Source organism: Neovison vison, chromosome 5 (assembly GCF_020171115.1).
Source record: "Neovison vison isolate M4711 chromosome 5, ASM_NN_V1, whole genome shotgun sequence".
NCBI classification, from domain to species: Eukaryota; Metazoa; Chordata; class Mammalia; order Carnivora; family Mustelidae; genus Neogale; species Neogale vison.
In genome coordinates, this window is record NC_058095.1 from 91,063,811 (window position 1) to 91,189,464 (window position 125,654).

At 44.3% G+C, this 125,654-nt stretch overlaps 2 protein-coding genes and 1 long non-coding RNA gene across 11 annotated transcripts; all 3 read right to left on the reverse strand.

The window, feature by feature from the left end:
• Positions 1-6,068: 6,068 nt before the first annotated feature.
• LOC122907420 (ral guanine nucleotide dissociation stimulator-like) lies at positions 6,069-23,713 on the reverse strand. The gene is made up of 11 exons (XM_044250290.1): positions 23,653-23,713; positions 17,854-18,242; positions 17,371-17,486; positions 16,393-16,500; positions 14,586-14,779; positions 13,939-13,998; positions 12,800-12,993; positions 12,265-12,545; positions 7,774-7,851; positions 7,327-7,411; positions 6,069-6,226 (listed from the first exon to the last, which is right to left on the reverse strand). The coding sequence occupies exons 4-11, from the start codon at positions 16,483-16,485 to the stop codon at positions 6,069-6,071; spliced, it is 1,143 nt and encodes a 380-aa protein (XP_044106225.1). The 5' UTR covers positions 16,486-16,500; positions 17,371-17,486; positions 17,854-18,242; positions 23,653-23,713.
• A 29-nt stretch (positions 23,714-23,742) lies between these two features.
• On the reverse strand, positions 23,743-84,933 carry LOC122906965 (ubiquitin carboxyl-terminal hydrolase 12-like). Of its 9 annotated transcripts, XR_006384646.1 has the most exons (11): positions 84,904-84,933; positions 82,986-83,200; positions 74,213-74,362; positions 68,729-68,805; positions 68,528-68,611; positions 68,016-68,092; positions 60,905-61,011; positions 48,319-48,394; positions 39,386-39,492; positions 26,994-27,069; positions 25,311-25,444 (listed from the first exon to the last, which is right to left on the reverse strand). XR_006384646.1 is itself a non-coding variant. In XM_044249487.1 (10 exons), the coding sequence occupies exons 2-9, from the start codon at positions 82,986-82,988 to the stop codon at positions 25,403-25,405; spliced, it is 615 nt and encodes a 204-aa protein (XP_044105422.1). In that variant the 5' UTR covers positions 82,989-83,200; positions 84,904-84,933; the 3' UTR covers positions 23,743-23,893; positions 25,307-25,402. The 9 variants fall into 9 exon arrangements, 7 of the variants coding, with proteins under 7 accessions (XP_044105422.1, XP_044105420.1, XP_044105424.1 ...); XM_044249487.1 differs by lacking the exons at positions 60,905-61,011; positions 68,016-68,092 and adding an exon at positions 23,743-23,893 and having other exon boundaries at positions 25,307-25,444; XM_044249485.1 differs by lacking the exons at positions 60,905-61,011; positions 68,016-68,092 and adding an exon at positions 23,743-23,893 and having other exon boundaries at positions 25,307-25,444; positions 26,984-27,069.
• LOC122906969 lies at positions 41,044-46,754 on the reverse strand. Its single transcript, XR_006384650.1, has 4 exons — positions 46,625-46,754; positions 43,769-43,870; positions 42,896-42,955; positions 41,044-41,332 (listed from the first exon to the last, which is right to left on the reverse strand). It is a non-coding gene; the product is annotated as an uncharacterized LOC122906969 (long non-coding RNA).
• Positions 84,934-125,654: the final 40,721 nt, after the last annotated feature.

The window sequence follows — 125,654 nt, forward strand, 5'->3', positions numbered from 1 at the left end:
AAGGTCAGGCTGCAAGTGTGGAATGAGCTTATCTGTAACATTAATAATGACAAAATGGACAGGGAGCAGTTAGTGAGTCCTCGTGCTAAAGCATTTAGTAATCATTATTTTATTTGTATTTGTATTTGTATATTATTTGTATATTTATTTGTATTTGTAGCAACCCATGAGGTAGGAATTATTTTAATTTTCCCAACATGAAAAGTGAATTTTTGGGAGGTCAGGGAAGCGACAAGGAGCAGTATGTTTTGCCATTTCTGCAATTAGACTTCTTCACTCTGCAGGGGAACTGAGGTTGTTACTTCTGGGCAATTTTTTGTATCTTTCCAATCAGAGAGGAGAGAATGGGTTGCTCTGTTCCAGGTTCGGTTGGACGGATCCCACTGAAGAAGGCTGGGGGACCTGGCTTGGTCACCTGTCCTTTCCGGAAGCGATGACTACAGTCAGTGGAGGGGGAGCAGGCGATTGATTGATTGGTTCAGTGAGAGAGGAAACCCTTAAATCAAACACACACACTGTTGTTTTGTTCCTGATTTTAAGGGAGATGCGTCTGGTCTATCACCATTAAAAAGCACTGGGCACAAAAGAAAAAAAAATCAGTGAATTTTCAGTGAAAATAACTGAACTACATCACAATTAGAAACTTCTGTGCCTTGTTATTAAAAAAGAAAAAAGACAACCTGTAGACTAGAAGACAGATATTTGCAAATTATACATCTGACCAGAAACTTATATCCGGAATATATAAAGAACTCTCACAACACAACACTAAAAAGACACATAACCTAATTTAAAAATGGGCGAAGGATACATATACACATTTTTCTGGAAAGGATATACAAATGGCCAATAAACACGTGAAAAGGAGCCCAACGTCCCTAGTCATTAGAGTAATGTGGATCAAAACTACAACGAGAGCACGACCCACTAGAATAGCTATAACCAAAGAGACGGACAATAACAAACGTTGGCCAAGATGGGAGAAATTGGAACCGTCCTACGTTGCTTGTGGGAATGCAAAATGGTGCCACTCTTTTGAAAAACAGTTTGACAGTTCCTCTAAAAGTTAAAAGTGGAGTTACCATAGACCTGACAATTTCATCCCTATGTATTCATCCAGAAGAACTGAAAACACGTGTCTACCCAAAAATCTGTACATGAGGATTCATAGCAGGGTTCTTCGTCATAGCCAAAGGGGAAACCATCTACATGCGCGACAGCTGAAGAATGGACAAACGAAGCGTGGGACACCCGTACGATGGAATATCATTCAGCTATAAGAAGGAACGATACATGCTGCATGGAGATGAACCTTGAAAATATTATATTAAGTGCAAGGAGCCCGTCATATGAGACTCCCCATTGTATGATTCTATTTACACAGAGTGTCCAGGATCGGCAAGTCCACACAGAAAAAAATAGCAATAATAACTTAGTTGTTATATAGGGAAGGAGAACTGAGGATTGATTGTTAACAGGTACGGGGATTCTTTTTTGGGGGATGAAATGTTCTGGAATTAGAGCGTGCTGATGGTCGCACAACTCTGTGAACACACTAGAGTTTGAAAGAACAACTTCTATGATTTGTGAATTTTCCCAACTTAAAGAATTTTAAAAACCAATTGGATTTCTATGCATTAGCCATCAACTAAACAAGTAAATATAATATTTGGTGGCTCAGTTGGTTGAGCAATGACCTTCAGCTCAGGTCATGATCCTGGAGTCCTGGGATAGAGTCCCTCATTGGACTCCCTGCTCAGCAGGGGTCAGCTTCTCCCTCTGCTCCTCTCCATGCTCCTCCCCCTGCTCATGCTCTCTCTCTCATCCTCTCTCTATCTCTCAAGTAAATAAATAAAATCTTTAAAAATCTGTATATTATTTACAATATCAGCAAAAACATCAAATACGTAGGAATAAATCTAACAAAAGCAAATTTTTTTCTCTTTAGAGAAAACATTAAAAGACATTGACACATTTATTTTATTTATTCATTTCAGCGATTATGTTAGGTTTATTTATTGTATCTAGAAAGAGTATGTGCAAGTGGGGGGGCAGAGGGGGAGAGCAGCAGACTCCCCTCTGAGCAGGGTACCAGTCTTGGGTCTCCATCTCATGACTCTGGAATCACAACCTGACCCGAAACCAGGAGTCGGACACTTAACCAGCTGAGTCACCCAGGCACCCTTCATATTAGCAATGTTTCTTAAAAGATTTTATTTATTTATTTGACCAATAAACATAGTAAGAGAGGGAACACAAGCAGGGGAAGTGGGAGAGAGAGAAGCAGGCTTCCCGCCGAGCAGGGAGTCCATGTGGGGCCCGATCCCAGGACCCTTGGATCATGACCTGAGCCGAAGGCAGACGCTGAACCACTGAGCCACCCAGGTGCCCCCATATTAGTGATTTTTAATGAAAGTTGAGGATTACTTTATTCATGCATCTTCTCCATTTTTTCTTCCTTATATTTGCTCTTTTCATTTCCTCTTGACGAGATTTGACTTCATGTTCAAGGATCTTTGGGAGGATCTCTGTCTGGTAGTAGTCTAGTGTTAACAACCTTGCGAGGGTGCACGCTGCACAGACAATGTGCCATTAGCCTTCTCCTGTAGCACCTGCTCAGTGTAGACGACGGAGCTCTTTCAAGCCCGGTCTATGTTACCAATTTGCTGACATTTTTGTGCTGTCCTGCAAGAACTGGAATGACATCATCCTTTCAGATGGGCATGGATTGAACACTGCGTTTCTGTTTCCGATGTTTGGGCAGAGGAGAGACATAATCTTGCTGCAAATGTGGGAAGGGGCATTAAAATGCCCTTTATGGTTCTTACACTAGTCAGAAATCACAAAGGATTTGAACTTCATTTTGGCCACTGGTGCTTTAGCAGTGGTTGCAAAATGGAAGAATTGAGACATATTTTAAAAGACCAAAATCCATGCAGAGAACGTGAAGTTCATGGATAACAGATATGGACATTGTGAATGCGATATCGTGCAGAAGTCCATTCCTCTGAAGAATCCCCGCGCAGCTGCAAGCCGAATTCCGGCGGGCTTCTTCGAGGGACTTAGAAGTTGAATCTAAAATCCTATGTAAGGGTAAAGAACCAAGGACAGATCAAGAATTCTTGAAAAAAAGCGGAGGGACTTTCATATTAAATCGAAGGTCTCATTATGCAGGTATTACTACAAGTGAATAAGGAAACTGGGTCTCCACCCGACATGAGGCGCAAAGTTCAGTCCTAATGGAAGAAAGGCTGTAATGTAAAAGACAAAACCTAAATATCGGAGCTCATCCTCGTGGCATAGGCACAAGGAAGAACTTCTTAAACAAGTTCCCCAAAGTACTAATTATAAATGAAAAATACAACTCCTTTAAAATTAAGGACTCCATTCACCAAAAGACAACATAACGGGAATTAAGACAATATACACGAAACGCATGGTGGTATCCTGCCGAGATTGGCTCCTGAAGCAGCAAAAAGACATTGCTGGGGAAACTGGTGGAATCCAAAGAAAGTCTAGAGTTTAATTAATACTAGCAAATACCAATGTTGGTTTCTTTGTTGTGCCCTTGGTGATATCAGATGTAAGCATTAGGGAAAACCAAGTGAAGAGTGGATGGTAATTCCCCATACTATCTTTGCAACTTTGTAATTTGATATTATTCCAAAATAGAGAATTTATTCACAAGCTGAGAATTGCTTTTAAAATATATATAATCAAAAAAAGGTTAATTTTAGAGAACAATAAAAGATCAATAAGAAATAATCATATCACCCAACAATAAAATGGGTGAAAGTCATGAACAAACATCATTCAGAAGAGAAGGAAGTGGCAAATAAGAATGGTACGGCCACTCAGCAAACAATGTAGAGATTCAGCAAGTTTTTGTTAGGTTCATGCTCTAAGGTCACTCTTGCTCTTGCACCGAAATGCCAAGGGGCATCTGGGGGAATGTTCACAGCAGCACTGTTTGGAATAGATGAAAACTAGTAACAACTGAATTGCGTCCATCACAGGAAAATGGGTAAGTAAATCAAGATGAGATCACCTAATGAAATATTATGCAGTGGTGAAAACAGTGTTTATCCACCACATGCAAAAGGAAAGATGAATCTTAGAAAAATATTGAATCAAAAAAGTCTCAGAAAAGCCAACATAGAGTACTATATTCTATGAAGATCAAAACATTCAAAATTAGACTTCCTGTTATAAAACTAAATAAAAAACAAGGAGCTGATACCAAGAAAATTTAGGAGCCTGGTTTCCCCAGGGTTATGGATAGAGCAAGGGGTTAGAGTCAGGGAGGGACCCTCTTGTTCTTGGGCCTTGGTGACACTGGTGACCATCTTGGTGACCTTGATGACATTCTTGTTCTTAGGCCCAGTGGTGGGTTCATGGTGTTTGTTTTATTATGATGCCTCAATCTTATATGTGTTATTCTGTATCTCTTAAATGTTACAGAATCTTTAAGAATTAGGAGATAAGTTTTTTTTTTTTTAAATGAGGGGCAGAACAGGTGTGTTTCCAAAATCTAGAGGAACTTTTTTTTTTTTTAACTCTAATCTTTTGAGAGGAAAATTGAATCCTTTAAGGTTTTCAAGAGACAATGGAAGCATCCACATGCTTTCTCAGCTGGAATTTATGCCAAAAATGGGGCAAGGCCTGCTGATCTTAGTTTGTCTAGATCTGAACCACTGGTCCAGATTGGTTTGTGGGTGGATTACACATGCAATGTTGCCCAGCCCCCCAGCAGACCTCCACCTCCAATGTTTGGTCCGTGCCGCCCCACTGGGGCTCTGGGCCTTCCCCACAAATGGGCCATCCCTTCACCTACCTGCCTCTGAGGGCTTTCCCTTGGCCCTGGACTAAAGCTCAATCCAGCTTCGGGAAAGGGCCCCCTTCTGTGGTCAAGCCCTCCACAGCCCCAGGACAGGGTAGTCACACTCCCTCAGTTCTCCCTGAGACTCTGCCTGAAATCCCTTTGTCCCTGGAACGTGCGCAAGCCCTCTCCTCCCTGGACTTTTCCACACTGTCAGCGACTGTCTCCTGCCATTTGTTTTATGCCACTGAGTCCTACTGACTTACATGGTCTCCTCAAAGAAGGGTTCTGTGAACACTGGACCCTGATAACCCATGGCGGCATGCGCCCGTGGGCTCCTCGTTGCCCTGCCTGTCCCAGGGGGAAAATACCAGTCTTGTTCACGGTGGGGACCCCAGCAGTGGCTGATCAGTGTGTGCTGGATTAATTGCATTTATCATTAGCATTCCATCCAGAATACAGAGGAGAAAGCAATCACGGTGTGTGGAGGGCGGGGGTGGAGGGCTTTCGGGAGGAAATGGTGTGGGATGTAGGAACCTGTCCGTGACTTGCATCAGCTCCCAGTTACCAAGCATTGGCCATGCTGCAGGCTGTCCTCCGTGGGTGGGCTGTATCCCCCTGCGGTGACAGTGGTGCTGGGGAGCAATGAGCTTTCTCTCCAGCCCCACTTCACTAACTCCCTCTCTGGGATGCTGGAAGGTGGGAGCTGTCCTCTGCCACACATGCTCCATCTTTTCCTGGTTCTAGCGCAAAGTCTCCACATCCCATGGGGTCTTCCAGTCAGGAAGAAGCTCTGTGTCGATCTGGAAGGCCCCTTGGCCACTGTGGGTTCCAGCAATGCTCTGTCATACCCGACCCAGAGAGAGACTTTCCCTTCTCAGCCCACTCAGGCCTGGTGTGTCCACAACAGCAAGCTCCAGGGAGTAGAACCCATCTGGTTCAGAAATTTGTGTGCTCAGGAAGGAAAGGACATACGTGCTCAGAAAGCACATGAACTTGGGAGCTCAGCATCTGTGAAAACCAGAGAAAGATCAGTTGTGGCAGGTACTTCAGGTGTGGTCTGCGTGAAATCCAGCAAGTCGTACATCTCTGGTCTGGGCACTTTTGTTTATCAATGTTATGTTTACTGTTTACATTTTTTTAAGGTTAGAAAAACATTATCCTCGATTGTTAATCCCCTCTCCAACTCGAAATATGTTTAAGAGGTTGGATCACGGGTAGGGGTACGGTCTGGCTGAAAGTCCTAAGTTCACTGACACCGACAGCTGATGGGCTCCCCGGGTTGAGCCGGCGGCTGGCACTTTCCTCGCTCACTGCCCTGAGACGCACTCCCACTTGGGGAGGGGCATGCTCTCTGGTCAATGGCAAAAGCAAAGAGGTTTGGCATATTTCTGTCGGGCCATGGAGCTGAGAAACAAAATGCAAACAGGGACCCAGAAGCCCTTTCCCACATGTCCTCCTCCATGATCTGCTCTTAAAGTTTTGGAAAACATCCACTGTCAGGCAAAATGAGTGGAGGTCCCTGCACATGGACCGCCTGTCTGTTCATGTACCCAGGTACCACCAAGATGCACGTTGTCTCAGAACTCCCTCTAGTCTTTGGGACATTTTCCTGCACACCACTGAGCTGAATCACCATGCTTAGGATGCTTTGAAATCAGAGGACAGAGTGTCAAGCTGCGTGGTTCCTCGGAGAGCACCTCTCTCCAAGTTCTCAATCATTTGAGCAACCATCCTGAACCTCGCTATTCATCTCTTGGTGGGGAGGATCCTGGGTGCCAGCCTGGGGTCAGAGGGGAGGGCTCTCAGCTGGGGAGGCTCGTGGAAATCTTAGAATGGAGAGGGCTGTCCTGGGCACAAAGATGGACCGGGAAGAGGCGTGAAGCTGAGCGGGACACACAGGGCAGCGAGGCCTGAGTCTGTGGTACCAGCCCTGCATTCAGCCCATCAGAGAAAGATGCGCGGGGCCGGTGGGAGCAGGTGCAGGAAGGGCAGGAAGGCCGAGGCTGCAGGTGGGGACCCAAACCACGAGCCGCTCCCAGGGGGCTCGTCCCCCACGGAGGCTGAGCCCTGATCTCTACCGTCCCTGGGTCAGGGAACTTAGAGGCCTGAGAAACAGCAAAGTCCTGGTGCCTGGCCTCAAATTACCCCGAGAACTTTCACCCAGGTGAGAAGGTGTAGTATGATAAAAACAAACAAACAAACAAGCAAACAAGCAAACAAACATAAAAAGAGAACAAAGCTCAGGGGAACCTAATGTGGGCCTTCCCTGGGGGTATGTTGGGGGGGGTTCTGAGGGGCCCAAGATCTGGGGCAGGGGCGCTGGGGGAGGTGTAAGAGGAGCACAGGGGGTAGAGTGAGCGGCCCCACAGGGCTGGTGTGGGGGGGATCAGATATGAAAGGGAAGAGAGAAGGATGGAAATGAAGGAACCAGGGGCTGCCTTGTTCCCCTGCGGGGGAAGTACGGGGTCAGACCTTTGAAATTCAGCCACGGACCCCTTGCATACCTGGCCAAAAAGCAGCAGAAAAGAGCTGTGGGAAGGAGATCCAGGAAAGGACGAAGGCGTGGTTCAAAGCAGTGTCGTTTTCAGGCTGGGGAAGCAAAAACCAAACAGCAGAGTACAGGGACCAAAGTGAAGGAAACGAGGGATGGACACGAAACAGAGACAGGACAGGCTGGGGGCCGCAGGCAAGAAACTGTGGCTGAGGATTCTCTCATGATCTTGGGGTTTTGTTTGCCCATTTGTCTTCTTCTTGGGGTTTTACTTACACTGAGCTTTGTCAGTCCCTCCTGGCTCCCCACTGCCCACCATGTGTCCAAAAACCACCCTGGACAAGGTTTTGACCAAGGCAGGCCCTGACGCTGTGACCGCATGGAGTTTACACACACATGGGCTAAGGAGAGGGTCAGCCGGCTTCTGGCGGAATAGCCACGAAACTTGAGGGGGACAGACTTGTGCCTGCTCCTCGCCCCCGAGGGCCCCAGGCCCCGTGTCATCTGACCCACAGGAGGGGAGGTCCAGCAGATCGCACTTTTGGAGAATGGACATTTTTGTCAATGATACATGATGTTTCTAGGAAGCCCTTTTCCACAGGTAATTTTTTTTTTAAGATTTTATTTATTTATTTGACAGGGGGAGATCACAAGTAGGTAGAGAGGCAGGCAGAGAGAGAGAGAGAGAGAGAGAGAGAGAGAGAGAGGAGGAACAGGCTCCCTGCTGAGTAGAGAGCCCAATGCGGGACTCGACCCCAGGACACTGAGATCATGACCCGAGCTGAAGGCAGCGGCTTAACCCACTGAGCCACCCAGGTGCCCCCCACATGTACTTCTTGACAGCAGGAAATCCCATCTATGAGAAGAGGTGAAAAGAATCATGCCTGGAGCACAGTTCTCACTGTCAAGCGGCTGGGACGGATCGGACCTTCCTTCTAGCGGCTGGAGCCGTCGGGGAATGGGCTGAGGCAACTCAGGGTCTGGCCCGCCAGGCTGCAGGTTCAGTCTTCTTGCTGCCCGGCCACGTCAGATGTTGGATGGTGACAAGGGAATTGGCTCATTCTTGGTCCTCACAGGCGACCCAAACAGGTAAACATCTCTAGGTGCACAATTCTGCAACCAGCTGTGCCGTCGATCACCCCATCCAACCCTGTAATTGGGAGCAGGGACTCAGTACAAGTGATGGGAGTGCCAAGAAACCCAGTAGGAACAGTGGAGGTGACCAGAAGTAGGAGCAGCTGGAGGTAAGACCCTTCCCAGGAGAGGGCTGGGGTGGGGAGGTGGTGGGACCAGAGCCCGGGCTGCACCCCCGGAAAGCTGGTTGTCAAGCTCTTGCTAGAGTCACCTCTGGTCTAGTCTGTGCCAGGAGCCCCACGGCCCACCCAAGGCCCGCCAGGGGCTGAACCCAGGCAGGGATGTTAGACTCACACAGAGAGTCTGTGCTATGTTTGCGCTGACTCCTGGCCTTGCCGGGCATGCTTCTCAGGTCCCCAGGTCCTGTGACGCGGACCGACTAAGGGATGTGTTTACAGCCAGTCACCTCTCCACGAATGTTCTCTCAACAGGGAGATGTTTTCAGCTGGGAAAAAAGTCCCTGTTGTCGGGCAGTCTATTTCGCTGACAACAAAATTCCACATCCAACCCCAGGCCTGGAGACTTCCCTGAACTCAAGGGGCAGTGGTGCCACCTCTTACTGGGGCTTGGTCTGGGTCTGTTGTCTGACGACGCTGTGCCTTGGCACTGAGGACTCTCCCAGTCCCAACCAGCCTGTCTGGGCAGGAGGAGGCTTCTCCCTGGGTACAAAGGGTCATGGAACCTCAGAGTTGAGAAGTCCCTTCTGAAGCATCTGGACGCAACCTTCTTGTGAGGTCGGGCCCACAAGTCTGGCAAGCCCTGGGTTCAAATCCTGCCTGTGACTCAATGGGGAGCATGGAAAGGGGCGGGTTCTTAAAGCCTTGGTTTCCTTCGGAGTCAAACAGAGACAGCCTTTCGCCCTTCCTCATGGGCTTGTTAGGGGGATTGACTGTCATGATTCATGCTCTCAAAAGATACTCAGTAATCCTCAGCTTGACCTGCTCAGAGTAGCCCCCTGGGAGCACGTTGCCATGATGGGCTCTGGGCCTCTGCCCTACTGTGTCCCTTCAGCCTGCCAATCCAGACTCCCCTGACCCAGTTGTCCTTCCAGAAAGCCTTCCTGCCTGCCAGTATGGGATCCTACTACACTGGTGCTCACCCATCAGACCCAGGCCAGCCCTGGGGCAGAGAGTCCCCCAGAGCTAGTGTCCTGGACATGCACAGTCCTCCGTGTGGAGACTGGCAGGCTGGAGCCCGCTGTGCAGCCACCTGTTATTAGAACAAATATTGGGGTGCCTTGTGATGCGGCTCTTTCTCCCCAGAGCAGGGAAATGAGCTGCCCCCAGTACCACCATGCCTGTCCCACATTTCCCCCAACGTGGAGTCATTGGTACATAGCGTCTTAGGCCTCCTTGGCTGCCAGGGCCCCAGAGCCTTTTCGTGGCTGGAGTTGAAAATGTTTGATGGAGGTCAATTTGGTTTTTGATGGACCTGTTGGTGGGATGAAGCCTGGCCACTCCCTGCAAGCCAACACGAAGCCTGAGCCCCTGACCAGTAAGGCAGCGCCCAGCCCACGGCAGCCCCTCCCCTAGTGCTCAGAACTCCCCTTTCTCACTGAGTCCCACTCGCTGGTGTTTCTCTCTCTTCCTGCAGGGAGAGCCCCAAATGTCCTCTCTCTGAGGATCTATCTTCTGTGCCTGGTTAGCTCCATCTTCTGGCAGACAAGACAGGAGTTACTGGCGATGACCTCTATTAGAGACTCAGAACAAGGGGACTCCCTCTTACCGGACTTTGTGGGAGAGGAGGGGTGTCAGCAGGAAGCCCGGCCCCCTCTCTCACACAAGCGTAACTTGAGGGATACCAAGGTTGGGGTTGGCAGGATTGGGGTCACAGCCAGAGGATCCTGAGGGTGTGGATGAGCTCTGTCCAGTGCCAAAGGCCCTGGTTGCGGCTCTGTCCATCCTGCAGCTTCCATGAGCAGCCGATGTGCTTTGTAAAGGCCGCTCTTGCTCACACAGTTCACGTGGCTCTTGCTGTTGCCACTAAAACTCCATCTGCATGAACACCTGTCTGTAACCCACTGACCGGCACCATCCTTAGAGGTTAGTCCCTGGGAGGATGGGGTTCAGCCAAGAAGGACAGGGAGCAAGCCGAGAGGAGTGGCCTGGCCTGCGCCCCTCTGCTGGCCTGGAGCAGGGTCTGGTCGTTCCAGTTAGAGTCTGGGTGATTGAGCCCGGGGGGCTGGAGTGGGTGGAGCGTGTAACCAGACAGGGCATGGGTGAGGTATGTTCCAGGACACGGGGCAGGGGAGCGACTGGGAGAGCACATATGAGGGGGGCTATGGGCAGCCTCCCAATGCTCTACGGTCACTCCCAGGACCCTGACGTCAGCACTGCTGGCTTGTCCTCCTCATGATTTCAGGTCTCATCTATAGAATCCTAAATCCCTCCTTTCCAAAGCAATGCTTCTCCCTAATGAAGACAGCATAGAGGAGCCAGCAGCCAGTCCCCTAAAAATGTGGGTATAGCGTGTTCCAGTGTTGGTGTTTATAGGAATCATTCCTAAAGAAACAGGCATTTATGTCACAGACATGCTTATCGCTTACATTATGAGAGTCAAATAACTGGAAATGAATTAGTTGTCCAACAGAGGGGTTTCCTGAATGCTGTCACTGAGAATGCCCAAGGGGACAGAGCGACAGTGTCTGCCCACTGAGGGGACTAAAGGTAGAACAAGAGCACAGCCCCGGAACCTTCCCTGCCCCACTCTGTCACATACATGTGCACACACGCAGGCACACACACACACACACACACACACACGCACTACACTTAGAGGGAAAGGCAGAGAAGGACGCCGTGTATTATAGGGGATTATTCATTGGTAGAAGGAACATGCCTTCCTTTTTTCATCTTTAAATCATTATTTAATAAATAAACACATTCTGGATAAAGCCTAAAGAACTCTTTTGAGACCTAACTTGTTAGCAAGAAATGAGAATATTTAAGATATAATTTTAATATTTGATAATATGCCCATTAGAATAGTTGAAACGTAGACTATCCAGAAAAATGAAAGCATGTAAAGGTGTCTCATGGACCCAGACATTTCTCTTGTGGTTTCTGCTTTTCCAGGCATGCTTCTAAAAGGGAAACCTAGCACAGATAAGGAAAACAGTTCATCTGGGGGCTTCCCGTGATCTTTGTTCTTTCAGGAACAGTCCTATGTAATAAAATGTTATTTGTATAACGAAGTTGGAAAGGAGGGGAATCACTCTTCTGTTCTGCAGACACACACAGAAGGCCATATTGTAGGATTCCAGGCAGAGGAAAATCCAAGTCGAAGTGAAGTGGCCGTGATAGAGAGAAGAGCAGTGGTTGCAGGGACTGGGGGAGGGACTGAGCAGTGAGCGATGAGGAGCGCGGGGGTCTCTGTGATGGAAATGTTGTAGAACGACCTGGTTGTGCAACACTCTGAATGGACCGAATGAGACCTTCATATCCCACTGCAAAGGATGCGAGTCAAATTTTATGTAAACTCAAGTTCTACTTTATTCAATTAAATCTCTTATGTAATTATATACATATACACAAAACAGAAGGAATATAAACAGAGCAATGAGGGGAATGGGAAAAACATGTTTTCTGGTTGTAACAAGCACGAGGTGCTGCTCAAGAGCCGAGCCTGCTTGCTCCACGGAGGCAGGGGGCGGCAGCTCGGGGTCCGCGGCTGCTTGCTCCACGGAGGCAGGGGGCGGCAGCTCAGGGGCAGAGCCTGCTTGCTCCACGGAGGCAGGGGGCGGCAGCTCGGGGGTCGAGCCTGCTTGCTCCACGGAGGCAGGGGGCGGCAGCTCGGGGGTCGAGCCTGCTTGCTCCACGGAGGCAGGGGGCGGCAGCTCCGGGGCAGGACCCTGCTGGTCATCCAGGAATGGCCTAAGGCCAGGTGGCTCTTCCGTGGCAGAGAAGTGAACAAGGGCCCTGATGACCATCTGCCCTGGCCCCATCGGGTCAGAGGGGGTCACTGGTCTTCCAGATCCATTGTGATCCGCCGAAGCAGGGATGGCAGGGGCCAGATCAGGCCCCAGAGGTGCAGCGGGTGCCAGAGTGGCTGCTGGAACGACTTCCTGAGGCACAACCTGATCCGGCTCTGGGGCCGGTGCTGTAGCTCCAAGAAGAGAAAGCATCATCAGCTTGATTGACTTCCCTTTTGCCTTTCCCTTTCCCCACCACCACTCAGCATGGTCTGCCTTCAAGACCCAGCCCCTGGAAGGTGTCCCCAATGGAGGCCCATGGGGACAGGGATCTGAGACGTCTCACTTCTCTCGGCCCAACGACAATCTACGGAGGCTTCCTCAGGGTGGCCCACCCTGCCTCCTCCTCAGGCCCACATCAGTCACCCCCAGTCCTCCTCACCCCCAGCCTCTGGCTCTGTGGTCTCAGCGCGCTGCCTTTCTGGCAACAGAAGCTGGGCACGGCGCTGCAGGTCCGAGCCCGGCACATTGACCTGCAGGTAGGCCAGCAGCGCATGCAAGCTGGGAAAGTCCGGAGGCTGCACAAAATCCCCTGGATACCTTTCCACCCACGTATCCAGGATGGCATAGACGGCCCTGGGGACAGACATGGAGGCAGAGAAGTCAGAGCACAGGGTACGCATCCAAACCAATATTCCCGGGAACCCCTGTGGGAACCTGGGCCCCTGGGCTTCCAGCTCCTGTCCCAGACCTGTCGGACTCCTTGTCCACCTGCGACCTGGCAGTCCTTCCGAGACAGGCCTGCTCCCACACGGCAGGCTGGCCAAAAGCCGCTAGGAGTGGGAGTCCTTGATCAATGGGGTGAGCATTTCTGGACTTCTTAGGGGAGCTGGACGCACTCCTCAGTCTGTCTCCTTGCCCACGTGCCAGTTGAATTCAACTGCATGTGCCCAGGGAGGGGTGGTGTCTGGCCTCTTAATTATCCTCACTGCACTCGCCTCTGCTCCATGAAGATCCAACCAAGGAGGGAACAAAGGGACTCTGTCTCTAGCCAGGCCTTCCCGGGACCCTCCACATACCTCCACCGTTACCTCCTCTGCCCATTCACTAGGTATGGATGGACTCTCCTGTGATCTTTAGGTCTGTTTCCACTGACACTCACCTCCCACAGGGTGTGGGATGTCTGCTCCCTGAGCTCTACTGGGTCACCACTCTCCCTGAGCCCCCTCTGAGCACCCAGCATGCAGGTGCCAACAGAATGCTGTGCGATGGTTCCTAAATCCTGCATTCTGGGTCCCAGAATTGGGGTAGAGAGAGGGCTGGGAGGGCGCAGGGATGGAGCATGACCCTCTCAGGGGTTGAAGCTGTCCTCCATCCCCTTCTGCTCTCCCACAGTGCTCACACACCTACCCCAGCTCCCCAGGGCACCTTCCCAGTTTCCAGCAGAAGCTCTCAGACCTTTACCGTAAAGCAGGAATCACAGAGGTGTGCGTGAAGGTCCAGCAGCCCCTCGAACTCACAGTACCCTCACTACCCTGCTGGAGAGGGAAGGCCCTCCTGGAGCAGCCAAAGTTTACTCACATGTTGTGCTGCTCCTGGGGTCCGCCGACCTCGTCATCCGTGGAGTAAACACATCCGAATCTAGAGGAGGCCAGGGGGCATCGCATGAGATGTCTGTGGATGTTGGCTCTCACCGCCTGACCCTCGACTAGCCTGCAGCCCCGGGGTGCTGTCTGTTCTGTGCAGGGACCCCATTCAGCTCCTAGATAATTGCCTCCACCTACTGGGGCTTCCTGAATTCTTGCTGAATGAAAGGGCCCCAACCAGCCCATCACCGATATCTGAGTGAGCCTGGCCCCTGCTCACCCTCAGGGATGCCTGCTCTGGATTCACCCAGACACAGACCCCAGAAGGAATCTCAGATCTCCCTTTCAATGGCAAAGGAGCCCAGCTCAAGATCACAGTGAGAGTCAGGAATGAGGCAGAGGCTTCATCAGGAGGGGCACGGGAATGTTCAAAGAGCATGCCCACAGGCCCAACAGCAGACTTTTCCACTGGCGCAGTCTCCCAAGTATTCTTTCCCTACAAGACCCCCCTGAGTCCCTATAAAACCTCTGCCCCAGTTAGGAGCAAGGGAAGCTTGGGGAAGCTTGGGGTCCTGCCAAAGTCTCACAACCAGGCATTGGCCAAATCCCACGGAGCAGTTAGGGGCAGGGGAGGGTGCTCACCTTGCAAAGAGGAGTGCCAGCACCTCCTGGGTGGTAGCAAATGTGCGGTATATTTCCAGAAACATATGAACATAGTTTAGATCTTGTTTTATGACGGCAGTCACCAGGTAATCAATTCCGGCCTCCAAGGAACTGGCCCGAGTGTTCCATAGTATCGAGGTCTTATTCCTTTTCCTCGTTGAACCATTTTTCCCCTGAGGTGAATCAGAGGAGACATGAGTCAGTGCTGTGGCCACCAGGAGGGTTGGGGCTTGGAGGGCAGAATGAGCCCCCAGATCTCAGGGACTTATGCAAGAGGTGGGACAAGAGAGCCCAGAGTCCGAAAAAGAATCCGGTGACTCAGTGTCTCATTGGGTTCAGCCTAAGGCTCTTGGTTTTGCTTCAGGTCATGGTCTCCGTGTCCTGAGGCTGCGCTCCTCGTAGGGCTGTGTCCATAGGGCAGTGTCTGCTTGAGGATTCTGTCTCTCCCTCTGCTTCTCCCCACTCTCCCCCTGCCTCCCTCTCAATCCATCAATCAACCAATCAATTAAGAACCCTTTAAGGAAGGGTGTCTGTGTGGCTCAGTGGGTTAAAGCCTCTGCCTTTTGCTCAGGTCATGATCTCAGGGTCCTGGGATCGAGCCCCGCATTGGGATCTCTACTCAGTGGGGAGCCTACTTCCCCTCTCTGTCTCAGCCTGCCTCTCTGCCTACTTGTGATCTCTGTCTGTCAAATAAAGAAATGAAATTTAAAGAAAGAAAGAAAGAAAGAAAGAAAGAAAGAAAGAAAGAAACCTTAAAGGAAAAGAGAAAATGTTCTTGATATCCATACAAAGAATTGAAAAAAATGATGTCTGAACTTGCTAGTATCTCAGGTCCTTTTGTGAGCGGAGTATTGGTAGCACGTCCCTGCAGGAGTGGCATGGATCCTGTAATTTCTCATGACATAGCCCATTATTTTTATTTTTCTGAAAGATTATTTATTTATTTATTTGACAGAGAGAGAGGGGGGGGTCACAAGTAGGCAGAAAGATAGCCAGACAGACAGGGGGAAGCAGGCCTCCACGCTAAGCAGAGACACCGACGTGGGCCTCGATCCCAGGATCATGAGACCATGACCTGAGCTGCAGGCAGAGGCTGAACCCCCTGAGCCACCCCGGCACCCAACACATCTCATTCTTGAGATGAGAACACAGACGTTTTAGGTGAGAGGGCTTAGGATAGGAGGGCACGTAGGCTGTAGGATGCAGCCTGTTCATTGGCCACAGAAGGGGATTATATCCAGTCCTGTCCCTGTAAAGGGCTCAATGCCGGTGATAAATGACTGGCCTTCCGGACTGCCGTGCAGTGCAGTGAGGCCCCTGTTCCTCACCCTAGGGGCCCCAAAGATATGTTCCATCAAAACAAAAGCACAGAGCAAGAGACAGAGTACCATGGGCCCCATGTCCTTTTGGATCAGAGTCTCTCAACTCACTCTTGCAAATGATCATTTGCAAGATTTGTATAACCTGAGGAAGGAACTGTTGGGCCAATGGGGACCCCTGGGAGCACGAGTTAGGAAAATGCCTAGCACAGGGCAAAAGGAGTCTAGATAAATGGGATGAGATCTGGTCTAAAGTCTCTTTAATGATATTCCTATAAGTATGTGGACAATGACCCTGCTTCTGTCGAAGGCATGGGCAGGACCATGAGGGGCAGTTTGGGGAATAGATGGGATGCTGATTCATGGGAGTACAGGACTCTAGGAGGCCAGGCTGGCTTCTAGGAAGTGGGGCCCTTGGTGCTGCATCGGCGCCTCAGGGGTCGGGTCTCCCCAGCACCTGCACTCACCCTGAGCCAGCGCCAGACTCCGTTGGCCCTGTGCGGCTTCTTGTCCTTCGAGGAAGGAGAGCAGGGGATGTCAACATTCAGCTCCTGCACCATGTCCTCTGGAGCGTTCTGTAAAGACAGTGCCCGGCAGCCAGGCAGGAGGCCTTAGAGCCCTGTCTGGAGGCCTTTGCTGGTCTTCAGACCCAGGGCACTCCATTGCAGACACACCATAGCCCAGGATGCAGACCCCTCCCCCAAGGAGAGAAACGTGGCCCAGCTTCAGGGCCTTGGATGTGCTCTGGCACAGATAAGAGACACCTCAGGAATGCCCTATGAACCCGGCCCACCATGACATTGGTGTGAACAAGAAGGGATCACCAGGGTATCCACTGTGCTCACCGTCCTCCAGCCCATTAACGGGAAACCCCACATATCCCTCCTCCCCTCAAACTCCAGAGGAAGTGTTGGGGCTTCCCTAGGACAGTTCAGAGGGGTGAGCATCGCATAGTCTCCTCAGTAGTAAGTACCTTATGGCATATCCCTCGAAACGCCCTGAGGCATCGTGGGGGTGGTTTTAGCCAATGTCTCCAGGAAGGGAACAAGTCATTTTCCTGGGGGTTCTGGTCCCCAGAGCCCCGGGATGTACGTAGACAACACAAAAACATCTTTCTGTGTCAGATGTTTCTGTCCAAATAGCCCTGATACCGGACTAGAGTGTGGGTCCTGGTTGCAGGGGTTACAAGTTGTGGGCCTTTGTGATCCAGGCAGTGACATCACTGCCTGTGATCCCCTCCCAGGGCCCACTCCTGGTTGGACCCCTACATGAACAGTGCTCCCGTCTGCCATCTCCTCATCCCCCTTCTGCATGAAGGCCACATCTTTTCTGTACACAGTGACCCCAACACACCCCTCTCCACAGGCCCCCAGGGAAGGTCTGTGAGCAGCCAGGGCCCCAGCTTGCAAACACACCTAGTTTCAGACACAAGTCTCTATGCTTACCTGGTTTGGACCTTAGATAAGCCATTGTGCCTCACAGGGATGGTCTTCTCTGCAAAATATGGATGATTCCAGCATGTCTTTCTATCAGATGTCCACAGGCATAGGTTGGATAATAGCTATGATGTTAGAGGAGTGCTGTCACAGGTAGGAAATACCTCCCAATTTCCTCCCTCCTATCAACTTCTTGGAATCTACTAGTAATCACAGCCCACCCCACATTCCCTCCTGGGGTGTGAGTGTTTGTGTGCACAGGCACACTCGCTCCTATGTGCACACATGTGTTCATCGGTGCTCACATTCTGGAGTCCCAGAAGACGACAGCCCCACCTACAAAGGGCTGGGTAATAGCTTCTCAAGAACTTAGGCTTTGTATTTTTAATGAAATCCCTTAGTCAGGGACTGGAGTCTTGGCCCTTGGCCCTTGGGTGGGAACAAGTTATGCGGGTGATGGGGCTATGGATACATCCGAGGGGAGGCACCTACCCGAAGGAGCCTACTGCAAAGTTTCCATCGACAGACAGATGCATGATTGAAACACTTAGGTGTCTACCCCTGTCTGGGACATTCCTGGCTTAAAAGTGTTCAAGGGGTGAAGTGGGGTGATATCCCAGGTGTGACAGCATGATCTCAGTATCCCGGTGGTCCGCAGAAGGCTAGGTGGGGTCCGAATGCTTCAGAGTTCCCAGACATCAGTTAGGGAAAATGGCTGAAAACCGTGAAGCTACATCCTGGCTTTCTATTCTGTAAAGCCCTGTACTCCGAATCACAGCATAGTTGGGTGATCACTTTCCTGGGAGGAGTCTAGAAGAAGCAGAAGCCTTGGCGAGACCTCCGACACCTCACAGTTGGTCAGTATGATCTTCATAGCCGTCCTATGAGATGGTAGGGCAGGTGTTAGGACCATTTCACAGATGAGGAGACTGAGGCTGGCAGGCAGAATAACAGCCCACCAGTGGCCCAGTAACTACACAGAGCTGGGGCAGGAAACCAGGCTGCCTGGCCTGTCACTGCCCCATGGCGCCAGGCAACCCTTGCCATCGCTGTGCGCCAATCCTATCCGGGGAAGTGGTATCCCTGCCCTTCAGTCTGTAATCTGTTGGGTTAAAAACAAGAGAATACCACCCCTTTTCGTATGTGTAGTTGGGGCTAGAGTGGACAAAGTGAAAACAAGGAAATGGAATAAAATAACAAAGAGCCTCCACCCCTTTCACACTCTGGGAATTATGTGAGCAACTGCTCTCCCCAACCTTGAACCTTGTTGCTAATCTAGTTTCCACATTCCTCTAGGGTCATTCCCCAGTGTGACAAAGGAAAGGAACCAGGCTCTGTGGTTTAACAAGGCCCAGCCTGGGCAATAATCCAGTTACATGAACCCAAACCCGAGGCCAATTAAGCAGGGTCTCCCCCAGTGCTCCCTCCTGGGAGAGGGTCCGCCTTGGTCCCTCTCCTAACTCCCCCCACTCAGTCCAGCTAATGCGGGCCACACCCAACAGCTAAGACTCCTCACCTGGGACCCCCAAGTGTTGTCTTGAGAGCCCCGGGGACACTGCGTTCCCACCCACTGAAGGAGGAAATTCCCACCGCTACCCCACTTGCAGGGTTGACGAGTTAGCATGAACAGCTGCGTGCTGCCGCAGGCATGCCTTGCCCTCCCCTCCCAGCTCCGTGCAAGCACACTCGCAGCCACGTGAGAGCCCTGGCCAGCACGCAAAGCCTCTGGGTTCACAGTCTCGTCCTGTGGGCAGGCGGGAAACAGAGAGCCGCGGCTGATCTGGAACCCTCAGAACCAGTGCTGGGCATAAGCGGGGTGGGGTGGGATGGGGTGTGGACACTTGCCCAGGGGGCGCCTCACCGGGTGTTCATCCCAAGATGCTAGTCCTCCTGGGTTCTCAGGGATCAATAGCTCTCCCAAGGTGTGCTTTCCCAGTATTCAGATTCTGTTCCTACAAATGATCTAGGAGGGCAAAAGCATTCTCAATACACACGGTCAAGAGTGCAGGGGATGGTACAGCTCTTTGTCATTTTTTTGATAATCTCAGGCGCACCCTCGAGCCCTCCAACAGGGGAAGCGATCTCCGCCCCTTAACCGTGTCTCCTCAGTTAGCAGGGCAGGTCACATCTAAGGCTGGGTTGGGACTTAAAGATTGCTGGAACCCGAGCACCCAGTCAGTGCACCAGACGGAGGCACTGCAGTTGGCGGATCTTTCCAGTTTCCTTTGGGTAGAAACGATTGCCTTTGTCGGGCACTAGGTGGCTTCATTCAGGGCTGTTTCCAGACCTTGTGCCAACGCAGCTCAGGAAGCTTCACCTTCGCTAATTGTGAGCTTTGGATTTGAGGACAGCTTCTGATTTGGTGATATTTCTGTTGATCTTTGGATGCATTGAGTTAGACGGCAAAAGGCTGGAGCTAAGATTCCTGGCAAACTGCCCCTGTCTCCAGCCTGCTCCCAGGGCAACGACAACAGGCCTGGGGGACAGGACGCTGGCGGGAGGGCAGCGCTGAGTCTCCTCTGCAAGACTGACCGTTCATTCACACCTGAGTGAACCTGCCTCCAAGCCACCCTCCAGGAGAACTTTGGAAGACGAGATGCTCATGGGTGCTCTTCAAACAGCTTTGTGATATCATAGGAAATGTGATTATTCCAAAGCAGCTGCAGTTGGACTCTAGGAAATCCTGTTTAATAACTCAGCATCCCCCCGCCCCACAGATGTTGAATGTGTGCGAGACACTGTCCAAAGTATCATTCACCATCTAAGTGATCCTAGCTGGGCTGCCCCCTAGGGGCAAAGCATGGAACTAGACGTGGTCCTTGCTCTTAGGGATCTGACATTCCCATGAGAGAGACAGACGATCAGTAAATGAGCAAACACAAAACAAGGTCATTTTAACCACAGTAAATGCTATAAAGACAATAAGCCAAGAAATGTGATCAGGATTGCCTGGCTGCGGAGGACAGCTCTGAATGGTCTGACGCTGAGTAGAGAAACCTCTGAGTAGATGGCATGTGAGCCAGTTTGAATGATGAAAAGGAGCCAGTCCTGGGAAGATGGGGGAGTAGTCCCCGCCTGCAGAATCAGCACATGCAAAGGCCTTGGGGTAGGAGGACTGAGCAGTGGATGCCAGTACAGCTATGAGGCAGAGAGTAGGCCAGATAAGCTCCAAAAGAAGCAGAGCCCAAGCCCAGGGAAACCCTGACAGTGGGTTTGCATTTCATTCTTGATATGATGGGAAACCACAGGAGGGTTGAAGTGGTGAATGGGCACCTTCCGGTTAGTGCTTTTGGAACAATCCCTCTGGCTTCAATACAGAGGCACTGGGGCACACAACCCTGGACGTGGCCAGGCTGTTGAGACCTGACTTGGTTCTGGTCACAGCTCTCGGGTCATCCGACAGGCTGAGGTCATGGAATGAGTCCCTTACACCTCTGGCCAGTGGGGTCTTCAGATGTGACCTACAGGGGTGAACCAGTTGGATCATGAAGCAGAACTGATCTTATAAAATGGGGAAACCAACTGGAATAGCCCAATGATTAACATAGGCCCCAGTCCCCTCTGCCCCCCGGCTCTTCCAGAGTGGGACAGACAGCACATAGGACCCTGGACTGGTAATGCTTCCCTTGGGGCCCTCTGTCCTTGGTGGGGTGACAGGAACAGTGGGACCCCTTGGCATACTTTCTCCTCAGGAGCTCACACTCTTCAGTGATCCCATCAACCCCTCTTATCAGCAGCCTCTGCTCCCTTGCCGGATGTCCCTCCATGGAACCCCAGCCCTAGGCAACTGAGCTGTGCTAGAGGAAGCTGCAGACTCTGAAGGTTGGCATCTCCATAAAGGCACAGCCTCCAGCCTCACCTGCCTCTCAGCTCTGACCCTCCACCGTCACCCCCCCACCAAACACTGGTCTCCTGTTGTGTTCTCTCACCCATTCCCAATAACAGCTGTTCCAACTCTCCTGCTCACTCACACCTCTGTGGCCTCACCAGCAAATGAGCTGATCTGCTTTTCTGGTAAACAGAAGCCTCCATACGGGAATGTCCTCAGCCTCTGTACTTCCTATCCTCCCCTCCCAAAACCAGACAGAGGCGGCTTCCCTCCCCCATGTCTGGCTTCCCATCCCCTCCTGTCCTTTGCTTCCATCGCTCCTGCAGCTTCACCCCCTCCCCTCTCCCCACGTTCATCGCCCACCCCTCCCAGCACCACTGCCCATGGACAAGTCTCTCTCATCTTAACCAAAAGCTCCTGGGATCCCTCACCGCCTTCAGAGCCATGTCTCCTGTCCCCAGCCCCGCCTCCTGAAAGTGCCATCCATAGTCACCCTCTCCAGCCACTGCCCCCCCCCACTCCTGACAGGAAAGCCTCACCATCTTGATTTCTGTCCCCCTCCCGCCCACTGCCCCACTCAGGCCACCTCCTCTTGCGGCTCCTGGCACACAGGTGGGCCACTTCCTGACCCTACTTCTGGTGGGGTCCTCATCTTCGTCCCCAGCCTCTCAGCATATTTGACAGCTCAGACCCACTCGTCCCCCTCTAAATACTTTCTAGTTTCTCAAACTCTCCTGATTTTCTTCCCTCTTCTCTGGCCGTTGCTTCCCAGTCTCCTTCCCAGGTTCCTCCTTTTCTCCTTTTCAGGTTCTTCCCATTTTCTAAAAATTCATGTTTCTCGTTATTTTGTCGTAGGCCAATGATTCTCAAGAGAGGACAGTTTCAGGCCTCAGGAGGGATCTGGCAATGACCAGAAGAAATCGTGTCTATCACAAGTAGGGAGCTCTACTGGTAGAGACCAGAGATGCTGCTAAACACCCCGTAATGCATAGGACACTCTCCACCATGGAATTATGCAGCCCAAGGTGTCAGCAGTGCTGGCGTTGAGAAGTCCTGTCCCAGGCCTCTGTCTCCCCACTTCTCCATGCACCCATTCTCCTGGGCCAGCACCTTTGTCCCTATGTCTTTAGATACTAGGTTTGTGGTGATGGACCTCACCATCCTTTCCCGTGGCTTCAAAAGGTCTGCCTGCCTTCTGGACATTATCATTTGGAGCTTCAGCTGTCCAAAACCAGTGTAACTACGTCTCCCCATGGCAACCCAGCCCCCCACCCCAGCCTGATTCTCTTCGTGTCCCACCTCCTGGAGAATCACACTAACTTCCATCCATCTGCTCACACAGAAGTTGTGGGATCACCCTCCACCACCCCTTCTCCCTCCCATAGTCGGTCTAATGCTGCAAATATATTCCCTCTGCCCGCTCGGCTCCCTCTCCTCTCTGGTTCAGGCTCCCAGACCTCCAACTACATCCCTCCAATGGCTTCCTAAGCAGGTTCCCACCCACACTCTCCCCACCACCTCCAACCCACTTCCCATCCTGAAGCCAAAACAATCTTCCTAAAATGTCAGTTGGATCACGTAACTTCCCTGCTAAGAGCTTTTCAGTGGCTCCCCATTGGCCTCAGGACAAAAGTCCAAATTTCTGACCAGGTTCTCTCTGCCTTTGGTCACCTAGCTCATGCTTGTCTCTCCAGAAGAAGTTCTCACCATTTTATCCCTTTCCCAACCGTCCATGCCCCCCAGCACCAACAATGAAGTTCAGTCCCTGAAGTGGGCGCCATGTTCTCCCTCACCTCTGGGCATTTGCCACTAACGTCCCTCTGCTTGTAACACTGTCCTCCTGCTGCTCGCTAACTCCCAGTCACCTGCCAGGTCTGAACACAGACACCTGGCTTCCACACACCTTCCCAGGAGTCCTGATTCCTTCTAGCTACACCGCCCATACAACCCATGTTTGCCAGGAGAGCATATTCCCTCCGGCAAGGGTTCACCTACTTGGCTCTCTGCCCTAAGCAGTGGCCCTCTGCAAGGGCGGATGGTCCCTGACCGGCTACAGGGCCAGCCACGGGACCCCGCATAGTGCCTGACACCAACTAGGTGCTCAGCAAACGTTTGCTCTATGAATAAATAAACAGATGCTTTTTAAAACTTTCAGGGGGCACCAGGGTGGCTCAGTCAGTTAAGCATCTGTCTCCAGCCCAGGTCATGATCCCAGGGTCCTGGGATGGAGCCCCACATCGGGCCCCCTTCTCAGCAGGGAGCCTGCTTCTCCCTCTCCCACTCCCTCTGCTTGTGTTCCCTCTCTCACTGAGGCTCTGTCTGTCAAGTAAAGAAATAAAATCTTAAAAAAAAAACATCAGAAGCTGAATTACTCTATACTGTGACAAGAATCATAATTCAAAATCACTGAAAGGCCCATTTAAGCTAAACTCTACAAGGGTTTCTCTACTAAGACTACTTACTATACGGGTTCGATTCAACACAGCAATTTGTGATTCTTCCAATTAAAGTGGCTTGTCCTCCTGAGGGATGAAGAGAGGGGAAATGAATGGCTTGCTTGGCCCCCTGGATATCTCAGATGTCTACCCTTCGCACGAGCCGGTGTGAAACATCAGCAGGGTTGAAGACGAGTGAATTAGGGGAGATTCAGCCACGGTCCACAGATCCGACAGTCCAACTGAAACACCTCAACTGAAAAATATTCTATAAGGCAAAATATGATCAGCCTCAGTCCCGCAGACAGACCCACTGCCTGGTGTTGAATCAGAACTTTGGAATCCCAAAGACCCAACTTTTTTTTTTTTTTTTTTTTACATAGCTGTTTAAGCCATGGCTTTATTTTTTTTTAAACATCTTAATTTTATTTTATTCAGTGTTCCAAAGATCCGACTTTAAATCCAAACTCCATCATTTGCTAGTTGTGTGGCTGAGAGCAAATTGCGCTATTCTTTTGTTCCCCCATTTTTTTAAATGATGGGAAAATACATATAACATAAAATTTAGCATTTTAATTGTTTTTCAATGCACAGTTCAGTGGCATTATACACGATCCAGACTTCCCCACCATCCATCTCCAGAACCTTTCTTGCCTTGCAAAACAGAAACCCTGTATCCATTTATATTAGTCCGGGCTCTCCACAGCCTCGAAGGCACATCCAGAAATAATGCTTAACCAGATATCTGGGCACCCCGTGGCCATAAAATTAACCATCACACCATTAACACTAGCTCCCTCTTCTCCCTTCCTCCCAGCCCCTGGCAACAACTGTCCTACTTTCTGTCTCTGTGAATTTGACTACTCTCAGCATTTCCCATATGGGGAACCACACCATATTTGCCCTTTGGTGACTGGTTTACCGTTTATTTTACTCAGCATAATGTCTTCAAGGTTTATCCATGCTGTAGCATATGTTGAAATTCCCTTCTCTTTGGGGACTGATTAATATTCCCTTATATGCGTATGCCACATTCTGTATACCGGTTCCTCGACATTTGGTTGCTTCTGCCTTTTAACTATTATGAGTAATCCTGCTCTGAGCATGAGTGAACAAGGATCTTTGGAGATTTCACCCGATCTTTTAGATATATATATATCTAGAAGTGAAATTGCTGGACCTTATGATAATCCTATATTTAGTTTTTGAAGGAACTACTGACTAGTTTTGCACAGTGACTGTAACACGTGCCCAATGGGGCACAGGGCTCCAATCTCCCCACATCCTCTTCTGCCCTTGTTATTTTCTGTTTGTTTGTTTTTTGATAATTGCCGTCCTATAATAGGTGTGAAGCATCATATCATTGGGGTTTTGTCTGTGTTTCCCTACTAATTAGTGCCATCTTTTCATGTGAAGAACAGCCATTTGTGTATCTTCCTTGGAGATAGATCTACTTAAGTGCTTTGTCCACTGGGCTGTTTGAGTTTTCCTGTCGTTGTGTTTTAATCATAAATATACATATATATATTTATTTATCCTGGATATTAATCCCTTATCAGCTAGGATTTGAAAATATCATCTCCCATTTTATGGGTTGCCTCATTCCTCCATTGACTGTGTCTTTCAATGCACACAATTTTTTAATTTTCATGAAGTCCAGTTTGTAGAATTCTTTAATTACCTGTGCCTCTGCTGTTGCATCCAAGAAGTCATTGCCAACTCCAACCTCATGAAGCTGTTGTCCTGTTTACTTCTAAGAGTTTCATCATTGTAGCTCTTATGTGGAGATCCTTGCTCCAACTGGAGCTAATTTTTGTATCTGGCATTAGGTAAAGGTTATTATTTGCAAGCTTATGTCCAGTTTCCCCAGCAGCAAGTGTCAATAAGATGGTCTTTCCTCTCATTGCGTGTCTCTTGGCTCCCTTGTCAACAGTTCATGTGACCAAAAACACAAGAGTTTATTTCTAGGCTCTCTATTCTATCCTGTTGGTCGACATATCTGTCTTTGGGCCAGAACCACATTGTTTCAATTACTGCAGCTTTGTAGTTAAGTTCTAAAGTCAGGGAATGGGAGTCCTCCAACTTTATTCTTTTTCAAGACTGTTTGGGCTATACAGTATTTAAAGCCTTAATTTTGTCACCTGTAAAATGGGGATGATGCTTGCATCTGCTTTACCAGATCCTGTTTGTGTACATGTGGGTATTAGATGAGATAAGGCACAGAAAGCACTTTGCATAGAATATAGTTAAGTTATAGATTAAAATTTTCCATTAATAATATTGATTAGTGATAAAAATGGATATCATTATATTATTATATATTACCATGATAATAATGATGGATAAATATATAATTTTTATTATATATATATATGTATTTATATAGAAACATATAAATATATAAAAGAGATCAAAGAAATGAAAATGATAGATAAAATGATAAAAAAAATTCCTTTAATGAGTTATTGCCTCTTCAAAAGTAACAACTATGATATACTTGCATAATGTAGCCTGCATCCTCAGGAAGACTAAGCCAATTTCTCAGCTTTTATTGGCCCTGTCTCAGCATAAACAAGTTTAGGCTGGCATAGCCAAGTCTGTGTTCAAACCACAGCTCTGCCACATAAGAAGGTTTGTGGTTGTCAGTGATCAAGATGGCACCATGAAAATAAAATCTTTAAAAAGGAAAAAGAAAAGAAAAGGGGTGCCTGGCTGGCTCAGTTGGTTAAACGTTTGCCTTTGGCTCAGGTCATGATCTTGGGGTCCTGGGTATGAGCCCCGCATCAAGCACCCTGCTCAGTGGGAAGCCTGCTTCTTCCTCTGCTCCCGCTCATGCTCTCTGTCACTCTCTCTGACTCTCTCTAATAAATAAATAAAATATTTAAAAAAGAAAGAAACAGAAAAGGTAGCACCAGGAGCTGGTATTCAACTCTGGCTCCTACACTTTCCATTGAACTATGCAATGTGTTCTCATCCACTGTCACAGTCCCAACATTTGCACACTGACTGCCATTCCTTCATCTTCGACTCCACCCCACTCCCTGAACAGAAGGTAACAATCAGAGTCATCGTTTCTGCCTAATATCAAAGCCAGGAGTCTCTCCCCCCACTTTCCAAATTATTCTTGAAGAAAAAGAACTGTTTGAGGGGCACCTGGGTGACTCAGTAGGTTAAGCACCCAACTCTTGACTTGGTTCGGGTCATGATCCTAAGGTCGTGATCTTAGGGTCATGAGATCAAGCCCTGCATGGGGCTCCGTGCTTAGCAAGGTGTCTCCCTCTTGAGATTCTCTCTCTCCCTCTGTCTCCATCCCTCCCCCTCCCAAAATAAATAAGTAAATCTTAAAAAAAATACATACAGAGTAATACCTGCAGTGAAGACGGAGCCAGGTTTAACCCCAACCTCAAATTGCTTCTGTTTCTTGAACTCCTTTCAGAAAGCACACTAGACACAGAAAGAAATTCCAAGTGAGTTAAGTCTAAGTGACAGAGCAACGTTTGCCAAGCACTCTCCTGTTGTGTTCAGAACCTTGCTCCAGGTGCAGGTTGACCGGGACAGTGCTCCCCTCCCTGCCCCAGAGCTCGCTGTAAGCTGGACTGTGGAGCGATCCCAGGACATGGGCCAGCAGACAGGTTCCAGCGGTCTGCTGCCCAGAGGCTAGACAAGGAAAATACCATCATAATGTGTCAGTGAGGGTTCAAAATCAAGGGTCAGGCTCAAGGTCCTTTTTTGTGTACCCTCGTCACTTGCTTCACGTAAGTCTCCATGGCATGAAATAATCTGCGATCGCTGCTCCAGGAAATGTATCTCCTGATTCTGACCTAAAAGGACATGTCTGGTGCCTAGCTTAGTTTCGGGGATGAAGCGAATAAACGTGGGTGATGTATGCATCGTGGACAGAAATAAGGCTCCCCAGAACCTCTTTGTCCTAATTGCTGGCTGTTAAGCTTTGTACTATACCCTGAAAAAAGTGAACAGAATTGCTCTGTTAAATTGGTGAAAAACTGTCCTAATATGAGATAATTGATAGATTGTCTTATGTAATATTTTAATGCAAGGAAATGAAATCATAAAAAAAGAAAACCCACAACACCTTCAGATTGCAGTTTTCCTCTCCACAGAGATTTGTCTTCCCACAGCTGGAAGATAACATCCTTGTTTACCTTGAGTGTCATAGGATTCATCATTCCCTGGAAAGGTGATACTGGGTCTTCCCAGCACAAGCCCTTACTCAGAGAGGAGATGGGAAAACAGAGCAGAAAATCAGTCTTGGAGTTTCATGTTACTCCAGATTTGTGAGAAAAAATTCTATTTACAGACTATAATAACCTCTATTTTTAAAAAGATTTATTTATTTTAGAAAGAAAGAGAAAGGAGTGAGGGACAGAGAGAGAGGGAGAGAGAATCTCAAGCAAGACTCCCACCCCCATGCCAAATGAGAGACCAACACAGGGCTCGATCTCATGATGCTGAGATCATATGCACACACACACACACAACCCACATCCCGTAGCATCACACACCACTTAAAAGATATTGACTGTATTCTTAGCCCCACTACACAGTTTGACAGACTGGGTCACAGTTCTGAACAATGGTAAAATAACTCCTCCAATCTTGGGAAGCTCCAGAAAATTCTGCAGAGTGGTAGGATTTTAACTGCAGCAGGCACAGGATAGCCCTGGCTCTGTTCTTCTACTTTACGGAATAGCTTCCACCCAAAAAGGACTCCACACACGATTCCTCCGATCACACCAGCACATGTGGTTGGTGAACATGGCCTCCATGCCGGGAAAAGCAATAAGCAAAAGAGTATGAACCAATCTGGGCACTGGACCCTGGCCATTCAGCTCTTGGAAAGACAACCAGTTGCTTCCTGTTCATTTTCTCAGACCCTAAGTGACCAAGTCAAAGTCTGAGACTCTCCAGATAAAAGGAACCAGAGAGGTGCATGGAAACTGATATGAAACAGTGGCCAAGAAATGTTTCAAAATGAAAAGGCAATTTGCAGACCATCATATAGTGTGGGTTCCTTTCTGCACAGTGCTTGTGTGCTATTAATGTAGCATATATGTATACTTAGAGTACATTCTGGAAGAATATTACCAGGATTGTGATACAATGATTATTGTTTTGAGGCAGAATTTTAGAATACTTCAATTTCTATTTTACTTTGACATTTAGTTCTTTGATAATAAGCTCATATTAGTTCTGAAATCAGAAAAAAAGTTTTAATTTTAAGGAACAAATATGCAACCTAAGGAGTTCAAACCCATCACTTTTACATATAATCAGACATTATTTTATTAATGACAGAATGAGATACTAAAAGTAAGATTATCTTAGCCCAGATAAGTACCATCAAGGCCCTATTTATTTCCTCATAGCGCCATAATTTAAGCCCCAATAATATAGGATAGTTAATAGGATCTGAATCATTTTTTTGCTCTGACAGGAAGGCACTGAGCAAATAATCAGAATTGTTGAATAAATTCTATATGGAAACTTAGAAACTTGAATCTAGTTTGTATCAAGGTTTCTAATTACTGCAAAGGTCAATGCTGGACTCTACCTCATTTTCCTCTTCTTTTTTCAAATAATATTGCACAAATAGTTACATTCTATTATGTCACTCAATGACAAATAATAAGCATTTCCTTACATTGTTAAAATTCTTCAGCAACAACAGGTGTTGGTGAAGATACAGAGAAAAAGACACCTTCATGCTCTGTTGGTGGGAATGCAAACTGGTACAGCCACTGTGGAAAACAGTATGGAGTTTCCTCAAAAAATTAAACATAGAAATGCCATACCATCCAGTAATTCTACTACTGCATATTTACCCAAAGAATATGACTTTGAAAAGATCCATGCAACCCAACGTTTACCGTAGCTTTACTTACAATAATCAAGATATGGAAGCAGCCTGAGTGTCGATTCACAGATGAATGGATAAAGACAATGTGGTACGTATTAACAATAGAATGTTACTCAGCCATAAAAAGGAATGAAATCTTATCATTTGCAAGATGGGTGGGGCTGGAAAGTATTCTGCTAGGCAAAATAAGCCGGTCAGAGAAAAACAAATACCATATCATTTCACTCATATGTAGAACTTTAGAAACAAAACAAATGAATTAAAAAAAAAGAGAGAGAGAGACCAAAAAACAGACTCTTAAATACAGAGAACAAACTGACGGTTACCAGAAAGGGGGGGGGGTGGGAATCTTCAGAAACAGACTTTAACAACCACGTAATAAATAGGTATAATAGCTATGTAATAAACAGCTGTGTCTTGGTTGATTTGCCCATTTGCCTATCGTTAGGCTTTTAGATCTTTCATTAGCTCTTAGAGATAATCATTATTTATCAATTCATTAATTTCCTAATTTGATGAATCATTTTTGCTCACTTGTTATGCGCCAGTCACTGTGCAAAGTGCTGGAATGCAGCAACCCACAAAGCAGACACAATCTTCCCAGCCAATGGAGTTTATGGTCTGGTTGCAAGACATCAGCCAGCCAAATGCCTACATTGCTGTACACTGCACTGACCACTTGGATGAAAAAGTGGAGTTTGACGACAGCTTATAATTGGAAACCTGACTGCCAGGATCTCAGTTGTGCTTCCCCACCCAAATACATATGTTGAAGCCCTAAGCCCCAGGACCCCAGAATGAAATTAGAATTTAGAAAGATCATTGCGGATATAATTAAGATGAAGGCGTTTGGGTGGGGGCCCCATCCATTATGACTGGTGTGCTTATTAAAAGGGAAAATTTGGACACAGAGACACACACAGGGAGAGTGCCCCATGAACATGAAGACAGGTTACCAACCAAGGGGAGAGAACCCTAACAGATTCTCCCTCACAGCCTTCAGATGGAACCAGTCCTGCTGGTGCCTTGACTGCAGACTTCTGGCCTCTGGCACTCGAGACAATACATTACTGCTATTCAAGCTGCCCACCCCGCCCCCATCTGTGCCACTTGGTTATAGCAGCCCTAGACGCAAGAGGCCTCTCTGAGGAAGTAACGTTAAGCCGGGACCTGACAGATATAGAGGAAAGGAGAATGTGCTGAAATTAAGATGAGGGGTCTCATAGGCATTGGATGTTGGGGTTTATTCTCTGGTCGAGAAGCAGGGAAGTGATATGATCAGGGTGGTCCTTTTGTATTCCAAGATCCACAGAAGATCACAGAAAGTACTCTCACTCTTTTACATAGAAAGAAATCTAACCCAGGGAGTTAGTTGCCTGCAGATTATTGGAAGGGCTGGAAGGACAGCCTGTGGACTGGGCCTCGAGGAGGGGTTTCTGGAACATCACCACAGAGCTCACCCACCAGGGAAGCCATTACGTCTGCTGCAGTCAGGAAGCTGTGGAATCTGGCAAGTGAGGCAACACCTGCTGGTTCCAGAACACACCATGGAGGCAGCAATCCCACGTCCACAAGCCACAGTTTTGACTGTAGCTGCAGAGGCTCTCTGCACCTGTGTCAGCCACACCTACTAGACCCAATGTACAAGACACACCTGTAAAAGCCACACCTGGGAGACCCACATCTATGGGGTGTGTCTCTCTCCCTGCCTCTCTTTGAGCTAACTCACATGGCCCACCAGTACATCTGATTTAAGCTGAGCCTAAGGTGCTTCTGGAAGCCAAGGTGCATGGAGTCTGGGAAATAGGGTCTTCAGTTATCAAGCCGCTGCAGGACAGATAGATAGACAGTGGGAGAATGTTGGGACAGACATTAAATTTGCGAGAGACCTGTATCACTTTGGTTATCATGTAGAAGATGATCAGTGGAGGCAAAGGTCAAGGAGGGAGGCCAAGAGGAAGGCAATGATGGTAGTCGAGTGAGAGGTGGCTGTGGGTCAGGTTACGAGGGCAGAGGTAAGATAGAAGCAAGAGGCTTACTTCCTGACAATAATGTCCACAGTCCTTGCTCTGGTCTACTAGGTTCTACCTTCTACTCTGGCCTCATCTCTCCTTTGCCCTTGATCTCTCTGCTCTTTTAGATCCCTGAGCAACACAAGCCTGTCCCTACCACAAGCCTTGGCTCAAGCTCTTTCCCCCACCTGGGCTGTACCACCTTGAGACTTTTGTGTGATTGACTCCTTATCAAATCCCAGACTAAATCCTTCACCTTCAGAGAGACCTCCTCTGACCACCTATTCCCCAGCCAATCTACACATCACACTGCCTCGGTTTTATTTTTTAAAGCATTGATAGCTCAGTGATATCTCCTTGTGTGTTCACCTCTGAGCAGAGACCCCATGTGTCCCCTCATCTCTGAGTCTCTGTGCCTAGAACAGTGCTGGCTACACAAGTGACACTCACAGATGACAACAGGACATGGGGGATAAGAGAGGGAAGAGCCAGTATTGACACTCAGTTTGACACTCAGTTTGCTGGGCTGGACCACTGTGTAGATCATGGCACAGAGATTTGAGGCAAAAAGAAGAGGCAGTGTTTGGGGCAAAAAAGAACACAGAACTGACGTTTCTTATATTTTAAGTTGGAAATGCCTGTGTGGCAGACAGAACAATGCCTTCCCAATGGTGCCCACACCCTAATCCCCAGAGTCTGTACTGTGACCTTATACAGCAAAGAGACTTTGCAGGTGTGACTAAGTTAATGGTCTAGAGATGAGGATGTCACTGAGGTGAGCCCATTGTAGCCCAGGGTTCATTTTATTTATTATTTATTTATTTATTTAAGATTTCATTTGTCAGGTAGAGAAAGCACAATCAGGGGGAGTCGCAGGCCGAGGGAAAAGCAGGCTTCCCCACTGAGCAAAAAGCCCGATGTAGGACTGGACCCCAGGCTACAGGGATCATGACCTGTGCCAAAGGCAGACACTTAACCCAGGGAGCCACCAAGGCATCCCTAACACAAGAGTTCATCTAAGAGGGAGGCAGGATACCTGGAGATAAAGGAGCTGTGGCCATAGAAGTGGGGGTCGAAGTGACAGGAGGAAGTGGCAGGAGCCAAGGAACATAGGCAGCCTCTAGAAGCTGGAAATGCAAGGAAACAGATCCTCCTGTGGAGCTCCCAGAAGGAAGGTGCCTCTGCCAACATCCTGACTTTAGACTTCTGACCTCAGAACAATAAGATAATACATTTGTATTGTTTTAAGCCACTACATTTGTGATCATTTGCAATAGTACCAATAGAAAACTAAAATCGCCCATAAAACATTGTACATGAAGATGTCAAATAAATAGTCAACGCATCTTTGTTCGAATCTCTAATGATTTTCAGCAGTAGAATAGTGACTCGAAGAGGAAGAACTTTTATATCGTCATATATATCATAAAACTCCTTCACAAACACATCATGCCAATGAGCTCTCTCATCACGTGTGGAAAGGGAGCCATCCTGGCACACACACATCGTTATGTTTGCAAATCTGATAATCAAATAATAACAGCGTCATTCTGGTTTGCATTTCCTTTAACTGTTAGTGAGGCAAAACACTATGCATATCTTTATGAGCTGACTGTCATTTCCTCCTCCAAAAATTACCTATTTCATCTTTTATTAGTTAGGATGACTCCATCCCAAGCAACAGAATACTTAACCTAAAAACAGCTTCAGCAACATAAGGTTATTGAAAAACCTCACATTTGTTGGAAACTTGGCTCAGAGCATCAGTGACTTAAAGGCTGTGGTCAAATGTTCTGTGATTTTCTTTGGGATACCCTCACGGTCACGGCCTGCTGGGGCCCTCCAAGCAGCCAGAGGATGAACCCTTGACTTAGCCCGCTTCACCAGCAAGATGGAAAGAGGAAGGGAGTCCCGCTTGCCCCTCTTTCTCCTGTACTTTCCCCAAAGCCTGAGTCCACATCATGATGTCTCATCGGTCAGAACTGGACACACACCAATATGAATCTGCTAGGCAAGAAGCAAGTGAGGCTTCCTGGCGTTTCTCTGTCTCTACCTCCAGAGTGGGCTTCCCCAGCAGGGAAAAGACATCCCCACATATGCCTGTGCCCATGGCCCTGTTGCAGTCTTGTTACTTTTCTGAGCATTTGCATGAGCTTTACAGAGTAAGGATGCTCAGCCTTCGTCTGTCATTGTCCAGCCAGTGTTGTTCCCTAGTGTGTCCACCTTCTCATTTTGTTTATGGTTACTTTTGTCTTTTCTGTTTTCCAGGTACCAAACGAACTCCGTGATTCTTCAGGAGACCGAAAAGCGTTAGTGTGCCTCCCTACAACTCTCAGAAAGCACCAAGCAAAATCCACTCCAACTGGCCGAGGCCCAGGTGTGGACGATGTCCTCTGTGGGTCTGCGTGGTACTCTACTGTCCCCTACAGGTGCAGGAGCTTATAAATAACACTTTCACAGCTCAGGCTCTCAGGGGCCTGAACTCATCTGAGGCCAGAGACCTTGTTGCAAAGGGCCCGGTTCCCCTCCAAGAAGGACGTGAGGGTAATAAAGATGCCACGCTCTGCTTTGAAGTCCATCATTTTCCATCACGTCCCCTGGGCCATCCGTGGGGATATGCTCCCACTTTTGATTTCTTTGGCCTTTCCAGCTACAAAACAGATCCCGCACACTCATGTTTATTATACCCTGGAGATGTCTGAAGGTCCTTCACGAAGGACTGGGCCCTCCGAGGACCTGGAAGGTCCTCGGGAATAGGATCGCATCATCTGCTTTGGGATCTCTCAAGCACCAAGTACCGGAGGCTCTTCGCTGTGGACCCTTTTGCTAGTACGAAAACATTCCATGAGCACCCGCGTACCCCCACAACACCTGTGCACACACACGTTTTTTAATTTGTCAGGTCTTTTGGGAAGCTCCACACCAGGTCCCAGGTCCTAGAGGTAGGTTCCCAGGATCCCATATCACACCTGATCCCTGTGCCAGGGCTGGACGACTCCTACAGCACTTTGGCAGTTGATGCAGAACAGGAACCCAGCGGCGAGTGTCTACCACGGGTCCTTCATCCCCAACCAGCACACAGATGTTTCTCTTCTTTATCAGTCATTTTTGGCCTGCCTGACCTTTGAGTGTTTGTGATTCCAGAATATTGGATGCCTGCCCAATCAACCTCAGATTGCAAATCCGAATTCTCTGCCTCCCAAATGTCTGCTTTCCCAGCTCCTTCGACGTGGTGGTGGCAGTCTTTTAAGGGATGGCGGACAAAGAGCACCTTTGAACTCCCTATGTAGAACATAGCGGTTCCCTAACTAGACTATATAAGGAACATTTGTTCTTTGTCACGTGGTTATTAACAGTTCTGGGGATCCTTGTGTGAAGATACGTGAAGCTCCTTCCATTAGATTTTCTGTTCAGTTTTTGTGAGAAATGCTTAATAATAACCAATTACAAAAGATAAAGGAGTTTAACATTGTTATGTAAAAGGACAAACCTCCCATGTAACTCAAATCTTCTGGTTTAATCTGCTTCCCTGAGCTCTGATTCCAGAGGCCCAGTGGTCTATGGCTCCCACCAGATGGATGTCCATGGCGGTCGACTCAGCGGTTCCAATCATGATAAAGAGCCACCACTGATTCATGTCTTTGCCAAAACTCATGCCCTCCCTTTTATTCCACCAAACTAGTCACCAAGCTTTCGTCCTTGTGTTCTCCTCCATGGTTCTCAGGTCTGTCGCCTCCACTTCATTCCCACCAACATGGTCCCAGTTAAATCTCCCTTCTTTTAACACTGGGATTACTACACAGGGTCCTCACCTCTCTGTCTCTCTCTCTCTCCTGACCATTCTCCTAGCTGCTGAGGAAGGGATTATGACAAAGCACGGTCTGTCTCCCAACCTCAACAGCACTTCCACGCCTCTGGGTTCAAGACTCTTTTCAGCGTGGCCACCAGTGTCTGCCCACCTTCCTAAGCCCCCACACCCTTGGGCTCCAGCCCCACAAATAGCTCATGGAATGTGTATGACTTGCTTTTGTAAGTCCCCTTTCACCAGCAACTCCTTTTGCCTGTGTTTTAAATTTAATTAATTTAATTTAAATAAATTCAAGCATGGTGGATAGAGGCCCCGAGTGAGGGAGCCAATAAGAGGGGGTGGGTTGTGGGCTCTTGATTGACTGGTTTGCATATGGAAGGCAAACTCCCAGGCCCGTCTTTTGCCTCTCCTAGGAATCAGCTCACCCCCAGGGTTGTTGGTCCCTCTGGTCAGCAAGGCTCTAGATGTCAAAACATCAACTACAGAAACTAGAAAATGTGGTTTAAACTGACTAGAATGCCCTTCCTTTCATCCCTGGCATAACTGGTGGATAGCATGTCATGGCATAAGGCTCAAGACTTTCCCTTGTGGCCTCAGGTAGGCCAGGGAGCACCCCCTGAGCTTTGGTTCCCCATCTGTGGAGGGTCACAGGACAAGATGTGGGTGAAGAGACCAGCTGCCAGCTGCATAACGGGCTCTGCATGGACGTCAGTTTCCTTCTCTCCAGCCTTGTCTTTTTGAGAAACAGCTCAGTGTTCCTTCCTCAGGACATTCTCAGACCCCTTGGCCTGGGCTCCTTGTTCCCCTCAAACCCTCGGGTCACCTGTATCTCAGCACTTAGCCCACCAGATAAGATCTGTCAGTCTGTCCATCTCCTTCCACCTCTTCCCACTGGATGGGTCTTTCGGGGAAAGAACATGACCTCCAGATTCGAATCCTGATGACCCACCACAGACCCTGGTTCCTGCTCACAGCAGCTCACTCCAAAAACATTTAGAAAGTCAATGAATTACTCATGGCTTTGCAATGTCCATGGCCTCCCAAAGGAATGTTCCACGTGGGCCCCTCTGGGGAAAGACACTCATGCTTCTTCACTCGGAATCCTCTGTACTTTCCCCTGCTTGAAGTCAGGCCAGGCCATTAGCACATCTGCACAACGGGCTAGGCAGGCACCAGCTGGGGTGTGTGTGTGTGTGTGTCTCAGCTCAGGAGCTGATTTCCCAAGCACACCCTGCCATGTGTGCCTGCCACAGATGGCCGAGGCACGCCAGCTAATGAGGCAAGGTCACAGGCGCCACGGCCTGCCGGGAAATGAGCCATACAGGCTGCTCACTGATGCCTGGCCAGGAGGGGTCCTTGGCTCTGGTCCAGATTTGGGCTCTGCATCCCCCCACTCTGGGAGCCTGCTCCTGACCAAGGCCCCAGGCTTACCCCACAGTAAAGCCAGTTTGCTTTGATTAAAAACCTCAGCCCATAAAAATGGGGGCGCCACATCTAGCAAGGGGGAAAGATCCCATTTTTAATCATTTCTTAATAAGAAAGTGCCATTAAACGCACTTAGGCTCTCACGGTGTAACTGGCAGAATGCTGTTGTGGCCCCAGGCTCGTTAGCTTTTATTACCACTCCACTCTGCTTCTAGAATGACAGCCACAGCCTGAGAGGCTTGGCGGCACTCACAGGCTCCAATCCAGGGAGCAGGCAGGAGTAGAAGCCGGTCCAGCTCCAGAAGCTCCTATCTGTGGGGTCTTCCTTTAGCTCAGCTGTCACTAGGGTGCCTCGTGACATTTGTTCCTGGGAAAGAGAGCAGCTGTTTATGATGTGTGTGCTCCCAGGAGGGCGAGGGGGCGGGAGGGGAGGGAGAGACAGCTGCTGGGCCAGCAGGCCCCCTAATTCTCTAATCCTGCCTGGGCTGCCCGCCCTCGGCACCTCAGATGCCCAGAGCCCTGTGGGGCAGGACATGGCAACAAGCAGCAGGTCAGCCAAGCACACTTCATTCCGTCTTCCAGAAACACTTACTCAGCTGTTAGTATGTGCCCGACAGTAGATAGGTGTGGAGGGTACAAAGAGTAAATAAAGATTGTCTCAAAGTACTGGGGTTCTAGGAGAGTCAAAGAAGGACCAATGCAAAGAAAGGATGACACCATACCCTCAATCAGAAGCGCTTTCGATTCAACCTGGTGGGAGTCAGGTGGACTTCCTGGTGGAGGTGAGGTCTTGCAGAGTGTTGAAGGAGGTATGTTCGTACATGAATAAGTGGAAGGAAGGGAGAGACCAGACTGTCCAAAGGAACAAGCAAGAGAGAAAGGGCACCACCTAGCCAGAACACCATATAATCCAGTCACAGAATGCAGTCCGTCGATCCAGATGAGGTCATATCAATTATATTAGTGCTCAGATGTGAGAAAAATAACACCCAGCTAAAATCACTCAAGCCAGGGTTTTCCAGACTTCAGTGCACACACAAATCACTAGGGATCTTGTTAAAATGAAGATACTGAGTGAGAGGATCTGGGGTGGGGCCAAGTTTATTAGAAATGCAGAACGTGGGGTGCCTGGGTGGCTCAGTGGGTTAAAGCCTCTGCGTTTGGCTCAGGTCATGATCCCAGGGTCCTGGAATCGAGCCCCACATCAGGCTCTCTGCTCAGCAAGAAGCCTGCTTCTCTTTCTCCCTCTGCCTGCCTCTCTGCCTACTTGTGATCTCTGTCTGTCAAATAAATAAATAAAATCTTAAAAAATAAAATAAAAAAGAAATGCAGAACGTAATTGATAATATAATCACTATGAGCTGTGGACCACACTTTGGGCAGCAAGAATTGAACGTCAAGAGGAAGCCTTAATATATCCAGCAAAATACCTGGATCAGGTGGTTCCATGATGGGTTTGGTGGCACAACAATGTCACCACGGCCTCAGGCTTTTCTGTCTCTCTTTCCTGCCATCCTTAGCACCTCGCCCCTCATCTTATATTCTTATAATCAAAAGATGGCCATTACAAGCTCTGGACCTCCCATCCTCCCACAAGAGAATCAAAGACAACAAAGGGCATTTCTCCTCACCTCTTTCATTTCACCAGAGAGGAAAATCTCTCACAGAATAATATTATATTACATATATTATTATATGATATGTATTATATATACAATAAATTATATTATATTATAATTTTCCTCCCAAAATATATATGATATGTATGTAAATAGATAGATAGATACATGTATTTAGAGAGAAAGATTATATGGAATTGGCTCAGTCACAGAGGCTGAGAAGTGCCAGTATCTGCAGGAGGAGTCAGAAGCTGGTGACCCAAGAGAGCCAATGGTGTCATTCCCGTTCAAGACCGAAGGCCGGAGAACAAGGAGAGTCAATGGTGTAAGTTTTGGTTCAAAGGCCTGTGGGCTCTTAAATCCAGGAAGAGCCAGTGTCTTGGTTCAAATCTGCAGGCAATAAAAGCCAATGTTTCAACTTGAAGGTTTTCAGGCAGGCTTTTGTTTCTATTCTGGCCCTCAGTTGATGGGATGAGACTCACCCACATTAGAAAGAGCAATCTGCCTTCCTTAGTCTACTCATTTAAATGTTAATCTCATTCAAAAGCACCATTTCAGAAACACCCAGAATAATGTTTGGCTAACTATGTTGGCACCCCATGGCCTAGGCAAGTTGGCACATAAAATTAAGCATCACACCTCCTGGCAGTCCCTCTCTCTGTTTCATTTTCCAGAACTAAGTCATGTGCCCACTCACTACCAGTTCATGAACCATGAACCAAAGAAAAACAGGGTTCTGTGATGCTTCAAGCAATCATGACTGATCCCACACAATTGAACCCAACTTCTACATGTATACTTCCACCAATGCTGAACTGAACAAAACCAGGGTTCTTTAGCAAAGAAGAAGAGAAAAAGTGGCTATAGGTAGGCAAGCAAGAGAACTAAGATCCAAATAACCATGGTTCTCAGCTCCCACCTCCACCATTAGGCCCTTTCCATGCTCCCATTCATTTCTGGTAATCCCAAAGCAGTGTCCGTTGCTTCCTCATATGCAATCTAGAGTGCTGCTCACTACCTGTATCCTCCTTGAGCCCAGCTCTTCTGTGCAGCCTCCACTGCTCCACACTGTAGATCTCTGTTGATGGATCCCAGACTTGATGTGACCCAACATCTTGGCAGACCCTGAGAATGGAGAATGAGAATGGCTCCCTATCAGGTTTGCTTGACTGGAAAGTGCTGAAGTTCAGGGAATTGTTCTACAGATTAGCACTCGTGGTCTTTCCCTTCCCAGAGCTCACATCTTATCCTAAGGGCTGGCTCTACATGCCAGACTCCAGGCTGTTCCTAAAAACACTACCTCCCCTTCTGTCTTGTATGGATCCACTGATGAATTTTCTCAAATGCCTCAGAGCCATTCTTTGTACTGTGACTCCCTTCTACCAGCACATCTCCATGACCTGATCATGACTCCTGAATTGCGTGTAGCTCAGTTTCAGATATATTTGGAGTGTTTTCCACAGGGAGTTTCTCTGCCCTCATTTAAATCAGTGGCCATAGATATGTGGGGTGGGTGGGGGAGAGATATCACTTACTCTATGCACCAGACATCCCGATCTCAGCTGTCTCAAGATGAAGTGTTCAGCTATATGTGACTATATAGTAGTTTTTAGTGTAGTTAAAAGTGGAGTGGAGGATACATCAAGAAATGAAGTTGGAGGGAACGCCTGGGTGGCTTAGTCATTTAAGTGTCTGCTTTCAGCTCAGGTCATGATCCCAGGGTCCTGGAATTGGGTCCCACATTGGTCTCCCCGTTCAACAGGGAGCCTGCTTCTCCTTTCCCCTGCTTGTGCTCTCTGTCTCTCTGTCTCTCTCTCGAACAAATAAATAAAATCTTAAAAAAAAAGAAAAAGAAATGAAGCTGGAGTGGTGTGCAAAGATATTCATTCACTCAATCATTCAACAAATATTTACCGAGCAGCAACTCTGTGCCAGGTACTTTCCTGGACACTGAATGCAATGAGACAGCCATGCTCCCTACCCTCATGCAGTTTACTTTATGGATCACAGAGTTATCCTAGATACATACTGAAGAATTTGGAGTTCTCTAAAAGGTCACAGGGAGCCAAGTGATATAGGATTTAATCACATAAAGGCATAATTAATTAATGGCATTTGTAACAGTTCTCTTTAGGACCCATGCAGAGGTTGAACTAGAGGAAGTAATAACTAAAGGCAAGATGACTATTGTCCATGCAGTTACTTAGGTGAAAAATGATCAAGGTCAGATCCAAAGCAGTGGTCACTGGGTTGAGGAGAAGGAGATAAGTACAAAACACATAAAGGAGGCTGAGTCTACAGGATTTCATGAGCTCACAAAAGACATGACATGAGAGTGATGGCAGAGAGGGAAAAGTCCACAGAGACCCCTCCACTCAGGAATGGAAGGATGGATACCAGTTTCAGGGAAACATGTTAATTTAGTTTTGATCACATTGAACCTGGATCATTGGTAGGACACGAGCCAGGCCCATCATTGTTAGATTACAGTCTTAGATTCAAGAAAGAATGTCTCCGGTCCACAGCCCCGCCTCCTGAAAGTGCCGTCCATAGTCACCCTCTCCAGCCACTGCCCTCCCACCACTCCTGACAGGAAAGCCTCCCCATCTTGATTTCTGTCCCCCTCCCGCCCACTGCCCCACTCAGGCCACCTCCTCTTGGGGCCCCTGGCACACAGGTGGGCCACTTCCTGACCCTACTTCTGGTGGGGTCCTCATCTTCGTCCCCAGCCTCTCAGCATATTTGACAGCTCAGACCCACTCGTCCCCCTCTAAATACTTTCTAGTTTCTCAAACTCTCCTGATTTTCTTCCCTCTTCTCTGGCCGTTGCTTCCCAGTCTCCTTCCCAGGTTCCTCCTTTTCTCCTTTTCAGGTTCTTCCCATTTTCTAAAAATTCATGTTTCTCGTTATTTTGTCGTAGGCCAATGATTCTCAAGAGAGGACAGTTTCAGGCCTCAGGAGGGATCTGGCAATGACCAGAAGAAATCGTGTCTATCACAAGTAGGGAGCTCTACTGGTAGAGACCAGAGATGCTGCTAAACACCCCGTAATGCATAGGACACTCTCCACCATGGAATTATGCAGCCCAAGGTGTCAGCAGTGCTGTCGTTGAGAAGTCCTGTCCCAGGCCTCTGTCTCCCCACTTCTCCATGCACCCATTCTCCTGGGCCAGCACCTTTGTCCCTATGTCTTTAGATACTAGGTTTGTGGTGATGGACCTCACCATCCTTTCCTGTGGCTTCAAAAGGTCTGCCTGCCTTCTGGACATTATCATTTGGAGCTTCAGCTGTCCAAAACCAGTGTAACTACGTCTCCCCATGGCAACCCAGCCCCCCACCCCAGCCTGATTCTCTTCGTGTCCCACCTCCTGGAGAATCACACCAACTTCCATCCATCTGCTCACACAGAAGTCGTGGGATCACCGTCCACCACTCCTTCTCCCTCCCATAGTTGGTCTAATGCTGCAAATATATTCCCTCTGCCCGCTCGGCTCCCTCTCCTCTCTGGTTCAGGCTCCCAGACCTCCAACTACATCCCTCCAATGGCTTCCTAAGCAGGTTCCCACCCACACTCTCCCCACCACCTCCAACCCACTTCCCATCCTGAAGCCAAAGCAATCTTCCTAAAATGTCAGTTGGATCACGTAACTTCCCTGCTAAGAGCTTTTCAGTGGCTCCCCATTGGCCTCAGGACAAAAGTCCAAATTTCTGACCATGTTCTCTCTGCCTTTGGTCACCTAGCTCATGCTTGTCTCTCCAGAAGAAGTTCTCACCATTTTATCCCTTTCCCAACCGTCCATGCCCCCCAGCACCAACAATGAAGTTCAGTCCCTGAAGTGGGCGCCATGTTCTCCCTCACCTCTGGGCATTTGCCACTAACGTCCCTCTGCTTGTAACACTGTCCTCCTGCTGCTCGCTAACTCCCAGTCACCTGCCAGGTCTGAACACAGACACCTGGCTTCCACACACCTTCCCAGGAGTCCTGATTCCTTCTATCTACACCGCCCATACAACCCATGTTTGCCAGGAGAGCATATTCCCTCCGGCAAGGGTTCACCTACTTGGCTCTCTGCCCTAAGCAGTGGCCCTCTGCAAGGGCGGATGGTCCCTGACCGGCTACAGGGCCAGCCACGGGACCCCGCATAGCGCCTGACACCAACTAGGTGCTCAGCAAACGTTTGCTCTATTGAATAAATAAACAGATGCTTTTTAAAAACTTTCAGAGGGGCACCAGGGTGGCTCAGTCAGTTAAGCATCTGTCTCCAGCCCAGGTCATGATCCCAGGGTCCTGGGATGGAGCCCCACATCGGGCTCCCTGCTCAGCAGGGAGCCTGCTTCTCCCTCTCCCACTCCCTCTGCTTGTGTTCCCTCTCTCACTGAGGCTCTGTCTATCAAGTAAAGAAATAAAATCTTAAAAAAAAATTCAGGAGCTGTGTTTCTCTATACTGTGACAAGAATCATAATTCAAAATCACTGAAAGGCTCATTTAAGCTAAAATCTACAAGGGTTTCTCTACTAAGACTACTTACTATACGGGTTCGATTCAACACAGCAATTTGTGATTCTTCCAATTAAAGTGGCTTGTCCTCCTGAGGGATGAAGAGAGGGTAAATGAATGGCTTGCTTGGACCCCTGGATATCTCAGATGTCTACCCTTCGCACGAGCCGGTGTGAAACATCAGCAGGGTTGAGGACGAGTGAATTAGGGGAGATTCAGCCATGGTCCACAGATCCGACAGTCCAACTGATGAGTCACGGTGTTAGCTTTTTTTGTTCATCGGATATTTTAAATATGGAGTCTTGGGTACTGATTTTTTTTTCAGTCTTTTAATTATACAACAATATCTTTATGCCCCCATGTTTTCAGAAAGGCCAGGATGGGTCTATCTCGGAGTGCCAACCAGAGTAGGGATGGGAATCTGTTCCAGCCTAGGACAGGGTGGAACGGTCAGATGGTACCAGGTCAGTCACCAACGCACAAAGGCAGGAGACAGGAAACGGAGAGGGATGTCACCTGCTTTACCACAACAGAAAGGTTCGTGCTGCTGACAGCATCTGCCTCCAGGTGAAGAGTCCAGGTAAGAAGGTAGGCGAAGGGGTGAGTTCACTCTGCTCAGGCCAACCTCAGCAAACCCTTTGGAACCCCCCTCCCCAACCAGTAAGAAAAGCTGTCTCCACATCTAGAGACATGTCTGGTTGTCTTTGAAGAAAACGGGCAAAGCAGGCTTCCCCCCACAGAGTACAGGTATCCTCCAACTACACAGATTGTCCTTCAGGTGTGTAAAATCTCTCCAAGGCCAGAGCTGCCCAGTGTTTCCCTCACTTGGAGAGCCCTGAGCCCCTGCTGGCAGCGTTGGTGGTCCCGCCCCCTCAGGGAACCAACAACCCAGACTGAGACTTACGTGTTGCAGAGTAGAAACTGTATGCTTGGGAAAAGCACCTCGGATAGGTTGTCTGTCCTTCAGACGGGACATTCTGTCCTCAGCACACGTGGACTCTGTCACCTAGGTGTGTATGGGGGGCGGGCAGGACAGGGAACAGGAAAGTGGGAAATCAAAATCCACCTAGAGCTTTCCAGCCAAAAGCTGCCTTCAAGCTAATGATTTTGAATATAAAATATTTATCACTAATCCTACTTTCAAAACTCTACATCCAAGAAAGACCTGTGCCAGTACTTGTGGTATTAATAACTTAGAAGGGAAGCCTCCCCTAGATGGTGAAGGGTCAAGGCTGAAGAGATTGTTCTGAGTGCCAAGAGCCTCTGTCTTAGAAGTTTCTTCCTCAAGGTGGGCCTTTCCCTGGATGCTCCTCATGGACCTCCACCCCCAACCCACTCTCTCCTGGCAGGCATGGCCAGTCGCCAACCTCAGGCCCCTGCTCAGCCCATTCCTCTCCCTTCCGGGTAGAGCAGTGACGCTATTGTCTACTGGACCACATCCTGTGACGACAACCCCTCGGGGAGGCAGCACATGGAAAAGGCTGACCTTAGTGCCAAACAGACCCGGGGTCACGGGCTGTTACTGCCGTTTGCTGGCTTTGGGAGTATCCTTAAATTCCTCCAGCTTCAGGTTCATCATCTATAAAATGAGTATGAACCACTTTAGTCACAGACCCTTGAAAGTAACAGAAATCTATTTAAACTGACTTAAGCAAAAAAAAAGTAATTTACTGAGGGAGTTCTGTGGTATGTCATGGGTCCAAGGGAGAGAGGAACCAAGTAGTAATTTCCAACCACTATTCCTGAAGGTGAAGGAAGAGGGCAAACAACAGGCTACCTGACACACAGTAGATTCATAAAACATCAGCAGCTGTTGCGAAAAAGCTACTGGCTCCTTGTCCCAGTGTCTGTCCCTGAAAACTGAGGGTGACAGAGAAAGAAAGACATTTTCCCACATTTGTGAACTTGGTATCTGTTCTGTCACCATCCTTCATATTCCCACTTAGACAGTAGAATTTTCCAGGTGCCGTGAGGGATTTCTGTCTCATTTGGGTCATTTCCCCCACCAGATCCTAATTTCTTTCTTATATGCTCTGCAGCAGGGGCAGAAGGCACCGCAGCTGAGCTGCAGAGAGGAGGAGCCTGGGGTCAGGAATGGCCTCCATCCTCCCCACCTCCCACGGGCCATAGCAGATAAAGCCTTGTGCTTGGGCAGCTCCAGATACGTGAGGGGAACATAGAGGGAATGGTGACCAGGGTCCATGCCCCACCTGTTTACTATCTCTATGGCTTCCCGTCTGGGGTTCTTCCCCAAGGCCCCCCCCCCACCCGCTCTCTCTGCCTTGTGAGTGGTTGTTTCCCAGGGTTCTCAGAGTAGCACGCCACAAAGCCAGCCACCTCAACTGCAAAATATTCTATAAAGCAACATATGATCAGCCTCAGTCCCACAGACAGACCCACTGCCTGGTGTTGAATCAGAACTTTGGAATCACAAAGACCCGAATTTTTTTTTTTTTTAACATAGCTGTTTAAGCCATGGCTTCATTTTGTTTTTAACATCTTAATTTTATTTTTTCAGTGTTCCAAAGATCCGACTTTAAATCCAAACTCCATCATTTGCTAGTTGTGTGGCTGAGAGCAAATTGCGCTATTCTTTTGTTCCCCCATTTTTTTAAATGATGGGAAAATACATATAACATAAAATTTAGCATTTTAATTGTTTTTCAAGGCACAGTTCAGTGGCATTTACACGATCCAGACTTCCCCACCATCCATCTCCAGAACCTTTCTTGCCTTGCAAAACAGAAACCCTGTATCCATTTATATTAGTCCGGGCTCTCCACAGCCTCGAAGGCACATCCAGAAATAATGCTTAACCAGATATCTGGGCACCCCGTGGCCATAAAATTAACCATCACACCATTAACACTAGCTCCCTCTTCTCCCTTCCTCCCAGCCCCTGGCAACAACTGTCCTACTTTCTGTCTCTGTGAATTTGACTACTCTCAGCATTTCCCATATGGGGAACCACACCATATTTGCCCTTTGGTGACTGGTTCACCGTTTACTTTACTCAGCATAATGTCTTCAAGGTTTATCCATGCTGTAGCATATGTTGAAATTCCCTTCTCTTTGGGGACTGATTAATATTCCCTTATATGCGTACGCCACATTCTGTATACCCGTTCCTCGACATTTGGTTGCTTCTGCCTTTTAACTATTATGAGTAATCCTGCTCTGAGCACGAGTGAACAAGGATCTTTGGAGATTTCACCCGATCTTTTAGATATATATCTAGAAGTGAAATTGCTGAACCTTATGATAATCATATATTTAGTTTTTGAAGGAACTACTGACTAGTTTTGCACAATGACTGGAACACGTGCCCACCAATGGGGCACAGGGCTCCAATCTCCCCACATCCTCTTCTGCCCTTGTTATTTTCTGTTTGTTTGTTTTTTGATAATTGCCGTCCTATAACAGGTGTGAAGCATCATCTCATTGTGGTTTTGATCTGTGTTTCCCTACTAATTAGTGCCATCTTTTCATGTGACGAACAGCCATTTGTGTATCTTCCTTGGAGATACATCTACTCAAGTGCTTTGTCCACTGGGCTGTTTGAGTTTTCCTGTCGTTGTGTTTTAATCATAAATATACATATATATATTTATTTATTCTGGATATTAATCCCTTATCAGCTATGATTTGCAAATATCATCTCCCATTTTATGGGTTGCCTCATTCCTCCATTGACCATGTCTTTCAATGCACACAATTTTTTAGTTTTCATGAAGTCCAGTTTGTACAATTCTTTAATTACCTGTGCCTCTGGTGTTGCATCCAAGAAGTCATTGCCAACTCCAACCTCATGAAGCTGTTGTCCTGTTTTCTTCTAAGAGTTTTATCATTGTAGCTCTTATGTGGAGATCCTTGCTCCAACTGGAGCTAATTTTTGTATATGGCGTTAGGTACGGGTTATTATTTGCAAGCTTATGTCCATTTTTCCCAGCAGCATGTGTCGATAAGATGGTCTTTCCTCTCATTGCGTGTCTCTTGGCTTCCTTGTCAACAGTTCATGTGACCAAAAACACAAGAGTTTATTTCTAGGCTCTCTATTCTATCCTGTTGGTCGACATATCTCTCTTTGGGCCAGAACCACATTGTTTCAATTACTGCAGCTTTGTAGTTAAGTTCTAAAATCAGGGAATGGGAGTCCTCCTACTTTATTCTTTTTCAAGACTGTTTGGGCTATACAGTATTTAAAGCCTTAATTTTGTCACCTGTAAAATGGGGATGATGCTTGCATCTGCCTTACTAGATCCTGTTTGTGTACATGTGTGTATTCGATGAGATAAAGCACAGAAAGCACTTTGCATTGAACATGGTTAAGTTATAGATTAAAATTTTCCATTAATATTGATCAGTGATAATAATGGATATCATTATATTATTATATTATATTACCATGATAATAATGATGGATAAATATATAATTTTTATTATATATAAATATGTATTTATATAGAAACATATAATATATAAATGAGATAAAAGAAATGAAAATGATAGATAAAATGATAAAAAAATTTCTTTAATGAGTTATTGCCTCTTCGAAAGTAACAACTATGATATACTTGCATGTGTAGCCTGCATCTTCAGGAAGACTAAGCCGATTTCTCAGCTTTTATTGGCCCTGTCTCAGCATAAACAAGTTTAGGATGGCATAGCCAAGTCTGTGTTCAAACCACAGCTCTGCCACATAAGAAGGCTTGTGGTTGTCAGTGATCAAGATGGCACCATGAAAATAAAATCTTTAAAAAGGAAAAAGAAAAGAAAAGGGGTGCCTGGCTGGCTCAGTTGGTTAAACGTCTGCCTTCGGCTCAGGTCATGATCTTGGGGCCCTGGGATTGAGGCCCCGCATCGAGCTCCCTGCTCAGTAGGGAGCCTGCTTCTTCCTCTCCTCCTGCTCATGCTCTCTGTCACTCTCTCTGACTCTCTCTAGTAAATAAATAAAATCTTTAAAAAAGAAAAAAAAAAAAACAGAAAAGGAGGCACCAGGAGCTGGTATTCAACTCTGGCTCCTACACTTTCCATTGAACTATGCAATGTGTTCTCATCCACTGCCACAGTCCCAACATTTGCACACTGACTGCCATTCCTTCATCTTCGACTCCACCCCACTCCCTGAACAGACGGTAACAATCAGAGTCATCGTTTCTGCCTAATACCAAAGCCAGGAGACTCTCCCCCCACTTTCCAAATTATTCCTGTAGAAGAAGAGCTGTTTGAGGGGCACCTGGGTGACTCAGTAGGTTAAGCACCCAGCTCTTGACTTCGGTTCGGGTCATGATCCCAAGGTCGTGATCTTAGGGTCATGAGATCGAGCCCTGCGTGGGGCTCCGTGCTTAGCAAGGTGTCTCCCTCTTGAGATTCTCTCTCTCCCTCTGTCTCCGTCCCTCCCACTCTCAAAATAAGTAAGTAAATCTTTTAAAAAAAATACATACAGAGTAATACCTGCAGTGAAGACGGAGCCAGGTTTAACCCCAACCTCAAACTGCTTCTGTTTCTTGAACTCCTTTCAGAAAGCACACTAGAAACAGAAAGAAATTCCAAGTGAGTTAAGTCTAAGTGACAGAGCAACGTTTGCCAAGCACTCTCCTGTTGTGTTCAGAACCTTGCTCCAGGTGCAGGTTGACCGGGACAGTGCTCCCCTCCCTTCCCCAGAGCTCGCTGTAAGCTGGACTGTGGAGTGATCCCAGGACATGGGCCAGCAGACAGGTTCCAGCGGTCTGCTGCCCAGAGGCTAGACAAGGATAATACCATTATAATGTGTCAGTGAGGGTTCAAAATCAAGGGTCAGGCTCAAGGTCCTTTTTTGTGTACCCTCGTCACTTGCTTCACGTAAGTCTCCATCGCATGAAATAATCTGCGATCGCTGCTCCAGGAAATGTATCTCCTTATTCTGACCTAAAAGGACATCTCTGGTGCCTATTTTAGTTTCGGGGATGAAGCCAGTAAACATGGGTGATGTATGCATCGTGGACAGAAATAAGGCTCCCCAGAGCCTCTTTGTCCTAATTGCTGGCTGTTAAACTTTGTACTATACCCTGAAAAAAGGTGAACAGAATTGCTCTGTTAAATGCACGGCTTGCATGGAGCACTGGGTGTGGTGAAAAAATAATGAATACTGTTTTTTCTGAAAATAAATAAATAAATAATAATTTAAAAAAAAAAGAAAATGAAAAAAAAATTGGTGAAAAAGTGTCCTAATATGTGATAATTGATAGATTGTCTTATATAATATTTTAATGCAAGGCAATGAAATCATAAAAAAAAAACCCACAACACCTTCAGATTGCAGTTTTCCTCTCCACAGAGATTTGTCTTCCCACAGCTGGAAGATAACATCCTTGTTTACCTTGAGTGTCATAGGATTCATCATTCCCTGGGAAGGTGACACTGGGTCTTCCCAGCACAAGCCCTTACTCAGAGAGGAGACGGGAAAAGAGAGCAGAAAATCAGTCTTGGAGCTTCATGTTACTCCAGATTTGTGAGAAAAAATTCTATTTACAGACTATAATAACCTTTATTTTTAAAAAGATTTATTTATTTTAGAAAGAAAGAAAAAGGAGTGAGGGACAGAGAGAGAGGGAGAGAGAATCTCAAGCAAGACTCCCACCCCCATGCCAAATGAGAGACCAACACAGGGCTCGATCTCATGATGCTGAGATCATATGCACACACACACACACACACACACACACAACCCACATCCCGTAGCATCACCACACCACTTAAAAGATATTGACTGTATTCTTAGCCAACTACACAGTTTGACAGACTGGGTCACAGTTCTGAACAATGGTAAAATAACTCCTCCAATCTTGGGAAGCTCCAGAAAATTCTGCAGAGTGGTAGGATTTTAACTGCAGCAGGCACAGGATAGCCCTGGCTCTGTTCTTCTACTTTACGGAATAGCTTCCACCCAAAAAGGACTCCACACACGATTCCTCCGATCACACCAGCACATGTGGTTGGTGAACATGGCCTCCATGCCGGGAAAAGGAATAAGCAAAAGAGTATGAACCAATCTGGGCACTGGACCCTGGCCATTCAGCTCTTGGAAAGACAACCAGTTGCTTCCTGTTCATTTTCTCAGACCCTAAGTGACCAAGTCCAAGTCTGAGACTCTCCAGATAAAAGGAACCAGAGAGATGCATGGAAACTGATCTAAAACAGTGGCCAAGAAATGTTTCAAAATGAAAAGGCAATTTGCAGACCATCACAAAGTGTGGGTTCCTTTCTGCACAGTGCTTGTGTGCTATTAATGTAGCATATATGTATATTTAGAGTACATTCTGGAAGAATATTACCAGGATTATGATACAATGATTATTGTTTTGAGGCAGAATTTTAGAATACTTCAATTTCTATTTTACTTTGACATTTAATTCTTTGATAATAAGCTCATATTAGTTCTGAAATCAGAAAAAAAGTTTTAATTTTAAGGAACAAATATGCAACCTAAGGAGTTCAAACCCATCATTTTTACATATAATCAGACATTATTTTATTAATGACAGAATGATAGACTAAAAGTAAGATTATCTTAGCCCAGATAAGTACCATCAAGTCCCTATTTATTTCCTCATAGCGCCATAATTTAAGCCCCAAAGATATAGGATAGTTAATAGGATCTGAATCATTTTTTTGCTCTGACAGGAAGGCACTGAGCAAATAATCAGAATTGTTGAATAAATTCTATATGGAAACTTACAAACTTGATTCTAGTTTGTATCAAGGGTTCCAATTACTGCAAAGGTCAATGCTGGACTCTACCTCATTTTCTTCTTCTTTATTCAAATAATATTGCACAAATAGTTACATTCTATTATGTCACTCAATGACAAATAATAAGCATTTCCCTACATTGTTCAAAATTCTTCAGCAACAACAGGTGTTGGTGAAGATACAGAGAAAATGAAACCCTCGTGCTCTGTTGGTGGGAATGCAAACTGGTACAGCCACTGTGGAAAACAGTATGGAGGTTCCTCAAAAAATTAAATATAGAAATGCCATATGATCCAGTAATTCTACTACTGCATATTTGCCCAAAGAATATGACTTTGAAAAGATCCATGCAACCCAACGTTTACCGTAGCTTTACTTACAATAATCAAGATATGGAAGCAGCCTGAGTGTCGATTCACAGATGAATGGATAAAGACAATGTGGTACATACTAACAATAGAATGTTACTCAGCCATTAAAAGGAATGAAATATCGTCATTTGCAAGATGGGTGGGGCTTGAAAGTATTCTGCTAAACAAAATAAGCCGGTTAGAGAAAAACATATACTATGTCATTTCACTCATATGTAGAACTTTAGAAACAAAACAAACGAGTTAAAAAAAAAAAGAGAGAGAGACCAAAAAACAGACTCTTAAATACAGAGAACAAACTGATGGTTACCAGAAAGGGGGGGTGGGAATTCTTCAGAAACAGAATTACATGATTTTAAATACCATGTAATAAATAGCTATAATAGCTATGTAATAAACAGCTGTGTCTTGGTTGATTTGGCCATTTGCCTCTCGTTAGACTTTTAGGTCTTTCATTAGCTATTAGAGATAATCATTATTTATCAATTCATTAATTTCCTAATTTGATGAATCATTTTTGCTCACTTGTTATGGGCCAGTCACTGTGCAAAGTGCTGGAATGCAGCAACCCACAAAGCAGACACAATCTTCCCAGCCAATGGAGTTTATGGTCTGGTTGCAAGACATCAGCCAGCCAAATGCCTACATTGCTGTACACTGCGCTGACCACTTGGATGAAAAAGTGGAGTTTGACGACAGCTTATAATTGGAAACCTGACTGCCAGGATCTCAGTTGTGCTTCCCCACCCAAATACATATGTTGAAGCCCTAAGCCCCAGGACCCCAGAGTGAAATTAGAATTTAGAAAGAAGATCATTGCGGATATAATTAAGATGAGGGTGTTTGGGTGGGGGCCCCATCCTATATGACTGGTGTGCTTATTAAAAGGGAAAATTTGGACACAGAGACACACACAGGGAGAGTGCCGCATGAACATGAAGACAGGTTACCAACCAAGGGGAGAGAACCCTAACAGATTCTCCCTCACAGCCTTCAGATGGAACCAGTCCTGCTGGTGCCTTGACTGCAGACTTCTGGCCTCTGGCACTCGAGACAATACATTACTGCTATTCAAGCTGCCCACCCCGCCCCCATCTGTGCCACTTGGTTATAGCAGCCCTAGACGCAAGAGGCCTCTCTGAGGAAGTAACGTTAAGCCGGGACCTGACAGATATAGAGGAAAGGAGAATGTGCTGAAATTAAGATGAGGGGTCTCATAGGCATTGGATGTTGGGGTTTATTCTCTGGTCGAGAAGCAGGGAAGTGATATGATCAGGGTGGTCCTTTTGTATTCCAAGATCCACAGAAGATCACAGAAAGTACTCTCACTCTTTTACATAGAAAGAAATCTAACCTGGGGAGTTAGTTGCCTGCAGATTACTGGAAGGGCTGGAAGGACAGCCTGTGGACTGGGCCTCGAGGAGGGGTTTCTGGAACATCACCACAGAGCTCAGCCGCCAGGGAAGCCATTACGTCTGCTGCAGTCAGGAAGCTGTGGAATCTGGCAAGTGAGGCAGCACCTGCTGGTTCCAGAACACACCATGGAGGCAGCAATCCCACGTCCACAAGCCACAGCTTCCACTGTAGCTGCAGAGGCTCTCTGCACCTGTGTCAGCCACGCCTACTAGACCCACATGTACAAGACGCACCTGTAAAAGCCACACCTGGGAGACCCACATCTATGGGGTGTGTCTATCTCCCTGCCTCTCTTTGAGCTAACTCACATGGCCCACCAGTACATCTGATTTAAGCTGAGCCTAAGGTGCTTCTGGAAGCCAAGATGCATGGAGTCTGGGAAATAGGGTCTTCAGTTATCAAGCCGCTGCAGGACAGATAGATAGACAGTGGGAGAATGTTGGGACAGCCATGAAATTGCCAAAGACCTGTATCACTTTGGCTATCATGTAGAAAATGATCGGTAGAGGCAAAGGTCAAGGAGGGAGGCCAAGAGGAAGGCAATGATGGTAGTCAAGTGAGAGGTGGCTGTGGGTCAGGTTACGAGGGCAGAGTAGGATAGAAACAAGAGGCTTGCTCCCTGGCAACAACGTCCACAGTCCTTGCTCTGGTCTACTAGGTCCTACCTTCTCCTCTGGCCTCATCTCTCCTTTGCCCGTGATCTCTCTGCTCTTTCAGATCCCTGAGCAACACAAGCCTGTCCCTACCACGAGACTTGGCTCAAGCTCTTTCCCCAACCTGGGCTGTACCACCTTGAGACTTTTGTGTGATTGACTCCTTATCAAATCCCAGACTAAATCCTTCACCTTCAGAGAGACCTCCTCTGACCACCTATTCCCCAGCCAATCTACACATCACACTGCCTCGGTTTTATTTTTTAAAGCATTGATAGCTCAGTGATATCTCCTTGTGTGTTCACCTCTGAGCAGAGACCCCATGTGTCCCCTCATCTCTGAGTCTCTGTGCCTAGAACAGTGCTGGCTACACAAGTGACACTCACAGATGACAACCGTACATGGGGGATAAGAGAGGGAAGAGCCAGGATTGACACTCAGTTTGACACTCAGTTTGCTGAGCTGGACCACTGTGTAGATCATGGCACAGAGATATGAGGCAAAAAAAAAAAAAAGAGGCAGTGTTTGGGGCAAAAAAGAACACAGAACTGACGTTTCTTATATTTTAAGTTGGAAATGCCTGTGTGGCAGACAGAACAATGCCTTCCCAATGGTGCCCACGCCCTAATCCCCAGAGTCTGTACTGTGACCTTATACAGCAAAGAGACTTTGTAGGTGTGACTAAGTTAATGGTCTAGTGATGAGGATGTCATCGAGGTGAGCCCATCGTAGCCCAGGGTTCATTTTATTTATTATTTATTTATCTATTTATTTAAGATTTCATTTGTCAGGTAGAGAGAGAGAGCACAATCAGGGGGGAGTCGCAGGCAGAGGGAAAAGCAGGCTTCCCCACTGAGCAAAAAGCTTGATGCAGGACTGGACCCCAGGCCGTGGGGATCATGACCTGTGCCAAAGGCAGACACTTAACCCAGGGAGCCACCAAGCCATCCCTAACCCAAGAGTTCATCTAAGAGGGAGGCAGGAAACCTGGAGATAAAGGAGCTGTGACCATAGAAGTGGGGGTCGAAGTGACGGGAGGAAGTGGCAGGAGCCAAGGAACACAGGCAGCCTCTAGAAGCTGGAAAGGCAAGGAAACAGATCCTCCCATGGAGATCCCAGAAGGAAGGTGCCTCTGCCAACATCCTGACTTTAGACTTCTGACCTCAGAACTATAAGATAATACATTTGTATTGTTTAAAGCCACTACGTTTGTGATCATTTGCAATAGTACCAATAGAAAACTAAAATAGCCCATAAAACATTGTACATGAAGATGTCAAATAAAAAGTCAACGCCTCTTTGTTCGAATCTCTGATGATTTTCAGCAGTAGAATAGGGACTCGAAGAGGAAGAACTTTTACATCGTCATATATATCATAAAACCCCTTCACAAACACATCATGCCAATGAGCTCTCTCATCACGTGTGGATAAGGGAGCCATCCTGGCACACATACATCGTTATGTTTGCAAATCTGATAATCAAATAATAACAGCATCATTCTGGTTTGCATTTCCTTTAACTGTTAGTGAGGCAAAACACTATGCATATCTTTATGAGCTGACTGTCGTTTCTTCCTCCAAAAATTACCTATTTCATCTTTTATTAGTTAGGATGACTCCATCCCAAGCAACAGAATACTTAACCTAAAAACAGCTTCAGCAACATAAGGTTATTGAAAAACCTCACATTTGTTGGAAACTTGGCTCAGAGCATCAGCGACTTAAAGGCTGTGGTCAAACGTTCTGTGATTTTCTTTGGGATACCCTCACGGTCATGGCCTGCTGGGGCCCTCAAAACAGCCAGAGGATGAACCCTTGACTTAGCCCGCTTCACCAGCAAGATGGAAAGAGGAAGGGAGTCCCGCTTGCCCCTCTTTCTCCTGTACTTTCCCCAAAGCCTGAGTTCACATCATGATGTCTCATTGGTCAGAACTGGACACACACCAATATGAATCTGCTAGGCAAGCAGCAAGTGAGGCTTCCTGGCGTTTCTCTGTCTCTACCTCCAGAGTGGGCTTCCCCAGCAGGGAAAAGGCATCCCCACATATGCCTGGCCCATGGCCCTGTTGCAGTCTTGTTACTTTTCTGAGCATTTGCATGAGCTTTACAGACTAAGGATGCTCAGCCTTCGTCTGTCATTGTCCAGCCAGTGTTGTTCCCTAGTGTGTCCACCTTCTCATTTTGTTTATGGTTACTTTTGTCTTTTCTGTTTTCCAGGTACCAAATGAACTCCGTGATTCTTCAGGAGACCGAAAGCGTTAGTGTGCCTCCCTACAACTCTCAGAAAGCACCAAGCAAAATCCATTCCAACTGGCCGAGGCCCAGGTGTGGACGATGTCCTCTGTGGGTCTGCGTGGTACTCTACTGTCCCCTACAGGTGCAGGAGCTTATAAATAACACTTTCACAGCTCAGGCTCTCAGGGGCCTGAACTCATCTGAGGCCAGAGACCTTGTTGCAAAGGGCCCGGTTCCCCTCCGAGAAGGACGTGAGGGTAATAAAGATGCCACCCTCTGCTTTAAAGTCCAACATTTTCCATCACGCCCCCTGGGCCATCCGTGGGGATATGCTCCCACTTTTGATTTCTTTGGCCTTTCCAGCTACAGAACAGATCCTGCACACTCATGTTTATTATACCCTGGAGGTGTCTGAAGGTCCTTCACGAAGGGCTGGGCGCCTCCGAGTGCCTGGAAGGTCCTCGGGAATAAGGATCGCATCATCTGCTTTGGGATCTCTCAAGCACCAAGTACCAGAGGCTCTTCGCTGTGGATCCTTTTGCTAGTACGAAAATATTCCATGAGCACCCGCTTACCCCCACAACACCTGTGCACACACACGTTTTTTAATTTGTCAGGTCTATTGGGAAGCTCCCCGCCAGGTCCCGGGGCCTAGAGGTAGGTTCCCAGGATCCCATATCACACCTGATCCCTGTGCCAGGGCTGGATGACTCCTACAGCACTTTGGCAGTTGGTGCAGAACAGGGACCCAGCGGCGAGTGTCTACCACGGGTCCTTCATCTCCAACCAGCACACAGATATTTCTCTTCTTTATCAGTCATTTTTGGCCTGCCTGACCTTTGAGTGTTTGTGATTCCAGAATATTGGATGCCTGCCCAATCAACCTCAGATTGCAAATCCGAATTCTCTGCCTCCCAAATGTCTGCTTTCCGAGCTCCTTCGACGTGGTGGTGGCAGTCTTTTAAGGGATGGCGGACAAAGAGCACCTTTGAACTCCCTATGTAGAACATAGCGGTTCCCTAACTAGACTATATAAGGAACATTTGTTCTTTGTCACTTGGTTATTAACAGTTCTGGGGATCCTTGTGTGAAGATACGTGAAGCTCCTTCCATTAGATTTTCTGTTCAGTTTTTGTGAGAAATGCTTAATAATAACCAATTACAAAAGATAAAGGAGTTCAACATTGCTATGTAAAAGGACAAGCCTCCCATGTAACTCAAATCTTCTGGTTTAATCTGCTTCCCTGAGCTCTGATTCCAGAGGCCCAGTGGTCTATGGCTCCCACCAGATGGATGTCCACGGCGGTCGACTCAGCGGTTCCAATCGTGGTAAAGAGCCACCACTGATTCATCTCTTTGCCAAAACTCATGCCATCCCTTTTATTCCACCAAACTAGTCACCAAGCTTTCGTCTTTGTGTTCTCCTCCATGGTTCTCAGGTCTGTCCCCTCCACATCATTCCCACCAACATGGTCCCAGTTAAATCTCCCTTCTTTTAACACTGGGATTACTAAACAGGGTCCTCACCTCTCTGTCTCTCTCTCTCTCCCAACCATTCTCCTAGCTGCTGAGGAAGGGATTATGACAAAGCACGGTCTGTCTCCCAACCTCAACAGCACTTCCACGCCTCTGGGTTCAAGACTCTTCTCAGCATGGCCAGTGTCTGCCCACATTCCTAGGCCCCCAACACCCTTGGGCTCCAGCCCCACAAATAGCTCATGGAATGTGTATGACTTGCTTTTGTTATTCCCCTTTCACCAGCAACTCCTTTTGCCTGTGTTTTAAATTTAATTAATTTAATTTAAATAAATTCAAGCATGGTGGATAAAGGCCTCGAGTGAGGGAGCCCATAAGAGGGGGGTGGGATATGGGCTCTTGATTGACTGACTGGTTTGCATATGGAAGGCAAACTCTCAGGCCCGTCTTTTGCCTCCCCTAGGAATCAGCTCACCCCGGGGGGGGGTTGGTCCCTCTGGTCAGCAAGGCTCTAGATGTCAAAACATCAACTACAGAAACTAGAAAATGTGGTTTAAACTGACTAGAATGCCCTTCCTTTCATCCCTGGTATAACTGGTGGATAGCATGTCATGGCATAAGGCTCCAGACTTTCCCTTGTGGCCTCAGGTAGGCCAGGGAGCACCACCTGAGCTTTGGTTCCCCATCTGTGGAGGGTCACAGGACAAGATGTGGGTAATGAGACCAGCTGCCAGCTGCATAACGGGCTCTGCATGGATGTCAGTTTCCTCCTCTCCAGCCTTGTCTTTTTGAGAAACAGCTCAGTGTTCCTTCCTCAGGACATTCTCAGACCCCTTGGCCTGGGCTCCTTGTTCCCCTCAAACCCTCGGGTCACCTGTATCTCAGCACCTAGTCCACCAGATAAGATCTGTCAGTCAGTCTGTCCATCTCCTTCCACCTCTTCCCACTGGATGGGTCTTTCAGGGAAAGAACATGACCTCCAGATTCGAATCCTGATTACCCACCACAGACCCTAGTTCCTGCTCACAGCAGCTCACTCCAAAAACATTTAGAAAGTCAATGAATTACTCATGGCTTTGCCATGTCCACGGCCTCCCAAAGGAATGTTCCACGTGGGCCCCTCTGGGGAAAGACACTCATGCTTCTTCACCAGGAATCCTCTGTACTTTCCCCTGCTTGAAGTCAGGCCAGGCCATTAGCACATCTGCACAACAGGCTAGGCAGGCACCAGCTGGGGGGGTGGGGGGTGCGGCTCAGCTCAGGAGCTGATTTCCCAAGCACACCCTGCCATGTGTGCCTGCCACAGATGGCCGAGGCACGCCAGCTAATGAGGCAAAGTCACAGGCACCACGGCCTGCTGGGAAATGAGCCAACAGGGTGCTCACCGATGCCTGGCCAGGAGGGCTCCATGGCTCTGGTCCAGACTTGGGTTCTGCATCCCCCCACTCTGGGAGCCTGCTCCTGGCGAAAGCCCCAGGCTTACCCCAGAGTAAAGCCAGGTTGCTTTGATTAAAAACTTCAGCCCATAAAAATGGGTGCACCGCATCTAGCAAGGGGGAAAGATCCCATTTTTAATCATTTCTTAATAAGAAAGTGCCATTAAACACACTTAGGCTCTCACGGTGTAACTGGCAGAATGCTGTCGTGGCCCCAGCCTCGTTAACTTTTATTACCACTCCACTCTGCTTCTAGAATGGCAGCCAGAGCCTGAGAGGCTTGGTGGCAGTCACAGGCTCCAATTCAGGAAGCAGGCAGGAGGAGAAGCCCGTCCAGCTCCAGAAGCTACTATCTGTGGGGTCTTCCTTTAGCTCAGCTGTCACTAGGGTGCCTCATGACATTTGTTTCTGGAAAAGAGAGTGGCTATTTCTGATGTGTGTGCTCCCAGGAGGGCGGGGGGGGGGGGAGAAAGAGCTGCTGGGCCAGCAGGCCCCCTAATTCTCTAATCCTGCCTGGCCTGCCCACCCTCAGTGCCTTGGATGCCTGGAGCCCTGTGGAGTAGGGAATGGCAACAAGCAGCAGGTCGGCCAAGCACATTCATTCCGTCTTCCAGAAACACTTACTCAGCTGTTAGTATGTGCCCGACAGTAGATAGGACTGGAGGGTACAAAGAGTAAATAAAGATTGTCTCAAAGTACTGGGGTTCTAGGAGAGTCAAAGAAGGACCGATGCAAAAAAGGATGACACCATACCCTCAATCAGAAGTGCTTTCGATTCAACCTGGTGGGAGTCAGGTGGGCTTCCTGGTGGAGGTGAGGTCTTGCAGAGTCTTGAAGGAGGTATGTTCGTACATGAATAAGTGGAAGGAAGGGAGAGACCAGACTGTCCAAAGGAACAAGCAAGAAAGGGCACCACCCAGCCAGAACATCACATAATCCAGTCACAGACTGCAGTCCGTAGATCCAGATGAGGTCATATCAAATATATTAGTGCTCAGATGTGAGAAAATTAACATCCAGCTAAAATCACTCAAGCCAGGGTTTTCCAGACTTCAGTGCACACACAAATCACCAGGGATCTTGTTAAAATGAAGATACTGAGTGAGAGGATCTGGGGTGGGGCCAAGTTCATTAGAAATGCAGAACGTCGTGCCCGATCTCCTCTGATCTCAGAAGCTAAGCAGGGTCGGGCCTGGTTAGTACTTGGATGGGAGAAATGCAGAACGTGGGACGCCTGGGTGGCTCAGTGGGTTAAAGCCTCTGCCTTTGGCTCAGGTCATGATCCCAGGGTCCTGGAATCGAGCCCCGCATCGGGCTCTCTGCTCAGCAAGAAGCCTGCTTCTCTTCACCCTCTGCCTGCCTCTCAGCCTATTGTGATCTCTGTCAAATAAATAAATAAAATCTTAAAAAAATAAAATAAAAAAAGAAATGCAGAACGTAATTGATAATATAATCACTATGAGCTGTGGACCACACTTTGGGCAGAAAGAATTGAACGTCAAGGGGAAGCCTTAAAATATCCAGCAAAATATGATGGGTTTGGTGGCACAACAATGTCACCATGGCCTCAAGCTTTTCTGTCTCTCTTTCCTGCCATCCTTAGCACCTCACCCCTCATCTTATATTCTTATAATCAAAAGATGGCCATTACAAGCTCTGCACCTCCCATCCTCCCACAAACAGAATCAAAGACAACAAAGGGCATTTCTCCTCTCCTCTTTCTTTTCACCAGAGAGGAAAATCTCTCGCAGAATAATATTATATTACATATATTATTATATTAAATTATATTGTATTATAATTTTCTCCCAAAATATATATGACATGTATGTAAATAGATAGATAGATAGATACATGTATTTACCTATCTACCTATCTATAGAGAGAGAAGGATTATATGGAATCGGCTCAGTCACAGAGACTGAGAAGTGCCAGTATCTGCAGAAGAAGTCAGAAGCTGGAGACCCAAGAGAGCCAAAGGTGTCATTCCCGTTCAAGACCAAAGACTGGAGAACAAGGAGAGTCAATGGTGTGAGTTTTGGTTCAAAGGCTGATGGACTCTTAAATCCAGGAAGAGCCAGTGTCTTGGTTCAAATCTGTAGGCAATAAAAGCCAATGTTCCAACTTGAAGGTTTTCAGGCAGGCTTTTGTTTCTATTCTGGCCCTCAGTTGATGGGATGAGACTCACCCACATTAGAAAGAGCAATCTGCTTTACTTAGTCTACTCATTTAAATGTGAATCTCATTCAAAAGCACCATTTCAGAAACACCCAGAATAATGTTTGGCTAACTATGTGGGCACCCCATGGCCTAGACAAGTTGGCACATAAAATTAAGCATCACACCTCCTGGCAGTCCCTCTCTCCGTTTCATTGTCCAGAACTAAGTCATGTACCCACTCACTACCAGTTCCTGAACCATGAACCAAAGAAAAACAGGGTTCTGTGATGCTTCAAGCAATCATGACTGATCCCACACAATTGAACCCAATTTCTACATACTTCCACCAATGCTGAACTGAACAAAACCAGGGTTCTTTAGCAAAAAAGAAGAGAAAAATTGGCTATAGGTATGCAAGCAACAGAACTAAGATCCAAATAACCATGGTTCTCAGCTCCCACCTCCGCCATTAGGCCCTTTCCATGCTCCCATTCATTTCTGGTAATCCCAAAGCAGTGTCCGTTGCTTCCTCATATGTAATCTAGAGTGCTGCTCACTACCTGTATCCTCCTTGAGCCCAGCTCTTCTGTGCAGCCTCCACTGCTCCACACTGTAGATCTCTGTTGATGGATCCCAGACTTGATGTGACCCAACATCTTGGCAGACCCTGAGAATGGAGAATGAGAATGGCTCCCTATCAGGTTTGCTTGACTGGAAAGTGCTGAAGTTCAGGGAATTGTTCTACAGATTAGCACTTGTGGTCTTTCCCTTCCCAGAGCTCACATCTTATCCTAAGGGCTGGCTCTACATGCCAGCCTCCAGGATGTTCCTAAAAACACTGCCTCCCCTTCTGTCTTGTAGGGATCCACTGACGAATTTTCCCAAATGCCTCAGAGCCATTCTTTGAAATGTGACTCCCTTCTACCAGCACATCTCCATGACCTGATCATGACTCCTGAATTGCGTGTAGCTCACTTTCAGATATATTTTGAGTGTTTTCCACAGGGAGTTTCTCTGCCCTCTTTTAAATCAGTGGCCATAGATATGTGGGGTGGGTGGGGGAGATATCATTACTCTATGCACCAGACATCCCGATCTCAGCTGTCTCAAGATGAAGTGTTCAGCTATATGTGACTATATAGTAATTTTTAGTGTAGTTAAAAGTGGAGTGGAGGATACATCAAGAAATGAAGTTGGAGGGAATGCCTGGGTGGCTTAGTCACTTAAGTGTCTGCTTTCAGCTCGGGTCATGATCCCAGGGTCCTGGAATTGGGTCCCACATTGGTCTCCCCGTTCAACAGGGAGCCTGCTTCTCCTTTCCCCTGCTTGTGCTCTCTGTCTCTCTCTCTCTCTCGAACAAACAAATAAAATCTTAAAAAAAGAAAAAAAGAAATGAAGCTGGAGTGGTGTGCAAAAATATTCATTCACTCAATCATTCAACAAATATTTACCGAGTAGCAACTCTGTGCCAGGTGCTTTCCTGGACACTGAATGCAATGAGACAGCCATGCTCCCTACCCTCATGCAGTTTACTTTATGGATCACAGAGTTATCCTAGATACATACTGAAGAATTTGGAGTTCTCTAAAAGGTCACAGGGAGCCAAGTGATATAGGATTTAATCACATAAAGGCATAATTAATTAATGGCATTTGTAACAGTTCTGTTTAGGACCCATGCAGAGGTTGAACTAGAGGAAGTAATAACTAAAGACAAGATGACTATTGCCCATGCAGTTACTTAGGTGAAAAATGATCAAGGTCAGATCCAAAGCAGTGGTCACAGGGTTGGGGAGAAGGAGATAAGTACAAAACACATAAAGGAGGCTGAGTCTACAGGATTTTATGAGCTCACAAAAGACATGACATGAGAGTGATGGCAGAGAGGGAAGAGTCCACGGAGACCCCTCCACTCAAATGGCAGGATGGATACCAGTTTCAGGGAAACATGTTAATTTAGTTTTGATCACATTGAACCTGGATCATTGGTAGGACATGGTCAGGCCCATCATTGTTAGATTACAGGCTTAGATTCAAGAAAGAAATTTAGTTTTCACAAATTCCAGAATCAGGAGTCATCATCATGTAGTTTAAGTTATTTATATGGATGAGATTCCCAGGGAAAGAGAAAGGATGTAGTTTAGGACAGAAACTTAGATATAATATTTCAGGGCCTGTGAGAGGAGGGAGTCTGAACAGAGCCCCAAGAAAGAGTAAAAAAAAAATCAAGAGACAACAGAGCCTTTCTAAAAAGAAGTAGGCAATTCATTTGGGACATTTTTATTGAATATCTCCTATGTAACGTGCACTGTTCTAGGCCCCAGCAGTGAGGAACAAGGCCAACCTTCATGAGGCCTTCAGTCTACAAGAGAAGATAGGCATGAATCAAGGAAGTAGGAAGTCGTGAAAAGATGGCAAACCAGTGCCCATTGCTAGCCACTTCACCAAGCACAACCTTGGAGATTCCAAAGATCTGCAAGAAAAAGGTATAAAGTTGAACAACTGAAGTAAAGATGGTGACTTACTCTTAGGGAAGGGAGAGGCGTATTCATTTTGTACAGAGCAGCCTGTCCTTTTTATTAACTCAGAATCAACCATTAGTAACCTCATTACAGGCATGTAACGGGTCCTACCCACACACTATACTCATGGGTCCTACCCACACTCAAGGGGAGGACATTACACAGGGTGCCTATCCCAGGAGACAGGAATTTTGGTGGATATCTTTGTTTATGTTTGTTTGTTTGCTTGCTTTAAGATGTTATTTATTTATTTGTCAGAGAGAGACAGAACACAAGCAGGAGGAGTGGCTGGCAGAGGGAGAAGCAGGGCAGGCTCCCCCCTGAGCAGGGAGCCTGATGTGGAGCTCAATCCCATGACCCTGGGATCATGACCAGAGCCAAAGGCAGACACTTAACTGACTGAGCCACCCAGGCGTCCCTTGGGGTACATCTTTGAACTCTGCCAACCACAACTTGCACTGTAAAGACTACAAAACATGGCTGGAAGGAATTAAAGACCTAGGTAAACAGAGAGGTATACCATGTTCATGAGTTGGGAGACTCAATATTGTGAGATATGAACTCTTTCCAAATTGATTTATAGAGTCAGTGCAATCAAAATTAAAATCCCAACAGACTTTCTTGTAGATATTGACAGGTTGGTTCTAAAATTTATATGGACATGTGAAGAATAGCCAAAGAAACCAGACCAGCCAAAATGATTTAAAAAAAAAAACGATCACGGGTGCCTGGGTGGCTCAGTGAGTTAAGCCTCTGCCTTCAACTCAGGTCATGATCTCAGGGTCCTGGGATCAAGCCCCCCATTGGGCTCTCTGCTCAGCGGGGAGCCTGCTTCCCCCTCTCCCTCTGCCTGCCTCTCTGCCTACTTGTGATCTCTTTCTCTCTGTCAAATAAGTAAATAAATTCTTTAAAAAAATCAAAAAGTTGGAGAATTAACACTACCAGATTTCAAGACTTACCTAATCCTGTACAAGAGAATGCACTGCTCACACAGATCAATGAAACAGAATAGATTCAAGAAACAGACTCACATACATACATATGGACAACTTCTTTTACAAAGATGCAGAGCCAACTCTGGAGAAATGGTCCATAAATGAAAAAGGGATACATTAGACTTTGTCCAAAATAAAACCTCTGGTTTTTGAAAAAACAGTAAGAGACTAAAAATCGAGACACAGATTGGGAGAAAACATTTGAAAGTCATATATCTGATAAGAAACTTGTCTCCAGAACATGTATTTATTTCTCAATTTTATTGAGATATAATTGATAAGTATCACTGTATAGGGGCAAGGTGTATAGCATAATGGTTTGATTTACACATATTGTGAAATAATTAAAATACACTTAGTTAACATGTATCATCTCCTAGAAATGCTTGAAAAACAAAGAAAAAAATTTTTTCCTCGTTATGAAAACTTTAAGGACTTACTGTCTTAGCAACTTTCAAGTAAACCACATAGCGGTGTTAGCTAAGGTCATGATATACATCAGACTCCTGGCACTTATCTATTCTGTAACTGGAAGTTAGTACCTTGGACCACCTCATCCAGATCCAGTTTCCCACCCCACCCTGCAGCTCCCCAACTCTGTTAACCACAAATCTGATCTTTTTTCAATGAGTTTGGTTTCTGGGGGTTTTTTGTTTGTTTGTTTGTTTGTTTTAGATTCCACATGAGAGTGAAGTCAAACAAGTATTTGTTTTTCTGTCTAGATTGTTTCAATTAGCATAATGCCTTCAAGCTCCATCCATGTTTTTGCAAATAGAATGTATTCTTTTTGAAAACCTTTCAAAATTCAAGAAGAAGAAAAGCACTTAATTTTTTTTTCTAATGGATAAAAAACACACAGATGTCAAAAACCCATGGAAACATACTCAGTATCATTAGTCATTACAGGAAAGACAAATTAAAACCACAAATGACCAAAAACTAAAAAGACTGATCATGCCCAGGGTGGCAAGGATACAGAGTAACCGGAACTCAGTTTGGAAGTTTCCTAAAAACCTAAACATAAACGTACCATATGATTCAACCATTCCACTCTTAGATCTTTACCCCAGAGAATTAAAAGTACTTGGTGAGGATGCGGAGAAAGGGGAACCCTCCTACACTGTTGGTGGGAATGCAAGCTGGTGCAACCACTCTGGAAAACAGCATGGAGGTTCCTCAAAATGTTGAAAATAGAACTGCCCTATGACCCAGCAATTGCACTACTGGGTATTTACCCTAAAGATACAAACGTAGTGATCCAAAGGGGCATGTGCACCCAAATGTTTATAGCAGCAATGTCCACAATAGCCAAACTATGGAAAGAACCTAGATGTCCATCAACAGATGACTGGATAAAGAAGATGTGGTATATATACACAATGGAATACTATGCAGCCATCAAAAGAAATGAAATCTTGCCATTTGCGACAACATGGATGGAACTAGAGCGTATCATGCTTAGTGAAATAAGTCAAGCGGAGAAAGACAACTACCATAAGATCTCCCTGATATGAGGAAGTGGTGATGCAACATGGGGGTTTAAGTGGGTAGGAGAAGAATCCATGAAACAAGATGGGATAGGGAGGGAGACAAACCATAAGTGACCCTTAATCTCATGAAACAAACTGTGGGTTGCTGGGCGGAGGGGGTTGGGAGAAGGAAGGTAGGGTTATGGACACTGGGGAGGGTATGTGCTTTAACATTTAACATTTTAACATTTAACAAAAATGTTAACAGTGCTTTTATAAATAAGGATTCTTAACTGATTTGTACTTAATCTGTGTTTTCTTATTTCTTGACAGAGTATATATATTTCCCACGCATTTTAATAAAAGATCAACTATTAAATACTATATTAAAATCACATGGATGTCTTCAAAACAAGCAGCTGGAGTTGATGGACAACTTCTAATTACTCATGTCTGGCTATTTGTGATTCTGGATGAAGATCAGCTCATGCTCACAGATGCACTTACCTCCGTGGAGCCAAAGAAGTTTGTCACGACACTCCTCTGAGCTACATTTAGTCCTCAACTCTATCTTCCTTAACCAATAGTCTTAGGCACCTTCTACAACATTTTCAGGGTTAATCTAATTTATCAACCCCCATGACATAACCAAACATAGGGGAGGTACTCTAATCGTTGTCACTAATAGAAGGGGACAATGAGTACTCTGTTTTGATTACTTGGGCCCATCACCTAAAACATCTCCCTTCCTAATAGATACATGTGTCCAAAATACAGATAAAAATACAGTCATTTAAAAATCTAAGTTCTTCTTCCTTTCATGAACGTTTTGTGTAACCATTTAGGTAGGTAGGGCCCTCCAGGGTAGACATCTGGGCAGGCAGGGGAGAGGAGAAGACTGAGCAGAGCAGAAAGCATGTCTGTGCAATAGGGAGTTGAGTGCACGCATGGTAGTTGAGGGGTAAGATCAGTTTCGGACAGGGTCACAAACCAGGTAAGTAAATACAGAAGGATACTGGGAACCAATTTGTACTGTCAGTAGGAAATTATGAATATTAAAAAGGACAAAACTAGAATGAACCCTATAGTGTCGGCTGAAACTGTGGATATCATTGTGACTTCATGGTTTCTCAATATAGACAGATCCATGATAATATAGACAGATAGACATAAGCATGTGTGGAGTACATACATACATACACACACACCGTCCAGCTCTCTTCACTAGGGGGCTCAGGAACACAGACATCCAGGTATCAGTGAGCATACCTATATACCAAAGTCCTACTTCCTAAACATCATCGTCCTCCTGTAAGAAAGCAGGACTCCTAGGATAAATGGTACCAGAGTCAGGGCAAGGAGAGTACAAGACGAGCACGGAACATCTTGTTACGCTACGAAGTGAAGGGTCACTCAAGAATATGGGACATGCCAAAAAGACACGGGTGATAGCTTGAAGGGGCCCCCACTGGCCAAATGGTAACGGAGCATAACCCACTGAATTTTAAAAAAATAAATTAATTAATTAAAATCCTTGAGTCCATTCTGAGATTTAGAAAATGAAAAAAAATTAGAAGTCTGATGAGGAATGGGCATATTTACAACCTCAAAGTACCTCCACACAAAATACTTATGAATTATATAAATGCACAAAATCATTGCTTAACAGGGAAGACCTCTGGGAGACATCACCACGGTCAAGTGCTCAAACAGAACAGCACCAGTAACTGGATGGGCAGAAAAGTGTTAACCTCGCAGGCCTCAGACTATCCTTTCTGGAAAGGCCTGCTAGCAAGGATGGTCCTTGGTTAACATATGAGAATTTGGATTTGAGGAGTGTTCCCACCATTCCCTAAATGATGGGAGTGTCTCAATAGGCCTAAATTGTCTGGACAAGCAATATGGTTTACACTCAACACCTCCTTTCCTTCAGAGTGTCTAGAATTCTGGAAGACAGAGGGGTACCTACATGCCTAGTCCTCAGTTTAAAACCTTGGACACTAGGTCTGTAATGAGCCTCCGGGGGAGACGACACCTCCCCCATGTCCTACTCAGTACTGAAGGAGGTTAGGTGTCTTGCGGGACTCCATGGCACCAAACTCTTGGCGGCTCCCCTGGCTATCTGCTCTGTGGAGATGCTTTGCCATCTTTCCCTGTAACAAGTCTTGGCTGTGGGCCTGACCATACATGCAGAGTCTCACGAGTCCTTCCAGTGTCTCAGGAGCGGTCTGAGGGACCGCACACGTGAGACAAATTGGAATCATGGATAAGAGAATACAATGAGAATAGAGCATCACTTCTGTGAGATGCTCACCAGAATACATAACCTGAACCTCATTATGAGAACACAAAGAGGGGCAATCTTTGAGATGAACCCAAAGAGGGACAGTCTATAAAATAATCTATAATTTTCAAAAGCATCAAGATTTTTAAAGCCAAGAAAAGACTGTTCCAAATGTAAAAAGAAAAAAGAGACATGAATACGAAAGATAACATGTGTTTCTGAACTGGATCGATTTGTTACAGAAAGGACAGTACTGGGACATCCGTGCTAATGAAATACCTTCCACTAGAACAGTTAACATGCCAGTGTGACTTGCCCCAGGGGGGTGACTATGGCAATAGGGAAACTTCCCTGTTGGTAGGAAACAGCCACTCATGTGTTCACGATCATGGGACATCATACCTTACGTTTTAGTGGTTTTGGTTTAAAAAGTATTCTTGGTACTGTTCATACAACTTTTCTTTGAGCTTGAGATTGTTCTAAAATAAAAAGTAAAATAATAAGAATGGTGATGACGCGATTCCATTCCTGGACACCAGATACCAAATGAGAGAGAACACAAGATCCTATGTGGGGCTAGCAGAAGCGACAGTAGAGGCAAGGAAAAGGATCTTCCCCACTCTTTCTCCTCACCAAGACCAAGTTTACATAAAGCATGCAAGCTTCAAAGTCAAGTATCTTAACTCTACTGGTTGATGATTCTTAAACAACTTTCATTAAGTGGAGAAAATCACTGGAGGTTGCAGAGCTGACTGTTTCTTACCCAGGAATAACTTAGTGAGTCTTAATTACTTAATGATAAAACTAGGCATTTTTACTCTGTAGATTTTCAGGCATAACTTTCAGCTAGGAAAGCCCATCTACACGACCCACTGCCAGAGAACTACTACCAAATTTTAAAAACGTTACATTACCGTTTGTGTGCTTCCTGTTTGCTGCGACATTCTTCACAGTAATATTTGTATTCACTGCACAGAGTTTCTGTGTTGCTGAAACCCCTGTGTGAAATTCAAGATACATTTATTTAGTCTATTCCAGAAAACTGTGTATTCATTTAAAAGGACTCTAAACCAAAGATAGTCATTAAACTTCAAAATAAGTAACTCTCCAGTTACCTTAAGCAGTGAGTGATCGATGTGTTTTGTTCCACGTCAACAGAAAGGTCTAAAAAATCTTCATCTTTGCTGCTTATCTGTAAAAATAGGGAATTACCTTTGATTTCTTTACCTGTCAGTAAATCATTGTTCTGAAGTGACAGAATTAAATGCATTCATTCTATCAGTAGTAGTAAGTACTGAAGAATTCATCTTCCACGAGTTCAAAAGAAATCTACTGGATCTGGATTATCCAAAAGGACACTGAGTAAAGGACTCTCAACACACGTACAGGTTAAACAGCAAAGTCCACCTGTGACTGATTCCCTTTCTGGCAAAGATGAGGATGGGAAATCCCATTATTTTCCAAAACCTTGGTATTATGGTGAAACAAGAAACAAACTGCCCATATATACTAATTCTTAAAAAAAAAAAAACGGGCTAAGACTAAATGGGGACACTTGGAAAAGGGCATCACACCTGTGCTGTTTTATTATTCAAGGAAATAATTTTGCCTAAAATGCCAAATTACAATCTTCACTGATGACCAAATTATAGTCTTCATTGATGACCTCCTTTAATCCTTCTTCTTCAAAAATAAAATCTAACATAAAGTTCTGTTTGAATTATGGGTAACTCATCTGATTAAAAAATTCAAGTTATTACTTATTCATTTGAATTGGATTAGGACAGAACTTCAGACATCAATTTTCCTAGCTCTTCCCTTCAAAGACTCTATGCTTAAGGTTAGCACACAATAGGAGATCTCTGACTGTACCTCTCACACACAAGGGCTATAAGCCCAGTGCAGTAAATGTCTTCCTGCTTCAATGACGCATCAATTTTATAAGATCAGCATCATTAACTTGTGACAGATTACGTGGCTATACATACTATGTACTTACGCAAACAGGAGTAGCTATGAGTACCATGTACGCACAGTCTAGGGACACCATGAGGGAAATGATCTGGGTCTCAAAAGATTCAGTGAAAAAGAGAATAAGAAAGACTCCTCATAGAGAGAGGAAAGGGAATGTGAGGTGCTAAGGAAAAACAATCAGCCCATTTTGGGAGGAAGAAGGGTAGTATGTCAAGGGATAGTATGGGACAGACAGGCAAAAGCCAGACTGAGCAGGGCCTTATGTGTAGGCTAAAGAGAAATAAAGATTAGAGAGTCTGGTGTTCCTCAAAATGAGGTTTGTGGTTCTCAGGCACTGCCTCAGGGGTCTTCATTTTAGATTTTCATCTTTATTATAGCATACAAACTTTGACATAACGATTGTTCTGGATCACCTGGATATATCTGAGTTACTATGTTTGGATTTACAGTTCTGTTGGTACAGGGAAACTACCAAGTGGGGCAGTATTTAACTCTTCAAAGTGTTGGTAAACACGTCTGATTGTTGCTGGACACCCCCGTCCTAACGTCAGATCAAACCCAGGACGTGGAAGGCTCAGTAAAGCCCTGTTGGCTAGAGATGTGGGTGGGGAGTCATTAGCACAGGTGATAACAAACTGGAACATGGCCCTCCCAAAGCAGAGCGACAAGCAGCCCAAAACCAAAGCCTGGAGGAAGCCCACATTTGAAGGATTAATAGCAGAAAAAGAATGGGACCAGAAGAAAGCATCAAAGAACAGAAGAACACAAGAAGAGGGTGCCCTTACAGAAATCCAACCTTCTACCAACTGGGACATTAACCACTGTGTTACTAACATCTGCCATATGAACACTGTCTCCAGGAAGCCCACTCTGAACCTGCACAACTCCGTCCCACTCCCACCTGGATAGGTCAGCTCCACTGTTGTCCGACTCCCACAGACTCGTGCTTACTTGAACTACAACATACTGTACTGGAATTACCTATCTGTTGGAAGCCTGCACAGGTGAGCACCTGTGAGCATCTTGAGATCAGAATTGAGGTCTTACTCATCTTCCGCCAACCTCTACCCATCTTCTACCTGGCATAGTTGGTACTCAAATAGTTGTACAAAACTAAATGAAGAAATGCTATATATTCATTCTGAGAAATTCTCAATTTCATTCCTCTAGCTGAACTTGATAAAGGCATGGTACTAATGATCATTTACGGAGTCTGCAAGATGACGATTGAGATTTTGAGGAAATATTCTCAATTCATACACTTAATTCTTGGGAGAGAATCTGCAAATACATATTGCAGACCACAGGGGGACCTAGCTAGCGAGGAATGGGTGGAAGGATCACTATCCATCCATTACAAGTAAAATAAATAAATATTTGAGCAAAACAAGATTGGGTGATATCACTTTCTCCATCTAATCCTCACTCCCTTCATCCTCAGTCTGTAACATAAACTTCAAAGACCTTATATCACAGTATCCCCAAACCCTCTCAAATCTACTTTGCCAGCTTCACCTATTACTGCATTTCTCAACATGCTAAACAAATTTAACTATTTTCTGTTTTATCGAAGAGGATGAATTATACATATCTTCTAACACAGACCAAACTCCATCATATCAAACATCAAAAGCAACTTTCAAGTTCTCTGATTGTACCTATTATTCCAACCGAAACACTGCTCCAATAATTGGACAATATATTTACTTAGAACTCAGCTCCAATAAAATTCTTCTTTATAAGATCTACAAAACTGGTGTTAAAAAACAGATGGAGTTGGTTACATTGAATAAATATGAGTATTGAGACCAATTCCTGCCATCAAACATTGCCCAAACTCTTACTACAATTAACTAATGGCTGCAGCAGTGAGCAATAATCCTTACTCTAACCCCAAAACATCTTCACAACATGTTAATATATTCAAACACTCTATTATACCTTTTTCACTTGATGTGAGAGAGGGTCACCAATAAAAATGTATTTCCACAAAAGAATTTTATTTATTACTACTGTGTCCTTCATTAACTAAAATTATACTACTGACAACTATCATTTTCCAAATGCCTGATTATAGTTAAACAGATCAATGCATAATCAACAGTCAATAGATCATTAATCGGTATAGGTCATGGTTCTGTTTAAAGACTCTATCTTTTAATTCATGGTGGAACCAAAACAGTCACCATTTACTTTGAGAGAGAGAGAGAGAGAGAGAGAAAGAAACTACAATATTACTTACATTAGAGCCAAAAAGAAACAAACAAAAAACCCCACACTCATCTATACAAACATAACAAAATAAAATATGTACAAGATCAACATAAAAACTACAAGATGATTTCTTTCTAAATCAAAGAACATGTAGATAAAAGTACAGTCCATATAAATGGACTGTTAGACTCAAGACTGTGAAGACATCAGTTTTTCCCAACTTCATCTACAGAGTCAAGGCAATCCCCTTTGAAATCACAGCACACTATCTTGTGGACAATCCTAGTTTTTAAATATTGTGTGATTCTACGCTTTATATGGAGAAGCACAAGGCCCAGAGCAGACAAAACAATAATCATCAAAACTGGGAGGCAGGTGAATGGATAAGTGAATAAGTGAATGGATAAACTGCAGAATATCCACATCATGAAAGATAATTAAGTGATGAAAAGAAATGAGCTACAAAGCTACTTCTCTATGATTCCAAATATACGACATTCTGGAAAAGTCAAAACTATGGAGACAGTAAAATGATCAGGGGTTGCCAGGGATTTGGAGAGGAAGGAGGGATGAATTTGTGAAACAAAGGGTGAAACTTCTCTGTATGATACTTTAATGACAGACACGTGTCATTATACATTTGTCAAAACAGATGGAACCCCAGAACAGATAATACCAAGACTGAACTCAAAATATGAACTACATATTTTAATTAATGTGTCTTGGGGTGCCTGGGTGGCTCAGTCAGTTAAGCGGTTAAGCATCTGCCATCGGCTCAGGTCACGATCCCAGAATGGATCGAGCCCCACATCTGGCCCCTTGCTCAGCGGAAAGCCTTCTTCTCCCTCTCCCTCTGCCTGCTGCTTCCCCTACTTTTGCTCTCTGTCCAATAAATAAATAAAATCTTAAAATAATAATAATAATGTAATGTATTGGTCCATCAACTGCAACAAATGTACCTCATTAATGCAAGACATGAATCATAGGGGAAAGTGGAAGAAAGGAGAGAGAGAGTTGGGAACTTTCTGTACTTTCTACTCAATTTTTCTGAAGTCCATGAATTAAAAAATACAATTTCCTATTAGCCTCACTCAACATACTAGGTATGTTTATCTGATTTAGACAAACAAGTAACCATGCTATTCTTCCAAACATCCATAAAACATGTCTAACTTTTCTTGCTTGTGAATTCTCTTTTCCAATGGATGATGCTACTCTTCTGTGCTATTAAAGACTAGTCGTAGAACCACCATAGTAGGACTGGACCTGAGTGGATGCTAAATGTTGTGGGAGATTCTGATGAACAACATATTTGTGTCTCCCCACAGACTGCCTTTACCAAGGCATAAAAACAAGACATTATCAACCAGAGAAAGTGAACAACACCTTGAATGGGAGATCAAAATTTTACCAACGAGAGGCAGATGGATATTGTGTGCCCACACGTGAGACCCTGAGAAAGACACGTTAACGAATCAATCCAGCCAAGAATGCATATCTGCGTCTCAGTTAGAAGGAAACATCAGATAAACTCATTATGAGAAATGTTAGATTTTTTTTTTTAAAAGGACATATTCTTTAAAAATGTAAATGTCTTAAGAAGGTAATGATACTATGAAAGGACTGGGCTCTCTGACCCCACATAAAATCCATTTTCAGGCTTCTTCCCTACTGCTCCTCTTTATGAAGTATCCAGGAAGTGGATGCTTTCCCCTGCTTGAGTGTACACAGTATGCTTTAGTTTTTATTCCAACAATCAACAATAAACACAACTGCAGGAAAAGGGAAAACAAATTAATGTACCTCCCTGACCTGTAAGTTTCTTATGGCCTTAAGTAAGACACAGACATACAATTTCCAGAACATGACTCTATGGCCTCTTACACTGAAATAAAAACAAATACAGTTGATCCCTGAGCAATGCAGGGGGGGTGACAGGCACTGAAACCTCCTACCCACGCTGCCACTGTTGAAAATCATGTGTAACTTCTGAGTCTCCAAAAAGCTAACTATAAGAGTCTTCGGTTGACCAGAAGCCTTATTGATAACATAAAACTTAACATACACTTTGTGTATGTATCATAGTATGTATTTATAATAAAGTTAGCTATGGAAAATGTTGTTAAGAAAATTATTTTAAAAAAACCTCACATTTACAGTACTATACATATACAAAAAAAAATTCTACAAATAAGTGGACCCATGCAGTTCAAGCAGCTCAGGTACTCACTGTTAATAAGCAGCATTACTACAGAGCATACTGAGTACGAGAGCAAGTACAGCTTCGATAATTCATTTTTGCTACACCTAAGTATTACAACCTTCATGTTCATCTCTCACACTCCTCCTCTAAGAAGTTTTAATAAAAATGAATTAAATCTGCTCTATACAAAATTTTATGACATACTCACAGTTTCACAAATAAGACATCTGGTTTCATTTGTCAGTGTTCCCTGAAAAATCTCATGAACCCACGTTGGGTCTGGTGTGCTGTTGTTGTTCTCATTGTTCATATTACCATTAGGTAAATGGCCATTTTGTTTTTCCTGCTTTCTTTCTTCCTGTAAAATATCAGCTATTGTATTTAGTAGGTAATTTAAGAATTCATGGGCATCTTGCTGCATGTAGTTGTCAAAAAGTTCTAAAAATAAAAATATATTAGAGAATTACTTCAAAATTAATAACCTGATTAAAACTAGATTTAAAACAAATATCCATATTCTATCAGAACTAAATACAAATGTCTGGTATTGTCAGTCATGTACAAGAAACAGATTATCTTTCACAAAAACATATGACTAAGCTTGGAGAAAATACGGTTAAGACAAATGAGGATCTTCTTTTTAAAGAAACAATATTAAGTGATCCACGAGAATTGTGGGCCATGCATCCTAGGGATTCAGTCAGAGGTGAGGCCTGAAATCTGGAACTTTCGAAAGTTCCTCCAGGGGACTCTGATCTGCAGTCAGGTATAGGAAACATCGGTATCACAAATTATCTATTCAATCAAGATAATCTCTAAGTGAGATTTTGTAACTCTGTGAAATGTTCCCTGTAACTATACAAATGAAAAAATATCACCAAACACCAGTCACTAACATGAACTGCTCTATACCCAGCACTGGACTTTACACCACCTGAAACTGAAAGGTAAGGACTTCACAGGCAGTGTTGCAGTTGATCTTTTTAACAACTCTGGGATGCTGTTATTGCCATCTTCCAAATGAGGGAATGGGATCAGAGAGGGAAAGTCATGCTGCCAGGAAGTGGCAGGCCCAGGACACAAAGCAGGCAGTCCCTAAGCAGCTGATCTGCATACAAAGCAGCCTGCCCAGGGAGGCCCTGCCCCACAAAGGCACCTGCTGCTCAGAGATCACACACACTGAGAAGACCTGGCCAGGGATGTTTTACCTTTAGATTCTCAAGGCACATTTAATAAATCCAAAGATATCACAGCTGACATTTTTTAAATAAAAGACAACAAATTAGGAACAAAATTTGGGCAAAGTCTAAGATAAAAGAACAAAAAATTACATTTTTGAAGAGCTACAATTATGACTGCATAAAATTAAGTTTCTGTGCATTAGAAATCACTGAAAAGGTTTAAAAAAAACATAAAAACTATTAACAGCTTCAACACATAAAGAGTTTATACAAAAGGAAATACCAAGTGTGGAAATCAACAATTTATAGAAACAGATTTCAAAAAAATTAAAAAATGTGAGAAAATGTTCACTCTTATAGTAATCAAAAAGGCCTTGATTTTCTGGTCTTTAAAACGGAATACCATCTTCTCTTGCAAAGTTACTGTATAAACAGAATGGGAACTAGTGAAAATGTGGATTTGGGAGGTACAGTCAAAACAAATAAAGACTCATTTCACTCTTGGTGTCAAAAAGACCTGTAAGGAGCCTCAGATGTAAGGTGCAGCTGATCGAGCAAGACTGTCTGGATTCCTAGGATGGTTCGACCTTTAATTACATGTATGTCACAGGCAATTCATTAAACCTCTTTCTTGGAGTTCAAGTCAAACTCAATAATACTGATGCAGTTAGAGCCACTCCCCACTTCTCTTCTGTAAACTTGTCCTGAGGGATTTGATTAGCCTCCAACAAGCCCTTTATGTTTAAGAACAATGAAAGCCTTGAGTCCTGAGAGATACTGCATTAGCCTATGTGGCATTAACATCTAACTGATGATAATTTGGTATTGTGTGTCCAGTGGTTTTTGCCCATGAGGGACAGATCCAAGAGACTGTGACACCATTTCCCATCCCCTGTTGCCAGGCAGAAGTCTGTGTGTCACTCCCGACACTGACACAGCTCACTGCAAAACCTCCCAGCTGTCTACTCTAACTTCCTGAGACAAACCAAGTCATGGTCAGAACCCTTAGATGGTTCCACCGCTGGACGGGGCTAGGCAAGGCTGGGGTAACTGAAGTCAATCATCTTTCACTTTGCCTCTCAGTGCAATGATGCCTCATCCCTGAAAATACTAGTCTACCTCCCAGCCCCACTCTCCCATCCTCTATTACTCTGAGTCATTTATTGTTCCTTATTTCCTTCCTCATCCTTTTCTTCTTTCTCAACCCTTTCTGCTGTTCCCTCCAGAAACAATGTTCTCTTCTAAACTCCCCATCTTTTCAGCCTCTGGCATTTTTGAGCTCCCTGCAGCCACTTCTAAATCATGACACTTTGTTTTGCATATGAAAAACTCACCCTCAGTCAAAAAAGCTGTTAAGGTCTGGCCATACTACCCTGAACCCCCTTCTTTCTGTGGTCATCTGTCAACTTCCCCTCACCTCCTAAAGGCCTGATTCGTGGTCTCTTTGTCCATCCCGACTCCTTCACCAACCCTGACACTTTGAGTGTCTGGGCAGCTTCCAGAAGTGTACAGGACACCCTTAAAAGTCCCCTTTTTATCTCTCACTTACTCATCTATCACCAGGTCACAAAAGAACCACCCATGTCTGCTAAGAAGGAAATACGCGAGAGTTGATTAGTGTTCAAGGAAAATACGAACAAATTGGAAAAGTCAGTGAGGAATCTAAAAGGAAGAATAATGGGAGAGCACCATAAAAATATTTTATAAAAACTCTAAGGGCCTAGTTTAAGTGAGATCTGAACAATTTACTCTATATGCTGGCTCAATGCCAGTCTAAAGTAGTCTCTTTCCCACGAAATTAAGTTTTTTCTAACCATAGTTTTTTGGTTTTTTGTTTGTTTTTTAATATTTTATTTATTTATTTGACAGAGATCACAACTAGGCAGAGAGGCAGGCAGACAGAGGAGGAAGCAGACTCCCTGAGGAGCAGAGAGACCCATGCGGGGCTCTATCCCAGGACCCTGGGATCATGACCTGAGCCAAAGGCAGAGGCTTTAACCCACTGAGCCACCCAGGCACCCCCTAAGCAAAGTTTTTTTTTTTTTTCAATTTATTTATTTTCAGAAAAACATTATTAATTATTTTTTCACCAACCCAGTGCTCCATGCAAGCCGTGCCCTCTATAATACCCACCACCTGGTACCCCAACCTCCCACCCCCCCGCCACTTCAAACCCCTCAGATTGTTTTTCAGAGTCCATAGTCTCTCATGGTTCACCTCCCCTTCCAATTTACCCAAATTCCCTACTCCTCTCTAAAGCCCCTTGTCCTCCATGCTATTTGTTATGCTCCACAAATAAGTGAAACCATATGATAATTGACTCTCTCAGCTTGACTTATTTCACTCAGCATAATCTCTTCTTAATATATCTTGGATATCGGCCCTTTGTACTGTCATTTGCAAATATATTCTCCCATTCTGTGGGTTGCTTCTTTGTTCTGTTGACTGTTTCCTTTGTTGTGCAGAAGCTTTTGATCTTGATGAAGTTTTAATGAATGTATTTTTGCCGTGAATATTTAAAATAAACTATAAAATTAAAAAATAACTAAAAAGATATAAATTTAAAAACTTCTGGTTAAGAGAAAACAATAAAAAATAAGAAGTCTCTTTTTTTCCTGTTAGAAGTTATTTTAGCTTCTATGCATGTCTTTCAAAATAATTTATAAGGCAAAAATGTGCAAATACTTTTGTTTTTTTAAAAATTGAAACAACTTTTTTTAGATGTTGTTCTTTTAACACAGAACAAAGGACTCCACATTCATAGACACACCTCAACTGACTTGAACACTCTGGAAATGAGATATAGAGTAAACCAGAAAATACTCTTAAAGCATTTTGTTGAAATATTTAAAATAATTTGCAGTCCATTTTTTTATAAACATTATGGTAAATGTGCCAGACTCGCTATGCCTGAGTAGTCAATACAGATTTAAAAACTTCAACCAGAACTACATGAACAGCAAAACAACATCAACTAAATGGCCACAGACAAGACCCGTAAACTGTATTACACTTAATTTCTAAAATCTTGGTTTCCTTTCTTTTCTGCTAAGTAGCATGATGGGAAAGGTAGGCTTCAAAGTTGCTTTGGCAAATTAAACAAACTCACTCATTCGCTCACTCACGCATCAAATATTTAGTAAGCACCTACTATGTGCCAGGAACTAGATTACATCCTGGGAATACAATGGTGAGCAAAAACAAATGGGCTCCCCTCATCATGGAACTGACAGTCTAATAGGACAATTTCATTATTAAATAAATGACTATGAAAGGTATAAATTATTAAAGTCCCAAATAGCTGCAACATTAATGCAAAAAAAAGGGGGGGGAAACTAAATCAACATGTAAAAATGTTATGTGTTCTTCATAATTCAGAAATAGTTAGCTTTCATTAATACAAAAATCTTTTACGCTCTTTTGGAGAAACAGGATTAAAATGAACATGGGAATTATTCACTCACATCTATTTAACAGGTGTTATTTGTAATTATTTCCTCACTTAAGGAAGACCAATCCTTAAATATTTATTCCTACATATTTATATTAGTATCTCTCTGCATCACCTGAAGCATAGCTAGCTACACACAGGTTTCTTGAGAATAAGGATCTTTTCTGTCTCATTCACTGCTGTATCTCCAGCACCCAGGACAATGCCTGCCACATATTTAGATGTGCTTGACGTTGTATGAATGAACGAACGAACGAACTATCAAATGAACGAACTACCAAATGAACAACAGGGACGGAAACAGCTACCACAACATGGGAAGAAATCTGGGCCCAAACAATAGCGTGAACTACCTGTGCTGTTAAGACCCAGTGAGTCAGAGCACACAGCTACACGTGCCAGCTGATGGGACTTTCAAGCCCCCCATAAGTGATCCCAAGCCAAGTCACTGCTAGCTAGCACACAAGTAGCTCATCAGTCTGTGTTTTGAGTCTTCTAGAATGGTAGAGTGGCTATGGGAAGTTAGCGGTGTAGAACAGAGGGCTTTACTTCTTACCTAGGTTAGTGCAACAGCCTCCTGGCTGGCCTCCTGGGCTGTACTCATGCGGCCCATGCCCGTTCATGCTACCACACCCCCAGCAGCCAGATCAAAACACATCACCCACCTGCTCAGCAACCCTAATGGCTCACCATGGCTTTCAAATGAAAGCCCAAGTTCTAGGCCCTTGCCTTATTGCTCTTACTCCACTCCAGCCACATGAATATTCTTGTCATCCTTCAAGCACTCAGGGCAACTGCAATTTCGATTCTATCCACTTGGAACGAGTTTGCCTCAGATTTTCCAATGGCTTCTCACTTCAACTCTCTGAACTAACATAAGTGATCAACTCCCTTTCCATGTTTTATTTTTTTTTCATGGAGATAACACATTAAATTACATGACTATTGGTCCTCTCCACAAGTTTCTGGCCGTCAACAGAAGCTAAATATATAATAGTTAATCAATTCAAACTTTCAGCTAGTTTCCCATCATGAAGGAGAACACATTTATGGAGCAAGTCTTATCACACTGTAAAAGTTCTATGCTACAGTTCTTACATGCTATGGTTAGGGAACATGAATTAAAATTTTGAAAGGAAAAATCCATTTCTGAAATTAAAACAGTTTCTTCCCAAGTAATATCGAAATGATTAGCTATATAAAGTATTAGTGGTTAACATAATATGGAGCTAATATCGACTGCAAGTACAAAACATGACATGTTTATTTACAGCATACCATGGAAGAAAACTGGTTTAAGAACAACAATCCAACAGTCAAAGTTAGTGGAAATTCTGAAATGGGCAACATCCATTTGTGCCAGAGATTTAAACACAAACAAACAAACAAAACAAAAAACCCCAGGAAACAGAAGGTCAGAAGGAGAGTTAAGCAATGGATAGTCCATTAAATGCTCTTTAACTTGTATGCTCTCCTCTACAAAATTGCCAGGAAAAGAATCAAAAGGCAAAACTGTACTTCATACAAATGCCAGCAACATCAAATAATAACATGCTTTTCCATTAAATATTGTTTCTGAGGTATAGAAAAATGAAACAAAACTATGAGAGGATAAGTTTGGAATATTCACCCTGGAATCAATTTCATCAAACAAGTCTACTGTACAATGTACTCTGCCTAAACATTTAAAAAATTTTCAGAAAATACTGAATTATTAAAAAAAAAATAAACACAGCAAAAACATTCCAGCTTTGACAAGCAAACGTATAAAGCCACAGAGACGCAACTTTCAAAACACAGTAACTTGAGCTCTGTGTGCAGCGTGACTTACTGTAAATTTAAAAAGCCACAGCTCACTTCAGGACCATAGGCATGTACCTCCACCCAAAAGTCCCATGTTGAAACCCTAACCCCCAATGTGCTGCTCTTTGGAAGTGGGGCCTTGGGAGGACCTTTAGGTTTTTAAGACTGGGATTAGTGTCCTTTTAGGAAGAGACATGAGTGAGTTTGCTTCTCTCTCTTCACCATGCGGGGCACGGCAAGAAGGCAGCCATGTGTAAACCAGGAAGACAGCCCGCAGCACACGCTGAAGCTGCCGACATGTTACTCCGGAATGTCTCAGCCTCCAGAACTGCAAGAAACATGTGTCTCTTGTTTAAGGCACCCAGGCTATGGTACTTTCGTTACAGCAGCCCAAACTAAGAGCACATACAATAGATTAAAGAATAGGGTCGGGGCACCTGTGTGGCTCTGTGCGTTAAAGCCTCTGCCTTCAGCTCAGGTTATGATCCCAGGGTCCTGGGATCAAGCCCTGCACCAGGCTCTCTACTCAGTGGGGAGCCTGCTTCCTCCTCTCTCTCTGCCTGCGTCTCTGCCTACTTGTGAGCTCTGTCAAATAAATAAATAAAATCTTATTTAAAAAAAAATAGAGTCAAGGGGCTCCTGGGTGGCTCAGCTGGTTAAGCATCCAACCCTTGATCTTGGCTCAGGTCGTGATCTCAGGGTGTGAGACCAGGCTCTGTTTCTGAGCCCAGCTCCCGGCTCCATGCTCAGAAGGAATTCTACTTGAAATTCTCTCTCTTTCTCTGCCCCTCCCTGCCCTCAAATAAACCAGTCTTAAAAAAATAATAATAGTAAGGTCAAGAAAAATGCACTATTCACTGAAAAGAAAATACTGTGTATTCTGTGTTTCATGTTTCTGATGCTGACCATTTCTAAAGTACTAACAAAATCACCGAGAAAGGTGGCACGTTCAAGTACCATGTACATGAATTTTCTACCAAGACAAAATCCCTGAAGTTTCATACCAATACAGACAAAACGACTTAAGGGACTTGAATCACTCAGCCAAACTCTAACAGAGCTGTATTTGGTGTTCTTAAAAACAGAAGATACTACACAGATTTCTAACTTAAGAGAGATGTTTGGCTTTCATAGGGAAAACACAAAAAGATTTGGTTTTGTGAATGAATGATCAACTGCTTTGTATCTGTTTACAGAGGAAATGAATAAAATCGTTTAACAGGTGAATCAGATTCAAGAATAATAGCCTATTGCCATGTTATCTCAGTGTTTTCTGACGTTTCAGGAAACTGGATATGATCCAGGCTTCTCTCAATTCATTGGATAATGAACAGTGTCCACGCAGTTAAGGACAGCATTATTCAATGGTGTGTTTGGTAACCAATCTTAAAGACATCTCAAATCTTATTTCTGTGGGCATCTTTTGATAATAAATCAAACTAAAAATACCACTCAATTTTATTTCCACAATGATTAAACTGGCTACATCAAACAAAACCCAGAATTCTACATGTGATTTAAATCCTGCTTGAGGGGTGCCTGGGTGGCTCAGTGGGTTAAAGCCTCTACCTTCGGCTCAGGTCGTGATCCCAGGGTCCTGGGATCGAGTCCTGCATCAGGCTCTCTGTTTGGCAGGGAGCCTGTTTCCTCCTCTCTCTGCCTGCCTCTCCTGCCTACCTGTGATCTCTGTCTGTCAAATAAATACATAAAATCTTAAAAAAAAAAAACTGATGCAAATTTAAATAAATAAATAAATCCTAGTTGAATTTTCTGAGGTAACATAACACAGCAGAAAGATAATGGGACTTAGATGTCAGAAACATGTGTGGGACCCTTGTAAGTCATTTTAACTCCGCTGAGCACTCACTATTTCATATAAAATGAGGTAATAACATCTGACTTCTGGGCCTGCTGTGAACATTATACAAATCTAAAAGAAAAACATTGAAGAGAGAAAAGAGAAGACAGACTTAATCAGTAACTATTTTAAAAAGGGGGTGAGTGGAGTTAAAACCACCTACACCTACACCTACCCTAAGCCAAAAAGTTTCTGGAAAGCTTTTTAGCCTCTATTCTTTGCATGGCTAAAGTGGGAGAGATCACATGCTTTCTAAATCAGGGTAGTGTAAAGATCCAACGGGTTAACAGACATGAAAGAGACATGAAACAGACATGAGACTACAAAAACAACAGATAATGGGAGGAAGACCCAACTTTATTCTCCATACAAGAGCCAAGCAGGCAAAAATAAATAAAAATAAAAGTAAAACAAAATAAAAAATTTATCATTTCTCATTTCCTGGCATACAGAATATAATCTTTGTAGAACATACTTCCAACATTAATCATACCTCATATTAATTACTGTGTGATTACCTCCCTCACTGAACTAGCACTTCCTTCAAGACAGAAACGTCAGCTTTGCTTTTCCATAGCTAACATACTTTCAGTCTTAGAAGATGCTCAGTCAGTGCCTGCTGAACTGTAGTGTGCTATTATTTACCCTTTCTGGTATGTAAGAATACATTCAGAAGTAGAAGAATTACCATTTTCCTTCCGTAATCTTGTTATGAACTTCTTAGGAGGAATCACCCCAACCTTCTTCTTCTGAGTGGCTATGCTATGGAAGAGGTCTGCTAGGCAGGTAAGAAGGTTCTCCTTTTTCCTAGGTTGGCTCTTGTATGCTAGAACGTTTTCCCAAAATGGACGACAAAAAATAAAGTGCTTGAAGAACTGAATTACAGTAGCAGGTATTCCCAAACTAGAATAGGAAAAAAAAAATCTTGTTAAATATGGGGCAACACATTTTCAAGAGAACGAATTTCCATGTATAGTTAAGAAAACAGAGAAAGATAGGGAATTTATGGTCCTTATAAATTCAAAGGTATCTGAGAGTAGAAATAATTAGTCTGACTGCTAATCTGCCATTTGAACATTAAACGGATGCTCCAGGCATTGGTTTCAGGTTAAAACTGAAGGAAAATATATGCAATAAATTTGGCCTTCATGAAGACTAATTTAAAAAACTATACAGTTTAAACAATAAGAGAACTTAAAAGGCTTAGACTTCTTTATAATTCTTTTTTCAATTCCCATTGTTACATTTTAGATATTAAGCATTTCATATATTATACATTTTAAAATATAACTCTCAAATATCCTTTTGAAAAAACACAAAAGTGAGGTTTTCTATCTGATTCTTAAGTGCCTTCAAAAAATAAAAACAAGGGGTCCCTGGGTGGCTCAGTTGCTTAAGCGTCTGCCTTCGGCTCAGTTCATGATCCCAGGGTTCTAGCACTGAGCCCTGCATCAGGCTTCCCTGCTCAGTGGGGAGTGTGCTCCTTCCTCTCCTCCTGACCGTCCCCGCAACTCTCCCCTGCCACCCACCACTCATGTTTGCTCTCTCTCCAATGAATAAATTAAAAAATCTAAAAAATATTAATAATAAAAAGCAAAATAAAATGAGATCGTCTGAAATGTTAGATTAAAAATTTTCAAGGGCACCTGGGTGGCTCAGTCGGTTAAGTGTCTGCCTTCTGCTCAGGACATGATCCTGGGGTCCTGGGATCAAGCCCCACATTAGGCTCTCTGCCAAGCGGGGAGTCTGTTTCTCCCTCTGCTCCTACCATCCATCCCCCCGCACTGTGTTCTCTCTCAAGTAAATGAATAAATAAAAATCTTAAAAACAGCAACAGCAACTTTTCAGTATGCTAGCACAACCACCACTGACATGCTGAGATACCTGCACATCACTCTTGATATATTACAAACAGACTTCAGGTGCATTAAATCCTCCCATGAACTGACTTCCTACCAGTCATGTGTAACTACAGCCTACTGAACTTTAACCTCCTCCTCTTTAATAAAGGGGGAAAATAATCCTACCTTATGAGAAAATGACACACAATTTGATCAACATTCATTGTCTTCCTTTTCCCTTCCCACTAACAGACACTGGTTCCCAAAGCCAGCTGACAAAACACCCGAAAGCTGATTGATGAGGACTTGGGGAGACTGAAAGTGTAAGAAGAGGGAAGCGGACAATTCTCACAGCACTACCATGCAGTGAGGTCACATACTCACTAACCTAAGAAGCCGAGGCAGAGGAGACTGTTTTAAGGGGCAGTGTCAAGGTACCTGGGTGGCTCTGACGGTTAAGCACCAGACTCTTGGTTTCTGCTCAGGAGCTGATCTCATCATGGTATCAGGCTGTGGGATCGAGCCCCAATTCAGGTTTGTGCCCAGCAGAGAATCTGCTGGAGATTCTCTCCCACTGCCCTACCCAACCCCAACTGGCACACACACTTTCTCTCTAAAAATAAGTTTTGTGTTTTTTTAAGGGTAATGTCAAACTTATCCACAGACATGTACATTTGCTTATATTTAAAAACCAGGAAGGATAAATAAAAAAATAATAAAAATTGTTATAGAGAAAGAGGAAAGAGTAGAGAGGAATCAAAATACCTTTTTAAAAATATTTCCTTGGGCGCCTGGGTGGCTCAGTGGGTTAAGCCGCTGCCTTCAGCTCAGGTCATGATCTCAGGGTCCTAGGATCGAGGCCTGCATTGGGCTCTCTGCTCAGCAGGGAGCCTGCTTCCTCCTCTCTCTCTGCCTGCCTCTCAGCCTGCTTGTGATATCTCTCTGTCAAATAAATAAATAAAATCTTTTAAAAAAAATATTTCCTTACCCTTTTAAAAATGTTTACTTTGCACCGATCTTTTTTTAAACGAAATTAAATCGAAAATATCTCAGAGGAAAAAAAGAAATTCCTAAAGCTGAAAGGAAACATAGATCAGTGACACCTAAATGTTTATCCAGTCCGTGGGAGAACTACACAAAAAATTAGTTAGAGCAACTTTAAAACATGGAATTTTTACTATCCATGCGTATTGAAATAGTCTAAGAATAAAAAGAAGAAATCTTTTTTTAATAATTTCTTTTTTTAAGATTTTATTTTATTTATTTGACAGAGATCACAAGTAGACAGAGAGGCAGGCAGAAGTGGAAAGGGAAGCAGGCTCCCCACTGAGCAGAGAGCCCAACGCAGGGCTTGATCCCAGGACCTAGAGATCATGACCTGAGCCAAAGGCAGAGGCTTAAACCCACTAAGCCACCCAGACACCCCTTAAATTGGAATTTAATGTATTAGTATAAACTCGTGTTTGTGTGTGTGTGTGTGTTTTCAGCTTCTATCTACTGAAAGGCCTAGCAGCAACAAGTTTCCCTGGCACACAGACTATAGTCTTTAAAAACGTTTTTCCCACAAAAAGGAACTAGGATGTCTTACAGATATGGCTACACTAGGTCTGGGACAGGAAATATACAAATGTAGATCAGCCTGGAATATATTTTGCGCAGATTCAAGAGCCAAATTTCATTAAAAAGTAATACTGCAATTGATAAAAAGCACATTAATCATATAAATATTTATGAATTAATAATGATATTTTATAAAACCATTCATTAGACTCCATGGATGCTATACACTCATATATATACTCATATATACACATCAAAGTTTTATCTTGTCCCCTCCCGCCCCCCAGCCCCGAGAGCCAGCACATGAGCATGGGGGTAGAGAGCAAGGGCAGAGGGAAAGAGAGAATCCCAAGCAGGTTCCACACCCAGCATGGAGCCAGGCAAGTGGCTTGATCACAGGATCCTGAGATCATAACCTGAGCCAAAATCTAGAGTTGAATGCTTAATTGACTGAGCCACCCAGGTGCCCCTTATCTTGTCTTTTTTTAAAAGATTTTATTTATTTATTTGAGAAAGAGAGCATGAGAAGGGGGAGGGTCAGAGGGAGAAGCAGACTCCCCAGCGGGGAGCCCGATGGGGGACTAGATCCTGGGACTCCAGAATCACGACCTGAGCCGAAGGCAGTCACTTAACCAACTGAGCCACCCCGGTGCCCCTTATCTTGTCTTTCTCGTAAGAACAATAGTTCACAGGGAACTAAAGAGTTGATGAAGAAGTTCCAGCTTATAGAATAAATCCAGCTAATAAATTCAGAAGAAATGACTACAAATAATGGAGTAGGAAATAATTACCAATGAATACAAAAGCGTTAATGGCTGATGGGAACTTGAAAAACTATCTGAAGCCCCAGTGCACTACAACATCATTAAAAAGGAAAAGCCAAGCCTTTGTCTCTTGCAGAAATGTGTAGCAACTCTTAGGAAGAATTCTTGTCTTAAAAAACAAAGGTACTACATTTTTTTAAACTACTAAATTTCAATCACATGTCTAGACCTATCTACCAATTTACAAGATATTTAAGGAACAGAGAAATGAGTTAAACAATACCACAAAAAAAGAATAGAACATGAGGCCCAGTGAGAATATGATTTTGACATTCCTATTGGTGGTCAGAGCCAGGAAGTGGTTTCCATAAAAACAAGTGCTTTAAAGGCTTTCTAGGTAAATGCTAAAAGAAGCAGATGAAAAGGAGATGATGCATTGATACTACTGATAAATGTAACTCTGGATTTACTTTAATAAAGCCTATCCGAGGGCTAAGTACACCTGCAGTAGAATCTACAATATTACTGAGATTAATTTACCGATTATTCAGTATTAATTAGTCTGAAAAATACTAGTATTTGTATCACAGTCTAATGAAGCTCATGACCAACAAACTATGCCTCTGCCATTGGAGAGAAGAGTCACTCTCCATCACTGGACACTTCTGTTAAAGAACAAGCAACAGGGATTCGAGTGACTTCCACAGAGCAGGTAAAAGCAAAAGACAGCATCTCACAGTATATTGGAAAAATTTATAATAAAGGTTGACCAAATTATAAAAAAAGAAGCAAATGGAATGATAAGCTAAGGAACCAGAGGGAGTCTATTCTTTTGTACAGAATGCTGGGAGGAAGACTCCTGCTCATCTTCTGAACATAAGGCAATGAGTAACATTATAATCAGTTCTCTGAGGTCTTCTCTTATGGTCTTGCACTGATCTTCATCAATCCCATTAAAGAAAAATCAAAGCTTGAAACTACTACAATTTCTCCAGAAGAAGCAGTAACTTTCGATCTTATTCGTAACTCTGAAAATTTGTCTTCAGCTTTCCTGACAGTAACTTTCCTCCAAGTTCCTAAAACCTAAAAATGTATCTCTCGAGTGTGTAGCTTTCATGCAAAAGATTGTCTGCGATGATTTCCCCCACACTCCTGTTTCTGAATGCTCGATTTCCAAACAAAGACATTGCTTTAAGGGTTGAAACCTACCCTATGTCTTCTCAGCTTGTTTTGAAGATCAAAGGTATAAGCAGGTTTAAAATAAAGGGAAGCAAATTTTAAAAAGCCGCCACTCTCCTCAAGGTCTGAGCATTGATTTTTTCAGTTGCTTACTGAACACAATGACATCCTCTACTGCCTTTTGCTCCTAGTTTTAAGATAAATTCCCCCTCCACAAATCTTTATCATAGCCCCATCACTAAGGTTATCTTGAACACACATCCCTAATAAATACAAATAAAAATTATATGGTTCATCATACACATGAAAATACACTTTTATAAAGAGGAAATTTATATACATAAAAATATTCATTACATACAGTTAGCCTTTCAACAGTGCAGGAGTTAAGGGTGCTAACCCATTACCCCTCACATAGCCAAAAATCTGTGCATAACTTTCAACTTCCCAAAAACGTCACTAATAACAGACTACTGCTTACCAGAATCCGCACCTATAACAATTAATTAACACACATTTTGTATGTTATGTGTATTATATATAATAAAGTAAGCTAGAGAAAAGAAAATGCTATCAAGAAAATCATAAAAGAAAATACAATACTATACTGTGTACCAAAAAAAAAAAAAAAGCAAACTGCACATAGATGGACCTAGACAGCTCAAACCTGTGTTGTTCAACAGTCAACTGTGTAACAAATGTGACTGAGACAAAGTAAATATGTAAAATTTTTACCTTATTTACATTAATTTTGTTTTCACTAAAAATTATTAATATTTAAGTGAGAGCAATGAAACAAAGTACACCTTGTGATAAACTGTGGGCTATAGATTTTAATATTCGATTGCAGGTCCGAGTTTATGTTCAGTTATTTCTGTATGTGGCTTTAATGGCAATCAAAGATAGACACACAGATGCATAGACAGGTCCAAGGGGGAAAGTTTCCTTTACGGCCTTACTGTATTTTCAAAATTAAATTCTCCATCCTATCTACCAAATTTGTTTGAATTTACTGGAGTGATCATCGGCCTTGAAAGCAGCACCGCTCAGCATCGAAGCGAACAGGCTCTGAAAGCAAACTGTCTAGGTCCAAGTACGCTTCTGCTCTCAGACCTCTGGAAACTGCCACGCCACTCCGCTTATCCGCGTCCTCGTCTGGAAACGGGGTTTGCAACACAGGGCCCACCTTCTAAAATCTTGAAAAGAACTAAACTAATAATCCACCCGCAGCACTAACAACAGTTCCCAGGCCTTCATCACGGCACTGTTATTTTTGAAACTATCTTTTTAAGTCATTTGACCATTTTGAAAAATTAGATTAACAGAAATTAAATCGTATCATCTCTAAATCTACCTTGAAATTGTACTAGTTTATAAACACATAAATGAATAAGAGACAGTTACACTGTCAACTCTTTGGTGCTATGGAACCTGAAGTGACATAGGACCACTTCACACATGGATAGAGTGTGCATACTAGTATCCAACATTTAATAAGGATTAGTAAGGCTGGGGCCCCTGGGTGGCTCAGTCAATTGAGCATCTGACTATTGATTTCAGTTCAAGTCAGGATCTCAAGAGGCCTGGGATGGAGTTCCACATCCGCCTCCACCCTCCGGACTCCACCCTCCGCGGGCTCCACACTCAGAGGGAAGTCCCTCTCCCTCTGCCACCCCCCCACCCACCTATCTCCAGCCCCGTTTGGGTGCACACACTCTCTCTCTATAAAATGAATAAAAGAATCTTTAAAAACAAGAATTAGTAAGGCTTAGCTCTCATTTTTAGATAAAAATCAACATTAGTGATTCTGTATTTCTTTCCACAGCCCAATCGTTCATCTTACGTATATCATTTGGAGACTACTGGGGTTTACCACCATTATGTTAACAGTATCGCCTAAAACAAAAAAAAAAAGTTTTAAAATGTTTAAATGCTCCACTGTCCCCCGTGCTGGAGGCTGGTGATGATGATGCCTATCCTCTTCTAAGGATACGAACATCCCCTTCTAAGGAAAGAGCCTCTTCCCCTACTACAGTTTGTTTAGGTGGCCCTGTTTTAGAACACTGTACCCAACATGCCCCTACTCACCAGTCTCACCACAGCCAAGTGGACCAGATCGAAAAGTGTCCTTCCATGTGCTAGTGGAAATGCATTCCTCACCCCATACTCCTTACCTCCGCTGTCCCACCCTTTCTTACAGAAAATAACTTCTCTACATTAATTCTGTAAGGTTGTCAATCACAAACCCTTTCACAGACCCTGCCACAGGGCTGGACACTTGATCCAATCTCAGCAGAGGACTTGGGACACAGCTGTTCTCTCACATCTAATGTAAACATTCTCTGGGATCTCTGATAATCTAACCCTCGAGTAGCCTATGGCCATCAGGTGGAGAGAAACAAAATGACAATCAATCAGTTCAAACAAAAACAGAACCAAGACATTTGCGTAATCAACTTTATTCTTGAGGATGTCGTTTTATAACCCGCAAATGGAAAGAAAGTTTCATGTCGCTGTTCTTCACAATTCTCCTGTCCCCTGGACCAAGAATTCGAACCAATGACCACTCGCGATTCAGGTGTAAAAAGCCTTTTGTAAGATGGTCTAGGAACTCAACTGTTATTTCTTAACAAAGATCTTAGGGAAAAGCACATTCCACTGTAACCTCACAAATAGATTTGCTGAGGCGACATGTCTGTTGGCTCCTACCGTATTAGAAAATTAATACAGAACCATATCATAAAACAATGAGAAAAGACTATTTAAAAAGGCAGACTGTACAAAAGTAGAAAAGAGATATTGCTAACTGAAATCACCCCTTTTCTATCTACATACAAGAAGAAGTACTCACTAGCTAAAAGATACAAGGGGAAAAAGGCAATCTGGTTCATCGGATCAAAACAATTCATTTTCAAAGAAGTTAGCTGACCCTATAAAGGTGACATTTAAGCAGGATATTCCACTGCAACAGAAAGCTTTCAAAAGGCTACCCTGCCTACTCAAGATAGTTTCTGAACCCCCACACCACAGTAGTATTCCTCCTGCTTTCTAATAATATCAGAAATATTAAAGCATTCACAAGAATTAAACCAACAGGAAATCCCCACTCAATGTATTATGTAAAGTACAGTGACAGACATCAGAATATAAGAATGAACTGCCATCAAAGCGATCCTCTGTGAAAATATTCTTCGAGAAAAAGAGAACTGCAACTGAAAGTAATGGAAATAGGTTGTAGTAACAATATTGAAAGTAACCCCTATGTTGAATTTTCTGCCAGTTAATTAAACTGCGGTTATTTTTCTTCTGCCCATTAAAAAAAAAAAAAGTCTGATTTTCTAACTGCCCAAATACATGTACTATTTCCCAAAGGCAAGTGGTAGTGAATGATTGTGCCACTCATTAGTCACAAAAAGGCTCCAAACAGGCAGTTCTGATAGAAACCCTTCTCGGTGTAAGCTTGTTAGAAGCAATAAAAATGAACCTTGAAAATGCATACTTATCTAAGAACATACTGATAAAAGAAAGAAAATATATGTGTGCCTCATTTTAACAAAATTCAATTGTTGGAAAAGATAAACCAGAGTTCTTAAAGCAGTTATATTCCAGTGTTGTTTCAACACTAACTACCTTGTAGACAGGTACAGAGAGGGAAAAAAAAGTCACAATGTTACCTCTGAATTAAATAAGCTACCCTCTCCTACCCTCTCCCCACAAAGCTCCACCCTTCATTTTTAAGGGACTCCTATAGTGTGATTAACTCCAAAAAGTTTTTAAAAAGGAGGAAGGCGTGGAGGGGTGGAGACAGAGATAGAGTGATGATATTTTAAGAGCGGCAAAACAGGACCTATAGAATAAAGTTAACAGTATAGAAGACAGTCGCAAGGTAGCCTGAAGGTTTAAATCACAGAGTTAAACACTATACTAGTTCTGCTGCATCTACTCTGACCACCAATTAATTTCTCAATATAATTCAGGTGTTCATCAATCTTTCATAGTTGGAGCGCTGGTTACCTCAGAGATCCCAATTTTTCATAATAACTAGGCACAGAGATCAGAAACTACATTTCTACCCATTAGATGAGTCTCTGGAAGGGATAAAAGTCAAAGCTTCCTCTAAAGATCTCTTACTAACTTCACTCCCTCCTGCTTCTCTTGGGTGATACTCAGTATCAGTTAGTCAGTTTCAGGGAGAAGCACAAATACCACCCTTTTAATTTGGATTGATTGATCCATGAGAATAATAATAAAAATAAAACCTTCTTAGAAATCCTTTTCTTTTTCTTTCTTTTTTTTTTTTTTTTACACAGCTGGCACAAAGCAATATATCAGAGAAAAAACAGCATATCAAAAAAATAGACTAATTTCAGAACTCATTTAATAATAAATTTTCTCGAGGAGTCAAGATGGCGGAGAAGTAGCAGGCTGAGACTACCTCAGCTAGCAGGAGATCAGCTAGAGAGCTTATCTAAAGATTGCAAACATCTACAAATCCATTGGCAGATCGAAGAGAAGAAGAACAGCAATTCTAGAAACAGAAAAACAACCACTTTCTGAAAGGTAGGACTGGCAGAGAAGTGAATCCAAAGCTACGGGAAGATAGACCCCGGGAGGAGGGCCCGGCTCCCGGCAAGCGGCGGAGCAACGGAGCACAAAATCAGGACTTTTAAAAGTCTATTCCGCTGAGGGACATTGCTCCGGAGGCTGAACCGGGGCGAAGCCCACGCGGGGTCGGCGTGACCTCAGGTCCCGTGGGGTCACAGAAGGATCGGGGGTGTCTGAGTGTCGCAGAGCTTGCGGATATTGGAACGGGAAAGCCGGCTGCAGAGACAGAGCCGACAGGAAGCTCGCAGCTCGGAGTTGTCTTGAACCGGTCGCAAGTTCGGTGAGCTCGGAGCGCGGCCGGAGGTTAGGCAGACGCGAGTTACTAGGAGCTGTTCGCTGAGGGCGCACTGGGGAGCGGGGCCCCGGGCTCTCGGCTCCTCCGGGCAGGAGACCAGGAGGCCGCCATTTGTATTCCCGTCCTCCGGAACTCTACGGAAAGCGAAAGCGCTCAGGGAACAAAAGCTCCTGAAAGCAAAGCCGAACAGATCACTCAGCCCGGCCCCTGGTAAGGGCGGTGTAATTCCGCCTGGGGCAAAGACACTTGAGAATCACTACAACAGGCCCCTCCCCCAGAAGATCAACAAGAAATCCAGGCAAGACCAAGTTCACCTACCAAGGAGTGCAGTTTCAATACCAAGGAGAGAGCAGCAGAATTCCAGAGGAGGAGAAAACAAAACACGGAACTCATGGCTTTCTGCCTGTGATTTTTTAGTCTTGCAGTTAATTTAATTTTTTTCTTTTTCATTTTTTTTCTCTTCTTCTGCTAAAATTTTTTATAACTTTTACCCTTTTCTTTTTTAACGTTTTTTTAACTAAATTATCTAATATATATATATTTTTCTTTTTATACTTTTCTTTATTCATTTTCTTTTTTTTCTATCTTTGTTTTTGAACCTCTTTTTATCCCCAAATCAGAAGAGATCCTAATCTCTTCAATCTTTTTTTTCTTAATTCTTTTTTAAATTCTTGATTGAATTTTTAATTCAATCTCTTTTTTTTAATTCTTTTTTTCTTATTTTTCTTTCTTTCTTTTTGAACCTCTTTTTATCCCCAAATCAGAAGAGATCCCAATCAGAAGAGATTGGGTGATCCCAATCAGAAGAGACTGGGAGATCCCAATCAAAGGAGATCCCAATCAGAGGAGATTTCTCGCCCCTCACGATTTGGGATCTCTTCTGATTTGGTTAAAGCATATTTTCCTGGGATTGTTGCCACCCTTTTAGTATTTTACTTGCTCCTTCATATACTCTTAGCTGGACAAAATGACAAGGCGGAAAAATTCACAACAAAAAAAAGAACAAGAGGCAGTACCGAAGGCTAGGGACCTAATCAATACAGACATTGGTAATATGTCAGATCTAGAGTTCAAAATGACAATTCTCAAGGTTATAGCCGGGCTTGAAAAAGGCATGGAAGATATTAGAGAAACCCTCTCTCCAGAGATATAAAAGCCCTTTCTGGAGAAATAAAAGAACTAAAATCTAACCAAGTTGAAATCAAAAAAGCTATTAATGAAGTTCAATCAAAAATGGAGGCTCTCACTGCTAGGATAAATGAGGCAGAAGAAAGAATTAGCGATATAGAAGACCAAATGACAGAGACTAAAGAAGCTGAGTAAAAGAGGGACAAACAGCTACTGGAACATGAGGGGAGAATTCGAGAGATAAGTGACACCATAAGACGAAACAACATTAGAATAATTGGGATTCCAGAAGAAGAAGAAAGAGAGAGTGGAGCAGAAGGTATACTGGAGAGAATTATTGGGGAGAATTTCCCCAATATGGCAAAGGGAACGAGCATCAAAATTCAGGAGGTTCAGAGAATGCCCCTCAAAATCAATAAGAATAGGCCCACACCCCGTCACCTAATAGTAAAATTTACAAGCCTTAGTGACAAAGAGAAAATCCTGAAAGCAGCCCGGGAAAAGAAGTCTGTAACATACAATGGTAAAAGTATTAGATTGGCAGCTGACTTATCCACAGAGACCTGGCAGGCCAGAAAGAGCTGGCATGATATTTTCAGAGCACTAAATGAGAAAAACATGCAGCCAAGAATACTATATCCAGCTAGGCTATCATTGAAAATAGAAGGAGAGATTAAAAGCTTCCAGGACAAACAAAAACTGAAAGAATTTGCAAACACCAAACCAGCTCTACAGGAAATACTGAAAGGGGTCCTCTAAGCAAAGAGAGAGCCTACAAGTGGTAGATCAGAAAGGAACAGAGACAATATACAGTAACAGTCACCTTACAGGCAATACAATGGCACTAAAATCATATCTCTCAATAGTTACCCTGAATGTTAATGGGATAAATGACCCAATCAAAATACACAGGGTATCAGAATGGATAAAAAAAACAAAACCCATCTATATGTTGCCTCCAAGAAACTCATTTTAAACCCGAAGACACCTCCAGACTTAAAGTGAGGGGGTGGAAAAGAATTTACCATGCTAATGGACATCAGAAAAAAGCAGGAGTGGCAATCCTTATATCAGATCAATTAGATTTTAAGCCAAAGACTATAATAAGAGATGAGGAAGGACACTATATCTTACTCAAAGGGTCTGTCCAACAAGAAGATCTAACAATTTTAAATATCTATGCCCCCAACGTAGGCACAGCAAACTATATAAACCAATTAATAACAAAATCAAAGAAACACATCAACAATAATACAATAATAGTAGGGGACTTTAACACTCCCCTCACTGAAATGGACAGATCATCCAAGCAAAAGATCAACAGGGAAATAAAGGCCTTAAATGATACACTGGATGAGATGGACATCACAGATATATTCAGAACATTTCATCCCAAAGCAACAGAATACACATTCTTCTCTAGTGCACATGGAACATTCTCCAGAATAGATCACATCCTCGGTCCTAAATCAGGACTCAACCGGTATCAAAAGATTGGGATCATTCCCTGCATATTTTCAGACCACAATGCTCTGAAGCTAGAACTCAACCACAAGAGAAAGTTTGGAAAGAACACAAATACATGGAGACTAAACAGCATCCTTCTAAAGAATGAATGGGTCAACCGGGAAATTAAAGAAGAATTGAAAAAAATCATGGAAACAAATGATAATGAAAATACAACGGTTCAAAATCTGTGGGACACAACAAAGGCAGTCCTGAGAGGAAAATATATAGCGGTACAAGCTTTTCTCAAGAAACAAGAAAGGTCTCAGGTACACAACCTAACCCTACACCTAAAGGAGCTGGAGAAAGAACAAGAAAGAAACCCTAAACCCAGCAGGAGAAGAGAAATCATAAAGATCAGAGCAGAAATCAATGAAATAGAAACCAAAAAAACAATAGAACAAATCAACCAAACTAGGAGCTGGTTCTTTGAAAGAATTAATAAAATTGATAAACCCTTGGCCAGACTTATCTAAAAGAAAAGAGAAAGGACCCAAATAAATAAAATCATGAATGAAAGAAGAGAGATCACAACTAACACCAAAGAAATACAAACTTTTATAAGAACATACTATGAGCAACTCTACGCCAACAAATTTGACAATCTGGAAGAAATGGATGCATTCCTAGAAACATATAAACTACCAAAATTGAACCAGGAAGAAATAGAAAGACTGAACAGACCCATAACCAGTAAGGAGATTGAAACAGTCATTAAAAATCTCCAAACAAACAAAAGCCCAGGGCCAGATGGCTTCCCGGGGGAATTCTACCAAACATTTAAAGAAGAACTAATTCCTATTCTCCTGAAACTGTTCCAAAAAATAGAAATGGAAGGTAAACTCCCAAACTCATTTTATGCGGCCAGCATCACCTTGATCCCAAAACCAGACAAGGATCCCATCAAAAAAGAGAGCTATAGACCAATATCCTTGATGAACACAGATGCGAAAATTCTCACCAAAATACTAGTCAATAGGATTCAACAGTACATTAAAAGGATTATTCACCACGACCAAGTGGGATTTATCCCAGGGCTGCAAGGTTGGTTCAACATCCGCAAATCAGTCAATGTGATACAACACATCAATAAAAGAAAGAACAAGAACCATATGATACTCTCAATAGATGCTGAAAAAGCATTTGACAAAGTACAGCATCCCTTCCTGATCAAAACCCTTCAAAGTGTAGGGATAGAGGGCACATACCTCAATATCATCAAAGCCATCTATGAAAAACCCACTGCAAATATCATTCTCAATGGAGAAAAACTGAAAGCTTTTCCACTAAGGTCAGGAACACGGCAGGGATGTCCATTATCACCACTGCTATTCAACATAGTACTAGAAGTCCTAGCCTCAGCAATCAGACAACAAAAGGAAGTTAAAGGCATCCAAATCGGCAAAGAAGAAGTCAAATTATCACTCTTCGCAGATGATATGATACTCTATGTGGAAAACCCAAAAGACTCCACTCCAAAACTGCTAGAACTTATACAGGAATTCAGTAAAGTGTCAGGATATAAGATCAATGCACAGAAATCAGTTGCATTTCTCTACACCAACAACAAGACAGAAGAAAGAGAAATTAAGGAGTCAATCCCATTTACAATTGCACCCCAAACCATAAGATACCTAGGAATAAACCTAACCAAAGAGGCTAAGAATCTATACTCAGAAAACTATAAAGTACTCATGAAAGAAATTGAGGAAGACACAAAGAAATGGAAAAATGTTCCATGCTCCTGGATTGGAAGAATAAATATTGTGAAAATGTCTATGTTACCTAGAGCAATCTACACATTTAATGCAATTCCTATCAAAGTACCATCCATCTTCTTCAAAGAAATGGAACAAATAATTTTAAAATTTATATGGAACCAGAAAAGACCTCGAATAGCCAAAGGGATATTGAAAAACAAAGCCAAAGTTGGTGGCATCACAATTCCGGACTTCAAGCTTTATTACAAAGCTGTCATCATCAAGACAGCATGGTACTGGCACAAAAACAGACACATAGACCAATGGAACAGAATAGAGAGCCCAGAAATAGACCCTCAACTCTATGGTCAACTAATCTTCGACAAAGCAGGAAAGAATGTCCAATGGAAAAAAGACAGCCTCTTCAATAAATGGTGTTGGGAAAATTGGACAGCCACGTGCAGAAAAATGAAATTGGACCATTTCCTTACACCACACACAAAAATAGATTCAAAATGGATTAAGGACCTCAATGTGAGAAAGGAATCCATCAAAATCCTTGAGGAGAACACAGGCAGCAACCTCTTCGACCTCAGCTGCAGCAACATCTTCCTAGGAACATCGCCAAAGGCAAGGGAAGCAAGGGCAAAAATGAACTTTTGGGATTTCATCAAGATCAAAAGCTTTTGCACAGCAAAGGAAACAGTTAACAAAACCAAAAGACAACTGACAGAATGGGAGAAGATATTTGCAAACGACATATCAGATAAAGGACTAGTGTCCAAAATCTATAAAGAACTTAACAAACTCAACACCCAAAGAACAAATAATCCAATCAAGAAATGGGCAGAGGACATGAACAGACGTTTCTGCAAAGAAGACATCCAGATGGCCAACAGACACATGAAAAAGTGCTCCATATCACTCGGCATCAGGGAAATACAAATCAAAACCACAATGAGATATCACCTCACACCAGTCAGAATGGCTAAAATCAACAAGTCAGGAAATGACAGATGCTGGCGAGGATGCGGAGAAAGGGGAACCCTCCTACACTGTTGGTGGGAATGCAAGCTGGTGCAACCACTCTGGAAAACAGCATGGAGGTTCCTCAAAATGTTGAAAATAGAACTGCCCTATGACCCAGCAATTGCACTACTGGGAATTTACCCTAAAGATACAAACGTAGTGATCCAAAGGGGCACGTGCACCCGAATGTTTATAGCAGCAATGTCCACAATAGCCAAACTATGGAAAGAACCTAGATGTCCATCAACAGATGACTGGATCAAGAAGATGTGGTATATATACACAATGGAATACTGTGCAGCCATCCAAAGAAATGAAATCTTGCCACTTGCGACAACATGGATGGAACTAGAGCGTATCATGCTTAGTGAAATAAGTCAAGCGGAGAAAGACAACTATCATATGATCTCCCTGATATGAGGGAGTGGTGATGCAACATGGGGGCTTAAGTGGGTAGTAGAAGAATCTATGAAACAAGATGGGATAGGGAGGGAGACAAACCATAAGTGACTCTTAATCTCACGAAACAAACTGTGGGTTGCTGGGGGGAGGGGGGTTGGGAGAAGGGGGGTAGGGTTATGGACATTGGGGAGGGTATGAGCTTTTGGGTAAATTGGAAGGGGAGGTGAGCCATGAGAGACTATAGACTCTGAAAAACATCTGAAGGGTTTGAAGTGGGGGGGTGGTGGGAGGTGGGTACCAGGTGGTGGGTATTATAGAGGGCACAGCTTGCATGGAGCACTGGGTGTGGTGAAAAAATAATGAATACTGTTTTTCTGAAAATAAGTAAATTGGGAGAAAAAAAAACTTTTCTCCTAAATTTGCAGGTCATTTAACTCCCATTCTAGAATACATGTAGTCCTCATTCTTCATCTGGAGCTATTTACCTCTGCAAACACCTTTCACAGAATGGTCTTCAGTAATGCTTTTCTCACTGCGCCTGTCCTCCACCTGTTAGTGAGTTCTACTGACCGATGGAACAAGCCGCTCTCGGTCTCCACGCACATCCAGAGGAGTCAGCAGCTGTGAGGAACGGCTTTTCCTCCACCCATCCTCTCGGCCGCCTGTGCAGTCAGCCCCATCCTGGGGGCCTGTATTTCAGAATACAGATTTCTGAACAAAGGACTGAGGCCAGGCCATCTGTTTTGAAGCTGTATGGAGTACAAAGTCCTGTTACATTGTTTGGTGATGGTGGGTGGGGTGGGATCTTCGCAAGACATTCGGAATGTTGCTTCGCCGATCTAAAAATAATGGGTAGGAAAACGGGTAGCAAAAGTGGTCAGCGCTGGGCTACTGACACTTTCCGTGACCTGTTTGTTAATGGAATCAGAAAGTTTGAGAGTTCTTTTAAAGACGTGGTCTGAATGCCTTTCCTGAAATTTTGTTTCTGTGTTTATTTGAATAGGAAGAAAGTTAAAAAACTGCCCATGATTCTGGCTCTGCACCTGAAGAGGTTTGAATACATGGATCAGCTTCATCGATACACAATACTGTCTTACCGTGTAGTGTTTCCTTTAGAACTTCGTCTGTTTAACAACTCTGGTGATGCGACCAGTCCTGACAGAATGTATGACCTTGTCCCTGTGGTGGTTCAGTGTGGAAGGTAACCCCAGCCGTGGGCCGCGCGGGCCAGGATCTCTGTCCGTGGGGCAGGCGTGCAGGATGTTCTGTGCCTGCCATTTGTGCCTGGCGTGGCTTCATACAGTACCCCCTGAATGTCCACGTTCTCCGACGCAAAATGCAGTCCTATTAACAACCTGCCACAGTGTTACTGTTAAAGGAGGAATGCAAATTACTTAGCTGCTGTTACTGTGTTCTTAACAATAACGACACCCTTATAGTACCTTTTCACATCCTAACTTAACTATGCCGTAGCCTCTTCAAATTCGGGGACAGTTCTTAGGTTTCCCTCTGCTTAGATGATGCTGGGGTTCCTGGAATTGCTCTGCTCACAGACCGTGAGCTCTGAGATTCCTGGTCACAGCTGGGCTCCCTCCCCAACTCTACTCCTCTTCTCTCACTGCAATTCCCCCTGCCGCCTTCCCCCCTGGCCTCCTCAGACCTCTCTGAAAGCCGTGCTGGGTGCCCTTCTCATCCAGCCCTGCTCCATTTGGTGCCAGGCCTCTGTGTCCACCCAGCTTCTGGATGTGTCCTGCCCGCAGTAACTCACTGCTCGGTATGGTGTGTGTTTATCAGTTTGGAGGGCCGTCTCCGTTAGCAGAACAGGCACGGCTTAAAACAGGAAGTGATCCTCCCATTAACAAAAGATTGAAAACCTTTTCAAATCTTATTTTCTACTTACAAGATTTACTCGTAATTACGTTTCATACGAGAATGTAAAGGGTTTATGTTGCCGCATCCTTGCCGCGGGTGGTGCTCATTGCCAGCAGGCCTGTGCCTGCCCAGCTCCCGTGGTCCTGCTCCTGCGTGTCTGGCATCTTGCGGATTTCCGACAGGTGCTTCCGGACTTCGTGCGTGTGATCCTTTCATTCCATCTCAGGGCCCCGCTCCACTGTCACCAACTTCCTCAGCCCTCCTCCTCCCAGCTGCCCCCTCTCCTGGGTGAGGCCTGTAGGTTGCACTACCCCTGCAACTCCGCTTTTATATCGTATGGGGCCCCGTATGGTGTTCCTGGAGAATTCTCTCCTGTACTCACGGTGTCCTCGGGCCAGGAGGCTGTGGGTGCCTTTCTGAGCCCCACAGCAACCAGCAGTTATTAGCACACGTGATGTATTCAGACCATACTGCACTGAGCGTGTCTTATGTTCAGGATGCACGTCCCTAAGCCACGGCTCTTGTAGGGCGAAGTTTACCAGCCTTCCTTCTCTTACTAGTTTCTGTAGTGCACATTTGTCTTTTGTCCTTCAGACTGCCTCTCTGCCCGAGGAAAAGGCTGCTACCCTTTCAGTCTCACACCTAAGGGTCCTCAGCTCCCCCGCCTCCTTTCATCTCTGGCTCTGTTCCTCCGCCTTTCTGAGATTTTTTTTTATGTTCACCACCTTAAAAATTAAAAAAAAAAATCTTATCATCTCACTATAAAACAAAAGACTCTAGATGAATCCTATAGGAATGGGGAAGTTTTGTTTTTGTTTTTAGGTAGGTTTTTTGGTTTTTTTTTGTTTGTTTTTTGTTTTAGTTTTTTCCTGTATTAAAAGCCTTAAAAAAATGTTCTGAGGTATTTTCTTCTATGGAGAAAGAGCAGTACTGTTGTTTTGTCATTTTGTCACCTGAGGTGCTCGTCTCACCTAATAATCAGAGGAGCCAAAGCAGGGACACATGGGAGGGTTCTTATTCTATTATCTGATTATCTGATGTTGCTATTCACCATAAACAGCACTTTGTGTTGAAAATTATCTCAAATTCTATAATATAATAATTATAATAGAATTATAACTTAAAGAATTATATAGAAGCTTTTATAATTAGTCATACTTAATCTGCGAGAGGTTAAAATCCTTGCCATGTCCTTTATAAAGCAAAAGATTTTTTTGAAAAACAAAAAACAAAAACAAAAAAACCACCTGCATTTTAATGCATTTCTAGATTTCTTTATTCCAGACTTGTTTAAAATGAGCTGCAGAGGCAATTCCAAAATTATAATGACTAAGATCCAGGTACTTAAAAATAGCACTAATAATACTAGCAAAATGTCATTTGTTTTTAAAGAAGTTTCTGAGGGTCAAGCTTAATTTTAGAACTATAGATGTGATATGTGTTTTTTTAGGCATCACATGGTATTTTTCCTCAAGAGAAAAATGATGGCCAAGGGAATAAAACTTAGAAAAAATTCTATGTATGTTCTGTAGTTTAACTCAGGGGGCTCTGACCCTTGATCCTCTATCTCTCCCAAATGCTAAAAAATATATTTAAATTTTTCAGAGAAGCAAATTTGAAAATTATTTTAAACATTATAATTAAAAAATTATTACAAAGACAACAAAAATTTTAATAGCATAGATTTATGTAAATAGAATGCTGGTTATAGCTCTCAAAGTAGAGTACTGATTATTTGATTATAAAATTGAATGCCAGTTCACATCAGTGTAGCTTGATATTTTGGGGAGGAATAGATAAGGAGTATTTTCATCGGTTTCAGTTATTCTCGTTTATAGAACATGACGTCAAGGGCATAGAAGAGTGGTATTAATAAACATTGTATATAATTAACTTCTCTTTCTCTTTGTTTTAGTGGTCCCAATCGAGGACATTATATTGCAATAGTTAAGAGTCATGATTTTTGGTTGTTGTTTGATGACGACATTGTAGAAGTAAGTAGTTCCTGAATTTCTTATTTTTATTCAAAGTTGTGTGTGTATTTTACTCTTCTGTTTTTTTTCTCCCAGCCTCTCTTTCATATGACAGGTGATGAATATTGGATAATTGTTGAAGTTTTCAGACTGTAGTCAGATTCCTACTTCTTACTCCCCAACAGCCAACCCCAATGCTTGAATGGTCAGGTGATCTTCAAAATGCATAGAGTAAAACCAAGAAAAGCTTTCCACAAGAGAACTAGTTTTAAAAAGTCTTTCATTGTCTAAAAAAAATGATTGAGCTATAATACATGTACAGAAAGTATATGAATCTAAAGCAGCACTTGAATTTATTATTTTTTTAGATTTTATTTATTTATTTGACAGAGCTCACAAGTAGGCGGAGAGGCAGACAGAGAGAGAGATTGGAGGAAGCAGGCTACCCACCGAGCAGAGAGCCCGATGTAAGGCTCAATCCCAGGACCTGAGCCGAAGGCAGAGGCTTTAACCCACTGAGCCACCCACGTGCCCCAGCACTTGAATTTTCTATGTGTGGGTTTGCATACACACTCTGTAACCACTCTTCAGATCAAGGGAGAGTACATTTGTAACACCCTTCGATAAGCCCCCTTATCCTTTTCCCGGTCAGTCTTCACAGTTTTCCCTCCCACTCCCCACCGTCCTCTGAACCCACTATTGATGACTGATCATTATGATTAGTTTTGCCTCTGTTTGACTATAAACGGACTCCTCCAGTGTGACTTCTTTTGTATCTAGCAGTTCACTCTTACTGCCTATAGTAGTGGTTTTCTTTTATTGCTCTGTTATTTCTCATTGTAAGAATATAAAAAGCTAGAAATTTGCCTTTTTATCCCTTCCTGACTATTATCAATAAAACTGCCTCAATCACCCCTATCTGATGCTGATATACGCACTCATTTTTCTTGGGTAATTGTTAGGTAGGACCATAAGAAATTGCCATTTTCATAGGTCACAAATGGTTGGGAATTGGTGGTTTCAAGTGGGTCAGATAATTCTGTTCCCTAGGAATAGACTTGCTGGATCAAAGGCTAGTTGTGTGTTCAGCCTTACAAGATAATACTAAACATTTTCCCAAGGTCTCCTTTCCATTCTGCCTTCCTGCCAGCTTCATGTGGGAGCCCTGTTTGCTGCACTTTCTCACCAATACTGGGCATGATCAGTCTTTTTAACTTAAGCCATTCTCGTGCAGAGCTGTTTTATAAACATAAGCAGGAAAATGAGAGGCACGATTCTAAGAAATGTGGAAGACTTTACTGGACTGTAGAGCTCATTTCTGTACTAATATTTCCATTTTGCCTCACAGAAAATAGATGCACAAGCTATTGAAGAATTCTACGGGTTGACATCAGATATCTCAAAGAATTCAGAGTCTGGTTACATCCTTTTCTATCAGTCTCGGGACTGAGTGGGATCATGATGAAGAGATGCTTCCTGCCACATTTCTTCTCTGGTTATTCTGGAAAGGATCAAGCACTGATTTTTCAAGACAAGAGAAATGCAGGAAGCTCAGGGGGCAGTAGCACACTGTGCACACAATAAAGCAAAGACTATGGATTAACACGCTCTTCCTATCATGGTAGTTGATTGATTTGCTCAGGTATCATGCTGTCTGCAGTTCCATACAACAAGGAAGTGAAATCAGAGATAGCAGCTCCTCTTGTAAAACAGCCTTCCAGTAATTGATATGCATTTTTCTTTATTAATTGCACCAGTAATGATTTGAACTCCTTGGGGGTGCAGTAGAAAGACTAGGAATCTGTGCTAGGTTGAATTGATCATGTAAGGAGATCACACTGAACACACTGCATAAATTTGCCCGTGTTGAAGCCACACAGAAGGAATATTTGGTGGTCTTTTCAAGTGTAAACCAGAACTGCATTTGGGCCCAATACTTGCGGTTGCCTTCCTGATGTCAGAACTCAGATCACTAGAATTCAGTGTCAGGAAGGCAAATGTGTTTTGCTTCTCTGAAGAAGCTTATAATAATATACAGCATATGTATATGTAGGAACAATTGGTCAAAAGTGGCTTTTTGTTTCCCCAAGGGGAAAGACTGGCTTTGTAATTATAATTTTTTTTCTTATTTATTTTACTTAAAACTGGTAGTCTTAAGTATTTTGCCAAGTGCCCATCATTCTGTCAGTAAATTTGGGCATATTTTTATTAGTTTTTGTCAGTTTTACTAGTCCTTTTGTTTGTTTCTATTTTGAAGGTGAATTTTAAACTCTATTTTAAAGTCCTAGGATACCTTAAGAAAAATTTGCAAGGAGAGGAGGTAAATAATCTTTTTCAGGAGGAACTGATATCTCTGGCTAATATTTGTCCTTTTGTTAGAGTTTATAAATCAGTTGTTCAGCTTTAATCTCAGCACCATAAAAAACTGTCAGAATCTCCCTGTCCCAGTTGGAACGATGAAGGAAGGTGTGGCCCCGTGGGGGCGCACCAGTCCTGAGCACTCTCAAGTTCTCGGATGTTTCAAGATGAGGCCGTGCTTGGAAAATTGGTGTCGTAGCAGTTATGTTCTTCTCAAACGTCATTCTTTACCCGGGAAAGAAGTCATCTGTCAGAACCCCAGCAGCCCCCGAGGCTCGCTGCACACAGCTGATGAAGATGAAGTGTTTGTGGCGCAGGCGGGGAACACACGGAGCAAGTCCTTTTCTCTTCTTCCCACCCCCTCTCTCCATCTTCACAAACCTTACTGGAAGAGTGTTCAGAGATTACAGTTTGCATTTGTTAAGACTTTCTTCTGTTGGGAGTTTGAAGAAGTAATAGATGTCATGTCAAGTGCACGTGAACCATGGCGGTCGACACTTTTCCACGCATCATTAAGTTGTCGGACGGTGGCCAAACGTAACATGCAGGAGATGATTGAATACAGAGTCCAAATCACAGCGATCAGGCCTTGGATGTTCTTTAAGTCCCTTTAGGAAGTAATTTTTTTAATTGCTGTAATTTTCTAAACTTCTTTGACTAATACTGTTGAATATGAAAAAAAAACTTTTTTGTCTGCTGCTATTGATTAACATTATCTGTATCTTTTAGCTCAGGAAATGACTTCACCTACTCATTCCATGAACTGATCTTGAACAAGGTCACTTGGCTACTCGGGCTGTTTCAACAAATATGCTGGGAGAAAATGATGTATTTTGACAACTTGCTTTTTAAGATTATAGTTGCTAAAACCTTACGCTGGCTGGAGTGGGTTTGTACAAATTATGTAGCCTGCCCGATGACTACCTTGCACAGAGAATCATGACTGAGAATTTGGGGAAGGTCACAGATGTGGAAGTGGGTACATTATTTTATTTTGAGGGCTTAAACCAAATTGTCTTGGAACTCGAGGCTGTGTTTCTGCAGCGTTCAGCGCAGAGAGACGTAAAGTGAGGCTGAGGCAGTCTTCACTTGAGTCAGGCCACAGCATGGATAAGAGAGATAGATGAAGTCATTTGCATAGAGGTACAGCATTGGAATACTACGCTGTGTTTGTTTCTACATTTTGCATTTTTAAGAAATACAGTAAAAGCAAGGTTAAATCTCCTATTAAAGCAAGTTCTAGCATTTTTATTGAGTTCTTTGGTAGTCACACACTGTTCACATCTCCACCATATTTAATAGTATGATTTGTCCGGGAAGGGACTGTGGGGTGATGGTTCTCAGTTTCCTTTTTACTCTTAGTACAGCTGCATCTACATAAAATGTTTTGAAGCTTATCAGAAACTCAGTATACTTTGAAAACAAAGGGTTTGGGGGAAAAAATGCATGTATTTAGTAAGAAAAATGACCCATCTAGAAAGCATTGTGAGGTTGTGTATTGGTTGATTGTGATTGAAATGAGGGGCAGGGTTAGGTTGTAAAGGGTGGCTGACTGCTCTCTAACCATGTACATGTTAGTTGGGATGGCTGTCCCATATTTTTTGTATATTGGAATAAAAATTTCTATAAATTATCATAACTGAAAGTAAATATTCTAAATTAAGTCTCACTGCTAAGTCCTATGGCTTCTGTCTTGGAAACTTTACCTTTAGAAGATTGCTTAAGACAGGAACCGTGAGACTTCAGGAAAAGGGAAAAAAGGACATGTGTAATATATGGGTCTTGTTGCCTCTAACCATCAGTATCGGGTTTTTTTCTTTTTGGTGATGGCAGTAGAAAGACCTCACTTTCATAACATACTACTCCTGATACTTTCTTTAAGGACGCTTTTCATTAAAAATTCTCTCAGGAGGTATTTAACTGGGAGCTGGGAGGCTAAAGTGCTCAGGTCCTGGCTCTTCAGTGAATTTAACTGTGTGACCTTCGGAAAGTCACTTAACCTCTCTGTGCTTCAGTCTCCCTATCTTGTAAAATGGGAGTAATACCTACCTCACAGGGTTGTTGTGGGGATTAATTAGATATAATGTCTGTAAAGCATCTAAGGTTCTTGAAGAAGGCGCTATATAAATACAAAATAATATCTATTAAAGTTGGTTTATTTGTGCTTGTGGCCTTTGAGTGTGTTTTTTTCTTTCTGCCTAAAATATCTTTGTGAATTAGAAGAAGAGTTGACCCATGAACAACACGGAAGTTTGGGCTGTGTGGGTCTGCTTTTAAGTGGATTTTTTTCGATAAACGTAGTACTATGAACGTGGTTTGTCTTCGGATTTTTCTTAACATTTTCTCTTTAGCTCTGTTGTCAGAACAAAGTATATAAAACATATACAAACTGTGTGTTAATGGCCTGTGGATATTATCGGTAACAGGACAACAGTAGACTCATAATAGTTAAGTTTTTGGAGAGTCAAAAGTTAGGGTTTCTTCGACTGCCTAGACACGGTGCCCCTTACCCCTGGGTGGTTCCAGTTCAACTGGATACACTTGGAGAACGGCCTTACTGCTTTTGTGCGAACTTACTCCCTCTGTTACCCAAAGAGATTGTCCCAGAACAGCCTTCAGCACGTGTAAAACAGCACGCGCAGTCACGTGTGATCCTCGCGTACCTCGCATCCATCTTTCCATAGTAGCACTGTCTTTCCCCAAATCCCAAGATTAAAAATGTAAATTTAGGATCACAGAATCTGAGAGGGGCAAATAGGTTAAAGGACAGCATTTTTAGCACTCCTTGCCCCTCCCAGTGTAGCAAAATCGGTATGTTGGGGGTATTCCCCCTGTGCTGGAGTACTCGAAGCCCCGCTCCCCCGCTCACTGACTCAGTAAGTAGGCGCTAATCCTGCCTATCTGTGTAATCCACCTCCCTCGCTCTTGGGTGACCATCCCGGAAACACTCTTGTGTAGTCATCTCTCTGAAGGAGCGCAGTAATGGGTGACCTAGATCATCACTGGGGACCTTAGATGGCATTCTCTCTTTTAAACATCTGTATCACACACCTTGTGTGGAAACTTTAATAAATGAAATTGTCTGCACTCTCGAGAGCTTCTCGTGAACTGTGGCAAAGCAAAGACTTCCCCTCCCTTTATTCAAGTTCCTTCGTTACCCAGTACCTGTTTCTCTTCTTTTGAAGCTTTTTTTTTTAAACTTTGTGCATTTGTGTGTGTTTTTTAAAAGATTTTATTTATTTTTATTTGAGAAAGAGGGAGAGACTGAAAGAGACCTGAGGTAGAAGCGGACTCCCCACTGAGCGAGGAGCTTAATGTGGGACTCGATCCCTGGACCCTGGGATCATGACCTGAACCAAAGGCAGTCACTTAAGCTGATCCACTCAGGCGCCCCTCGTTTATGTTTTCTGTGATAACATAGTACTTTTTTTTATTTCCAGAGTTGCTGCAATAACAACCCATCATTTGTTGGTTGATGGCATGAGTGGCTGTTGGTATACTCAGCATTTTACTTTCGATCTTGACAATGACCTCCATGGATATGTGGAACCCTCATTTTACAAGAAGAAACTAAAACTCTCCAAGGCGGAGGCATTTTCCCGCAGTCACTCAGCTGGAACGTAGTAGATCCAGATTTCAAGTAGGTAGAACTTTGTGGCCCAGCCCTTCGCTGTGGCTGTCATTATCAGAGTGTTTTATTGTGGAAAAAGCACATGACATACAGTTTTGCATTTAACCTTTTTTTTTTTTTTTAAGATTTTATTTGACAGCACAAGGAGGGAAGGCAGCGGGCACAGGAGAGGGAGAAGCAGGCTCTGCTAAGCAGGGAGATTGATGCAGGGCTCGATCCCAGGGCCCTGAGATCATGACCTGAGCTGAAGGCAGACGCCTAACGGAGCCACCCAGGTGCCCCCATTTTAACCATTTTTAAGTGTAGTGGAGTGACATTAAGCACATTCACAATGTTATGCAACTGTCAACACCATTGATTTTTAGGATTTTTTCATCTTCCCAAACAGAAACTTTGTATGCATTAAATAATACCTCCCCTCCCCTGGCCCCAGTAACTCCTTTTCTGCTTTCTGTCTTTATGACTTTGCCTGCTGTAGGTCACTCATTCAAATCCTATTATATTTGTACTTTCGTGTCTCGCTTATTGCACTTACTGTGCTCATTGCACTTATGTAACGGGTTTAAGCTTCATGTTGAGGCACGTGTCAGCACCTCCTTTGTTAGTACTTGGTAATACTTCATAGCATGCCACATTTTTATCCATTCATCTCTTGGACATTTGGGTGGTAAAGCCGCTAGGAACACAGATGGACAAATATCCGAGTTCTTGACTTCAGCTCTTTCAAGTCAATACAAGAGATTGCTGGACCACTTAATTCTATTTTAACTTCCCACCCCCCAAGATTTTATTTATTTGAGAGAGAGGGTAAGGGAGAGAAAGATTGAGAGAATGAATGGGTGGAGGGGGAGAGGGCGAAGCAGATGCCTCGTTGAGCAGGGAGCCTGAAGTGGGACTCAGTCCCAGGACCCTGCGATCATGACCTGAGCCAAAGGTAGACGCTTAACCGACTGAGCCACCCAGCGCCCCTGTTCCAGCTTTTTAAGGAACTGTTTTTCCATGCTGTTTTTCTACACGCCTTTACATTCCCCACTGGTGATGCCCCAGCATGGCAGTTTCTGTATATCCCCGCCAACAATTGTCTCCACTTCCCTGGAATGTTTTTGGTAGTGGCCATCCCAACTGGTGTGAGGGGATCTTACTGTGGTTTTGATTTGCCTTTCCCTGATGACGAGTGATGTTGAGCACATTTTCATGGGCTCCCTGGCCATTTGTATAACTTCTTCAGAGAAATGTCTATTCAAGCTTTTTGTTTTTAAAATTGGGTTGTGTATTTTTAAAAATTGAATTCTTTGTAGGGGTTCTTTTTAAGTGCTGAATATTCATCCCATTCCAGGGAGATATTTTCTCCCTTTTCACTGTCTTACAGATCGTATCCTTTTTGATGTAGTCCAGTGGATCTTTTTTTTTTTTCTTTTGCCTTTGGTGTCGCATCCTAGAAATCACTACCAAATCCAGTCACAAAACTTCTCCTGTTTTCTAGTAAAAGTTTTATTAGAGTTTTAGCTCTTATATTTAAGTCTTTTATCTATTTTGAGTTAATTTTAAAACATGGCATTAGGTAAGGGTCCCACTTCATTGTCTTACATGTGGATATCCAGTTTATCCAGAACTACTTGTTGAAAAAACTGTTCTTTCCCCATTGAATGATCTTGACATTTTTATCAGAAGTCGATTGGCCATATATGTGAGGGTTTATTTTGTTCCACTGGTCAATATGTCTGTTCTTATGCCACTGTGACACTTTTTATTCCTGTAGTAAGTTTTAAAATCAGGAAGTATGAGGCCCCCACATTTGTTGTTCATTTTCAAGATTATTTTAGCTGTTTTAGATTGTTTTAGCTGAACAGCTAAAATAATAGTCCTGTGGAATTTCATATGAATTTTAGGACTTAAAAAAAAAAGATGCAAAAGTTTCTGTTGCGATTTTGAGCAGGATTGCATTGAATCTGTCTTCCTGGAAGATGTCTGTTTATTTGTGTTGCTTTCATTTCTTTCGGCAATATTTATTTATAGTTTTCAAAGTAACAATCTTTCACCTCCTTGGTTAAGATTAGTCTTAAGTATTTTATTGTTTTGATGGTATTCTAAATGGATTGTTAATTTTCTTTTTCGGATTGTTCATCGTTAGTGTATAGAGAAGCAACCGATTTTTGTGTGTTGATTTTATGTCATGCAACATTGCTGAGTTTGTTTATTCTGACAGTTTGTGGGGCAATCTTTGGGGTTTTCTACATCTAAGATCACATTACTCACAAATAGAAAATTTTACTTCATCTTTTTCAAATTTGTATGTCTTTTATTTCTTATATAAGAAGGCAACAGCCTTATTGCTCCGGCTAGAACTTTCAGTACTGCATTGAATCAAAGTGGTGAAATCAGGCATCCTTGCCTTGTTCCTGATCTTAGAGAAAAAGCTTTCAACCTTGCACCTCTGAGTGTGATGTTAGCTGGCGTTTTTCATGGATGGCTTTTATGTTGAGGAAATTTCTTATCTGTAGTTTGAGTATTTGTATCAAGAGAAGGTATTGAGTTTTGTGAAAAGACGTTCTTTCTCTCTCTCTCTCTTTTTTTTTTTTTTTGTTTTGCTTTGCTTTGCTAATGTATTATAGTGATTTTCATAAGTTGAACAATCCTTGCATTTTGGGAGTAAGTTACATGTGGTCTTAGTATACAGTCCTTGAAATATGCTTCTGAATTTGCTTTGTCAGTACTTTGTACATGACTTTTGCATGAATATTTTAAGGGATACTGGTCTGTAGTTTTTTGAATGATCTTTGGCTCGGGTGTCAGGGTAATGCTGGCCTTATAGAATGAGTTAGAAAGTATTCCCTCCTTTTCAACGTTTTGGGAGACTTGGAGAAGATCAAATATTTTTACAAATAACCAACACTTACATGCTCACCGTGAGTCATTAAGAAAGTCAAAGGCATAGTCTTTGACCTTGAGGAATCTACCACCTAGGAAGGAGTCAAGCGGCTTGCTTGGAAAGTCAGCTGCACGCTTCAACATACACACAGCTTTACAGAACAGGTGGAGAAAGGTGGAGTAGAAAGATATTGACACCCACAGAGATGCAGTCAGACTATTAGGCCTACAGAGAGAGCCCCACAGAGAGATCAGGAAATCAAAAACAGTCAAAGGGATTGGAGATACTAAGTGTAATAAGAAATCAAGAATACTAACTCCTAATACTCTCCAGTAATAGAATTTCTAAGCTTGATTCAAATACTTACTGCCCTCCCTCTCAGTCCCGAGTTCTCCAAGGAGAGTCTCTTAACTTAACTCTCAGGAACACACCAGGCAACTACTACAGACCTGATTCCCAAAGAAACCAGCTTATGGCATCCTGAAGCATGTTGCTTATTATAATTCACCTAAAAAATTGGTTCCTTTCTTGAATTTCCTCACCTGTTGTCAATGATTTGCCCTTGACATGAAGACTTAATTAAATGTTCCTATGTTGCCTCCTAATTGTTTTCAAATAAGAAAATTTCCGCTTGAAATCAGGAAAAACGGTCCCACTACCATGACTTGATGAGTCATTCCCAAACCTGGGTGATAAGCAGAGTCACTGGGGAGTTGCACAGATGTTCAGATGCCGGGCATCCCCAATTTTGATGCTCTGGAAGGTTCACAGGTGATTCTTATCACCTGGGTTTGGGTCTCCCTAGGGTAGAACTCCTCCCAAGTTCAGTATCATTTTTCTGTAAGGTCTCTGCCAAACTGGAGTTGACCTGGAGCATTCTCAATAAAACAAATTACTTCAGGAACCATCATGGGAAATTGAAGGGGAGAGGATGGGCACTTGTCTTTACAGCATTTGAAAGGTTGCCATCTGGAGGATGTTTTGCCATTGTGGTATAACGGGGACAGAGAGTCAGAGAGAGCAGAGACCATATTAAGTACAAGGAAAAGCCTTCTGGTTTTTCAGCAATGAGAGCAGCCAGCGAGCTAAGAAATGAAGAGCGAAGCTTCTAATGCCATTGACTGTTTGTAGGTAGGGCTCTTCGCTGGTCAGGAGGCTGTACTAGAGAACCCTGTGCTTCTTTGCAGATGAGGCAGGGAGCCAGAGGACGAGCAGTAGGCTGGATTTTGTATTCCAGGGCTCATACTTAGCTCTCTCTATCCACACATAATTGGACGTAGAGGGTCACCATTTAGTGGGGGCAGGATTTAGGTTGCTCTCATGGTTAGGATGGAAAGCAGCCTGTTCCCCAGTCACTGGCTCAAAAGGAGGGAGGTGGGTTGAATAAAACATAGCAGTCTCGAGTTTTCAAATGTGGCAGTTGTAGAATTCATTTTTCCTTCTGTTGGAGCAGAGAGATGCCCTGGGCGAATCGAACGTCATAAATCCAGCACTTCCCACTGTCTCCCCAAATACTTCTTTTGAGGAACCTTCAGGTCCTTCAGATTTAGGGAACTCTGAATTGTGGCTGATAACAAGACATGTTCAAAATGGACTGAGGTGTGACCTGCTCCCCTTCTATGAGGGACACCCTGCTCACCCAACAAATTTGGGAAATCGCATGTTAGGTCATTAATAAGGAAAATTGCAGAAGAATAAAGTACAATCTTGATTTTCCTATACTCAGCCGTGTCATTACAAAGTCTTTCTCCATTCCCTGCAGGGCCCAGAAAGAAAACAGTGAAATCATGCCGCCTGTGCACATTTTGGAACAAACGCAATGATTGTGTTGTTTTTAACTGAAACTTTTGTTTGCCGGGAGCCTTTTCCCTTCAGGTAGAAACGATTTTCCAAACTGTGTTGATTTTCGGCCGCAGAAATGAACATTTTCTTTGTCGGAGTTCTGTGGCTAGTTTTGTTTAACCTGCCAGAGTTTTTGCATGGATTTTAAGGAAAAAAAACCGGAGATGATACAATGATAAGGAAGGTAAACTTGCAAAATTACATGTCAGTGGATTAGATTATCAGATGTAATAATGGAAGCTTGAGAAAATATCTACAGGTAAGCTCCCCATTTTCCCAGTGTTCCATAGATTTATCATCCTAAAAATCTTATCGGTTGTTGCACTGTGTTCAACAGATGTATTTTTATTTTTATTTTCTTTTTTTTAAGATTTTATTTATTTATTTGATAGAGAGAGATCACAAGTAGATGGAGAGGCAGGCAGAGAGAGAGAGAGATGGAAGCAGGCTCCCTGCTGAGCAGAGAGCCCGATGCGGGACTCGATCCCAGTACCCTGAGATCATGACCTGAGCCAAAGGCAGTGGCCTAACTCACTGAGCCACCCAGGTGCCCCGCAACAGATGTATTTTTAAATTCCTGTCATGAACACAGTAGGGGCCGTGTACTCTCTGATTTCTGGACATCATAAATGCTCTGTATACTCCATATACAGCTACTGATTAGAACTGATGTGAAATTACATTAATTGACTGAATGCAAATTTAGTTACAAACTGAGATCAGGTTTGTGAACTTCTGCCAAAGCAGGGAGAGGTGGGGAGATTTGTACTCCCAGAAAGTGCTCCTGGCTGTGGTGTGGAAGGAGCCAGAGTGAGTGTGATGAGGACTCAGGGGGACAGGACTTGGCACCAAGTCAGCTGGCTGGGGACACAGGAAGGGGAGTGTCAGGAGGACTTAGCTCACACAACCGGGAGGAGAGGAGCCTTTTGCTGGGAGCCTACGAAAAGGACCAGGCTTGAGGGGTCAGATCACAGTGCTCCATGGTATGGAGGTACCACAATTTTACAAGCATTTGCTCTTAATAGGCCGACACTGCCAGGCAGTGTGGACAGGCCCAGCCGAGGAAGCAAAATTCCTGTGTTCAGACTGTACCCCACGTGCCCCACGTCCAAAGCTGTGACTTCAGATGTGAAGATTTGGTAGAAAGCTGAAACGACCATTGTACTTCTGGGGTAATTACTCTGGGTGAACTCACCGAATGTCTCCTAGAGTCTGCAGTGATTTTGAGGCATTTAATAACTGAGGACAGACAGAGAAAATGTACACCTCATGCTGAAGAACGCTGGGCCCTTTTGAAAGCTTTTACTGGAAAAAAATGTATCATTTGTTCTGGCATTCAAAAAGCTTCCTTTCCTTTATGGAAAGTTGATCCATTTTAAGGATCCTGGAGACACCTGAGACTAAGTTAAAAAAATGCCGGTCCTCCTGAAAACTTGTGGAAAGAAGCTTTGTGAAGTGAATGTAATGCAGGCATAGAGATGAAATCCTGGATTAGAGAGATCTGAAGATCACCCCCCTCCCCCCCACGGCTGGCTGTGGGATACAGGGGGTGCTGTCTCGTCCGCGGTTCGGAGGGCTTCCAACCCTCAGTCCCACGTGGTGTGTGTCTCCAGGGGAATCCCCTTAAGTGTCTCTGGCCGAGGTCTTGGTGTCTTTCCCAGCCCCTGTTGGTCCCTTGGTGACCATACTGCTTCCCATCTCCTAGCCTCTTGAGCCCACATTCCTCATTCACAAAATGGCAGACGTAACAGTATCACATAGGAAGGTTGTGAAACGGACTTGAGATACATTTGGTACACTTCAGGGTCACAGTTGCTCTAATAGTGTTGTTTTAGAAACTTGGTATGAAACCCCACACTGATTTCTTAGGTAGGCCATGACCGAGGGGAAGGAGGCATTATGGGAAAAGCTTCGTATTCATTCTTTCAAGGGACATAAAGATGATGAAGGCATGACTCATGTGCTCAGGGAGCTTCCAATGCAGAATGTAAAGTTCTTTGGAAAAAAAAACAAGACGAAATGTAAGTAAAATGTCCAGAAGGAGGCCAGAGGTCACGTGGTGTGGTCAAGAGCAAGGGTTCAACAGGCAGACTCCCCTTCACAGCCCCGCTTGAGGAGACTCCTGTCAGAATAGAGAAATTCTGTGGGTGTCCACTTCACACATAGTGAGACGAGGATTCAGGGAGCAAGGATGACTTTGAAGGCACTCAATAAATGTTAGCAATCATGTCCTAATCTGGTGCGTAGTTACATGTCTACTGCTATGCGCCAGCTGCCGAGAACACAAAGTTGAATGAGACTTTGTATATTCAGGTCAGTGAAGGAAACAGACCCATCAAAAATGAATTGCAATGATGCAGAGTGTTGAGAGCCATAATGGGTACATAAATAAGATAATGGGGGAACACAAGAAGAGCATCTAAATCAGAACGCTGGGCAGGGAAGGCCTCCCAGAGGAAATGCTACTTGAATGGAGCTTTCAAGAAGTAAGGTTATTCGGATCCAGGAAAGGAGAGAGGAGGAGGCATCAGGTTTAAAGAAAGGAGATGGGGGAGGGCACCTGCAGAAGAACCCTGCATACCGGAGCACTGTGGGTTTTGTGTGGCTACAGCAGACTATGTTGGATGACATGGAGCAAGAAAGGTCGAGTTCTAAATCCCAAAGCCCTGATTTATTAAGCTACTAAGTTCGGATTTTATGAAAATGACATAGAGGACTTCTGAAAGATTTCAAGTCGATGACTAATTTCTCAGAATGACGTTTAGCTGCAGTGTGGACGTCAATCCGTCCTGATTAGAAGGGGAAGACCAATGAGAAACTTGTAGTAATCCAATCAAGAAGTCACCAGAGCCCAGACAAGGTGGCCTCAGAAATGGAGGTGGGGGGTGGGGGGCTAGAATCTAAGGGACCTGATTGAAGAATTAGCTGTGGAAGTCAGCGTGGGAGAAGGGTTCTGCTTGGGCCCTGGGGGTGAGGGGGCGTTCTCCAGGGTTCTCTTCTAGGTCATTCACTCCCTTCTCTTCACAATTCTGGACAGCGTTTGTCAGCACCTGACACCAGTGGCTACCAGAGTCTCACCTCTAGCCAGGGTACCTGGAACCCACATGCTTCCAGTGATGTCCACACACACCTCAAACTCAACTCAGAACATGGCAGCTAGGATCCGTGAGGAAGCATCCCCAAAGAGCAAGGCAAAAGTATATGGTGTTTTAGTGATCTCTTCTCAGAAGTCACCCAGCATCTCTTCGGCCTTACAGCATCATCCAGATGGAAGGGAAGTGGATATAAAGTACATCATGTGGCAGGAGGAATGTCAGCGTCACACCCCAGGGAGAGCAGGTGAGATGGGAGACACTGTGGCCATCTTTGGAAAATCCGGTCAGCCACAGTCACTCTCCTGTTTCTTCTTTGAGTGACTTTGCTGAGGAGAACTATCGTCTAGAGTGCATATTTACTCAGGAAAAGCATTTCAGTCAGGCAGATGTTCAAGGTCCAGAGGAAGAGTGAAAAGAGAAGAAAGGAATTCTAGGCCTGGAGCTGCCAGTAGGGAAAGGTGTTGGGAGCAAGTCACATCATGTAAGGGGGGGTTCACAGCCACAGGAGATTAGTCTTCTCACGGGTACGTGTCTGGGTCTGATTCTGCTGTGAGCACACGACATAGAAGCAGGGAGAGGACATGTTGTCTGGCACATAGATAGCAGCACACTCAGGCATGTCCTTTCTGCAGTCTGTGTAGACAGGACGCTGACCAATGGAGCCCCTTTTCCCCTATGACAGTCCACCATGAACCCCTGAATGTGGGGCCAGCAGGCTAAGCATGCATCAGAAAGTGAACAAAGAATGGTTTGGAGGCAGTATCTGTCATCTTTTGGTGTCAAAGTATTAAATAAAATCAGCTAACACATTAGTTGCCAAAGTTATGAACCCATGCCTTTTCAAAAGACCTAGTTTTCCAATAAGTAGAATTTCTTCAACTCAAGAGATACGAGAGAGAAACCAAGCACAGGTGGGCAGGCATTTAAAAATAAAGCAGAAGATTGAAAACATGTATTGATAGGGATTCTATTATGGTTAAGAGAAAAACATGTCAGCTTTCTTGAAAGAGACTGTTGCTCAGATACTGGACAGATACTTAAACTGAGGAAGGGATCATTCATTCATTGCTTCATTCAAGAAATCCGGTTAAGCAGGTAGTTTGTCCGTGGCACTATTTCAAGCAATAAAGAAGTGAATGAGACTGTCTGCCTTCAAGGAGTGTGCGCTCTAACGGGGGCAAACAAGACAGAGCATTAGACACCGCGATGTGTGGGGAGGGAATGAACGGGGCCGTGTGTTACAGTGACTGAATTGGGTGAGGCCCGCCACAGATGAGGTGGTGACAGGCAAGGCCTCTCTGAGGAGGCCTTGAACTTGAAGGGTGAGGAAGAGTCAGCCATGCCGGGGCTGGATGGAGAGCATTCCGGCCCCTGGGGCACCTGGCAAACACACAAGCTCCGAAATGGAACAAGAATGCTGGGCAGAAGGAGGTCGTGCGGCTGATTCTTCGGGAACCCTAAACACACATTGCTTTACTGCTGTGTTTAAACAGTGAGGTGTTTTTCTGTTGTTGTTATTGTTTTTTTTTTTATTTTGCTGAGCGTGGAAGTTTGAATGGTCCCTCGATGGGGATTTCGAAAATGACTTAAAAATCATTACATCTATTTTCCGTGTACATTGTAGAATCTTTGATGTGTGGAATGAAAGGCGGAAATGAAACAGCTAGCTAGTTTTTTTCAGTGCCGTTTGCTGAGTAAAATGTCTTTTCCCCATCGAGTTGATAAAACACAATCTCTATTTGTGTACGGAAATTCCACATGAACCTGTGGCTCCTTGGGACCCTCTCTTTGGTTTCGTCCATCTGCCTCTCTGCTCCTGATCCCGGGGCTGTACTGATTGAATCTCTGTGCTGTCTCAGCGGCGCCTTCCTGAAAACCAGCATAGACAACTACACAGCAGTGCTTAGGGTTTGAGTTTCTGATAGGCTGTCCTAGAACAATATTAGCATCCCACAGAATGCCTGTGTTCCCTGGACCTCAGTTTGGGAAATACTAAGCTTGTACTGCCTTGCTTCAGAAAGGACCAGCAGGCCTGGAGTTGCCTCTGGAAGAAGCCAGATTTGTACAACATTTACACATGTCAGGCATTGTACAGCACGCTTTCGGTTGTTTCATCTCCTGTAATCCTACCTATTGTGTCCTCTGTTTTACCGGGAAGGGTCCATGAGGTTAAGGGGCTGTGTTCTAATGGATGTCTAATAGATACCAAGCAGTGCCAAGTGTTCTGAACAGAGAGATGCTTCTGTCCATATCCTACCTGCAGTCAAATTGGACTGCTTGATGGGCCCCCCAATGCTAAATATAAGAGCCAGTATTTGTGGAGCATTGGCCCTCGCCCTCCACGTGCATTGTCTCATCCTACCTTCCTGCCATGGGATGGTTTTCTCCTCTGCGAAGCTCCAGCTTGTTCATAAGTGACAGGGAAGATCGTGTGCCAAGCCTGAAGGGAGGCAGATGACTTCTCGTTGTACAGGTGAGGAAATGAAGGTGTGGACAGTTAATGCTCTCACTGGCAGAGTCACACCACGAATGAAGTGGCAAAGCTGAGATCTGGACCCAGAAGCAGCAGGTTTGGAGTCGGTCCGTGGCATGGTGGACCATTTCCCCTCTCCCCCCCAGGTCCTGAGCTTTTCCTCCTTGGGGCCTTTGAGCATGTCACTGCCTCTGCCTGGGTTTCTCTTTTGAGGCCAAACAAGAGACCTTGTATAGGGAGAATGGCTGGATGAAAGCTGGAGCCCTCATGCCAGACAGATGACATGTCGTCTCTCGTGATACTCTTGTAGGTGATACAGAGAAGAGCATGAGGCCCGAAGGCAGACAGAACTGATTTGGAAATTGCTTCCCATGTATTAGCTCTGTGCTCCCTGCAGCTCAGTTTCCTCATTTGGGAATCCTTGTGAGATTTATACAATGCAATAATTCCATTAATACAAAAAATCCTGGGGAGATGTCATCTCTGTCCCCAACTGCCTCATTTACTCAGCAAATATTTATGGACCTCCCATGAAGCTCCAGGCACTATGCTAACCATTATACTTATCAGTTGTTTCTATAGAATAGTATTTCAGGGTTCAGGCTGGGAGTACCCCAAGAGTGGGCTAATATTGCCAACATCGTGTTCCTCCTTGACCCTGCCTGTGGAACTTCCTTGTCCAGTTTACAAGGGGATGTTATCTTCATAAGCTACGTGTGATTTTTTTCAAAGTTCTACATGAGCTGGTGTTTGCGTAACTCAACTCGGCTCTTTGGTCTTGTCACAATTGTTATAGAACCCAGAGCTGGTGTGGCCAACCCTGGGGTGACCCCAAACAGGGCTGTCAATCCGGGGGTGTGGAAAGTGAAGGGAAGCCTCTCCCCACAAGTTCTTCTAGGGAATTCTATGGATTCTTTATCCCTGGGGAGTTACGTCTGCAATTAGAAGGGCTCTCTGTTTCGATAGCTTATGACCTAATTCCATTGTCCCGTGCCTGAGGTGGTCAGATCCAGGCCTTGCAATAAGTCTCCAAAATCAGGGCCAGAGGGAGTTTAATGGGTAAGGTTACCATTTCCTCAAGGATTAAAATAAGCAAAGAGGATGGGTTATTACATAATCAATAACATTGACCCCTTGACTGAAAACACAAATGTAATTTATCTCAAAATCATCCTCTAGCTTGTTGTTCTCCAAAATTAGATTACGCTAGCAAATGTGTTGAGCCTCTTGAACAGACAGTAATTCTCATGTCAATAGCCTCCGGAAGAATAGTCTTCCCAGGCCCAGATTCTCTATGGATGGAATTTAGGGAAAAAAGCACTTCAAATCCAAACATTTGCCCGATAGTTCTTACAGTCACTGAAGGCTGAGAGACAACATGGCCTAATGAGGAAAGCTTGAACTTTGGAATCAGATAAACCTAGATGGAGATACTGGCTTCTTTACTAACCCATCTGTGTGAATTTTGTTCAACTTCACCTTTCAGAATCTGTCTTCTTAGCTAAAAAAATAAAATAAAACACTTAAAAATGAGAATAACAATGATCTACCTTACGGGATTATTTGTAGGTTTCCGATACTTATATGGACGTACATGACAGAGTATCTGGCACACATTAAGGCCTCAGTCTATAGTAACTAATAAGTCTACAAGTGCTTAGTAGAATACAGATCAAAAGACTGAATCGGTTCCAAAACCTGAGGGCTCTGTCTTAATCTTGGAAAGAGAGAGACACATAGCCAGTGGTTCTCAGCTCCAGCAGCTCAGAATCTCCCGGAGGTCTTCTAAGAAAGGCTACTGTCCTGGTCCTGCCCCCAAAGATTCTGCTTCTAATTGATTTGAGCTGAGGCTGGGGGTTGGGATGCCTCGCAGTGCCAGTCGGAGAACCTAGCCCACATCTTCATCGCTGGGGCTGGCGGACCACACGTGGGGAAGCCTCACAGAGATGTTTATCAGGGGTCTGGCCTTCAGCCTCACAAGTTCAGAAACCCTCTTATTAGACCTTCAAGGTTATGGGACTCAGACACATGCTGAAAGGGAAACGGAGAGGCTCCTAATTTATCATTGAAAATATACCTACCAAACAGAGCATGTTCTCCCTTTAAGCAAACTCCAAAGGAAGCCAAATGATGGAGAAATGACTCATAGCCCAGGAAGTGGTTACACAGATTAGATGTTGCCTGGCATCTGGTGTTGAGGTCCCAGCAAGGGCTTGTGCCCTCCAGGCAGGCTGGAGGCGCTATCTTCCTATGTAGCAGCCCGTTCTCACCTGTGAATGGGGCTTATGGGTCACGTCCAGGTTTTGCCACTGGAACAACCCTTTCTGTGGGCTTCAGAGGTTCCCCTGCCTGCCACCATTCTCAGGTCATTCCAAAGTGGGCCCTGTAATGTCAGTCAGAGCAGCAGAACTGGCTCACATCTGCATCTAACAAACTGACTTGCCAATGCACCAGAGAGGGCAGGGTGTGAACCTCAGCTATGGTCTAATGAAAGCAAGGGTCATACACATGCGTGGGAGTGCCCCAGAGGAAAGGATTTTGGCTTTGACCGTCATCCTTCACATTCCACAGGAGGATTTGAAAGCTGTAGCTGAAACGCCTGCGGGATCATAAACATGGGGTGTTGCTTTTAGAGCCCATTACTGATCCCACAGTTTCTCACCAGTAGGGAGAGGATCTCAGTGAATGATTGGATGGTGAGGGTGCTTGGGGAAGAGGTCCATAGCCAAGGCCAACATCTGCATCAGCACAGGGGAGATGGATGGGCACAACCATAGGGTAGTTGAGACATCTGGGTTTGGTATAAAATGTTACCAGGTGAAGAAAGCAAGAATCCAATATTACGGTCATTCTGGGTTCAGAAGTCTACATACCTGGAGGGAATAATTTATTCAGGATCGAGAATCACTGTTCTGTCCTTCTTCCCAGAGAGTGAGAACTATGTTCTGTTTATTAGCTGATGATACGAGATAAATACACCTATCAAAACCAAACTTTCATCATGGCTATAAGCAAACTCCAGTTCCTTTGCACGTTGGGTATTTCCTTGGCCAGGAGAAGCAGAAGGAAATTTCTTGTCCCGTTCTGTTTGGATCCCTGTTGTACTGAGCTGACATTATTTTGCTTTGCCCATTCTCTTGGGTGGGGTCCACACTACTTTCCATCAGAGCAGCCATGTGCTTGTGCCAGGAGTTTTATACAGCAGAACAGGCTTTAGTTTCCACCCTCCTCTGAGTCGACGTGCCAGGCCCAGTGAACATGGCAGCCGTCCAGCTCGCTCACACCCCTTTGAGTTGTGTGGTGTCTGTTCCTAAAACAGTTTATGCCCACAGTACATGTTACAGTAATTAAGTGATTTAGTTACCTACTATGTCAACCAACTTAATATTATGTCAACCGATACAATGAGTATGAAAAAAAAGGGCTATTTCTTTGAGAACTAAGTGAAATTATTTGGAAAGACTCAATAAAGGAAAATTGATTTAAAGATTTCCTTTAAGTGTGGGGAGGTTGGGGGAAAATAAGAAGAATATGGAAGAATTCTGTCCTGGAAGTCTTTTTCAGGACTCTAAGATTTCATGCCAACTCTTAAGAAGTTGAAATTTAAAACAGTGGATAACACTTTATAGGTGTGATTTATGCAAAAAAAGAAACAGCAAGGATCCCAAGTGAGGGCACCAGGCTCAAAGAAAAGGCTTTGGTCCTATGTCAAAATGTTGGCAAATAGGGGCGCCTGGCTGGCATAGTTGGTAGAACATGTGATTCTTGGCCTTGGCGTTGAGTTCAAGCCCTACGTGGACGTAAAGTTTACTTTAAAGAAATATATGTTTGTTTTTTTTTTAAAGATTTTATTTATTTATTTGACAGAAAGATCACAAACAGGCAGAGAGGCAGTCAGACAGAGGGAGGGGGAGGCAGGCTCCCTGCTGAGCAGAGAGCCCGATGTAGGGCTCGATCCCAGGACCCTGAGATCATAACCCGTGCTGAAGGCAGAGGCTTTAATCCACTGAGCCATCCAGGCGCTGCAGAAATATATGTTTTAAGTATATATTTTCATCCTTGATTCATCATTTAACATATATTATTGAGTGCCTACTGTGTATCAGAATTCTAGGTTCTGGAACTGCAGAAATGAATAAGGCCAACAAAGTCCCTGCCCACTAATGAATATTCTGGTGAAGGAGATGGTGGCCAACGGCGACTTATAGGCTATAGGTATGCCGCGATGCACATCTGTGAACTCAGTGTAAACTGATTCATGATGGGGTAGACAGGCAGTCACAGAACAAGCCTTGCCAATGAGGAACCAGAGTGGAGATTCAACTCCGTGGGCAGAGGGGAGCCATGTGGAAATCTAGGGAAGACTCCAGGGGCAGAGGGGCCAATGAGGCTGAAACCCCGAGCTGGGCCTGAGCTCATATTTAAGGAACAGCAAGAAGGCCAGTCTGCCTGGAGGAGCAGGTTGGAAGGGGAGAGCCCAGGGGTGAGGGGAGCCCTAGTCCCATCCAGGGCGTTGGGGACTCTGGGGAAGACTTTGGATGTGACTCTGAAGCTGAGAAGCAGCCACTGGGGGCTTCTGAGAAGGGGACCGGCCCGGTGTGATTGTTCTGTTTAAAAGGTACACCTGCTGCTCTGTGAAGAGAACTGGCAATGAGGGGCAAGAGTGGATGCTAAAAGCTGCAAATGAGGCAGACAGGAAGAGTCCGCGATGTGGGCGGGGGCCCGTGGAGACCGGCTCCCAGAAAGCCGAGCTGGGGCAGCGTCCCGGGCTCAGTGGGACTGGAAGGTGCTCTGGAGGCCCAGTGAGGCCAGGGGAAAAGCCTCGGGGGAACCAGGGGCCAGAAGCCACTGCAAGGAGCGCCGGGGAGTCTGAGCCCTTTCGAGTGGCTTGAAGGGAAAGGGCAGGAAAGACAAGGGCTGGAGAGAGAAGGGCCCCGGAGAGGGGCAGGTAAGAGGCTGTCGGGAAGGAACCTGGAAGTGGCCCCGCAGGCCTCCCAGAGTCCTCTGCGGGGAGGCAGAGCTTCCAGAGAATTAGCAGAGATGGCTTTGTTTACGGCTGGGAGACAACCAGGCGGAACTTGGCTTCCTTCACCATCGGAAGCAGTTGGCCTGACTTAGGAGCTATTTCCTTATTGTCTTCTGCTCTTCCGGTTTTCTTCTCCCTCCTATGGGGAGGACTGACTCAGGAAGCCCACAGAAGCCTGCTTTTGTTTGTCTTTGCAACAGACTTGACTGGAGGGGAGAGGGAGGGATCTGGGTGCCTGCAGTGGGGTCTGCAGAGTATCAGGGAGATGGCCTGCTGCCCAAGGGGGCTAATCTTGCCCATTTTTGGCAGTCACTGTTAGGGAATGCTACTGGGCAGGGTTCCCATGTCAGAGGGAAAATAAGCTCAAGACTTACATTTCTCAGGCTTTAGGTAGATTCTCCGTGGTTTTTAAGCTTTTGAAAAATGTCTGTTTATGGGAATCTATTTTATATATAGGCATCAGAATCTGACTGGAGAGAAAGAAGTTCCTGGCAGCCTTTGGACCTGGCTGGGCCCCCAGAATGGACTGGAAATGTCCAGGTACGGGGTCACTTTTGAGGATCGGATCTTTCTGGCTGGGGAATGGATGGAGCCTGGTTCTGAAATTTTACCCTAAAGACCTGGTCTGGCCTTAATTTTTCACCATTTTTGCCTCTACCCCTAGGTACTGACTGGCCTTTGGGAACAGATGAAAGAGGGGGTTGATCTTCAGGCTTGAATTCTGCCCCAACACAGCCCTTCCTCCTTTTGAGGTGCCCAACAAAGAGAGGTAAAGGCAAACATGTGCTTTTGATGACAACAAAGCCCAATGTAGACCCTTATAACCTAGTGTTGGCCCATGTGGAGTGTGCCTCCTTCCTGGGCTGGAGGCAGGCCTAAGGCCCAGAGTCAAAACGGGCTAAGTGGACATTCCCTCCTAGCCCACACTAGAAACTTTCAAGTAGGCATCCCAGGAAAGGCCTGCACACTGGGGAGTAGCCAGAGTCTGAAGTCTTCCCAGCCAGACCTGTAGTCTGCTACTGTGCCCTAGGCTACCTAGGGGTAGGGGGAGGACTCATGTGGGAGTCATGGTGCACATGTGCCCAGGTTTCTCTGCAGTGTGCATGTAGAATTGGAAGTTCTGGGTTCATATATCCATAATCTTAGAGATAGTGCCGAACTGTTTTCCAGAAAGATGACTTGGGTTGTCCAAGTCTCTGTCCTTGCTGTTTCTTCTCTGTTAATTCCTGAGAGAAATGTGTCAAACCTCCCACTATGTTTGTGGATTTGTCTGTTTACCATGTGTGTTTTGTTGGGGTTCTTCTGCTTTTAGATTTGAAGCTATGTTATTAGATACATAAAATTGTTCTATCTTCTTGGTGAATTGATTGTATTCAAAACAGTTTGGAGGTTCAAGAATGTTTCTAAGAGCATTATGCTTTGCCAATGACACTGAACCACAGCCCCAGATGGGAAATTGTCCAAATGTTATTTTTTCACTAGGAAATGACCTTAGTTGTCTCTGTTGATGCTTTTTGCGTTAAAGTCTATTTTGGACTTCTAACCTTGTAGCCTCCAGGATCTTGGGAGAAAGGGAGCCCAAGGCAAAGTGAAGCTGATACAAGTAGACCAAAGAGGGCTGGAGAGGGAAAAATAAGGCTTACTCCCCAATGAACCACCCAGCCCCTCTGTGCTCAAGGAAGTTGAGGGATCCTCAGTTCAGTGCCTTGAGGGCACTGGAATGAGGCAACGGAGGAGGAGTACAGCCTTGAGGACAGCCTTCCCATCAGAACACCTGCTAGACTGGGGATCGGAACATGGAAACTCAGCTGTGTGCATACACGGCGTCTTCATCTGTTCACCCTGCAGCTCCGGGGGGTTTGTGGCCAGTGGGAGAGCCTGAGTGCTCTCAGGTGTGTGCGAGGATGTACTTCCTGCCAGCCCACAATAGAACTCCAGATATTTCTGAATTTGTCATTCTCTTCTTTGTGGACGTACTTATCCAATCAACAAAATTTTTTTTTAAAGGATAAAATAAGTTTTTATTTATAGTCTTATAGAAAAGGGGAAAGACTTAACTTGCAAGACAGTTCTTGGGCAGTATGTACAACGTACCTTTTACTTCCACGTGAGGGAATCAAACATGGACTGAGACTACACAGTACATGCTGGAAATCAGCAAATGCCAGGAATGGAGTAGGAAAAAGACAAAGAAATATGGCCTACACAC

Bases quoted from the DNA above. Each gene is read 5' to 3' on its own strand.
- LOC122907420 (XM_044250290.1), bottom strand. From the start codon at position 16,485: ATGGTGCAGGAGCTGAATGTTGACATCCCCTGCTCTCCTTCCTCGAAG. The intron at 14,780-16,392 runs GTGAGTGCAGGT...GATTCACCTCAG, and splicing joins GAGTCTGGCGCTGGCTCAGG to GGGAAAAATGGTTCAACGAG. The intron at 6,227-7,326 runs GTATGCAAGGGG...TTTGTTTCTCAG, and splicing joins TTCTGCTGCTTTTTGGCCAG to CTCCATGGCCCGACAGAAAT.
- LOC122906965 (XM_044249485.1), bottom strand. The intron at 68,806-74,212 runs GTGAGTATGTCA...CTATTTTTACAG, and splicing joins GATGTCTTATTTGTGAAACT to ATAAGCAGCAAAGATGAAGA. The intron at 68,612-68,728 runs GTAACTGGAGAG...AATTTCACACAG, and splicing joins TCGATCACTCACTGCTTAAG to GGGTTTCAGCAACACAGAAA.